This window comes from Macaca mulatta, chromosome 16 (assembly GCF_049350105.2).
Source record: "Macaca mulatta isolate MMU2019108-1 chromosome 16, T2T-MMU8v2.0, whole genome shotgun sequence".
Lineage (NCBI taxonomy): Eukaryota > Metazoa > Chordata > Mammalia > Primates > Cercopithecidae > Macaca > Macaca mulatta.
This window is the reverse complement of record NC_133421.1, coordinates 53,113,048-53,257,226: the sequence shown is the minus strand read 5'-3', so window position 1 is coordinate 53,257,226 and position 144,179 is coordinate 53,113,048. Positions and strand designations below refer to the sequence as shown.

Below are 144,179 nucleotides of genomic sequence, written 5' to 3'. Positions count from 1 at the left end.
CAAAAAGGAAAATAAACTGGATGGTCACAGGGCCCTCTTCCATCTGAAAGCTGACTATGTGATTCTGAGTCAGAATAGTTTTCATCAATACAGAGGCGGTGCGGTTCTGAAGAGGTTGAGGGAGACAGTGACTGTCTCATAGGCCAGACTCAGATGAGACACTGACATGGACCATATATGGATGGGACACTGATGCGGACCTTATACAGATGGGACACTGACGCAGACCATGTACAGAGAGGACACTGACACAGACTGTATACGGATGAGACCCTGATGCAGACCGTATACGATGGGACACTGATGCGGACCGCATACAGACGGGACACTAACGCGGACCTTATATGGATGGGACACTGATGTGGACTGTATACACATGGGATGCCAACACGGACTGTATACAACACGGACCATATATGAATGGGACACTGACACAGACCATATACAGGTGGGACACTGACATGGACTAGATGCAGGTAAGAATCAGGGTCTGCTGGGCCCTGACCTCCAGAAGACATAGCCCTCTTTCTGTAACACATGACCGTGCCCCTAGCCTTGGCTGATCAGAGTCTCAACTGTTTTGACTAATACGGAGAGTACCCACAGAGCTGCGGGGGCTACAGCAGAAAGTTGGTTGGATAACTGGGACCACCAGTTATAGCCATGTGCAAGTTAAATTTAGAGGGGAGCAGGAAATATGAGTAAACAAACAAACAAAAAAAGCCAGGAAAGAGCAGAAAGAAACAGACTTCCAGTGCTCTGCTTCTTTATTTCTGCATATCAAACTACTCTGAAACTTAGTGGCTCAAAACAACAACTTTTTCTGCTGGGGTTACAGGTGGCTCACACCTGTAACCCCAGCACTTTGGGAGGCCGAGGCGGGCAGATCACCTGAGATCAGGAGTTCAAGACCAGCCCGGCCAACATGGCCAAACCCTGTCTCTACTAAAAATACAAAAGTTAGCCAGGCGTGGTGGTGCGCGCCTGTAATCCCAGCTACTTTAGAGGCTGAGGCAGGAGAATCGCTTGAACCTGGGAGGCAGAGGTTGCAGTGAGCCGAGATTGTGCCACTGCACTCCAGCCTTTGTGACAGAGCAAGACCCCATCTCAAACAAAACCATTTCCTTCTGTTTCATGAATGTGTGGGTTAGGAATTCAGACAAGGCTCAGCAGGGTGAGTCTTCTATTCTACACGGAATAGCAGAAGTCACTGCATCATAGTCAGCTGGCAGAAGGGCTGGTGCAGCGTCTCCATGATGACTTCATTCACGTCTGGCACCATGGCAGGGACAGCTGAAAGGCCTGGCTCAGCTGAGGCTGTAAACCAGAGTGCCTCCCTGTGGTCTTTCCAACCTGGCCTCTACTCCAGGGTAGCTGGACTTCTTATGAGATGGGTCAGGGCTCCAAGAGCCAGTGTTTCAGTGAACAAAGTAGAAGTTGCATGGCCTTGTAAGGCCCAGCCTTAGAAGTCACATGGCATCACTTCTGAGATACTCTACTTGTTGAAGCAGTCATAAGCCCATCCAGATTCCAGAGGCAGCGCTATAGGTCCCACTTCTCTATGAGAGGAGGGTCAAATAATTTGTGACCATGATTTGAAACCATCATCCATCCAGAGAGAAAAAAGAGATAGGAAGAGTTGCTTTCTACTTCACAATTCTCATGAGATAGCCTCATCCTTAAAAAGAAACCCTCTTGGCCAGGCGCAATGGCTCACCCCTATAATCCCAGCACTTTGAAAGGCCAAGGCAGGCAGATGACCTGAGGTCAGGAGTTCGAGACCAGCTTGACCAACATGGAGAAATCCCATCTCTACTAAAAATACAAAATCAGCCGGGCATAGTGGCACATGCCTGTAATTCCAGCTACTCAGGAGGCTGAGGCAGGAGAATCACTTGAACCCAGGAGGAAGAGGTTGTGTAGTGAGCCAAGATCGCACCATTGCACTCCAGCCTGGGCAACAAGAGTGAAACTCTGTCTCAAAAAATAATAAGAATAATAATAAATCCTCTTTTTGCTTGGCTAACGTGAGTAGGTGTCTGTTCCTGCAACGAAAGTAGTCCTATTATGGGCAAAATTCTGTCTCTCAAATATTTATATATTGAAGACCTAACCTCTAGTACTTCAAAACGGAACTATATTTGGGGATAGGGTGTTTAAAGAGGTTAAGTCAAAATGAGCTCATTAGCATGGGCTTTTATCTAATATAATCAGTGTTCTTATAAGAGAGGAAATTTAGGATGGGCACAATGGTTCATATGTGTAATCCCAGTACTTTGGGAGGCTGACGCAGGAGGATCACTTGAGCCCAGAAGTTTGAGACCAGCCTGGGCAACATAATGAGACCTTGTCTCTTTACAAAAAAAGAAAAAGGAAAAAAAAAAACCATTACCTCGGTGGGATCCCAGCTGCTTGAGAGGCTGAGGTGCAAGGATTGCTTGAGCTGGGGAGTGGGGAGGTTGAGGCACCACTGCACTCCAGCCTGGAAGACAACAACAACAAAAAAAGGAAATTTAAACACAGATAGGAACAGAGGGAAGACCATGTGAAGACATGGGGAGAAGAAGATGGCCATCTACTAGCCAAAGAAAGAGGTCCCAGCAGAAGCTGCCCCTGCCCACACTTTGACTTTGTACTTCCAGCTCCCAGAACTATGACAAATTAATTTCTGTTGTTTAAGCCACCCAGTCTGTGGTCCTTTTGCTATGGCAGCCCTAGCACACTAATACAAGCCCTGACTAAACAAATGTGCCCAGTGTATGAATCTTGGTGCTAATACAAGCAATGGGGAGTCTGGCCCTGCAAGCCTACTAGTTAGAGCAGGGTATGGCCCAAGCCCCGGTAGCTCCAGTGTGCTGCAAGGCATGAAGTATTCTCTTGGCACGGGTTGGCTGCCTCTTCAGTGTGCATCCACTGGAATCAGGACATGTGGAATAGGTGATTCATTTCTTCCATCTCCACTCCTGGCAAATAAAAGCATTTACTATTACCTCTACAAAGGCAGCAGCATGTTCTTCTTTGCAAAAACGAATACACTGTCCTGGTTCGGCTTTCTTACAAACACAGACATGTGAGTGAGAATGTGCATGCATGTGCATACACACACACACGTGCACACACACACTAGCCTTCTATGTCTATGTTCCCTTTCTAACATACTTTCTTCCCTTTTCCATCACCAATGCTCAGCAACCGGGAGTCAAGACACCTCGGTTTGGTCCCAGTTATACTAAATTTGACTTAATTTTCCTAGATTTCTGTTTGTTCAGCTTTAAAATGAAAGGATTGGCCCATCAGTGATTTCTAAGATGACTTTTCACACTTAAGACTCATGGCTCTGCCATCTCAACACAGTGAAGGTGCACTAGGCTAGCATTAGGGCAGCGAGGGTTCTGCTGCTTATTAGCCATGAGCAGTTCACTTCACTTCTCCCAGCCTCAATTTCCTCCACTGTGAAATGTACTTAATGGTGTCCAGCCGGGCGCGGTGGCTCAAGCCTGTAATCCCAGCACTTTGGGAGGCCGAGATGGGCGGATCACGAGGTCAGGAGATCGAGAGACGATCCCGGCTAACACGGTGAAACCCCGTCTCTACTAAAAAATACAAAAAAACTAGCCGGGCGAGGTGGCGGGCGCCTGTAGTCCCAGCTACTCAGGAAGCTGAGGCAGGAGAATGGCGTAAACCCGGGAGGCGGAGCTTGCAGTGAGCCGAGATCCGGCCACTGCACTCCAGCCTGGGTGACAGAGCAAGACTCCGTCTCAAAAAAAAAAAAAAAAAAATGGTGTCCAGGGCCTCTCTGACAGTCTGGACCCAAGACCTACTCTTTATCCTGTAAATTCACTTTCCAGACCCTAAGTGTTCTTTATCTTCTTGTCTTGAACAAAACTATCTCCCTTGCCATCTTGAGCCCTCTCCTTTTCCCCTCATTGCTTTGCTCTATTGACCCCCCAGTACCTACCCAACATTTATCAAGTGAGGGTCCTGCTCCCATTTTTGGTCTCCATCCTAAGTCAACCCATGCATCACCCTGGCCTCAGTCAATGACCTTGAATCCCCTCCATTTCAACGCCCCTCTCCCACAATCACAGTCACAACCCTCCAATGCCCACCTCTGAAGTCTCCCCATCAACACTTCCCTCCTAGCCACAGTAGCCATCATCCTCTCATATTTCCTTTTCACTAACTCCTACAAAGCCCATCCTTTGCCTTAATTAAGACCCCCTTTTTCCTGCATGCTAATTTCCTTCCCTTCCTTGCTGGCCTATAGGTCCTTATTACTCGTTTAAACCACTCTCCTGCTGTCGCTGTCAACCCCTCGCCACCTTGTCCCCTGGTCACATGTAACCCATCAAGCCTTGCAGCTTTGTAGTCAATCCAACAATGAACCTTCTCCATTCCCAGCTCTGGACACCAGAATTTCACTAGAGAGAGACCAGTCAACTGTGTGGACACATGCCAACACAAATGAATGGCCTCCAACAAGCAGCTGGTGCCCAACAGAGACTGACTATCCTCCCAACTGTCCCCACCAGCCCTTCTTCTACCCCACCCCCAGCCCCACACGGTGCCTTCCAAATCTCCTCCCAGGAACTTCAGGCCCCCAGCCTGGGAAGCTGACCATCTCACTCTCATGGGATGAGCTCGCCTCCTACTTTGAAGAGAAAATAGAGGCAATCAGGAAAGGACGCCCTCATCTTCCTGCCACTCCACCTACAACTGTGCACATGTGCACCGTCCTTCCTGCCTTCCCTCCTGCTGCATGAAAACGGTGCTTCTCCACCTGTCAAGGGCTAATCCTACCTCCTGTGCCCAGGATTCCACCCCACCCCTTTCTCCCTAAGTCCTTATGCCACCAAGAAGCACCACTCCCTCTACTCTATCTGTGTCCTTTCCCCCAACCATAGGCACCTTTGTCTCAGCACTTATGCTCAGTCATGTCTCTTCTTTCTGGAAAAAAAGAAAGTCCTAGACCTTCGTCCTTGACCTTAGTAGCAACCTATTTCCCCCCTTACCTTCCTGGCTGATAGACCTGAAAGTCAGAACCAGTCTGCGATTTCTTCCTTATTTGCCACTTACGGATTTTAAATGTGAAAATATTTTAGGGCTTTTTCTTCCAGTTAATATAAGGGCTTATGCTCATCATTTATTTACAAAAGAGTCAAACAATGCGGGAACATTAAAAAACCAAAGTCGGAATTTCTTCTGCAGAGAGAACGAGGTTTTGCATGATGCTGCACGACTTGCTCTCAGGCTCTGTCTGTTCACAGATACGTGCATGTGCCGAGCTCTACACAGATGGGTCCCCAGTCAGTGGGTCATCCTGTAACCTGCCTTTCTCACTACACAACAGGCTGTGGGTGTCTTTCCATGTCAACAAATGTGGAACTATATCATTATTGATGGCTACTAGCATCCTGTTTTATAGACTTACCATGATTTACTGAACTCGTCCCTGTTGATGGGGGTTTAAGTTTGTCATTTACACTTCCCCACCCAATTCTCGTTCCTGTCAAGTAAAAGAGAAACTCATTTTAAGCATTCAAGAGAATCTGTCAGGATTCAATTGCAGAAGGCACAGACACCTCTCTTCTCTCTTGCTCTCTCCCACGCTCTCCACTTGAATGGTCTCCCATCTCTGCTTTTTCCTGAGCATCACTTAATTCTTCCTGCTCCTCCACACAGCGCCCACTGCTCCTCACCACAGGCCCTGGCCTATCAAGTCCACGCACATACAAAATCATGGCTCCTGAGTCTACGCAGCCTTTACATTTGCTCCCCAGTGAACACACTGTTCACTCTTAACTCTGATGCAGATCAGCCTTTGCCTCCACCGTCTTCTTGGATGGGTGGCAAAGGTTACATCCATTCCAGCAGGACTCAGGGAAGGTGCAAACACACACACACACACACACACACACACACACACACCACTGCCAGTGGCAGCAGCATCCAAAGAGAACCTCAGAGAAGGTCTAGGGACAAGACCCTTACCTACTGACTATGGCAATGTGACCACAGTGGCTCCACCATGGCCTGGCAGCCATGGGGACTGGCGGTGAGGACATCAGCTCTAGTATCTCACAGACCTGGGTTTAATCTCCTTCCTACTCTCTGATCTCAAGAAAGCCACACAAGGGCTCTGAGCCTGCTTCCCTATCTGTAAAATGTGGATAACACTCGCTGACTTGCAGGGTTCTTCTGAGGGGCCACCATTGCAGTGATTTGCTGGCACGGGTGCTTGGGCAGGGAGGAACAAATGGCAGCTGCCATCACTCTCAAAACTGTGGTGGATGTGGACTATTCCGCCTCCCAGGGAAAAGGTCACAGAGGAGCAGAAGATTCAGGAACCTGCCAGCTGGGCTGGACAAACTGGAGTCTAAGTAATGACAAGAATAGAGGCCACCATGTGTTGAGTGCCCAGGACTTGATTAACTTATTTCTCACATAAACCCCCATGAGGCACCAATTAGGAAATAGAAACCGCTCTGAGTCCTTAAAATAGAGGGAACTTAGTGCGCGGAATTGGCTTTCTTGGTGACAGAAGAGCAAAGAAGCCAAATAAGGATAGTGAGAGGGCCCAGAGATGAGCCATAGGAAGAAGGCACCATCCCTGCCCCTAGGCACAGCTGGGCATTTGGCTCTGGGGTCACCCGGAAGCTGGAATCACAGCATCCCTGTCCAGCAGAAGCCAGAGTCCTGAAGGAAAAGCAACTGCTTCTAGAAAGTAGGCCCAAGGCAGAGAGAGAGAGAGAAGAAACCCTCTGGTTTTTCTCTTACTCTACCCCCCAACCTCCTGCCAATGCCTCCTACTGGCAAAACTCTGCTGGAGACCAGATGTCACAGGAGCCTGCAAACACAGCCTCCCCCACCCCCACCACCACCACCACTTCGATGCAGAGCAGGGAAAAGGCATAGAACGGATATCAAAGCAAATAGGCCCAGGACCAGCACAGGCACCTTTCTCATCCCCACTCACACATGAAGAAGCACAGAAAAGTTAAGCAACTTGCCCAAGATCAAACAGCTGACCTTGGAGTGGGAATGTGAACCCAAGCAGCCTGTCCCCTGAGCCCATGAGCTCAACTGCAATGCTACAGCACCTCCCCTAGCGCTGTCTCACAGCTCTCGGCTTTCTCTTACTTTTCTCAGTCTTTCATCCTTTCTCTTTTTTTCTTTCTTTCTTTCTTTCTGGCACAGACAGCAGTGCTGGGGCAGGCACAGGCCTTTGGGGTTTCAGCTTCAGCTTTGTTACTGATGATCTGGGTAAAGTTACTTAATCTGGTCCATCAACATGTATTTATTGAGTACGTACTACACGTTTTCCAAGCCTCTGTTTTCTCATCTGGACAATGAGTATAATGATATAAGGTAGCCAAGCAGAGACAGCAAGGTGACTGCATACAGCATTATTACATTTGTTCCAAAAAATGCTGCTTCTCCCACTCTTCCCTCTTTCTGGCCTTTTTGTTCCTGCAAAGCTTTAGGTTTTCCTTGCCAGACTCACTGCTCATCTCTGCTGGTGGTTCTTGGAGTAGATGTCACTGGCTCCTATTGGAGCTAATCCCCCAGAGAAGCAACACACCCCCTACCCGTGTCACCTCCTGCCCTCCAGGCCAGCTCTACCTCTGTCAGCACCTCAGTGCCCCAAACTGGAAAGTGGGTTGAGGGGATAATGCCCAGCTGTCTCCCAGCTTGGCCACAAGGATGAGGAAGGGGGTGCGGACAGAGGAGCAAGAGGGAAACTCACAATTTGGAAGTGTGAAAAAGCATTTAAAATATTTAATAGCATGAGCAATACCAGTAATAGCTTTGGGCAGCAGAATTTGGTGTTTGTTTACTTTCCCTGCTCCCAGACGTCCCGCTGCTTTGTACAGGAAGGAAATAAATAGATGCTGGGCACATTCATGCAGAATCCATCAGCCAGGCAGAGTGATGTGATCTGTTCTTAGAACAAGTCACGGTGAGAAGACATGGCCAGCCGGTCTGAGCCCCCACACCACATGCTCCCCAACACCCCCACCGTGCACCCCACATACCTACTCTCACCTGCCTCTGGCCTCCCTGCAGCCCTGATGTCAGGGACCCAGGAGTTTGTTTCGGAAGCCATGTATATCCCATATGCCCAGTGTATAGTCCCCTGCACCCGCAGGGGAAGCCCATCCTGCCTGCCAGCTTGTATGAGATAGCGAAATTGGAAAGACCACTATGTCTTCTACAAGCACTGCAGCCCTGGCAAGATCTGTTACCCTGAGCCTCAGCCTCCTCCTCTGCAAAACAGAGAAAGAAGCACTTGGTGGGTTGTAGGAAACAGAAGATGCAGGGTAGGGTGGGTTTGAAGAGAACTTCATGAAGGAACTGTTTATGGAAGTGGAAGCAGGGCTAAGGGACCCAATGTGGGATGTTGAGACACCCAAGGACTAGATAATGTAAAGCTGTTACCTCCCCCAGGGCTGAGAGACCAGGCAAGAGCTGGTGACAGAGAGGGCCCCACCACTAAGAGCTATCACTGTGAGAGACACAGAGCTGTGGCACAGAGCGGGCAGAAGGGAAACACCCCAAACTCTCTTCTCGCCCTCTGATTTCCTGATATTATCTCCCCTTGGACAAGCCCAAAAGGAAACCACAGGGCAAGCTAGCCCAGTTAATGTGGTCTGTAAGGGTCCAGCCTCCCTTGCATAAAAGGAAGGGCAAAGCATGGATCTGGAAGGGGAACAGCCATCACACCCTCTCAAAGCACGTCTGTTAAGTGAAACACTTGGCACAGTGCCTGCCCATAGTAAGCACTCAGTGCATTCTGGTTCCTGTTGTCATCATTATCAATTACATTCTTTGTCTGGCATGAAAACTGCCCCCTCCCTACAGCTCTGTTCTTCCGTCCCCTCTTCCTCCATTCTAGGGAATTAACTGGGATATCCCTTTGAGGCAGGAGAATAGGGTCTGGAAACAGGGAGCCTTCACTTCAGCCTCTGATTGGTCATGGGCCAATTCTTCATTTGCATAGGGCTGATTGGTCATGGGCCAAGTCTTCATTTGCATAGGGTGTAACTCTACTTCAGCCTCCAACAGGGTGAAACCAATAGGAAATCTCTAAAAGGTACTTAAAGATTTTGCAACTCGTGCTGCTGAGCTGCTCGCTTGAGCCCGCTCCCACTCTGTGGAGTGTATTTTCACATCAGTAAATCTGTGCTTTTGTTGCTTCACTCTTTTGTTGCTTTGTTTGTGCATTTTGTCCAATTCTTTGTTCAATGCACCAAGAACCTGGATGATTCATAGTCAAGACCCTCCACTGGTAATACCTTGTCTTCTTAGGGAGGAAAAATAAAGATGACAACATTCAGCTCCATTCTAATGATCAAATCTCATCTCTAGTCTCACTTTACAGAGTTTATTAGGGTGCTAGGGACAAAGGCAACTGAGACACCAACTCCTCCTTTATCCTCACCAAAGCCTTACTTAGAACCCTTTGCTCAGAATTGATTCCATTTGATTTGTCAAGGAATCAAGGAAACCATTCGGCATTGACTGGGCCCCTGTGCTGTGCCCTGCACATTCTATGCTCATACCTGACTCAGCTTAGTAGTTAAGGGCATTTGCTTTGGAGCCAGGCCAATCTTGGGCCATCTAGTAAACTTCTATAGCCTCAGTTTCCTCCCTGCCAAAATAAACCTGCTGCCACCCTGCAAGCTGCTGTAAGGATAGTTGGAGAAGGCCTGGCACAGAGAAGACCTTCCGTAACCTCTTGGTGCAGGTGTGACAGATGAAGAAACGAGCACCAGAATACAAAAGGGATTTCCCCCGGACCCACACTAGCAAGCTGCTCTTGAACCCAGTTTTGCCTTGGCCCAAAGCCGGTGGCTTTCTGCTCTGCACCCCACACTGTCTCTCGCAGTCGACTTATCCCCATCAGCAGATAGGTGCGGTGTTTCAAAGAAACCAAAAACATTTTCTTCCTTCTTTGTTTGAGAACATATTCTGTGTTTTTATTTTTCTGGGAATTATTTCTTTGTTGTTATGGACAGATGGGAACGTGTGTGTGCAGCCATTGGCCTCTGTGGATGGCAGCTGTGGACGCAGCTCAGAAAAACATAGGGTAGCAGGAGGGAAGATTTCTGCTTCTTCAGAGAGGCAAATCCAAGCAAAGAAACGGAGGGGCTGACCTCAGCCTGTTCTTTGGAGTTTTCTTTTATTGATTTTTTTAGGTTTTTCATTTTTTGTTTTTGAGATGTACTCTGGCTCTGTCGCCCAGGCTGGAGTGCAGTGGCACAATCTCGGCTCACTACAACCTCTGCCTCCCGGGTTCAAGCGATTCTCCTGCCTCAGCCTCCCAAGTAGCTGGGATTACAGGCACTTTCCAACAAGCCTTGCTAGTTTTTTTTTTTTTTTAGTAGAGACGGGTTTTCTGTATGTTGCCCAGACTGGTCTCGAACTCCTGACCTCAAGTGATCCATCCGCCTTGGCCTCCCAAAGTGCTGGGATTACAGGTGGGAGCCACCGCGCCCGGTCTGGTTTTTTCTTTTATTGAAATGGCCAGCCTTGGGTTTTGAGTCAGGACTCTGGGAACCCCAGCCCTATTCCTGGCCCACCAGGAACCCAAAGCTGCCCACTTTCCCAGGTCCCAGATCTAGAAAGTAGATCCTTTTCTCTCTTGAAAGGCTGTGGGGTGAAGTCAAGTCATCCAAAAGTCCGGGATCCAGGAAGTCCATGTTGTGGGTGGTTCCAAAATGAACTTTGGAGTCAGCTAGACTTGGGTGTGAGTCCTGATGTGAACTTTATTCTATGGGACCTTGGGCAAGTTTCTTCATCCTTCTGGTCCTCAGTTTCCCCATCTGTGAAATAGGAGTATTAAGGTATAACTCCCGGTGTCATTAGGAGGGTGCAGTGAAGTCAGGGTTTAGGGGAGACTTCACACTGCTGGGAGGTGCATTTAGGGACAGGGCCTCAGGGAGCGAAAGCCATCCTCTCCTGCCACTCAGGCCAGGGCTGCCAAGAGCAGCTTCCCAGGGCTCTTTAGGCCGAGGCCAGGCTCCTGTCTGTCGGCCTCAAGTCTGAGGGCCCTTCTCGCCTGGGTTTCCTGTTGTCCTCTTTTACTCTTTTTAAAGAAAAGAAAAGAAGCATCCTTCCTCTGGAGACCTTTGTCCTGAAGCTAGCCGGGAATGCTAGAGACAGTCAGTCCATGCTGAGTGTGTTGAGCCACTTTCTGGGTTTAAAAAAATATATTATTGTTTACCTAACAGTTCTTCTGTGAGAAATGGGTGTCTGTTCCTTTAAACAGAGCACAGGGCAGACAGAGTGGCTCCGGGGTTGTTTGCAGCAGAGAGGAGGGGGAGGGAGAAGGAAGGCATCCTGTTGTTGAGTAGAAATGAGAGAGAAGCCAATGGACAGACAGACAGACAGCAGAGGGAGAGGTCAGCAGAGACCCAAGCAGTGGAGCTCAGCTGTTTTTGTTTTTGTTTTCTATGAAAAATTTGCTTTGAAAAAGCAAATTTTTTTGCTTTTCTTTCTGAAAGAAAGAAAAAAATTTACAATTTTTTTTCTTTTGGCCTGTATTTTGCCAGTCTAACCCAAGATACTACTGGTTTTCTTAAGACCAGGGAATCTTTTTCACCTGAACTTTGCTGGGGGATGACATTTCAACGTAAAGAAAAATAAAAAAAAAGGTCCTGGCAGTCTCAACTCATTAAACTTTGTGCAGAAGATGTTGTGAGCTTTTCCTAAATTCAACACTTGGGAATAGAAATCAGGAATAATCCATCTTAATATTTACTGAATGGCCATGCTTTTCCTACATTATCTCCAATCATCCCAACATCCCTGCCAGAGAGGTTTATGTATCCCTATTTTACAGATATGGAAACTGAGGCAAAGGCAGATTAAGAGCGTGCCCAAGATTAGGAAGATACATAGGAGGCAAGTCGTGGGCTGAGGTTTCACCTCCTTTGTGAACACAACAGCAGGTCCAGCGGGGCACGAAAGGGGAGAGGAGAGAGACAGCGTGGACTTCCTGGCTGTGTGATTTGCCAGCCTCTAGTATAAATACTTCTAGCAACCCCTTGGCTCTTTAGGGTTCTCCAGCAACAAGGAACAAGCCCAAGATTGTAAACTCCCAAGAGTAGGTCTAATTCAACCACCACCATTGTCAGCAACATTACAGAGCATTTTAAAAATTTAAGAGATGTTTTGTCAATTGCCACATCAGACTGTGTGACTCTCCTGCTGACATTTAGGAGGTGGCCCCCGAGCTCCTGCATGATTTGGTCTCTGCCTCCTCCAGTCCCGTCTCCTTGCTCACTATGCTCTCCATAAATCTCTCAGTTCCTCAAACATGATGCTACCGGCATCACCTGGGAGTAGGTTGGAAATTCAGTTCTGCCCCACTCCAGAAGTACTGAGACAGAGTCTGCCTTTTAATAAGGCCCCCAGGTGCACAGTGAAGTGTGAGAAGCACCACTCTTGCACATTTAGCTTTTCCACCTCGGGACCTTTGCACATGCAGCTCTCTGTCTAGAACACTCTTTTTTTTTTTTTTTTTTTTTTGAGACGGAGTCTCGCTCTGTAACCAGGCTGGAATGCAGTGGTGCAATCTCAGCTCACAGCAACCTCCACCCTCCCAGATTCAAGTGATTCTCCTGCCTCAGCCTCCCAAGTAGCTGGGACTACAGGCACGCATCACTACACTCAGCTAAGGTTTTTTTGTTTGGTTTTTTTTTTTTTGTATTTTTAGTAGAGACAGGATTTCACCATGTTGGCCAGGATGGTCTCCATCTCTTGACCTCATGATCTGCCCGCCTCGGCATCCCAAAGTGCTAGGATTACAGGCGTGAGCCACCACTCCCGGCCACGCTCCTTTTTTTAATCTTGAATTCTGACATTCATATGTCCTGAGCTCATTATGTCACTTCCTCTGAAAAGGCCCCCTTGACCTTCCAATGAAGTTATTTTTTCTTAAGAGTCCAGTTCTTTTCTTTCATAGCACCTATTGCAGTGTGTAATTACATACCGACTTACTGAACGTCTGTCTCCATGAAGGCTGAGGCCATGACTCACTTGCTTACCAAGGACATAGTAGAAACTGCACAGACACATGCCGAAGGAATAAGCATGGTGCTGTTTCTGTGCAGCATCAAAAGAGTTCACAGACAGAGTGCATTGGGTCTCTCTAGGCATTTGGTCTCTGCAGGCATTTTTATTCAGTTTCACCAAATATTCACTGAGTGCTATTATGTGTCCGGAGCTGGAGTCATACGTGTAAGGAGGCCTGGTGTGACAAAGTGGATCCCAGAATTTGGTGTAGTGACTCAGTTGTCTTGTTCAGTGGACAAGGTTGGGGGCTGAATGAAATAGCCCAGGAAGTGTACATTTCTGGTGATAACAGCAACGAACCCTCAGAAGGTGAGAAAGGAAATTAGCATTTCCTACTCCCCACATCTGGGCCAGGCACCTACATGGTTAGCAAGGGTCAAAGAGGGATTTCAAATCCACTAGAATAACATATGAATTGCTTAACTAAAACCCATGCCTTTTGCCTTTTAAGTAAGGTTAAGAATGCACACAGTTAAAAATAAGATAGTATAGAAGTGCTTCATCACTTGCCCCCCTTAGTTCCATACTCCAAAGATAACTACTTTTTATCTCTTTTATCTGTTTCTTCTGGTAGCTGATTTCAAATCTCTGAGTATTTTTATTTACTGTTTCTTGATTTGTTAATTTTAAAACATCAGGAAGCAAATTTCGCTGTTTTATATCACTCTCACCTCCTTTATTCTCCCCAAATAATTATATCACTATTATACTTGTAAATACAAGTTGATATGGTTTGACTGTGTCCCCATCCAAATCTCAACTTGAATTATATCTCCCAGAACTCCCACGTATTGTGGGAGGGACCCGGGGGAGGGGGTAATTGAATCATAGGGGCCAGTCTTTTTCCCGTGTTATTCTTGTGATAGTGAATAAGTCTCATGAGATCTGATGGGTTTATCAGGGGTTTCCACTTTTGCTTCTTCCTCATTTTCTTTTGCTGCTGCCATGTAAGAAGTGCCTAAGGCCTCCCCAGCCATGTGGAACTATAAGTCCAATCAAGCCTCTTTTTCCTCCCAGTCTCGGGTATGTCTTTATCAGCAGCGTGAAAACTGATTAATACAGTCAATTGGTACCAGTAGAGTGGGGCACTGCTGAAAAGATACTCGAAAACGTGGCAGCAACTTTGGAACTGGGTAACAGGCAGAGGTTGGAACAGTTTGGAGGGCTCAGAAGAAGACAGGAAAATGTGGGAAAGTTTGGAACTTCCTAGAGACTTGTTGATTGGCTTTGACCAAAAGCCTGATAATGATATGGACAATAAGGTTCAGGCTGAGGTGGTCTCAGATGGAGATGAGGAACTTGTTGGGAACTGGAGTAAAGGTGACTCTTGTTATGTTTTAGCAAAGAGACTGGTGGCATTTTGCCCCTACCCTGGAGATTTGTGAAAATTTGAACTTGAGAAAGATGATTTAGCGTATCTGGCAGAAGAAATTTCTAAACAGCAAAGCATTCAAGAGGTGACTTGGGTACTATTAAAGGCATTCCATTTTATAAGCGAAGCAGAGTTTAAAAGTTTTGAAAATTTGCAGCCTGACTATGTTATAGAAAAGAAAAACCCATTTTCTGGGAAGAAATTCAAACCAGCTCCAGAAATTTGTATAAATAGCAAGGAGCCTAATGTTAATCCCCAAGACCATGGAGAAAATGTCTCCAGGCCAGGTCACAGACCTTCACAGCAGCCCCTCCCATCACAGGCCCAGAGGCACAGGAGGAGAACGTGGTTTTGTGGGCCAGGCCCAAGGTTCCCATGCTGTGTGCAGCTTAGGGACTTGGTGCCCTGTGTCCTAGCCATCCAGCCATGGCTGAAAGGGGCCAACCATCAGCTCAGGCTGTGGCTTCAGAGGGTGGAAGCCCCAAGCCTTGACAGCTTCTATGTGGTGATGAGCTGCAGGTGCACAGATGTCAAGAACTGAGGTTTGGGAATCTTAACCTAGAATTCAGAAAATGTATGGAAATGCCTGGATACCCAGGCAAAAGTTTGCTGCAGGGGTGGGGACCTCAAGGAGAACCTTCCTAGGGCAGTGCGGAAGGGAAATGTGGGGTCAGAGCCCCCACAGAAACTTTCTACTGGGGCACTGCCTAGTGGAGCTGTGAGAAGAAGGCCATCATCCTCCAGACCCCAGAACGTAAATCCACTGACAGCTTGCACCATTTGCCTAGAAAAGCTGCAGACACTCAACACCAGCCTGTGAAAGCAGCCAGGACGGAGGCTGTACCCTGCAAAGCCACAGGAGCAGAGCTGCCCAAGACCATGGGAACCTACCTCTTGCATCTCCCTGGATGTGAGACCTGGAGTCAAAGGAGATCATTTTGAAGCTTTAAAATTTGACTGCCCCACTGAATTTCAGACTTGCATGGGCCCCATAACCCCTTTGTTTTGGCCAATTTCTCCCATTTGGGACAGCTGTATTTACTCAATTCCTATACCCCCATTGTATCTAGGAAGTAACTAGCTTGTTTTTGGTATTACAGGCTCATAGGCAGAAGGGACTTGCCTTGTCTCAGATGAGACTTTGGACTATGGACTTTTGGGTTAACGCTGAAATGCATTAAGACTTTGGGGGACTGTTGTGAAGGCCTGATTGGTTTTAAAATGTAAGGACATGGGCCGGGCGCAGTGGCTTACACCTGTAATCCCAGCGCTTTGGGAGGCCAAGGCGGGCAGATCACGAGGTCAGGAGATCGAGACCATCCTGGCTAACATGGTGAAACCCCGTCTCTACTAAAAATACAAAAAATTAGCCAGGCATAGTGACGGGCACCTGTAGTCCCAGCTACTCGGGAGGCTGAGGCAGGAGAGTAGCGTGAACCCGGGAGGCGGAGCTTGCAGTGAGCCGAGATCACACCACTGCACTCCAGCCAGGGCGATAGAGTGAGGCCCCATTTCAAAAAAAAAAAGTAAGGACATGATATTTGGAGGATGCAGGGGCAGAATGATATGGTTTGGCTGTATTCCCACCTAAATCTCAACTTGAATTGTATCTCCCAGAATTCCCTGAGCCTCAGTTTCCTCATCAGCAAATGGGAATAACCCTTACCACATAGGAATGTTGTGAGGGTCAAATAAAATAATGGTAAGGCACAATAGAAATGTTTATTGTTATGGGAAAGTGAAAGTTTACAGCAGCAGACAGGAGGGGTAACTGGGAAGGCAATGAATTGGAAAGGCCTTTTTCAGCATTTTGAAAATAATTAGATAGGCCTGCTCCATGCTAGATTCCCACCATCTCTGGTTCAAACATCAGCAACATGAATTCTCATGTCTCTGAGCAGTATAATAATACCTTACATTTACATAGCGTGTTAGGCTTGCAACATGCTTTCTCATGCATTATCTTACTGGATTTGAGTCTTCCAATATCCCTGAGAGGCAAGGAGTACCAGCATTCAAATTTCCATTTTACAGACAAGGAAATTAAGAGTCAGCATGATGCAAACATGCAAAGTCATAGAGCTAGGAAGCTCTGGGACCAAGCTCTAGTAGAACTGGAACCAAATCCAAACCTTCTGAGACAGGAAGCTTGTCACTGCCCTGCACTATGATGCCAAGAAAGGACATCTCAGGGCCAAGTGTGGTGGCTCATGCCTGTAATCCCAGCATTTTGGGGGGCCAAAGCAGGAGGATCACTTGAGCTTAGGAGCATGAGACCTGCCTGGGCAAATAGGGAGACTCCATCTTTACAAAAAATATAAAAAATTAATCAGGCATGGTGGGGCACACCTGTGATCCCAGCTACTTGGGAGGCTGAGGTGGGGGGGTCATTTGGGTCTGGGAGGTTGAGGTTGCAATAAGCGTCAGTAGTGCTACTGCACTCCAGCCTGGGTGACAGAGAGAGACCCTGTCTCCCAAAAAGAAGAAGGAAGGAAAGAACGAGGGAAGGAAGGAAGGAAGGAAGGAAGGAAGGAAGGAAGGAAGGAAGGAAGGAAGGAAGGAAGGAAGGGAGGGAGGGAGGGAGGGAGGGAGGGAGGGAGGGAGGGAGGGAGGGAGGGAGGGAGGGGAGAGAGAAAGAAAGAGAAAGAAAAGAAAAGAAAGAGAAAAGAGAAAGAAAAAAGAAAAGGAGGAGGGAGAAGAGGAAGGAAGGAAGGAAGGAAGGGAGGGAGGGAGGGAGGGAGGAAGGAAGGAAGGAAGGAAGGAAGGAGAGAGAAACTTATGTGTATGCAAAGGTTACTGGGAACAAGTGAGTACACTCATACACCTTCCTGGACTTGGGATGTCTTAATCCAGAGATGGCTAGCTGGAGACCCACTGGGTCAATCAGCATGCCAGAGTTTTGTTCAATAGTAGCTCAGTGTTCTCAGAAGTGCTGTATGTGTCACCATTCAGACATACCTAAACACAGTGGATGCTACCCCATGTAATCTCTCCACCTCTGTGCTTCTGTCACTCACACAAGGTTCCAGGCCTTAGAAAGGAGCATCTATTGGCTGAGCCTAGAAAGGGCACCTGTGCCTGAGCTGTCAGGAGCAAAGATAAAGAGGTATTTCTTATTCACCTTCCACAATGGGAAGCAAGATCCTCCATCCCAGGCCCCCCTGTGTGACTGTGTATTACACAAAGGTAGACTAAAGAGGGTGCATAGGGGCTGAAACCTAGCCTACCTCTGCTCTTCGAGTCCTGTGTCCTGGCCCAGGGCTTGGTACATGGAGCTTGTACTGAATTTTAGGCTCCAGCTACCCTCTCGGCTGAGCACTCCTGTGCAGTGTACAACCTGCAGAAGCAAACATGGCAGCCCTGTTTCCTCAGAAGAGCTGGCAACGCTAGATGCCACTCCCACATGGCAACAATTGGAGGGAGCCCAGTCATAGCTTTCCTTCTGGGACAGGGCACACACTCCCGCATCACCACACTCCCCACCATGCCTACCTCATTTGTTTGTGTCACCTGCCAGTCCCCTAAGGTAATTGAGTTTATGACCCTGTCTGAAACAATAAATTTTGTTATATTGGTTTATCCAGGTAATTAGTTTCATGGTCTATTTCTGAATGGCATTTTTCTTTCCCACCCAACCCCCTTTTCCAGCAGTCCTAGTTAATCTATTTATTTTTACTCTACCTTTTTCTAAAAATACATACAATACAACAAGATTTTTTAAAAGTCAGACTCCTGGTAATCTCTGGAATGTGGGAAAAGCACTCTTACCACAAAGTTATATTAAGAAGTTTAATTATCAGAAAATTACTGTATAATAAATATATCAAACATTAAGTATGTACACTGTATATGTACACGGCGAATTCCTGGGCAACCTCAGTCTATAAACCCATTCACCTCACCCACAACCTCAACCGACTCTTTATTCCTCTTCTTTGGCTGGCATGGGAGACTTTGAGGTACACTTGCTTCTGTATTTATAGCCTCCCACCTTTTCCAGGACCCACTAGGTATGCTGAGTTTTCCAGGCAGTCATGAGAACTTTGTCAGCTCATCCCAAAGTTTATGATCATTTCTCCTTTCTGTTGGTATCAGCCCACTCCCAAATTGTTTGCCATTTACTTTTTTACTTCCTATCTTTAAAGAAGCCATGGGACTCATGGTTGCTATTGCGGGCTGTCTCAGTCAGCCACCACCGCGTAACAAACAACCACAAACAGCACAGTGCCATATAACAGGAGGTATTTCTCACCCATTTGCCTGAAGGTCACATGGGGTGGCTTCGCTTCAGGCCACAGGTCTACAGGGCACCTGGGGCAGCTTTGTTCCAAATACCTCTCATCCTACTGGACTCATATCATATTTTTCTCGTGGCAATGGGAGAAGTGCAAGACAGCAAGCTCTACAGCGCAAGCACATTTCAACTCCTGCTCATGTCACCTCCATTAACATCTCATTTGCAAAAACAAGTAAAATGGCAAGGCCCAAAGTCAAGGACAGGGAAGTGTGTGTGCCCCCTAGAGATAGGTAGAAGAGGAGGGAGTGAATATTTACAGACAATGGCCACTCTTTGCCCTTTTGGTCACAAATATTCACTTCTTTCCCACATGCAAAATACACTCACTGCATCCCTAGGACGCTCCAAAAATCTTATCCAACACTGGTATTGAGCTGGAAATCCATGTTCCATGCCAGATCTCACTGAGGCTCCTCTTGATTTGATAAGGACCTAAAAAATCAAAAAGACAAGTTGTTTTCCATAGGTACCCAGGTACGGTGGAACAGGTGTAGAATCACAAAAACACTGCTACTTGGAAAGAAAAGGAACGAGAGTCACTCAGCACTGGCTGGGCTGCAGCAATTCTGATGTTCTCCTGGGAATTTTTGGCCAGGTCCTCCTAATCCAGGAGTTGAGAATTTTCCTTGGTTGGGCCCCTGTTCCACACTCAGTCCTTTCTTCTGTGGGTTCTTGGCTCTGCCCTGTGAGAGATTTTCTCTTACCATCAGCCTTGATCACTTCGAGAGAGCACATCGGAGAATATGACAATGACTATCCTCTCAGTCTGCTTCCTGTCTATAAGAAGGTGGGGCCCCAGAAATGTGTTTTCATCTCCAACAGTTTCATTTTCTTTTAGACAAGCCTGGTGGTAGTTTTGACAGTAAACTCTCTCAAAAATTTTGTGGGTTTTCTGTGCATTTGATTCCATTCAACTCCAGGCACCAAAAGCACAAAATCCACAATTTCTTGGAGACATGCTTCTTTCTCTCTAGACTCACACCCTTAATTTTTCTATGAGTTCTTTTGTCCAGCTGAAAGGGTACACTGGACACTTGTGCCTTCAGAGGAGCTGCATCTTAGTGGATATCAGCATCAAAAACTTTAAGGAAAGCTAGTGCAATTGAGCAAAAAGTTTTAGTGATTTTCCTTGTGGCCAAAGGAAAACGTAATGAGACACACAATTAAAATATGCATCCTAGTTTGTTAATTGAGGCACCTTTTTTCCTAGGGACCATCAAGCACAGTAAGCAAGATAAAATTCAGATGCAGAAAACTTCCTACAGTGAAGACAATGTCCCACAGGCCCAAGAACTCAATGATTACCTTGGGATTAAAAAGAAGGGTCTTGCCGGGCGCGGTGGCTCACGCCTGTAATCACAGCACTTTGGGAGGCCAAGGCAGGCAGATCACGAGGTCAGGAGATTGACACCATCCTGGCTAACACAGTGAAACCCCGTCTCTACTAAAAACACAAAAAATTAGCCAGGCATGGTGATGAGTGCCTGTAGTCCCAGCTACTCAGGAGGCTGAGGCAGGAGAATGCAGTGAGCTGAGATCGCGCCACTGTACTCCAGCTTGGGTGACAAAGTGAGACTCCGTCTCACACACACACACACACACACACAAAAGGGCCTTTCAGAGTTCATGAGAACCTCAAGCTAAGGCTTTATATCCTAAAGGCAGCATTCTGTTTTGTGGGGGAGATTGGAACTTGGGATGAGGGAAAAAAGAGAAGGCATTTAAAGCATCTTCCAAGAGAGAAAAACTCAAGATTTACCCAAATGTTTCTTATTTTATTTTTCAAGCTGCAAAAAGCTGAGGAGAATCATAAAATTAATTAGCTTAGTTAACTAGAGAGCAAGGAAGATGTATTATTTCAGTTTCATGACTTGTTAATTTGCAGGTGTTATCGTTTGTACTCTAATGACTTGGGGATATGACTTGGTCTGATGGCTGAGGCCTGATGCAGAGATTTGTTTTTTGAGTGTGTTAGGGAGCTAAGATCCTAGGTACTCCTACATCAGGTTTAGGGAATAGTCAACCACTCTGGCTCATGAGCAAGAGGCTGTAATGTCTCTTCCAGCCTGGAGGGGCAGGATGCCAGAAAAGGAGAGTTACTAGACTGGTAATAGAAAGTGTTTGAAAGAGGCTGGGCGTGGCTCACATCTGTGATCCCAACACTTTGGGAGGAAGAGGTGGCAGGACCACTTGAGCCCAGGAGTTTGAGACCAGCCTGGACAACATAGGGAGATCCTGTCTCTACAAAAAAATTTAAAATTAGCTGGGTGTGGTGGTGCATGCCTTTAATCCCAGCTACTCGGGAGGCTGAGGCAGGAGGATAGCTTGAGCCCAGGAGGTTGAAGCTGCAGTCAGCCAGAATCACTGCACTCCAGCCTGGGCAACAGAGTGAGATCCAGTCTCGAAAAAACAAAAAAGAAGAAAGAAAAGAAAAAAAGTTAAAAAAGAGAAGCTTCTTGTGTTAAAATTTTCCTTCACCATATGGAATGAGATTTGGTTCCTGGGACAGTCCATTCCCAAACTCACTGCCTATTTGGGGCCTTTGTAAAACAGTGCCAGCCCCTCCAGTTCAGTAGTTTATATTATTACATTTTGTTCTAGAAGCCAGGCTTCAAAGTTCTGGGGGCTGCTTTGTCAGAGTAGGACAGGGAGATGCGGACATCATATTTATGGCATATCTTTGTTTGGAATTTCAGAGAAGTGAACTCAGTTCAGAGCTACTTTGAATATGACACTATCCTCCTTAATTTGGCTCTGTTGGGCTTGAAGTGGAGGTGGGGGATCAGAGGAAGAAAGACAGGAGAGTTGACTGGATCCAAGAGGTTAAGTTTTAAAAGCACTTTGGAATTAATGTCACCAATACAAGGGGCAGTTTTGTCTCCTCAGCCTGTGTTCTGCCTGGCCCACGGCTGAGTGCTGAAGCCAGAATTTGGTCAAACTCTTTCCCAGATTCCCAGCTGGGTCTCCCCTGTCCTGGATTACTGGCATTTTCTCTACTTACTAAATGTGCTTTGTGATCTCAGCTAGTGGGAAGCAGAAAACCCACTGCTAAACAGGGAAGCAACTGAAAACCCAAAATGCCAGCGTGTCTAGTCAAGTACACGGTAAGGCACTACCCCGTTCATTCATTAATCTCTCCATTCACAAATATCTGTTTTCTGTCCATTGCAGTGTGAGGGCTTTCAGTTCTAGAAGTTTCATTCAGAACTGAAAAAGGATAACCAGTCGTGGTCAGAGTGGTTAGAATAAGGGAAAGTGCCTTCAATCTAGACAATGTGGTTGAGTGTAGCCTGGTAGCAGTGTCTCCATTAGATATCCCTCTCTAGCTGGGGTATCCTAAAGAGTGTCATGAAGAATGAGATGGAGCCAGTGGGTTAGTAAAACAATTAAAGAACAAAATGAAGAGCACTCTCAGCACTGGCCCCCAGGGAAGGTTACGAATTGGAATAGAGCACAGCAAGCCTCATCTAAACCTCGCCAAAGAGACCAACCCCAGGCCACTGCGGAACTCGGGGCGGCCTCCCTGCTGTGGGGCAGGCATCCTTGGCGGGCAAGGAAATCATCAAAGGCTCCAGCAGCAGGAACGCTCCAGCCATCAGACAGTGGAAGACAGATTTCCTCTAAAATGTGCCTTTAAAGGCAGCTCATTTGCCTTCATGGGCCCCGGGAAAGCCTAAGATAGGTGCCATCCAGGAAACCCAGACTCTTTAAGATCAACATGGTTTAATGCAGCATAAGAGCCTTAGGTCAGACCAAGAAATGACTTCCTGACTGTAAGGGCTTATTGGACCATGAAAGCAGACTCCTAGAGAGACTGTGAAATTGCCTTCAAAGTTTTTAGATTGTGTGTGTGTGTGTGTGTGTGTGGTGGGGAGGGGAGGCAGTGGATTGAGGGCCAGCCCAGAGACTGGTAGAGAGGTTTGATGAATTCTCAGGCCACTCCATCTCACCCCGGGAGGCACTTTCCAGCCTAAGAACTGAGGTTTCCCCCTTTCTGGGTAGATCATTGGGTCCAGAAAACCAGCAGGGGCAGCAAATATTAAACTCTGCCTAAATTGCTCTAATGTCCTTGGGGGCAGCAGGAATAGGATTAAGCCTTCATTTTTTACTTTCTTCTTTTACTTTCCAGAGATGGGTCAACTGGGTAAGCTCCAAATCCTCAAACACTAAATAAGAAATATTGTCAGTCTGGAAACCATTTTAATATTTTAAATACGTGGGGTTTCCCCAGCATTGCAACAGCTGTGGGACGTAAAATAAAATCCATTTCTCTCCAGCCCCTGGGCAGCTCTAAAGTATCAAATGGTCAGTCAGGATGATGGGAGGTGGGAGGTAAAAGGTGAGAGCTTGGGGGGTTGGCAGGCAAGGGTGGGGTAGAGGGTGCATTTTCTTCGTGTTGTGGAACATTTTTTTAAAATAATCAGATCCAAACCCTCAGAGTCCTGGGGAGCTATGGATTTTGGATCAGAAGAATGTCTGAGAGTTTTGGAAATGCTTCCAAAATTTGAACACAAACTCCCTGGGTGACCCAGTTGGACTCAAGCAGGCTGTGCCTCCAGCAGCTGGACAGACATTCCCTGGTTTGAAGAAGAGAGAAAGGGTGGGAGGGTAGGGTAGGATGGAGCCCTTTTATCTGGGCTGTTGGGATTTGTGGTCCTCCTCCAGGATAATTCTAAATGGGCTTATAAGCACAATTGCCACACAGAGCAGATGCCACAGCCTACTTGGTTAGATGAGTTCATGTATTTAATGAATATGTATTGGGCCCTTGCATTGCTTCAGGAAGTGAGATAAGGGGTTGGAACTGGGCTTCTGATGAAGGCACCAGTGGCCCTGATCTTACCTGACCTTCCCTCCCTGCTATGTCCCTATCCTTGGTGCTTTGGAGAGCACAGAACTACTCATTCATTCATTCAATTGTTCAATGCCTTCAGTAAATACTCACTGCAATCTTCCCAAGAGCTAAAAATACAGCAAGGAATAAGACAGCCCAGCCCACTGCCCTGCTCCTATGGGGCTCACACCCTAGTGACAAAACACCCATAAACAATGAACAATGATATATAATAGAGACACATAGATAGAAGAATTCTTATATTTATCAATAGAAGTATGACTAACTTTATATATGTATCAAATAATTTTAAACGGTGTTGAGTGCTATGAAAAGAACAAACCAGGTTCAGGTAATAAAGAGTAACTGGAGTGAGATCCAATATTAACTCAGGTGGGTGGGAAAGGCCTCTCTGTGACATGTATGCTGACACCTCCTGCATGTCCAGGAGCCAGCCTGGCTCCTGAAGTCGGGGGAAGAAGCTCCAGACAGAGAACCTGCCAGGTGCCAAGGCCATGGGGCAGAAAGGAGCTTGGCATGTTCAAGGAACAGAAGAAGGGCGGGTGGCTGGGGCATAGGGAAGGAGCAGAGTTGGAAAGAATAATATAGATCCAGCTGGAACTTAGCCCAGAATTAGTGCCAGCTAGAAATTTAGAGGTCACTGGATTCAATTCCCAGATTTACACTTGGAAAATCTGAAGCTCACAGAGAAAGTATGACTCGCTCAGGGTGACCCAGCAATTGGGAGCAGCGCCAGGACAGGTCCCTGTGCCTGCGGACACTCCTGTGTAGTGTCATTCCACTGTTCATGTCTGTCACGTGTGTCAAAGCTCACGTGTGTGCAGCACAGACCCTCCAGCAGATTCCTGCACATTTACTGACCCCCGGAGACCAGCGTGGCCCTTCATGGAGGAGACGGGTTTGGAAGAAAAAGCAACAGCAGCAGGAGGTGGTAAAAGAGAAGAACGAAGAACCCAGACTTCAGTGTTAGCCAGAGCTAACCTCAAGTTCACACTGCCCCTTACTAGATATATGACCTTGGAGACATCATTTAATCTCTGTGAGCTTCAATCTCGCCATTCGTAAAGTGAGATCACAGTCCCACCCCATAGATGTGCTGTGGGATTGGTGTGAGATGGTGCATCGAGAAGACTTAGCACAATATCAGGTGCATGTGAAAAGCCCCCATTGCAGGGTCATCGTTACATGATTATTATATAATCCCAGGCCTAAAGGAACTTCCCTCATCATGCTGGAGAAAACATCCATGCACAAACACTGCAAACACTCTACTCTTCTTCATGCACTCACCAAATATTTCTTGAGTATTCATTCTGTGAAAGGCACTTGCACTGATCACCAGAAATACCTCAGAGAACAAACACAAATGCTGCCCTACAAATGTAGAGGCAGGCAACTATCCACATAGCCACATAAAAATAAGTGAAAAATTGCCATTGCAAGAAGTACTAGGAGAGGGGTATTTGCAGTACTTTGAGAGACCATCAGGATTTCAGTGACTTGGTCAGGGAGATCAGCACAGACAGCATAGGTCTCCCTGAGAAAGTAAAGCTTGGGATGTTACATGATGAGCTGGGGGTAGCCAGGCAATGGATGAGAAGCAAAGTACAGTGTTCCAGGCAGAAGGAACAGCATGTCTTAAGACCCTGGGATGGCGGGTGTGAATAACTGGGCAGAGGCTGGGCCACTAAGATCTTTGTGCCAAGACAGGGAATTTGAGTTTTATTCTGAGAATAGTAAGAAGCATTAAAGGAAATTTAAGCAGGATGCTTGGAATATAATTTTGCCAGTCCCTCAAATGTATTAATTCATTCAACAAACATTTACTGGGTGCTTTGTATGTACAAAAGACTGTTCAAGACACATGAGGATAAAGAATTTTCCCCAGCCACAAAGTCTCTTACAGAAGAGTGGAGTAGACAGACATATTAGCAACTGTTACCTATAGAGGAAAGAGCACTGGACTTGAGTATTAAAGACATAGGTTCAAGTTTCAATTCTACCCTTTATTTCAATTCTACCAGAGTTTCATGAGGACAACGACTAAGTTTAATTATGTCTGGGACCAATCACCTGACATGCAAGAGAATCAGCAAACTTAGAATGATTATGTCACCTTGGGAAATATCAATAAGAGAAATATCAATAAGGCCTAATTTTTGTTTCATATATTATCATCTTTAAAGACCTTTCACATACTGGATCTTATTTTACCCCCACAATATCCCTGTTAATGTTATGGAGTTGAAGTGAATTCAGCACTGGCTACATAGTTTGAGGAGCCAAGTTCAAGATGAAATGTGGAGCTCTTTGTCCAATTAATAAGAATTTCAAGACAATGACAGCAGAGCATTAAACTAAGTGCAGGATTGTTGTGGGCATGGGATCTGGTGTCACTGCACAAGTTGTGCATACATAAAGCCAGCTCTGAGTAAGTTCTGTTTCATTCACTTTATGGATGAGAAACAAGGTAGAGTGACTCTGTCAATGTCACTCAGCTCACCTAAAGAGTGAAGCCTCAAAATAAACCCAGGACTTCTGACTTCCTGCTGAAACAGGACTGCCCTGGTTTCTGCCTGAGTTGCAGTGTTCCTGGAAGGGCAGTTGGAAGCATCTGTTTAAACGGTGATATAGACAAGAAATTGAAGGGAAATGTTCAGGATGCTGCCCTGTGTGAAACCTTTCAGCAATTCACGCTGCTCTTAGGACAAAGCCTAAAGGCTTAGACTGATGCACAGAGTCCTTTCATGCTCTGACCCCTGATTAAAATTTTCCAGCTGCACTGCCCACCTCTGCCCACTCCTTCAAAATGTGCTTTACAACACACACTTCTTGCCATTTCCCAGCTGGGTCTTGCTCCTTCTGGCCTCCAAGCCTTTACTCCCAGCCCTCCCTCTGCTTCAGATGCTGTGTTGTGAAGGGGGACTACAAGTAAGCCAGCTGAGGAATGCAGCAGGATGAGGAAAGGCAGCTGAAGCACAGGGAAATCATGACTGATTTTTCTGCATCTTTGGAATAGCTATCCATCCTGCCATCCACCCACCTTTCCCTCCACCCATCCACCTATCCACCTATTCATTTTTCCATGTACCCTTTCATCTATCGACCCATCTCCCTTCCATCCATCTATCCATCCATCCATCCTTCCATCCGTCCATCCATCATCCATCTATTCATCACCCATCCATCCGTCCTTTCATCCATCTGTTCATCCATCCTTCCTTCCATTCATTCATCTATCCATCATCCATCTATCCATCCATCCATCTATCTATTCATCCACCCACGTACACACCCATTCATCTATTCATTCACCTATCCATCTACCCTTCAATCCATCTATCCACCCATACATGTATACATCCACCCATCCATCCAATTATCCTCCCATCCATATTTCCGCTCATCCACCCATCCATCTTTCCATTCATTCAACAATTATTCACTTAGTCTCATATGCTATACGCCAGGCACTATGTGAAGCACTGGGGATCCAGCAATGAATAAGCTACATTTCCTCCCCACAACAGAGCTCACAGTCCAATGGAAGGACAAACAAGTATAACCCATAGCTTGAATCCCCAATTTCATAACCTATATGAATCAGGACTCCCTTCTCACAACTTATGGAAATTCCACTTTCTTCCTCTTGATCCTGTCTCCATTCCTGTGTCTATAGGTGTCATCCCAGGATGGTCTTGAGCCAGTTAGGACACAGTTCTAAGCCCCTTTACCATTTTTCCACAAGAAATACAAATCCAGCAGTGATATCGTGGGTTTAGTGATTTGACTGTAGATCTGAGAAGCTACTGTAAAGGATTATGTTCCACATGCCACAGCCTTCCACTGTCTTGCTGCTTTCCCACCAATAATTGTCCAGTTCCCCAAAGCCCAAGCTATTGACAAGAAACCCTCCCCGCTGCACAGACTCCTGGAAGTGTAATCTAGTCCTCACTCCCTAATATGACGTACTGCCCCTGCCCCAAGACAGTCAGCTGTCCCTCAAATCTGGTGAATATAATGTGCTCCAACTCATGACACCTGTAAATAGACTGTTACAGTACAGGGAACAGTGAGCTCTACAACAGAGGTAAGGTCAGGATGCACACACAGAGGTGGCAGAGAAAAGCCAAACCTAAACTAGTCTTGGGCTTCGGGAGGGGCTTCTGGGAAAGATTCTTAGATAAAGAGTGGGTGATGAAGAGGATATTTCAAGCACGACAAATAACAAGGACAAAGACACCAGAAAGCTCACTGTGCTTTGCAATGGGGACACAACTGGTTCAATAGGACTAGAGAATACAGTATGGGGAGCAACAGGAGACAACACTGGAGAGGGAGGCAGGCAGGGGCTAGCCCATAAAAGGTGGAGCAGGCCATGCTTGGGATTCTGGACTCTAAGCCACAGCAGTAGAACTGCTACTGAGGGCTCCTATGCCTAGAAGGGACTCGATTTGAGAATTTTAGAAAGACAGTAGGGGCTGGGATATGGGGTCACTCAACCCTAACCTCAAGGCTGTGATAGCCTCCAGCTCAAGGCCAAAATTATTACAAGGCAGCAGTCCTTTCCCCTCCCAAGGAGTAGGTATGGGATCAGACCAGTCCTGGAGCTTAAGGTCTTGTGATAAAGACAGACAGTCAGAGCACAGAGTGGCTGTCCTTGTTTCCCTGGGGAGGTGGCCTAATGCCCACTCTGTTTTCTAACAACTTTTCTTGGGTATGTATCAGACCAAAAACTAGGTCCACAAGATTCACTGACTGTCGAGACCTGGTCAGAGAATTCATATTCATTTTCAAACGTCTTTGGTCAGCAAAACTTCACATGCACTTTTTCCAGAGTCCTTTCCTCCTCTTCACACCCCCACCCCACCCTGTTGCTGCTAATTGTAAAAGCCACATGCACTACAAGGGAAATGGAATCAGTCTGGTCCTGGTTCATTCACCTTCGAATCCTCAAACAGGCTGTTTTATAAGAGACCCTGGACTTCCAAGACACCCTCGCAGGCTCCCTTAGACAGTGTCTTGTTTTGAGTTAGGAAATTTTATTTTGCCAGAACCTGATGTTCAAGCTCAATATTAATGTCAGAACCCACAAAATGTGAGCGGGTTCTAAATTTGGAAAAACATGGTCTCTAATCTCTCCCCAAAGCATTCCTTCAGCTATTGACTTTGGAGGCAACTTCTCAATACTATGTAACTGTCCATTGTTTGCTCTGAATGACACATGGAGCCTTCAAACACAGGAGGTGCTTACTTAGCAGATCAATATATCATCACCCCCATCATCGGCATACATTGGTTGAACATCGTAGAGGAAATCCAACATACAGCCTGCTTCCTGTCCTGGCAAAGCCACCAGATTGAGTCCTGTTTCCATGCAACACTTCTGCCCTGACTTAAACTTTGACTCCAGTGTCCTTTCTGAGCTATTTGCACTGTGAACATAGCACCTAAAAAGATTTATTAAAAAAAAAAAAAGTGGAGGGCGAGTGTCATTTTTAGAAAGGCGAGACACCCAACACATCCTACTCTGAGTAGATTTCTTTGACAGCTTGTGATGTTGCCTGAATGGTAAACATATCCTCAGACTCCGAGTAAATAGTCCATGGCATGTAACTTGGGTATAAAAGAGGAAATTTTACACAACGTGGCCACAGACGCCTTGTCATTTCCCAGAAAATTAGAGGGTCTTCCAGTGACCCTGTAAATTTATCGCACGAGTACTCTTCCACAACTTCAGAAACAGATGGGGCCTGTTTTGATAATGTTTTCCAGTCCCCATAGATAACATCCTGGGGGTGACGGGAGAAGGTGAGAAGCAAGAGAGCCTGCTATTGCTCCCAGAAACTCAGCCTGTGGGCAATCTGTGCCTCTGGTCATCTGAAAGACACTTTGTTAGCACCAAGCATTTCGTTGCTGAAGGGAGCAGCAGCTAATTTTTTTATTGGGTAGCCTCTTTACTAAAGCTGGAAGATGTGAAAGGATTGGCTAAAAGACAGGTTCAAACCCAGAGGATGGGCTGGAGTCAAAGAGAGGCTGCAAGGCATCTTGAAGGCATCCCTCTGCCTCCAGGAAGGATCAGAGAGGTTTTGAACCCAGGGGAAGATTTCACAGCCTCTGGTGGCAACTCTTTTCAGCATCTCCACAGAGATGGGGAAATACAAATCAATGTCTTCCAGGCAGTAACTATTGGTTCACCTTAACCCAGGCCCTTCCATCAGTAATAATAATAGCTAATATCAACTATTCCCAGGCACTATGCTGAGCACTTGATGTGTTAGGTGAAATATATCATCTATTCCTCACCAGCCTGGATGCCAGAGGAGGAAAATGAGGATCAAAGAGCTCACAGCCATGCACAGTGTCAGCAGCTGGTGAGGACAGAGCTGGGAGCAGAGGTATGATCTGTGCAAGTCTCTTGGGCGCTCTGTGCCTGGGTTTCCTTACCTGTAAAGTGAATGGACCTAGTAACAATGTAATACCAAGACTTCAAGGACTTTTTGTTTCTGTTTTTTGCTTTTTCACTTTTGTCTTTTTTTTTACCAGGTCATGGTTCTTATTTCCAACTGTCATCATTCATTTGTCCATTCCACAGTGTTATTAAGCACTTTCTATTTATGTCTCTGCCATTCAGACTTTTAAACAGAGCCTTTATAATTAGCCAATTCATCGCCTCTTCACAGTGGGCTTTACACATCACTATCATGCCTTTAACAAGCATCTCGTTATGCTACTGTCTGTTTCACAAAAACTAACTGATATCTGTTTTTACTTGGCTGTTCACAAAGTCCCTTCACATACACTTACTCATGTCATCCTTATGAAAACACAGCAAAGAAAAGAAAAATAGATGTAATATTACTTATTATTATTATTTTCCTATTTTACTCATAAGTAAAGTAAGACCCAGGCACATTAAGTGAATGCTGGAGCCAGAATTCAACCCCAGTCTTGTGATACCTAAACCGGAACCCTTTCCACTACCACCCACAAAATGAATGTGGACATGGCCTTCCAGGAGCTGCCACATAACAGCAGCGTTCATAGGAACACACCACAAGCACAGAGGGTGGGGAAGCTTGGTGATTAAGCACACGGACTCTTAAATTAGACGGCCTGGACTCTAAAACTTGCCTCTGACACTCACCAGCTGGATGAATGCAAGTGACTTAACCTCGTGATATATCAGTTTCCTTATGACTAAAAAGGGGTTAATAATAGTACCTACCTCAGAGGATGACTATGGAGATCAATGATTAATATACATAAAGCTCTTAAGACAATGTCTCAATTTAATTAATATCTTCTAATTGTTAATTGTCTTAACATTATTATAGATGCACCCAAAAGCAAACAGAGGCTGTGAAGGGCAGGACAGAGTTGAGCAAAGAGGCCTACCTCCCCCGGGGGAAGAAAATTAACTGAAACTAACAGTCAGGAGATGTGGTTCCACTCCTCATTCTGCCACTTACCATCTGTGCAATCTTGACAGCGCTACAATTGTAAAAGCAAACTAGCGTCACTTGCCATAAAGAGAAGGAAAAATAAAAAATCAATGAAAATAAAACAACTGTCACTAGGTAGCAGTGCTGACTGAGGTTCCGTCTAGCCCCAGGGGCCTGCTCACTCTTTGTTAAAAAGGAGAAATAAGTAAGCATTAAAAGTATGCTGGAATTTTCTCCTTTTCATAGCAGGATTACAAATAAAGTAAGTTCATCACTCTGTGATTTAATGTAATTTAATGCCATGTCTGTTTGCCACTTAACATTATCTCCCTGCCATCAGCAGAGCACCTCACACACATTTGGGAAGTTGGAATCAGAGAGAGTGTAAAGGTGAGAGGATGAAGGCTGGGTCGTCATTTAAATTTAGGGGCACTCCTCCTTCCAAAGCAGCCCTTCCTGCTAGTTAATACCTAATCCAGACAGGGCAAGGCGGCTCACACCTGTAATCTCAGCCACTCCGGAGTCTGAAGCAGGAGGACCTCTTGAGCCCAGGGTTTCAAGACTAACCTAGGCAACATATTGAGCCCCCTATCTCTACAAAGAAATTTAAAAATTAGCCAGGCATGGTGGCATGCACCTGTAGTCCCAGCTACCTGGGAGGCTGAGGCAGGAGTGTCATTTGAGCCCAGGAGTTCAAGCCTGCAGTGAGCTATTATCCCACCACTGCACTTCAGCCTGAGCAATAGAGTGAGACTCTGTCTCCATTTTTATATATATATATAATATTATATTATATATTATTATATCTATTATATATAATACTCCATGTTACATTAACTTAAATTATATATTATATGTTGTATCATTTATTATATTAGTATATATAATATATATACAAATATGTATAATACATTATATATATATAGATACACACACACACCAAGTTAGATAGGCCAGCAATTAAGAGAAGATGCCCTTACAAACTTGCTTTTTTCAGGAATTTTCACCTTGCCCCAAAGGCTACCTTAGAAGTACTATAATGGGCCAAAGAACAGAGAAGAGCACCCAAGAAAGGTCCTTGTTCCAACAAGATCACATGGGAAGAATTTCAGCAAAACAAAGCAGCAGCAAAGGACCTGTGGCTTTTCGACCTCAACTTTGAGGAGAGTCTGCTGACTCCTCAAAGCAAACTAAGAATGACTGAAGATTCATCATGTGGCTGAAATTTCAAGGTCACTACTATTTCTTCCAAAAACATAAAAGTATAAAAAATGGTTTGCCACCTAAGATTGGTTTCCCAGACAAACGCCAAATCATCCTGTAGGAGAGCCTAACCCCGCCATGTGTGATCTTCCCTTATACAGCCCCTCCAATTTGAGGAACGCCATTCATCTTCTCCATTTCAGCACTGCCCTGCACACTCAGTTGGGCCACCTCACCCATTCCGTGGCATTAAATACCATCTATGAGCCAATGACTCACAATCTACAACACCAGCCCAGCCTATCAGCTGCATGCCAGACCCTACCCGACACCTGCCCCGGACATCTCACTAGAACCTCAATCTCAATGTGTGCAAAACTGAACACGTGATTTGCTCTGCCCCAAACCCACTCCCTTCCACCATCCACTCTTCTGTTCAGACTCAAAACCTAGAAGTCTTCTGTGATTCCTCTTTCTCCCTTGTTCCCACATCCTATCAATTCTGTCACCTAAATCTTTGCAGAAACCATCCACCTTCTCCACCCTGACCCCTCCCACCCTACTCCAGGTCACACTCATCTCTCCCCACTGCCTACTACAGAGGTTCCTAGTTAATCTCCCATGCCACCTTGGCTTCTCTGTAATCCTCTCCACTCCATGTTGCAGATAGCTACAAGAGACGTTTTTTAGATGTAAATCTCATTACCTTATTCTCCTTGCTTAAAATACTTCCGCTATATCCTATTACCCTTGTAATGAATCCTCAGAGCCTTACTGTGGCTATGAATCAAGGCTATGGATGGCCTACCCCACCCCTGCCCCATTTCTGCAAGCTCACCTCAACTCACTCTCCCTTCCTGTTGTTCTCTCCGCTCCAGCCCTGCAGGGCTTTTCTCTGTTTTCTTAAACTTTCCACGTTTTCAACTTCAGGGTCTAGCACAAGCTTGGAACACGCTACCTCCTCTCTTTGCCTAGCTACCTGCCGTTCATTCCAGACAGCAATCCTCTGGAGGCCTTTCCTGATCTCTGGGCCAAAACAGGGTCCCCTCACCCCTGTATAAACTCCATAGCACTCTGAGCACACTGGCCTTCTCCTTCTCCTTCCCAACACTCAGCAGAACAGTAATTATTGTTCCCCGTTAGGCTGCACCCTCCATGGAGACAGACCCACCAATATCCCCACACCTAGTACTGTGTCCATGAATATAGCAAGTGCTTCATAAATATTTGGAGACTGAGTGGTAACTGTGAGGATCACTCCCAAGCAGCCTGAGTCCCCACCCACACAAAGAGATCTGAGTCTTCCTCTCCATCCAGTTTCTGAAGAAAACTCAATAGCATGCATTTTGGTCTTGGAGAACGTGGTATCTCATGACACCACTGGGAACACTGACAAAAATGTGGCCATAGTGGGTTCACCCAGCTTTCAGGAAGGAATAAGTGTCAGGTCATGCTGCATCATCCACAGGAAGAGCATGAGCTGGTGCCGACAGCGTGGGGTGTCCCAAGCTTTTGGTCTTGGGTTTCTCTTCCTAGAGTATTTATATCCATCCGGAGAAGCCGGCTGGCTTCATTAATTGTGAGCGTGTATCCACTCATAGCAGCCATATACCAAATGTATCAAGTATCAAGCCTAATATGGATATCTTTGTTGATTTACATGTTGTTAATAAGCAACATGAAGTGAATGTCTAAGGTGAGATGCCAAATGTTTGTCTTCCTTTGTCTTCTCAAACGTGCAAGGTTGTTGGTTTGGTGTACTGTTTGTTTTCCATGGAAGGATGACTTTTTAAAAGAGAAAGAGGGAGTTATGAGGCCCACAGTCATTTGATGAACTGAATAAGGACAAACATCCAGGTCACAAGTGGCAGCAAAGAATGCAAATTCTATGTCCAGTGTCTCAAAATAAGGACCACTAACACTTAGTGGAGATTTGTGCCAAGCACCATTCAAAACAAATACATTAATTCATTTCATCCTCATGACACCTCTGAGAGGTAGGGGCTACTATTACCCCCATTTTGCAAATGAGGAAACCAAGGCCCAGAGAGGCTTCAGTGACAGTCCCGTTTAGCAAGCAGTAGAGTTGGAATTTTCACCCAGGAACTCAAACTCCACAGAAGCAGTTGCACCCCATGGAGATCCATTCAGTCCAAAGCAGAGACAAACCCAAAGGCCCACTTCCAGAGGGCTCAGACCCCTGCCCTAATTTGATCTTTTCTCTCTTGAGGGCCACAGAGAAACCATAGCCACAGTGCTGGCCTCAAGGAGTTTACATTTTTGCAAGGAGATCAAACAAGAGCACATGTATTTACAGTAACATAAATTAGTAAGTGTGAAATGCCTGCAAGGGATTTAGATGCTGCAAGGAGAGAGAGGTCTGAAGCATCAACTGATGGGTCTGCCTTCCTGCTCTGCAGTTGCCAGGTTCTGTACCTGTGGGCAAGTCGGTTGCTCCCGCTGAGGGTAAACTTTCCAATCTGTAAAATGGGAAGATGATGATAATGATGATAACATCATCTCTAGTTCCTATCTCACAGGGCTGGTGTAAGGATTCAATGAGAGAAAGCATGCAACGCATTTAGGACAGGGGATATGATATGTTCAGTATGCACTGGCCCTTATTTCTAGCAGAGGAGTTCGGGATATCATATATTCACTCACAAACATATATTAAGCACCTCCTAACAATGCACCGGGAACTGTGCCAGGTGCTAGGGCTACAAAGAAGAATGAGACAGTAGCCAGGCTTTCAAAGAGCTCATCCTCCAGAGAAAGGGACAGTGGGGGAGGCAGACTACCAGGAGGGTAGGAGTCTTGAGTCCTTGCAAAAAGAATCAGAGAGGGTGCCTTGGAGGAGGGTGACGGGAATGCAGGAATGGGGTGAGGGTGTTCCCATGTGTACAAAGCAACGGCAAGCAGGCAGCTTCAGGGCATCCTATCTGCCGAGTGGGTAGGATTGGGGATGGGCCTTGATGACCACACACAGTTGATTCCAGGGACACTCAGTTCGAGGTTCCAGGCAGGTAGCTCTGATGTTGTGAAGTCTGCCTCCAAGTTCTGAAGTTCTCTTTACCTCCAGACTCAGCTTGAGATGAGAGAATAAGTACTGAACATTGAAGTGGAAATCTAAGTGGGTTTTTCTTTTCTTTTTTTGTGCCCTGTTATTTGCCTGTTAGCTAGACTGAGGATAAAACTGAATTTATGTCTCACCAAGGAGGCACAGGAAAGTGAAGAGAGTGAGAGATTATACAGGGGTTTTTTTTGTTTTTTTTTTTTTTTTCCTTCAAAGTGTCTCCTCTGCAGACGCCTGGTGCAGCTCTGTCTCCGGGGAGCGGTTCACCCTCCAGAAAATATGACACTTTATTTCCTGCCCTTGTTTGCTAACACACCCCATTACCATCCATCTCAGTTTCATGTAACTGCCAACCGGCATTAACGCCCTCCTCCTCGCCGAGGCAGAAAATAGAAAAGGAAGAATTCAGCAGATTTTCCCCGGTGGCCCCCACGGCGGCACCAAGATAACCAGGGCAGAAACCACAATTGGATCCTTATTCCTCCAGCCCAGGAATGCGAAGGACGGGACGGTTTAACCGCCTTCTGCATTTTCCTGCAAAGAGAGCTGGCTTGTTATTTCGGTTGTCTGGGCTCCCTTCTTTACTACGGAGAAAGATACATTAATTAATTAATTTTTTTTTTTTTTTTTTTAATGTTAGGCAGGAAATGTTGCAAACTGTCAAGAACTGTCAGCGGGCGCCTGCCCCAATCAGGTAAGCGGCGCGCGGGCGCCTGCGGCGGAGACACACTGACCCCTAGTGGCCGGCCGGGCCCCGCGCCCGCCCTTGCTCTGGGCGGCCAGAGTCGCAGTCAAGTCGCTCCTTGCACAGAGCAGCTCTGTGTGGACTGGCGGGGGTGTGGTCGGTGCTGTGTCTTCACCGCCCACCCCAACGCAAGCATGCGCGCGCATACACAGCATGTCCATTTGCTCTTCCAAACCAGAGAAGCAATTGCTGTCCTTGTCCAATTTCAGAGAACACAGATGCCTGAGAACCTTAAGCAGCGTGCCTCTGTGCTGTTGCTCAGGCATGTGCCTCTGCTCTTAAGGAAAGACAGACAGGGTCCCAGTAGTGTGACACACGGCTCAGAGGAAGGAAGGGGGTGGCGTTTGCGGAGATTCCCAGTACCAGACACTGCACACGGTTTTCCCTTGGAGCCTCATGATAGTCCCATATTTGGAAACTGAGGCCCCAGCCGTCACATGGCTTGTCCAGATCACAAAGCTGATGTTTTTATTCATTTGTGTTGATTTTAATAAACAAATGTTTACATAACTCTTGTCTGCCAGGCTTTCTTCTAATGCTTAATTACCTGTGTGGAATCCTCATCACAACCCTGTAAGTACTACTATTACCTCCATTTCCCAGATGAGAAAACCAAGGCACAGAGAGGTTAAATAACTAGTGAGCATGAGTCCAGCATTTAATCTAGGCAGCCTGGCTTCAGAGTGCTCTCAGCCACTGCACTGGGCTGTTTGTGTGTGTGTGTGTGTGTGTGTGTGTGTGTGTGTGTGTGTGTGTACCCCATGGATACTAGTTAAAAGGAGACCAGGATTCTAGTCTGCACATCATAGGCTCAAAAACCCAAGCTGTTCTGAGTGTACCTCCTTTGTTCCCTAGGGATGAAGTGCTACAGCAATGCAAGAGAGGCAGCAATAATTCTGGCTGCCACAAAAGGAAGGCACCTTGTGGAAGAGGTGTCTCATAAACTCCTCGAAGACATAGACCGTGTCATCACCTTCGGAGCCTCATTCACGCCTGGCACACAGTGGGTGCTTAATAAAAGCTGAACTGGACTGGACCTTGAGGGAAAGTCCAAGGAAGGTGTGAAGGCAGGAGGGAGGCTAAGTGGGTTGCAAGAACCACAACACTGCGGTAGAGAAACACAGGTCCCTTAGCACCCCATGAAAACGCATTTTCAGACACACTCACACTGCATGTTCTCCTTTTGGCCGGGACAAGGGGATGAGCTAACTGCAACTGAGCAGCCCCTACGACACAGTGATGTGATTAATACCATCTAAAATGTGTGTCCCCACTTTAGTTTTTCTTATTTGCATTTCATAGTAGCCCCATGAAGTAGATATAACCAGCCTCTATTTTAACATGAGAAGATGGAGGCCTCTTCCAAATGGGCTAGGTAATGTGTCTCAGGTTTTCCTAACTAATAAGCAAGGACCTGCACACCCTGGCTTCCTGACTCCAAAGCTTATGCCTTCTCACACTGTTGCTATCAGCCAGGACCCCACACACAGAAAGCCCAGCCTCCCCATCCCCACCCAAGCAGCTCTGGCCTTCTCTCAAGCAGCCCCTTGAATTGGCCAGGCTTGTTCCTGCCTAAGACCTTTCCCTGAGCCATTCCCTCAGCCTGAAATGCCCTTCCTGTACATTGGTCTTCACACAGTCGGCTCCTTCCTGTCATTCCGGTGTCAGCTCAAATGTCACCTCCTCCGAAAAGCCTTCCTTGTCCACCCAACCTAAAATAGCCTTCCAGTCACTCTGTTGCATCATGGTTTTATTTACTTCCCAGCAGGTATTAATCTCTGGTAATTTCTTATTCAGTTACTATTGTTAGACTCATCTCATGTCTAATAAGGGGTATCAATTACAGAGTGCAAACCAATAATGTCCCAAGCAAAGTTCCAAAAGCTTTACTCACAGTGAGCCATGAAATTTTCACAACCACCCTTTACTGTGAGTGCTGTCCTTAACCCTCATTTTACAGAAGGGGGAACTGAGGCAGGAAAGGTTCAGAAACCTGTCCAAGATTTCACCCTGAGTAAGTTGTGCTCTAGTCACTACAAAAACATCAGCAGAATTTGTAAATGGATAAAAGACTTAAATAGACATTTCTCCAAAGAAAATATGCAAATGGCCAATAAGCACATGAAAAGATGCTGACATTATTAGTTGTTAGGGGAATGCAAATCAAAACCACAGTAAGCTACCACTTCACACCCATATGGCTTAATTTTTAATTTAAAAAAAGGGGGTGGCAGGGGGAAATAAGTTGTTGACAAGGACATAGAGAAATTGGAACCCTTGCACCTTGCTGATGGGAATGTAAAATGGGGCAGCCACTGTGGAAAACAGTTTGCTGGTTCCTCAAAAGTTAAACAGGGAATTACCATTTGATCCAGCAATTCTACTCCAAGGTATGTACCTTAAGGAATTGCAAACATGTTCTCAAACAAAAACCTGTACATGAATGTTCATAGCAGCATGGCTCACAATAGCTAAAAAGTGGAAGCAACTCAAATGTCTATCAACTGATGAGTGGATAAATAAAATGGGTATAACCATACAATGGAATATTATTCAGTCCTAAAAAGGAATGAAGTACTGATATGTGCTACAACACTGCTGCCCTTGAGAACATTTGCTAAGTAAAAGAAGTCAGATACAAAAGGCCACATATTGTGTGATTCAACTTATGTGAAATACCCCAAACAGGCAAATCCATAAGGATAGAAAGTAGATTGGTGGTTGCCAGGGGCTGGAAGGAGGGAGAAATGGGGAGTGACTGCTTAATGAGTATGGGGTTTCATTTGGGGGGTAGCAAAATGTTCTGGGATAGGCCAGGTGCAGTGACTCACGCCTGTAATCCCAGCACTTTGGGAGGCTGAGGCAGGTGGATCACCTGAGCTCAGGAGTTCAGGACCAGCCTGGCCAACATGGTGAAACACCGCCTCTACTAAAAATACAAAAATTAGCTGGGCACGGTGGCATGCACCCACAGTCCCAGCTACTCTACTCGGGAGGCTGAGGCAGGAGAATTGCTTAAACCCGGGGGGCGAAGGTTGCAGTGAGCTGAGATCGCGCCACTGCACTCCAGCCTGGGAGACAGAGCCAGACTCTGTCTCAAAAAAAAAAAAAAGTTCTGGGATAAATGGTGGTGACGGTTGTGCAACATTGCAAATGTACTAAACACCACTGAATTGTATACTTTAAAATGGTTAAAATGGTTAATTTTATGTTATATGAATTTTACAACCTTTTTTTTAAATCAGCCTTGTCTGTCTCGTTCATCACTGCACTCCTAGAGCCTAGAGCAGTACAAGGTACACAATAGGCCTCAGAATATATTTTTTTATTTTTTAGAGAAATGAGTAAAGGAGATGAGAACCCAGGTCTCAGTTTCAGGTTTCTTTTGTTTTTAATTTTTGTTTTTAAGTTCAGGGATACACGTGCAGGATGTACAGGTTTGTTACATAGGTAAACGTGTGCCATGGTGGTTTGCTGCACCTATCAACCCATCACCTAGGTATTAAGCCCAGCATGCATTAGCTGCTTTTCTTAATGCTCTTCCTCCCCCATCCCGCCCCCTGACAGGCCCCATTGTGTGTTGCTCCCCTCCCTGTGTCCATGTGTTCTCATTGCTCAGCTCCCACTTGTAAGTGAAAATATGTGGCGTTTGGTTTTCTGTTCCTACGTTAGTTTGCTAAGGATAACGGCTTCCAGCTCCATCCACGTTCCTGCAAAGGACATGATCTTGTTCCTTCTTATGGCTGCATAGTATTCCATGGTGTATATGTAGCACATTTTCCTTATCAAGTCTATCATTGATGGGCATTTTGGTTGATTCCATGTCTTTGCTATTTCAAATAGTGCTGCAATGAACATACGTGTCCATGTATCTTTATGATAGAATGATTTATATTTTGGGGGGTACGTACCCAGTAATGGGATTACTGGGTGAAATGGTATTTCTGGTTCTAGATCTTTGAGGAATTGCCACACTGTCCTCCACCATGGTTGAACTAATTTACATTCCCACCAACAGTGTAAAAGCGTTCCTAATTCACCGCAACCTCGCCAGCATCTGTTGTTTCTTGTCAGCCCCAGCTTCTTTCCACACATAGAGCTTTCCACTTCAGGAAGCTCTATGCTAACTCCAGCATGCATCAGATTCACCAGGAGGGCTTACGAAAACGCAGATCGCTGGGCCTCAGCCCCAGAGTTTCTGATTCAGAAGTGTCACAGACATCTGAACCACAGTGACTCCATCTTGAATAAGAACTGAAGAAAGGAAGACCTGCTGGGTTACAATCCCAGGAGGCTAAGCACTCCTGGTCACAAGATGTTTAAGGCTGAGGGAACAGATTAATGATGCTTACTAACTAAACAGGACTCAGAACTTAAGGAAATCTCCTGATGTCCCAATATCTTAAGAACAAAACGCATTCTTAGTTTAAGAATAGGTTTCGCTTTAGAGATAATAGTATGTTCATAAATTTTTGCAAAAATAAATAGTTACACAAGAGAATAACAACACTAACAGCCTGTCACAAGCTTGTCATGAGCCTTTGTAGTAAAGCACATAAGGCCATTATTTTTAGCTCTGTTATCCTATACAAGCAAGCATTGTATTTGAGGTAGGGGTGTTCCTTCTCTTGCTTTTAGAGGACCGCCTACTCTGTAATAGAGAGAGAGAGGTTTCAACCACCTGAAAACTGAATCTCACAAAAAATAAGTTGTCAATTGTAATCAATTGAAGAAGTCCTGAAGCAGGAACTTGTTTGCTCTCAGGTGAGCTTACAGGTTTTGGGGGAGGGTAACTTGACTGTATGACACTTGCTGGATCATGGGAGTAAACTCATGTTCTGATTTGAAGTCAGAGAACTCACTGTGGCTTCCTGCCTCCATGCCCATCTGTTTCCCTGTGTCATTGGGATAACATCCAAATTCCTTGCAAAGGTCTGTGAGGCCCATAAACCTGGCCCCTGCCTGCCTTCCAGGCTCATTGCAGACACTCTCCCCTCACTCTTTAGGGAAGGCCACAGTGACCTTCTGGAAGCTCCTAGGACAAACCTGCTCCTTCCCCACCTCAGGGCCTTTGCACTTGCTGCTGCCTCTGCCTGCAACAACTCTCTCCACTTCCATCCTGTGCCTCTCATTCTACCCCCATACTTCCCTACCTTGTATCCCCATCTCCATCTCCTTTGTCAAGTTAATTCCTTGACAAATCACTGAAGGTACCCTGTCTTCCTAGAGCCTTTCCTGACAAGGTACCTGTCAATGCCCACACACCTGGTCATCTTGACTGCTCCTTCCTAACATTCAGCACGCAATGTGTTCTTCCATACTGGCCTCTGCTTAAGTGGGAGTTTCAGGAGGAGTGTCCAGTACCTAGTGCAGTGCCTAACACATAGGGAATAAATAAGCAAAGAACAAACAAACCAAGGAACCAGATCCAGAAGCCAAAAGCAATCAAGACCAGCCAGCGTCTGGCATCAGAGCACTGTCCATGACAGCAAGCTGCCAGAAGAAGGAGGAGTAAGGGTTTGGAACAAAGTCCAGGTGGCATAGAAAAGTACACCTTTGCAAAGAGCTTTTCCTTTGGACAGAAATGCCCTGCCTCCCCTTTTCTACCTGGAAAACTGCTTCTTACCCCTCCTGCTAAGTAAGCTTCCAGTAATGCCTTGTTTTGAGCCATCCCTAACCCCCTGCCTCAGAGAAAAAGTTATCATAGTACCAGGTTTGCAATTCAGTGCTGGGGTGGGGCGGGGCAGGACATGGAAAGAATTAACCACTCAACTAATAAATATTAGTGAGTGCTACCTATGCGCAGAGCAATGAGCTAGGCATGGAGATACAGTACACAGAAATCGTCTGTGCCACTCAGCTACTGCTCCAGCAAACAACAGCTACCTCCCTTATCCACGGGAGGTGCCAAGACCCCCAGTGGATGTCTGAAACCAAGCATAGTACTGAACCCAATCGCCGACCACATTTCTGTTCACATCTTCCACCCACGTTTTAGAACTTTTCCATCTTAACTAAGCATTTTTCACTGTAGCCATAATTTTTGCAGTTCAAGGTGCAACAGCAAAGCTAGCACAAATTTATTTTTCCTTCTTCACGATTTCTCAGATAAAAAATTTGTTCTTACCACAGATCTTAGCAATCTCAGCATACATTTTTTTTCTTTCTTAACTAAGTTGAGAACCTTCGCCTTTTCACTTAAAAGTAGCACTTGTGGTTTCTCTTCGGCATATTTGAATTGCCAGCATCATTAGTCTTGCAATACGGGGGCATTATTAAGTAAAAGAAGGGTTCCTTGAACACAAGCACTGCCATAATGCCACCTGACAGTCAATTTGATAATCGAGCCAGCTACTAACTGACTAACAGGGCAGGTAGTACACACAGAGGAGTGATTCATGTCCCAGGCAGGAAGCAGCAGGATGGCGTGAGATTTCATCACGCTACCCGGGACGGTGCCTAATTTACAACTGATGAATTGTTTATTTCTGGAATTTTCCATTAAATGTTTTCAGACTGTGGTTGACCTTGGGTAACTGAAACCTCAGAAAGAGAAACCACAGATGGGGGAACTACTGTGATGTTTTTTGGCCAGCTCACGTGTGCCAGCCTCTGAGATGGACACTTTCTATGGGCCCTGAGGAAGAAGCACAGCACAGAGCTAACACTGTGGCTTCTGGGTCAAGTAACTTCCTAATTTTGCGACTTAATGACTTTGGGTCCATCACGAAACCTCAAGGGCCCACATCTGTAAAATGAGGATAATAATTGTACCTACCTCACAGGATTATTGCGAAGATTAAATGAATACAGTGAAGGAATTAGCATGGTGCCTGGAACCTTTCAAGTGCTCAACAGAACGTTAGCAGTTATCTCATTTAATACTCCCAGCAACATAGAGACCAATATGACTATCCCATATAAAGACGGGGGAGCAGCAGACTTGGAGAAATTAAGTGATTCACCTAGTCACACCACTTAGCAGAAGGTTAAATTGCAATTAGAATCTGTCTCACTCGAAAACTAGGTTTCTTTCCAGTCTACCATTTACCCCATTCTTGTCCCCTACTTATCCCTCTATACAGTAGCCATGCACGTTTGTTTACTTATCGCTTTTGGCTGCTTTACAAATATAATAGCAAAGTAGTTGTGATAGAGATGACATGGCCCACAAGACAAAAATACTTGCTATCAGGCCTTTTACAGAAAAAGTTTACCAACCCCTGATCTATACAGCAGCTACCTGCTTATATATCTGTCTCCCTGAGTAGACAGTAAGTTCATTTGAACTGGGGTCTTATTTCTCTTTGAACCTCTAGGAAGAGTAAGCACACTTTTTTGCAAGAGTCTCAGTGTTGTTTAGATGAAACATGAAATGCAATTCCCTCTGAAAATCCTTATGCTCATTTTCTCTGACCCCAAACCCAGACCATAAGAGCCAATGGTCTCTGCCTGTTTCAGGAAGCACATGTATTAGTCAATAAGACTGAATGCTTCGGCCGGGCACAGTGGCTCATGACTGTAATCCCAGCACTTTGAGAGGCTGAGGTGGGTGGATCACGAAGTCAGGAGATCGAGAACGTCCTGGCTAACATGGTGAAATCCCATCTCTACTAAACATTCAAAAAATTAGCCAGGCGTGGTGGTGGGCGCCTGTTGTCCCAGCTACTGGGGAGGCCGAGGCAGGAGAATGGTGTGAACCGGGGAGGCGGAGCTTGCAGTGAGCCAAGATGGCGCCACTGCACTCCATCCTGGGTGAGAGCAAGACTCTGTCTCAAAAAAAAAAAAAAGACTGAATGCTTCTGCCAGTAGTTCGGAGGCCTAGAGCTGCCCCACTGGAGATACCCTTGGTGAAGTTGTTTCTGCTCCACCATAGAACCTTCCCAGGAGTGATGCTTTTGGATATGAACAATATATAAAAATCAATATTATTCCTACACATACCAGAATAACCAACTAGAAAATGTAAATTTAAGGAAATTCCAGTTATAATTTGTAAAGATCCATAATGTATCCAGGATTAGTGCTGTTTAAGAAAAAAAAAGTATGATCTTTACAAAGAAAATTATAAAATTTTAATGATGGACATAAAAATGGCCTAAGTAAATGGAGAGATAGACCATGTTCATAGATAGGAAGATGCAATACTGTAAAGAAGGCAACCCTTTCTCAAGTAGGGAGGCCTTTTGACTCTAGGTCCCCCAAACACTCTCCACCTCTTCTCTAAATAAAAGGTTTTTTAAAAATGTAGAGAGAGACAGAGACAATTTGTCTTAACAGAATAATGCCCAAGAATTTTAAAAATATTAATAGCTAGTTTTATGGAGTGCTTACCCAATAAACTAATAATCACAATGGCATTTTGAACTAAGTACTATAATCATTCCCATTCTACAGTAAGGAAACAGGCCCAAAGAAGTTAATCAGCTTACCCAAGGGCACACAGCTAGTCAGTGGAGCGAGGATTTGAATGCAGGCAGTCTGGCTCCAAGCCTGGATTATCAATTACTGCTGTCCACCACTTTCAAGATTTCTGTCACTCACCTGCCTTCTGAGAAACTTTGATGGTGGGCAAAGGGGGTGTGAAGTTGCAGCAAGCTCACTGTGAATTGCTGCACTTCAGCCCCTTCATCTGTGGGCCTCAGGAGAGTGTGTTCAGGGTAAACAGATATATTTTGTGTGTCAAGAGGAGGAGGCTGAGAACGAGGCTGTATGTGACTGATGAAGAATCCTCTTTGTTCTTAAAGGAAGTTTTTGCCCCTGATATGTGGGCCATACCCAGGGTCTTTAGAACCTCAAGGACGCCCTTCCTTCTCTTCCTGGATGCAGGACCCTGGCTCCCTGTAGGTCTGATTTATTTTTAATTCTGCTTCCCTCCTTCTCTCTTTTGGGACCTGTTAGTCTCATTCCTGTGCACTCTGTCCCACATGCACAGATTCAGCTCCTACTTCTTGTAAACCACTCTGAGAGGCAGGTGGGGAGGTGGACTAAGGGAGCGTTCTGTCCACCACTGTTCCATGTACCCTGGACAAGTCCTGGCACTAAATATCAGAGCCCATGGAAGGTGCCTGTGCTCAAATGACATCCCAGCTAGGTAAGGAGTGCAGTTGAGTCTTAATAAGACACATCCTCAGCCCTCAAGGAACACGGTCTAGAAAACTACTTCATTCAAGGCATAAGAATATCAAGTTTAGGGCAGAGGTGCAAAGTGTTTGTGGGGGGGAGGGAGGCATAGTAGTGAGGGGCTTCCCAGGTTCAAATCCCAGGTCCTGTACCCACCAGCTGTATGAACCTGAACAAACTGCCTGCCTGAGGTAGGCAGAATGATGGCTTCCCCAAAGATGTCCATGTCCTAATCCCTGGAACTTGTGAAAATGTTACCTTATATGGTAAGGGGGAATTAGCATTGTGGATGGACTTAAAGTTGTTAATCAACTGACCTTAAGACAGAGAAATTATTCTGAGTTATCTAAAGGGCCCAACGTAATCATGACAGTCCTTAAAAGTGGAAGACGGAGGCAGAAGAGAAAGGCAAAGTGATATGATGTGAGGCTCAACTCACCATTGCTGGCTTTGAGACGGAAGAAGGAGCCAGGAGCTAAGAAAGGCGGGTAGCTGGAAAAGACAAGGAAATAGATTCACCCCAAGAGGAAGAGAGGAAGAGAATGCAGCCCCGCTGACACATTGATTTAACCCAGTGAGACTCCTTTTGGACTTCTAACATGCAGAACGTAAGATAATTAATGTATTGTTTTAACCCACTAAGTAATTACAGTCAAAATAGAAAACTAATACACTGCCTAAACTCTATAAACCCCAGTTTTCTCATCTATAAGTTGGGGATAGTACAGATGCTCCTAGACTTACAATGGGGTTACATCATAATAAACCCACTGGAAGTCAAAGATGCATTTAATACACCTAACCTACCAAACATCACGGCTTAGCCTGTAAATGTGCTCAGAACCCTTACATTAGCCTACAGTTGGGCAAGATCATCTAACACAAAGTCTATTTTATAGTAAGTGTTGAAGAGCTCATGTAATGTATTGAATGCTGTACTAAAAGTGAAAACCAGAATGGTTGTATGGGTCCTTGAAGTATGCTTTTGGCTGAGGGCATATCACTGTCACACCACCAGAAGTCAGGGACCATCTGTACAGAGTTTGACCCAAAATGTTGGTATTATTATTATTGAGAGATTCAGTACCTTCATCCCTAGACGAGCACACCTAATATAGTTTGGCTCTATGTCCCTACCCAAATTGCATGTTGAAATTCAATCCCCAATGTTGGAAGTGGGGCTTGGCGGGAGCTGATTGGATCATGGGGGCAGTTTCTCGTGAATGGTGTAGTACCATCCCCTTGGTACTGTTCTCACAATAGTGAGTGGGTTCTCACAAGATCTGGTTGTTTAAAAGTGTGTGGCGTCTTCCCACTCCCTCTCTTGCTCTTGCTCTGGCCATGTGACTGCTCCCACTTCACCTTTCACCATGTTTGTAAGTTTCCTGAGGCCTCCCCAGAAGCCAAGCAGGTGCCATCATCATGCTTCCTGTACAGCCTGCAGAACTGTGAGCCAATTAAACCTCTGTTCTGTATAAATTACCCAGTCTTAGGTATTTCTTTATAGCAATGCAATAATGAACTAATACACCACCCAACCTCCTTTGGGACAAGCCCTCCTCTGTAGCTCAGGGTGTGTGGGCATCCCTCCTTACCTTTTTTTGAGGATGCCAGATTCTTCTTTCCCTAGAACCATTTGGCCCACCTTCCCTTGCCCTCCAAATTTCTGCTTTTTTTGGCCTCTAATTGTCCAATCTTTGATCCCGAGGTTGTGGGGCAGGTGAGGGCCTCTGGGACACAGGAACTGCAACCCACTTTTCACAAGAAATGTTGCCTTTGCTAAAAGACCAGGGTGTACAACTGGTATTAAGCAATGGCCCTATTTCCAGAGCTGGACTTAGGCAAATAATTATATATATATATTTATATATATATCCCTTGTGTAAAATTGCTGGGTGTTTGTATTTTCATTCATTCAAAGAACAGTAAGCTTTCTGATGCTGGATTTACAAAGATAAACAAGGGAGGGAAATCTGTTTCAATATTTATAAAGAAAGAAAGAGGCCAGGCACAGTGGCTCACACCTGTAATCCCAGCACTTTGTGGATCGCCTGAGGTCAGGAGTTCGAGACCAGTCTGGTCACCATGGTGAAACCCCGTCTCTACTAAAAATACAAAAAAAATTAGCTGAGCATAGTGGCGCGTGCCTGTAGTCCCAGTTACTCGGGAGGCTGAGGCAGAAGAATCACTTGAACCTGGGAGGCAGAGGTTGCAGTGAGCCAAGATCATGCCACTGCACTCCAGCCTGGGTGACAGAGTGAGACTCCATCTAAAAAGAGAGAGAGAGAGAGAGAGAGAAAGGAAGAGACCACTAAAAGTAAATTTAATACCAATGTTTATTAGGGCAGAAAAGAAGAGGAAAAAAAATAGATGACAAAACAACTCAGCAACCCCAAGTGGTATGCTTCACTACTCTGAACAAGGATTCCCCAAATTCCTTAGGGCAGGCAGCCTGCCCCAACTCTGGGTCTGGGAGTTCCAGCTCCATCAGCCCCAGGTAAGATTCTAGTTGTTTCCACTCTTGCAAACTGATGGAAAGACCTTTGGCAGGTGTCTATGCTTTAAGCTATTGGTTTCAGTGACTTATGCAGGTTAGTAAAATGAAGCAATATATATATTTGCCATTTCCAAGGCAATCTTTGATATGCCCACAGTTCACAAGGTCTGAAGACATCCATTTCCGCAATTTAAAAACAAATGTAAAAAGCAGCCTTGTCTTGTTTCAACATTATCCAGGTTGTTGTCTATTAAAATGCTTGCTGAAAAAGAACAAGAAAATAACATTAGGATAATGACAATGATTGTGGTGGTGGTGGTGGTGGTGGTGATGATGCTGGTGGTAATAGTGATGATGGTTATGATGGTGGTGGTAGTGATGATGATGATAGTGGTGGTGGTGGTGATGGTGATGATTATGATGATGGTGGTGGTGATAGTGGTAATGGTAATGATGGGGTTGATGGTGATGATGGTGGCAGTGGTGTCGATGATGGTGGTGGTGGTGATGATGGGGTTGATGGTGATAATGGTGGCGGTGGTGACGATGATGGTGGTGGTGGTGGTGATGATGGTGATGATGGGGGTGATGGTGGTGACGGTGGTGATGGGGGTGATGGTGGTGACGGTGGTGATGGGGGTGATGGTGATGGTGGTGGTGGTGATGGTGATGATGGTGGTGAGAGTGGTGGTGGTGGTCATGGTGGTGGTAATGATGATGGGGACAATGGTGGTGACGGTGGTGGTGATGGTGGTGGTGATGGTGATGATGGTGGTGATGGTGGTGGTGTTGGTGATGGTGATGATCGTGATGGTGGTGATTGTGGTGGTGGTGATGGTGGTGATGGTGGTGGTGGTGACGGTGATGATGGTGGTGAGAGTGGTGGTGGTGGTCATGATGGTGGTGGTGGTGATGATGGGGACGGTGGTGGTGGTGGTGGTGATGATGGAGACGATAGTGGTGGTGGTGGTCATGGTGTTGGTGATGGTCATGGTGATGATGGTGGTGATGGTGGTGATGGTGGTGGTGGTGATGGTGATGATGGTGATGGTGGTGATTGTGGTGGTGGTGATGGTGATGATGGTAGTGATGGTGGTGGGGGTGATGGTGATGATGGTGGTGTGATGGTGATGATGATGATGGTGGTGATGGTGGTGGTGGTGATGGTGATGATGGTGGTGATGGTGGTGATGGTGGTGGTGGTGGTGGTGATGGTGATGATAGTGATGATGATGGTGGTGATGGTGGTAGTGATGGTGGTGGTGGTGATGGTGGTGATGGTGGTGGTGGTGGTGATAATGGTGGTGATGGTGGTGGGGGTGATGGTGATGATGGTGGTGATGGTGGTGGTGGTGGTGATGGTGATGATGGTGGTGATGGTGGTGGTGGTGGTGATGGTGATAGTGATGATGATGGTGGTGGTGGTGGTGGTGATGGTGGTGATGGTGATGGTGACGGTGGTAGTGATGGTGATGATGGTGGAGGTGGTGATTGTGATGATGGTGATAAAGAACAAGAAGGAGGAGGAGGAGAGGGGAAAAGGAGGAGACTAAGGAAGAGGAAGAGTAGACCAAGGAAGAAGAAACACCATCCAGCTGTCGTTTTCTGAGCACTTCCTATGTGTGCCAGGGCAACACTAACTATTTTCCAGGCATTGACTTTTTAAATCCTAGAACCATAAGGAAGGAACCATTACTATCCTTACATTACAAATGAGGAAACTATTCAATCAGGCATTTTTTTTCTAAGGTTATTCAGTCAGTGACTGGAGGACTCATTATCTGAAGTCTGTCTGACTCCCAATTCCAAGTTGACACATTTCTCCAGCCACCGCTTCCTTGTATTTACGTAAGTGGGAGCTGCCTGGAGTGAGGCCTCTGCAGAACCCTGTGTTTGCAGGAGCTAGGCACCCAGGCTCACCAGCAGTGCCTGTCCTACCAAGAATCAGAGGCCTCAGTCACCCCTTGGAGGGTACTACTGTGGGGCTGAACCCAGAAACCTCTCCTTTAACTTCAACTGCACAACACTAATAAGTGTTTTAATTTTTAGAGTCACTTACTATGCACCAGGCTCCCTAGACATCATTATTACCCCAACTTACAGAGGCAGAAGCAAAGAGTCAGTGAGGTTAGGTGACTTGCCCAAGGGCACAGAGCTGGAAATCAGAGAGTCAAACTCAGCTCTGGCCAGTTCCAGAGCTTAAGCATCCAATTACTCCACAGTTCTGTTTTCTGGAAGAAGCCAAGTGAGGGCTTCCAGTGCTAAAAGACAAAGGCCCTTGGGGCAGGGGAGGCCAGCACCCTGGGATTTGGGAGCCAAGCCCAGGCACACCAGAACCCTCACCTAGAATAGAGCTCCAGCAGCTGGAAGAATTAGAAGAGGGATGTAGCCCACTCCTACCCCTCAAAAGCAGAACTTCTATTCCACTGCCAACAGGTGATCCTCTCACTATCTGTGAAAGCTTCCTCAGAGTGATTCCATGCCCACACACACACAGGACTGTGCAACACGGTCCACATAAAGCATGCAGATTTATGGTGGTCAGAAGCCTAGCATACCAACCACTGCCTAGCATGAGTTAGTAGCTTAATCATGCTCAGTTAGCTCCTCTTTAAAATGGGGTTAAAGTGCATACCCTGCAATGACACCAGGGTGTTAAAAGGATCATATGAGGCAATTTATGTTATATTATAAAGAGTGATTAATAGGAGTGTACCCGTGTCAATTCACAGTAGCACAAAATAAACAACAAAGGTATAAGATTTCTCTCACCACAAAGATAAACTACCTGACTATATCTTGTCCTGCTTGGTCCATAAAACTTACAGAGGAGAAATGAAATCCACTGGGCTTACCCTCTGAAGGAATCTTTCTACCTTATCTAACAGGATTTGGAAAGGGGGGAAGATGATGAGGACAGACAGGGAGAAGCAAACGGCCTCATCCAGGCACAGAGGTACAGAGCTGGGGGCATGCTGGGTGTGGGGGGAAAGCTGGGCAGTCCCCTGCTGGTAGGCTGAAAACAGAAACCCCGGGAAAAGGGAAAGACAGAGGGTGGGCTGGGCAGATTGGCAGCCTTGAAGGTTGCAGGAAGGCAGTGGGGAACATGAGCGAGATCTGGGAAAGAAGTTGTTGATCCTGATGACAGTAGCGATGATCGTGGCAGATGTCACAGGTTGACTCCACGAATGCTGAGCCCTCCCGAAGAGACCCGAGTCTCAACAAAATACACTTCTCCAGATTTGGGGTCCAGAGAGAGGTTTTCTGCATGGCAAATAGGGTCACATCCCTCCTCATTTGGGATCACTTTGTGACTCAATAAAAGTTAGGTTCCCCTGTGTGTCCCCCAGCGCTCCTCTCAACCTGGCTCCCCACTATGTCTCCTGCCTCACTCTTGCCACCCCCACTCCAACCCCTAAACTGCTAACCAGCTGGTCCCCCTGAGGCATGGTCCAGAAAATCTCCCAGCCCATGCCATGCTATATCCCCCGCCACTCCCTCAGACAGAGGCCTGGGAGAGAGAAGGAGACGTACCGAGGCTGGTCCTAATCACCTTACACAGGATGAACCCTGTTCCTGTCACAATGGGGTTTGCAGTGAGGGTTCAGCCAGTGCTCCAGGAACTGCTCCTCGGCGCGATGCTCCAGGGCGAGCAGGTGGTGCATGTGTTCCTGTCAAAACAAACCATACTGAAGAAGGCTTCATCCACAGTGACAGCCGAGGGGTCAGCAAGCATGGCGTGGCTCTGGCCCCCTAGACAGGGCAGGATGGGAGGACAGGCAGGAAGGAGAAATCGACAGCCACATCCATGCCTCTCAGTAGGGAAGATCAGTCAGTATGACCCACCCGGTGAGCAAAATAAAGAAGTCTGACAATACTAAGTACTGAGCAGGTGGATCTCCATGAAATCATGGAACAACCACTTCAGAAAACAACTGATTGCCTGTAATCGAGAAATTTCACTCCTACTTCAGTGGACCTCAAACTTTATCAGATACCACAGTCACCCAGAGAGCTTATTACAACACAGATTGCTGGGCCTATCCTATAGTTTCTGACTCAGTGGGTCTTGGGTGGGACTTGAGAAGTTGCATTTCTAACAAGTTCCTAGCTAATAGTTATATTGCTAGTTGCTCTGAGAACAAGAGAAACTCTTATATCAGGAGAGGTATATAAAAATGTTTATAGCAGCAATAAATTTGTCATAGCAAAACACTGGAAACATGCCAAATAGACTCTTACAGGAGAATGAATCAATAAATTATGGTAGGGTTATGCCATGGAATATTACACAGCAGAGAACATAAATTAATTATACTGTAGCTATATACAACAACATAGGTGGGTCTTAGAAATAGCATATTGAGTGAAAAGTCCAAGTAACTACATTTATAGCATGACACTATTTTTATAAAGTTCAAATATGTATAACTAAATCATGTAATATATTACTTATGGCTATATGCATTTCTGATAAAATCATCTTTTTTAAAAGACAAGGGATAAGCAGAAGAAAGCTAGGGTTGCTATGCTAATATCAAACAAAAAGACTTTAAAGTATAAAAAATGTTACTAGAAATAGAGAAGCATTTTGTAAAAATAGTCTGGCAGCTCCTTACAATATTAAACATAGAGTTACCATTTGTACTCCTGGCTAGCAACTGTACTTGTAGGTATATACCCAAGAGAAACAAAAAATGAATGTCCACACAAAAACTTGTACACAGATGTTCACACCAGCATCATTTGTCACAGCCAAAAACCAGAAGCAACCCAAATGTCCACCAACAAATGAATGGATAAATAAAATGTGCTACTTCCATATAATGGAATATTATTTGGCAATTAAAATGAATGAAGCAGTGATCCCTGCTACAATATGGATGAACCTTGAGAACATTATGCTAAGTGACAGAAGCCAGTCACAAAGGACCACACGGTGTACGATTCCATTCTTATGAAAGGTGGCCAGTCCTACACATTAATCTGTCCACAACCGAAAGCAGCTCCTTGCCCTGACTAGTCCTGCCCCTTACTGTGGCCAGCATCTCCATCTACTCAGGAACCCACTCCAGAACATGAACTGTCATTGCCTCCCTCACCCTCAAACTCAACATAGGACTGAGCATTAGAACGTTGAGGCTATCTCCTGAATAGTTCTCAGATGCCCTCCCTCATCTCTGCCACTTCCCTAGGTCAGGGCTTCACCATTGTCCACCAAGGCTGCCGCAGACTCCTGACCCCTCTGTCTGTCTCACACATCTGTGTTGCATTCCTCCCACCCCATGCCTCCTCCCTCCTCCATCCCTGCTCCACTCTGACAGAGTGACCCAAAATGGTCAAAGGTGGCCCACCAGGGCCACCTTCCTCCTCAAAGACGTCACCAGTGCTGTCTGCCTGCAAGGAGTCAGCGCCTGCCTCTACCCATGGGTTTTGTCTGTGGCTCTGAATAATGTACTTGCAAGCCAGCAGATGAGTGCAGCTTTGGGTAGGATTCCCCACCTTCCCCCACTCCTCACAACAGCAGGGAGTGACCCTGCCTTCCCACCTTGGTCTACAATTGTCATTGACAGCCTTTGTTAATCTCTATGCTTCTCAAGAACACAATTTCTCCCTGAAAAGGTTGCCTGAAGAGACTTTAATGAAGAGATCATTCACAGCCATGTGAGTAGGGTTAAGGGAACTATCAAAGAATATTCTAGCACCCAGGGACTAGCAATACGGGGAAGCCATGACCATGCCTAAGTTTGCAGGGCCAAGGGTGGAGAACCCTTAGAGGAGCCAATAGGCCTGGGGCCAGGGGGGTGGGGCTGCTGTGGTCTTGGGGGCACAGCACAGCCTTTGCAAGGCAAGGAGGTAACAGGGAACAAACAGCCCGTCCTCTCCCTCCTCTTCCCCTCAGTCTCCTGCAGGGCCCAATCAGAAGCCAGCCGGCCAGGGAACCAAGGGATTCAGTCTACAGGGGTCAGTCTCCTTGAGCACATAGTGGGGCACAGCAGGGTGGAGGATGGACTGGGGTCAGGGCAGAGAAAACCCACGTCAATGCTAGGATGATGAGGAGTGGCAGGTGTGCTACCACCAGAGAAGGGAGGAGACAGCACAAATAACAGAAGGCCATGACAGGGCCTCTCTGCAACCTGCAGCTCATCAGTCTCTGAATACACCCATCCTTTGCATGAAATTTTTGTCTTTGCATCTCCTCTCTCTCTCAGTTTGCTCATGCTCTGCCCTTTATCAACAGGAATGTCACTTCCAGCCTTTGGGGCTAGCCTTCTCCTCCCAACGTGCCTTGGTCTTCCCCAAAGCCAGTTCAGGCTGTGAATTTTCTGTATATGGGTTACTCACGGCATTATGTGCTACAAGTGATGCATAAAACAGAAAAATGATAAATCAACAGGACCTCTCTTAAATAAAAGAATAAAATGTGATTCCTCTTATCTTAGTTATAAGGTCTCCTCCTTCCCTCTCCATCTTCTGGTGCAATCTCTGGCCTACAAGAACTGCCTATCATACTGAAGGTGGTTCATCATATCTCTGCTTATGGCAACCACATCACTAGTTAAGCAAGAAGCTTCAGCGCACTCCTCTTCCTTGCTCTCCCAGCATCCAAGCAGCCTAACTCCTGTGAATGCTCCTGGATCCCTTCTACCCACCCCAACTGCCTCTGCCCAGCTTAGGCCCCAGCCCAGGCCCCAGCCCTGGGGCTAGACCCCTGCCACAACCTCTGCAGGCTCTTACTACCCCTTGTCTTACCTTCTTCCTCTCGTGGAATTTTTTATTGTTTTGTTTTGTTTTCTTAATAGGCTTTATTTTTTAGAGCAGTTTTAGGTTCGCAGCAAAATTGAGCAGAAATATAGTGTTCCCATATATCCCCTGTCTTCACACAGGCACAGCCTCCCCCACTACCAACATCCTCCACCAGCATGGGATATTTGTTACAGTTGATGCACCTGCATTGACACATCACCATCACCAGTCCATAGTTGACATTAGGGCTCACTCTTGGTATTACACAAAAGCATGGCAGTTGGGCACCATGGCTCACGTCTATAATCCCAGCAATTTGGGAGGCCAAGGTGGGCAGATCGCTCGAGCTCTGGAGTTCGAGACAAGCCTGGGCAACAGGGTGAAACCCTGTCTCTACCAAAAATACAAAAAAAAATTAGCCAGGTGTGGTGATGCATGCCTGTGGTCCCAGCTACTCAGGAGGCTGAGGTGGGAGGACCTCTTGAACCCAGGAGGTGGAGGTTGCAGTGGGCTGAGATCGCACCATGGCACTCCAGCCTGGGCGACAGTGCGAGCTTTTGTCTCAAAAATAAATAAATAAATAAAAATAAAAATAAAAGCATGGCACCTACATCTGCTTCTGATAAGGACCTCAGGAAGCTTCCACTCATGGCAGAAGGTGAAGGGGAGCTGATATATGCAGATCACATGGTGAGACAGGAGGCAAGAAAAAGAGGAGGTGCCAGGCTCTTTGCAACAATCTTCTCATGGGAACTAAGAGTGAAAACTCCCTCATTACCACCATTCATGAGGGATCCACCTCCATGACTCAAACACCTCCCACAAGGCCCCACCTCCAACACTGGGGATCAAATTTCAACATGAGACTTGGTGGGGCCAAACAAACCACATACAAACCCTAGCACTACCATTGCAATATCAGCAATATCACACGGAACAGTTTCACTGCCCTAAAAATCTGCTTTGCTCTGCCTGTTCATCTGCCCAACCCCTGGCAACCGCTGATCTTTATACTGTCTCTATAGTTTTGCCTTTCCCAGAATGTCATGTAGTTAGAATCATAGAACATGTAATCGAATTTTCAGATTGGTTTCTTTTCTTTAGTAATATGCATTGAAGTTTAATTCCATGTCTTTCTATGGCTTGATAGCTCATTTTGTTTTAGGGTTGAATAATATTCCATTATCTGGATGTACCATGGTTCATTTATTCACTCATCAGGACATCTTGGTTGCTTCCAAGTTGGAGCAACTATGAATAAAACTGCTATAAACATGTGAGTGCAGGTTTTGTGTGGATCTAAGTTTTCAGCTCCTTTGGGTAAACACCAGGGAGTGTGATTATTGAATAGTATGTTAAGAGTAGGTCTGGTTTTGTAAGAAACTGTCAAACTGTCTTCCAAAGTAGCTGCATCGCTTTGCATTTCCACCAGCAATGAGTGAGAGTTCTGTTGCTTCACATCCTCACTAGCATTTGGTGTTGTCCGTGTTCCAGATTTTGGCCATTCTAATAGGTGTATAGTGGCATCTCACTGCTGTTTTAAGTTGCATTTCCCTAATGATGTATGATGTTTCACATGCTTACTTGCCATCTGTATATCTTCTTCAGTAGATGTCCATTCAAGTCTTTTGTCAGAATGGGTTTTTAAAATATAAAAAACAAAAATAGCTTTATTCGTTTTTATTTTTATCACAACAGTGATACATATTACTTTCTTAAAGTCACGTAAAAAAAAAAAGAAAGTTATAAAAAAAGGCTGAAAAATCCCTCTTGATTTTTCCATATCCTGTTGCAAAGTGATTTTTTTTTCTTTTTTTTTTTTAGATGGAGTCTCACTCTGTCACCCAGGCTGGAGTGCAGTGGCACCATCTCGGCTTACTGCAAGCTCCACCTCCTGGGTTCACGCCGTTCTCTTTTTTTTTTTTTTTTTTTTTTTTTTTTTTGAGACGGAGTCTCACTCTGTCACCCAGGCTGGAGTGCAGTGGCCGGATCTCAGCTCACTGCAAGCTCCGCCTCCCGGGTTCACGCCATTCTCCTGCCTCAGCCTCCCGAGTAGCTGGGACTACAGGCGCCCGCCACCTCGCCCGGCTAGTTTTTTGTACTTTTTAGTAGAGATGGGGTTTCACCGTGTTAGCCAGGATGGTCTTGATCTCCTGACCTCGTGATCCACCTGCCTTGGCCTCCCAAAGTGCTGGGACTACAGGCGTGAGCCACTGCGCCCAGTCACAGGGTGATACATTTTTTTAATTCACCCACATTGCTTCTTCACTTAAAATGCCTGCATGCCTCCCACTGGGCTCAGGAGAAAGTTCTGATTCCTTAATGTGGCTAAGGGCTTTTCATGACCCAGCTATACCCATCTCCTGAGCCTCTTCACTCACCATCAATACACTTGAGCTTTGTTCTCCATATTTCCCTGAACGGGCCATGCTTGCTGTTCTTTCTAAGGCTTCCAAAGCACCTGTTGTTTGCTCTGCCTAGAACACCCCTGTACCTTCTTATTTTCCCATCTCATCCTTACCTGACTTTTCAGACCTCAGCTTAGATGTTACTTCCTCTAGGAAACCTTCTCAGATTCCCCGTGACCCCACTTCTCTGGGTCCCCAAAGCTCCATAGACTTTTCCCAGCGTAGCCCTCCCTGGTCATTCTGTGTGGCAGTGAGCTCTCCCTGAGAGTGGGGACTTTATTGGCCTGCCTCATATTGTTTAGTGGAGGTAGTAGGTGGGTTGGCTCATATATTGGTATCAAAATTTGATGTTCCAGCTGGGTATGGTGGTGCACACCTGTAGTCCTTGCTACTCAGGAGGCTAAGGCGAGAGGATTACTTAAGCCCAGGAGTTTGAGGCTTCAGTGAACTATGATGATGCCACTGCACTCCAGAGCAGGCAACAGAGGAAGACTCAAGCAAAACTCAAAACAAAAACAAAAAACTTGATGTTATTTTTTGTTCCTTCCAAAAGAGAATGGATAGAGAAGGAAATGATTTTTAACTTGGAGTGTGTTTTTGATATTGTCCTGAAGGAAATGTTGGTGCTGTAATTATAGGATGTGAACCATTGCAAAGTATGCATAGAACGGGTCCATACAAACTGCAGAAGAATAATCAGAGAAGTGGCATTTCACCTTAAGAAAGAGTAGACATACTCAGTCGTACTTGTGATGTGATTAAATTGTTTTTGGCATGTATCAATATCATAAAAATTCTAAATCATGGAAACCTTCCTATGGCATTAAGAAGGCTTTAACGAAGGGTCCACTTTAGAACTCTAAGTTTTTAAGTTTTTAGAACACCCTCTAGGAACTCTGCATTCTATATCAAATGTAGTCATTTAAAAAGAAAAAAAAAAAAGATGTGCAAAGGAAGGAATTATGAAGTGTCCAACTTTTCTGATTTTTTTTCTTTCCCCCAGGACCCATGCAGTTTGGATTTGTTTTGGTTATGGTTGTTGTTTTCATTTAACTCATCAAAATACACTCAGTGTTCTGGCAGGGAGTCTGGGTCAGCTGGGGTAGAAGGCAGATGGTGAGAGGGCTCCTTGTAGGATCCAACAATGATTCCCTGGCTGCTTTCTGAACATGTTTGCAGATTTTGGGCTGAGCTCCTTCCCTATCCAGGGAGTCTTTGGCCAGAAGAATAGTAATTGGGAGGAACAGGAAGGCCGTGTGCAGTCTTATAAATAAGGAACAACAAGTTCCCAGCACATAACTTTACTTGTTCAACTATTCTGTGGAAGCAGCACACTGAAGGAACCCCTGCTGCCTGCTTCTTGCTGGCCTGTTGGCCAGACAGGGAGGAATAGAGGCTAAGAGTCTCAGTCTCCTTCAAACCTGGACTCTGTCATTATTGCTTTACCTCTCCAGCCTCAATTTGTTCATCTGCAAGACGGGGATTGCACTAGCACTTGCTTCCTTAAGGTAGTTAACTTGCTTCCTTGGGTTAGATATTAAATGAAATGGTGCAAATAAAGTTTTGTGTCAAATAAGTAGCCTGCATTTGTCCCTCTAGGTCCATTCTCTCCCCCTTTTCACCTGGCTGTGGGACCCAGATTAATTGTCGGCATAGACTCCCTTGGCCTGTGGCTTCTGGTTGGGTTTCATCAGTGGGAGGTACCAGAACAGATTAGAGGGTAGGAGGAGGGAGAGGTCAGAGTATTCAATCCCCTAGTTCCTCCCCAAGGAGTCACAGCCACACCAAGCATAAATACAATCACAAAAGAAATCATTTAAGCTTGAATGTCATCTTTTTAAAGAATTTCCACAGTTCACCCCAGCAATTGGCTGCATCCCTCTCCTGAAGGCCACAGCTCCTAGGAGGCTGTCCTCTCCAGCTCCGGGAACCATCTGCCTCCCTTACTCCTTCATGGTCTAGAGACTGTTAACCCTGATCCTTTATCATTTCTTGTTGGTTAACCTTAATCCTGCCCACGCCTTTGTAAAAAGTCTCTTTATTAAACACTCTTCAGGTACCCCATCTCCTGCTGGGACCCCAATACTCCAGCGGCTTGGCACACCATTCCTGGAATGTAGTAGGAACGCATTAAATGCTAGCTGTTAACTTTGGTTACTATTAGATAACAAAGATCTGAGTACACACCAAGGTTGTGAAGGAGAGCATCTTTCCCAGGAACTGGTACACAGGAAACTTTCCGTAAAGGCTTGTTGAAGAAAAGACTACAGCATCATTCTTCAAAGCGTGATCTGTGCTCCCCTCAGGGGCCCATAAGGCCAAATAAGTTTTAGAATAACACTCAGACATTATTTGTCTTCTTGCTGTATTGGCATTTTCACTGATGTGCCAAGGCAGTGGTAGGTAAAATGACTGGCACATTAGCAGGAATCCAGGCAGTGGTACCCAATTCTATTAGCAGTCATCGTATCCTTCCCCACCACACACTCACAGTATGAAAATAAAAATAAAACATTCTTAAAATGCCAGTTGCCCTGAAGAATGCCCTGGTGAAACAGTATACAGCAACCCAAATGGGCATATGCAGGCAGTACTTCTGCTGTATGACAAAGTGCAATGATTTTCACAAGGAAAAGCACATGTGCAATTGCTGGTGCTGAACTGGCTATGCATGTTTTATGTGCACATTGGGCAGACATCTTGACAATGAATGAAGTAAGCCTGTCACCTCAAGGAAAACAATTTACAGTATTTATTAAATTGAGCTTCCCAGAGGAAACCGGATTTTTGAAAACTTGCATCTGCTACAGGAGGCTGGCAACTTCCCAATACTTAAAGACATTTATAATGAGATCACTGGTGATATTAACGAATGTCACTACTGATACACAGCACCTTTTATAATTATATACTCATTTGCATCTTTACTCATTTAATCTCTGTCCCTCTCAGTCAAATATCCAACCAGTTTTTTTATGGCAGTGACCAAAGTATATCTGGTCTATGACTTAGTGCTTAGCACACAGTAGGACCACAACAAAGCTCACTGGAAAGATGTATAAAGGAGCAAATGAATAAATAAAATAACTGTTCTTTCCCCATAATCTTGCTAAATCCTCCTTGGAAATGTCTTGACATCTGTGTCAATCTGCTCATTATAACAGCCTAGGCCAAATGTACATTAAAAGCATCAAAAAGTAATATATATTTCACACTCCTAAACACCAACTGAAATAATCACTGAAGAAAAACAACCAAAACAGACACACATTGAGAACAAGAAAGAAATCAGCACTGGTTTCCATGACATTTCACAATTTACTTAAAATGTTAGGAAAATGAATATGCCACAAACGCCTAAAAAGCAATCATTAGTCAAATCAAAAGGCAAATTGCAAATCTCCTGAAAACCACAAATTCAACAATTGCACTGGCTGAGTTAGAAATGACCCGACATTAGTGATAATCTCAAATGTTCCTGGAGCAAGGAAGAAGAGGTATATGGAAAATAAGTTTTAATTTCTTCAGATTCCTTTCTCCAAGTGGGGGGGGGTATAAATTAAAGCAAAACAAAACCAATATCTGTGTTCCATGTCACATGCCAACTGTAATGATTTAAATATTTCTCAGTAACTAGAACAGAAATTAAAAGTAGTCCTTTATTATGGCTCTGGACTGGTGTGATAACGAACTTGTCTTCTTGCTGTATTGGCATTTTCACTGATGTGCCAAGGCAGTGGTAGGTAAAATGACTGGCGCCTTAGCAGGAATCCAGGCAGTGGTACCCAATTCTATTAGCAGTCATTGTATCCTTCCCCACCACACACTCACAGTATGAAAATAAAAATAAGGCCGGGCGCAGTGGCTCACGCCTGTAATCCCAGCACCTTGGGAGGCCGAGACGGGCGGATCACGAGGTCAGGAGATCGAGACCATCCTGGCTAACACGGTGAAACCCCGTCTCTACTAAAAAGAAGTACAAAAAACTAGCCGGGCGAGGTGGCGGGCGCCTGTAGTCCCAGCTACTCGGGAGGCTGAGGCGGGAGAATGGCGTAAACCCGGGAGGCGGAGCTTGCAGTGAGCGGAGATCCGGCCACTGCACTCCAGCCTGGGCGACAGAGCGAGACTCCGTCTCAAAAAAAAAAAAAAAAAAAAAAGAAAATAAAAATAAAACATTCTTTTATACGTTTGTAAATAAAACATTCTTTAATACTCGCCAGAACTTGACCTATGCTGAGAATCATAAAGTGGACAGTTATTCTATCGAGGCAGGGCCTTTTTCCAAGAAGGCAAAATCCTTCCCGTGACATTTTTGCAGAATTAAAGATCCATCAGCATTTGGAAAAATTATTTTGCTCATTAGTACAAGCAAGGTAATCCCATAGATAGAATGGTGGCTCAGAACTTAACTGCACTGGAACACTGAAGGCTCAGCCCTGAAGGAAGGCAGAACAGTGCTGTGGGCAATTTACACCTCAGTCACTCCAAACTGGCCTTTGAGGTAATGGGGAACAAAAGGGTAATGGAGTTACTACACACATTTGTCAAAGAGCTAAACATGAAAGTATATTTTACAAAGTCTACTTATAATAAAGCTAATATGATTTATGCTTGCCAAACAAGAACATTCCTTAAAGGATCACAGGCCAAAATGGAATACTTCCTAGGAAAGTGTATTCCCAGGTTTCACAAGCACTTACAAATATAATCACAAAAGAAATAATTTAAGCTTGAATGTCATCTTTTTAAAGAATTTCCACAGGTCAATCGAGCAATTGGCAAACAACCTCTTCCCTAAAATTTGAGTAGATTAAGAGAAATTTAATGAGTCTAAGTGAGGCAATAGAAAATTTTTTTTGGAATAACCTTTGGGTTTTACAGCAGAGCTATATCCCACAAAATTTCTACCCTGGAGAGAAGCAAAGAAGGGAATGGAAAGAAGTAACAATCATTTAGTAAATGCCAATACTGTACTGTGCTTGGTGGTGGGGACCCAGAAGTGAAACAACTAGTCCATCTCCTCAAGTAATTTACAACAGTCTAGTAGAGAGACACTAAAGAGTCAAAAATAGCAACCTTGTGCTGCAAGTGCTATGCTAGTGGGATGTTTTGATTTACTAGGGGGAGGCACCAAGAAGGCTCTCAAAAACGACATCATTTAAGGTGAGTTTCTGGGGATGAATAAGAGTTAACCAGGTAAACAAGAGCAGAAGATACAACTACAAAAGCAGATGCCATGGGAGGAGAACTTGCAACACACCATCATCCCACATACATTGTTTCTAGTCATGGATTTCCAATGCCAATGAATGGCACTAAGTTGCCTATACAAAACCCTACAGGTTATTTTTTATCCCTACTCCTCCCTGCCTGCACCCAGTCCTCCTGCCCCAGCAACAGCCCACTGGTCTCCAATTCAAGATACAATAATCATGTTCCCATCATATCTTTACCTTAAAACCTCTACTAGAATACTGTCTCAGAAGACAGTTACATTGAATACTAAACATAACATGAATTGTTTAAAGTCTTTTGGAAAATAATTCAGTAATATATACTAAAAGTTTTTTAAATACTCTGATTCTTGGACCTAGTAATTCATTTTCTGGGAATATACCCATAGAAAATACTTTAAAATATTAAAAGTACTTTATGCACAAAAACGTCCTGAGTGTTGTTTATAACAGAAAAATATTGGAAATGATCCAACTATCTAACAAAAGAGGATAATTCAGTAACATTATGGTTACAAATAGCTTATAATAGTACGAGGACATGTGTATGTTAATATTAAGGGAAAAAACAGGACAGAAAATTGTAGATACTTTTTAAAAATATATACGAAGACTAAAAGGAAACACAGTTTTTACATGCCTGTCTTTGGGGAGAAGGGGCAGGACTACAGTTGATTTTCCTTTTTTTTTTTTTTTTTTTTTTTTGAGAGGGAGTCTTGCTCTGTCGCCCAGGCTGGAGTGCAGTGGCGCAATCTCGGTTCACTGCAAGCTCCACCTCCCGGGTTCACACCATTCTCCTGCCTGCTGAGGCATCCCAAGTAGCTGGGACTACAGGTACCCACCACCACGCCCAGCTAGTTTTTTGTATTTTTAGTAGAGACGGGGTTTCACTGTGTTAGCTGGGATGGTCTCAATCTCCTGACCTCGTGATCTGGCTGCCTCGGCCTCCCAAAGTGCTAGGTTTACAGGCGTGAGCCACCACACCCGGCCTACAATTGATTTTCTTTCATTCTTTTGACTCTTTCTTGGCTTCCAATTTTTCAATAGTATATGTGAAAGTTTTAAATATTTTTAATTATACAAGTAATTACTCTAGTATACAATTCAAACATCAAATCACTACCTTTAATCCTAGTCTCCTAAATGAGATGATACAGTTAAAAGTCAACTGATTACCTCTCTAGACCTTCTTTTAGAAATTTACATGCATATCGATGTACCTATATAAATATTGCATCATATAGTATTGTTTTGGGTGTGAGTCCCAGGAAGGCAGAATTTTACTCTGTTACCCAGGTTGGAGTGCAGCAATCATAGCTCACTTCAGCCTTGAACTCCTGGGCTCAATCGATCTCCCACCTCAGCCTCTCCTGAGTAGCTGGAACTACAGGTGCATGCCACCCCACCTGACCAGGACTGTGAATTTTATTCAGAGTAAGACAGGAAGTCATTGGCAGGTTTTGTGCAGGAGAGGGTCATGATCTTGTTTACACTTTAAGAAATAACTCTGACTGCTCCATTGAGAGCAAGACAGGAAGTAGGGAGACCATGACAAGATTATTGCTTAGTCCACTCTACAAATAATTGTGGTGGAGGTGGCGGTGGAGGGTGAGAAGTAGTCAGGTTCTGGATTTGGAGGTGGTCCCATTAGCCCAATGTGGAACGCTAAGGCAGCAGTCATTATGAGGGTAAAACAGGGAATTTTGTTTGGGGCTGTTAGATCTGAAATGCTTGTTAAATATTCCAGTACAAACAGTGGTATGGAGTGGACAGTCATGTAAATGACCGGGAAGAAGTCAGGCTAGAGATAGAAGTGTGCACCATCAGCAGGGAGGTGAGCTTTAAAGCCACATGGAGGGCAAAGCCCTGGGACCCCCTGACATTTAAACAACTGTCAGAGGCCAAGAATCCAGTAAAGGAAACCTAGCAGCAGGAGCCACCAAGTGGAATGAGAAGCTTGGGCGAGGCATGCTGGGAAAGTAGAAACCAAGTGAGCAGAATGCCCAAAAGGAAGAAAGAGAGATCAATTGTGTCAAAAACTAACATGCACTTGTTCCCAGTCCCAGGATGCCAGGAGCAGAGATGGACCACCTTTGCAGTTCTCCAGGGTGAACAGGGATCACCTGGGGGTTAGCAAGGCACAGATTTGCCTTCAGGAAGTGTGGAGAGGAGCCTGGGTCTGCATGTCTGACGGGATCCCAGATAAGGCCCGTGCAGCCCAGCTGGGGATCATATTTTGAACAGCAAGAGTTTAGACTACAATCCTGAAAATCAACATAAGCACATTCATCACTAAGGAAACCTTCAAGGAAAGCTCAGAATATTTTTCCACCTTCTTCCCTCTAAACCCAAACCTAGCCCTTCTTTTCGCACAGCCTGATCTTCATTAATTTCTCCCCAAGCAGATGTTTTTTCTCTGTCAGGATCTTGAGCCTTCATTATACCATGAGCTCTCTAACATGATGGGGCCACTTTGGCTAAAGTAGAAAGTCAAGAGAATCGCTTGAGCCCAGGAGGCCGAGACTGCAGTGAGCCATGATTGCACCACTGCACTCCAGCCTGGGCAACACAGTGAGATCCTGTCTCAAAAATAAATAAATAAATAGTAGCAAGTCAATTCAGCTGAAACCTACGTGCCTCCAAAAGCGATGTCCCCAAGCAAATTAGTTCCAGCCTTCGGAGAGTGTTCATCCCATTCCTGTGAAGTCTAGAACCCTACTCTCCAAAATCTCTGAAAATGTGGGGTCAAGTTTATTCTGAATTATTCTCCTAACCAATTTCTCTACCCCTGCAACTTCCACATTCTAGGCAGTCCCTTGCTCTCGTCAGCCCCCACCACCCATACAATAACCCCCTGCCATCCACCATTCCCTCAAGGAACTACTAACACAAAGTTTCTGTATGTAGCGGACTTGTCCTAAGGTTTGGGGGTAGCAGTGGGTAATAACATCACAGAGCAGAAATCAACTTTAAACTCAGTGTTGAGAGTTACCATAAAATAAATGTATCAGTTATTCCTGCTGCTGGGAATTTCAGTGGTTTGCCCTCCTTGGGTTCTACCTTCCCACCTTCTACTTCATACGCTACCCCTATTCGCTGCCTCCATACACTCAAAATCCCTCCTTCTCTCTTACCCAGAGCCATCTGTCTCCCTCTGATCTCCCTCTCCATCCCCTCTGGGCCTTGTCTTCGTCCATCTAGGGTTCCCACAGGTGTCTGTGCTCCTCTGAATTGAATACTGGCCCTCCCTACACTACAGGGTTACCCAGCAATCTTCTCAAAAGCACTTTGTCCTTCCCACCACCAAGTCGGAAAAGAACAGCTTGTTGCAGTGAATCAGCAGGATCTATGTCAAACAGTCTAGCCCTTTGTGTGCACGGGCACAGCTTGTCTCAACCTGTTTCCAAAATGCCTATAAATCCACAGAAGCCAACCTCTGACAATATTTAAGCCAAGTGTTAAGTTTATAAACATGGCTCAGTAGATCTTCATGGGGAGAGACTTCTGCAAATCTTCATACTTGTTTTCATTTTGAATTCTTAACACCTCCCCTAAAGCACCATTTGTTTACCCTCATCAGTGGCCTCTTCCCTCTCTGAAAGTGTTTTCTTTTGCACAGTCCCTTAACACGGAGAAGCAAAATAAAATAACCTGACCAGTCATCTCCTGGTAATTTAGAGTGTGGAGGGTTGTGTGTGAGGGTGTGTGGGTCTGTTCTCAAGGGCACATGCATTCTCCAATGATCACAAACTCTACTCATTTGCCAAAGTCCACTTGTTTGTCTGCTGGGTACCATGGCAAGAAGGTGCAATAGTGCATCCAAAACGTCACTTCCTATTTCCCAGGTATGACAGCATCTAAAGGCAAGCATTTAAGAGGCTGCATCCTGAACTTCTAAAGGGCCCCTGGAAACAAGATCTAATCACATCATTCCCCTGCTTGAAATCCCTGCACAGTTCCCCCACCGTGTACAGAAACCCAACTCTGCTGTGGCATCCAAGGACCTTCCAACCCAGCCTCACAACAACACCTGGTGATGCCATCTGCCATCACTCCACACAACCGAGGTCCTCAAGTCAAGGTGAGAGAAGAGGGGGCTGGAACTCAGACCTTCTGAAAAAATACTCAGCAAGGCCTTTTCAAAATACACAAACACAAACCCTCACACACGCCTCACACATACACCCTCACACACACCCCTCACACACACCTTCACACATACACAGCCTCACACACACCCCTCACACACAATCTCACACACACTCCTCATACACACCCTCATCCACAGATCCCTCACACACACTCCTCACACACAACCTCACACACACACCCCTTATACACACTCTCACCCACAGACCCCTCACACACACCCCTCACACACCCCTTACACACATTCACACACTCCTCACACATACACCCTCACATACCCCTCTACATGCACTCACATACACCCCTCACACACAGACCCCTCACACACACCCCACATACACACCCTCACACATACACCCTCACACACACCCTTCTACACACACACACCTCACACACAGACCCCTCACACACTCACACACTCCTTACACATACACCTTCACACACTCACACACCCCTTACACATATACTCTCACACACACCTGCACCCTCACACACCTCTCAGACCCCTCACACACACCCCTTACACACACCCTCACACACACCTTCACACATCCCTCACACATACTCCTCACTCATACCCTCACACACACTCCTTGCACAGACCCCTCACACACACCCCTCAGACATCCCTCATACACCCTTACACACACATCCTTCACACACCCCTCACACTTCTCACACACAACCTCACACTCCTTGCACAGACCCCTCACACACACCCCCACACACTCCTACCTCACACACACTCCTTGCACACACCCCTCACACACACCCTCACACACACCCTCACACACACCGCCGCACCCCTCACATACATCCTCACACACATGCATCCCTCTCCCACACCCCTCATGCACCCTCCCACACCTTCACATACTCCTGACACATATACCCCTCATACAATTCTCATATTTGAATACGCACACCCTCACACACACACCCCTCACACACACAAACCCCTCACACGCACAAACCCCTCACACACACCCCTCACACATATACACACCCCTCACACATCCCTCACACACACCTCTCACACACATTCACACGCACATACACAGACACAATACTGGCAGCCAAATTCACAGCATGGTGCATCCATCCCACCCTCTTCCCGAGCAAGGGACATCTGTGCGCAGCTGTTCTTGGCCTACACTCAGAAACAGGGAGGGTGAGGAGGTCTTGGCAAAAGGCAAAGAGCCAGAAGGGCTGGCTCCTAGGAGGCAAAGGCCTGAGCCTCTGAACTCCCTCCTTCCCAGGCTACAAAGATGTGGGCCCGTACAGCAGCTCTAGTGCCAGCCTCTGACCTCCCCTGGCCAGAGGTCCAGCCTCTTCGGCTCCTCACCACCCAAGGACAAACCTGAGGCCACTGCCTCTTATGCTCCAACTGGGAGTGCAGGGCCAGGATCATTTTTACAGTCACAGTTAAATGCAGTAAATTACCTCTTTTTACGTGCCAGTGACTGGCATTATTAATTTTGCTTTCAGTAAATCCATAAAAGAAGAAGTCAACAAGGAGACCCAAGAGGCATGAGTGGGTCAAATAAGTAAGTCGAGGATGTGGAATACTCCCGGCAGCAGGGCCAGCATGAGGTGAGAGGCCTGTGGTTTCTAGGGACACCCCTCCAGGGGCCTCAAAATAAACTGCCTGACTCCTCACTCGGGTTGGTATCCTGCTGCCTCTGGCTCTTCTGCCACATTGCAGACTGGCACCAAGAAACCTGTGTCAGCCCCAAGGTTCTATCCAGAGCCCTACAATATGAGACCTGAAATTAGACATTCTGGAATCTAGGCCAGATTCCAGCCAAACTCTGCATTTTACAGATGAAAAAACTAGGCTTCCAAAAGAGGGAGTGACTTACCCAAAGTCCACAACTAGTTAGCGGCAGAATATGGCCTGGAAGTGCACTGGGTGGAATGTTCTTCCCGCCTCATCCCTACCCCCTGCACTGCCTGAGAACTCCTAGTCATCCTTCAAGCCACAGCTGGGGGTCACCTCCTCTGGGAAGCCTTCCCAGCCTCCCCTTTCCTTCCAGTTAGAGCTCGAGACTCTCTGCTTGCAGAGCCACAGTTCATTGTACCACATAACCTTGTTAGTGAGCCCAAATCAGGCTGGAGCACTCTGGCTCCACCTCCACACAGTGGGCACCTTGCATAAGGAAGAATGTCTGGTTTATCTTGCATCCTCAGTCCCCGGTGCTTAGTAGGGCACAGTCAATATAAAATCTAATTAAGTGCACATCTTGATCAGCGCCCACCACTTGACCCTCTCATCTCTCTTTTTGTCTAAACAACTAAGATACTCTCCATACCGCTCACTTCAACATTTAACAGCTTTCTAAATGCTTTTATGTTCCCAACTAGACCACAGGAACTGGTACACACGTGGCCGATTTCTCCCAGATGGCCTAGCCCAGTGGTTCTCAGTCTCAACTGCAGGTTGGCATCACTGGGGCTTTGGCCCCATCCCCCATACCTAGGTCTCACCCCAGGCCACCCCTCTGGGAGTGGGACCCAGGCATCAGAATTTAAATTCCCCAGGTGGTTCCAGAATGTAACCAAAGTTAAGAAACACATTTCTAGAAAAAATATGATACCAGAAACTATTTGTTGATTCAGCCAGTTCTGTGTGTGTTCAAGTGAGTGCAATTATAGAGAAAGACAGAGAGAGACACACACAGCGTGACAGAGAGTAAACAAGAAAAAGTTTACTTGGCAGTGTGTAGACTTGGTTCCTCTCCTTTGGCACTATTGACATTTTGGGCCAGATAATTCCGGGTTGTGGAGGCTGCCCTGTGCCCTGTGTACAGTGTTTAGCAGCATCCTTGGCCTGGACCCACTGGGTGCCAAAAGCAATGCTCCACACAGGTGTAACAACCAAAAATGTCTTCAGATATTGTCAAATGTCCCTGGGGATGAGGAGGCATAATTACCCATGGATGAGAACTACTAGTATAGACTAGCCACCCAATAATTGACTGCATGTTTGTTTCACATTTCAACTGTAAAACCTATGACCACTTTTCCACACTGGACTGAGTGCCTGAGGATTCTGAATATTGGATCAAGTGTCTCTGGGAGGGACATGGAGGACGGGATGGTGGCTCAGCAACAAGTTCTGAGGCAAGAAGGAGTTACATGGAAACTAATCAGATAGGTTCAAGGCAGTTAAGAGGAGCAGGTGGTGGTCAAGCCCATAAAAGATGAGCAAAACAAACCAGAAAAAGCCAGATATTCAGTAAAATTGCAAAGTTGGAAGCAAGCAGAGGGCTGTCAAGGATTAAGGGAAGTGACGACCACAAGTGGGAAAAGGCAAACAGAGAAGGAGCTTTCGGAAGTTTTTGAGCAGGGGAAGGACCACGCAAAATAGGGTTTTAGGGCCAAAGTCTAGCCTGGCATGTAGGCTGGCATATGGACAGGGTGCAGGAAGGGTGGGGGGCAGGGAGCTGGGCTGCAACAGTTCAAACCCACCTGTTCACCCACACCTACAATGCCTCAGTTAGGACAAAGACTGTTATTCCACAGACAGAGTTCAAAAGAGCCAGGTGCAGATGCTGGCACAGAAAATGTCAGGGGGCAGATGTGGGAGTCATTAGAGCTGCCTCTCGAGCACCTTGAGCAGGAGCCACTGCTTTGAGGACCCTTCAACCAGCTCCCCCAGCCCCTGCCAGGTCCCTGAGGAAGAGCTGCAGAATGGCTGCTCCAGGCATCTTGCCAAAGCACAGGGGGCCAGCCAGAGCTCCCCGACAGGATCCCTCCCTCCAGGCATCCTCCTCCCCATCACAGTTGTGCACATGCTGCCCCCCCTTCACCCCACCCCCTCCTCCTATGCCTCCCCCACCTTGGTCTGCCACCCCCACTCTCTTGGCTTCTCTATCTCTCTGCATTCCTTCTCAGCCCTTTCAGGGTTCCTCTTCCCCTGCCCACCTCTGAGTGTTGGTGACCCCAGACTTTAATCATGGGCCTCTTCTCTCATTGTCTCAAACTCTCTAACACCCAGACCTGTACTCCCCCCACTTGAAAAATCCTTCAGTTGTTCTCTACTAGACACAAGATAAAACTCAAGGTACTCAAACCTGTCTCGATCTTGCCCTGCCCACCTCCCAGTCCCCTCCAACCTTGCACTTAAATATTCTGAGCTACCTCTTATTCTCCAAAAAAAAAAAAAAAAAAAAATTAAAAGCCACATCTATCCCTAACAGCCTGAAGTCATCTGTTCTTAAATCATACTGCATAGCAGCCATTTGCTTACTTCTGTCTCCACCACAGACTTTGAGCAGAAACCTACAGCCCCAGAACCTAGCAGGTACCTGGTACTTAATACTCAGAGGAGTACTTACCATTTGCTGAGCACTTTCTAAGTGCTTTCCTAAGAAGTACTTTGTTTTACCATCATAAAATAATTATTTTACATTATTATTTATAATAATATTATAGTAATATCAGCAATTGTATTTATTATCCCCATTTTATAGATGAGAGTACTGAGCTACAAAAATGTGAAGAAACTTCCCCAAACTTACCCAGTTAGAAAACAGGGAGATTCAAACCCAGTCTGACCCCAGAGTCAGCACTCTTCATCACTGTGCAATACTATATCTTAATAAGAACCTTTAAACAAAATAATCAAATTATGCATGAGATTTTGCAGTGAATGAAGGCAAATGCTACTGCAGCTCTTTCTGAGCCTCAATATGGAGATTCAGGGAAGACAGGATAAGCATCGTGCCCAGATGAAGGGGCCAGGATGGGAGACCAGCCTGACAGACATGGCTTCCCAGACATTCTAACTTTGCTGGGTCACTGCTACTTCCCTTCATTGCGTGGCATTTTAGCCACCGAAGTCACTATCATTTTAGCAACAGGAGGAAACAAGCCAGGCCTGAATTGGGTCCGGGGCCAGCTAGCAGGGTCTAGTAACATCTACTCACAGAAAGCCTGGTTCAGAAAGACTAGGCAGGTGGATATCATGACCCCACAGGGCAGAAGTAAGGCCAGAGACCAAAATCAGAGAGATGAGATCAGAGCAGAACTCCTCGGGCAGCTGGGGCAGAGATTCTCCCTGCCTGGACAGACCATCATTGACCAAGGATGCTGGTCCAGCCTGCCCCAGGGCCTAAGGGAAGAGGCAGGAGATGGGCTTAGCATTGGCTAAAGGGAACAGCTCTCCAGCAAGCAGGACAGGGGTGACATTCAGCAGCTCTCTCCAGATTCTGGAACTCCCACCGTTGGCCCCATTATTTCTATTTTAAGTTACCCTGTTCACAACAGGTGAGTCAGGCTGGCACCTCCAGAGGAGAAAATGCATAGGTAAAAGATTGAGATTGCATGTATCTTATACCTGAAACTCTAACCGAACCCCCAATTAGCAGCCCATGCTGGGACCAACACCTAGTTTCATAATGAATCGCATTCAAATGATCACATTTTCTTTAAAACCGCCAGAGCCAAGCACTTACCCGCATTGGCTCATCGGGGAATCCAGGTTTGCTTGGTCTATCCTGTCGCCGAGATCTTAGGAGCTGTTTGGCCTGCTTCTCCATCAAAATCGGGGAGGTCTCTGGAAAAGTCGGGAAGGTGCCTTAAGGATGCTCAGGTTCAGGAGTTCATGAGCCATCTCAGCAGTCCAAGGCAAAAGATTTGCAAGTTCAATTTTGGTTAAAACACGAAAGTTCTTTCCCGGGGACCTGTCCCAAAGGACGCAGCATTCCAGAGGGCTCAGGAAGCAATTTTGAATTGTTTCGAACATAGTTAACTCAGAGCAAAAGTTGCACAACCTAAACATATTTACTGATTGCAATGGTCCATCTCTTTAAAAGTGAGGATTATTTTAATGGATCTTCAGTTCACTGGTCTGTGTCTCTTAGGCTTGCTTTCATGGAAGTTTTTTTAATCCTCAATACACTAAATCAAGTTTAAAGTCATTACTGGAAGATGCCCAGTGATAAGAAGACTATGTTAAACTTGATCATCACAACCACTCAAAGGAGATAGTACAAAAGTGCTTTGATAATTACTTGCAAATTTTAAAAGACATTATCATAATAAAAATATATCAAATTTTGGTGATCTCATATAAACTCTAAAATAAGCTATCAGAAGCTGAAGATTTATCAGCATTTTTGAGAATTAGTGCTCAAATATATTTCAAGATTTTTTTAAAAATATATAATGTAACTTTAATGATAAAAATTCTGGAAGCCGGCTCTTATGGAAAAAAAAAAGAAAAGAAAAAGCATTGAAATATCTATATACCCTATATATTATTTAAAATTTTTTAAATTAACTGTTAAATAGACTATTATTTATCATGTCAGCATAGAAATAGACTGTTTTTGGAGTCAGTGCTCACCTGAGAAGACAGTCAGTAAGGTAAGAGACAGCACGAGCACAGGCAATGTCTTCATCCTGCCTTGGTTCCTCTGCCTCTTGCTGAGTGAATCCTCCCAGATGGACTCAACCAACTTGAAGGAAGCCCCGCCAGGTTCTGCACTTGTTTATGCTTTGACTAACGGGACTTACGGTATGATGCTGAATGTATCTGACTCTGAGCGTTTTAGTAATGACCACTGAAATATTTTCCTCTGAATTCCTGTAAATTTTTATCCTGAGGAAGGAAATTGTTACTCTGTAATATGACTTTCAGAGTTTGAAATTGAAAAAGCAACATGTGATATTCACTTCATTTAAACAGACAGATAAGCACCAGACAGACGTTTGTGAGTGTTTCTCTGGAGTTTCCGTTTATACTCCTGTTTCATTGAGAATTCGTGATCTATTACACATTTGTATCTTTTATGACATTTTTCCAAAGCCCATTCACCAGTCTAATTTGATCTTCCCAATAATCTCAGAGGTAGGCAGGAAATTAGCAAGGGGCATGATGAGTGGGGGAAAACAATTTTCAGCTGACTTTGGAGACAGAAAAACAGAGTTCAAATCCTAGCTTCAATTTTTTCTAGCAATGTAACCTTAGGTAAGTGACTTACCCTTTCTGAACTTCAGTTTCCTACCCTGTCAAAAGGAGATAAGAGCACCTACCTTGTGGGGTGTGATAAAGGATGAGGGGAAAGCTATGACCTTCGTGGCAGCTAGTACTGTTCATCATCCATTTCCATTTTACAAATAAGAAAAGTGAGATTCACAGATGTTAAATCAAGTTCAAGTTCACACATTATGGATGCCAAGGTAGAGCCTAAGTCTTCTGTCTTCAAACCTAGAACATGTGTTCTTCCTAAGAAGCCCTATAACCTCAGGGACAACTCCTCATGTTTTACAGGGCCTCACGCAACATGCTGTCATAAGACTGGAACTAGCCAGATTCAAGGGTATTTTTAAAAAGACAACAAAACTTTAAGAAGCTGAAGTCATTTCAAATTCAAATCATCTATAAATATCACATGAAGAAAGTTTCCTGTTTTGATTTGCTTTGGTTTGGTTTGGTTTGGTTTTGGGATAGGGGTCTCACTTTGGGTCTCACTCCAGGCTGGAGTGCAGAGGTTCACTGCAGCCTCTAACTCCCAGACTCAAGCGATCCTCCTACCTCAGCCTCCCAAGTAGGTGGGACTACAGGCACACACTACGACACTCAACTTTTTATTTTTTTATTTTGTAGAGACAGGGTCTCACTATGTTGACCAGGATGTTTTCAAACTCCTAGGCTCAAGTGATCCTCCTGCCTCAGCCTCCCAAAGTGCTGGAATTATAGGCATGAGACACTGCTCTCAGCCTAAGAAATTAAATACGTGATTAAAATATGTCTGGAAGGCATGTGACATTTATTTGGATAAAATTCGGTATTCAGAGAGATGATCTGATGTTTCTGTGGTCACTTTGCCAGCTCAAAAGAAAACAATACCCTATGTGTATTTCTCCAAATTTATGCTAATGTGTAACTGATATTAAACCTGAATGTGCTGCCCACACAGTTGGCATAAAGATATTTTGAGCAGATTGTAAACAAAAAAAAAAATGCAATGTTAGCAAAGTTGTCTCAGATGTTCATTAGCTAAAAAAAAAAAAATTTTTTTTTTTTTTTGAGAGAGGGTCTCATTCTATTGCTCAAGCAGAAGTGCGATGGTCCATTCACAGCCCACTACAGCCTCAATCTCCTGAGCTCACGATCTCACATCTCAGCCTCCTGAGGAGCTGGGACTACAAGTGTGCATCTCTATGCCCAGCTGATGTTTTTTCTTTTTTGCAGAGATGGAGGCTCACTATGTTAGCCAGGCCGGTCTCAAACTCACAGGCTCAAGTGATCCTCCTGCGTCAGTCTCCCAAAGTGCTGGAATTACAGGCAAGAAAGAACTGCACCTGACCCATTTGCTCAAAATTTGATATTTGATTTCATGCACTCTGCTGCTATTAACATCCTTCTGTTTTCACATAATTTTCAATAACTAAGGAATTTTAGAAGCTTTTTTTTTTTGAGACAGGGTCTCCCTCTGTCACCTAGGCTGGAGTGCACGAACTTCAACCTTCCAGGCTCAAGAGATCTTCCTACCTCAGCCTCACTAGTAGCTGGGACTATAGGCATGTGCCACCATGCCCAGCTAATTTTTGTATATGTTCATAGAGATGAGTTTTGCCATGTTGCCCAGGCTGGTCTCAAACTCTTGAGCTCAAGCGATTCTCCTACCTTGGCCTCCAAAAATGCTTGAATTACAGACATGATCCAACACACACAGCTAGGAGCATTATTTTTAAAAAAAAATTGTCACATTAAACAGCTTGAGTTTTGTATGTGTATATTCAAATTTTTCACTCCTTTTACACTTTGTGGTTGGATAGAACACTATTTTTATCATATCAAATAAATATTTTCTGTGGACCAGAAAAAAAAATCTATACTTAGCTATAAATTTCTAAGGTATCCAATGTAAATTTACAATAAAAGTATTTTTTTGGCCAGGCATAGTGGCTCACACCTATAATCTTAACACTTTGGGATTCCAAGGCCAGAGGATCACTCGAGCCCAGAAGTTCAAGCTTGCAGTGAGCTATGATTATGCCACTATACTCAAGTCTGGACAACAGAACAAGACCTTGTCTCAAAAAAAAAAGTACTTTTTTAAATTTTGCAACTTTTATCTATATCAGCACTGTCCAATAAAAACATAGAGAGCCACAGATGCAAACAACATATGCAATTTAAATTTTTTCAGTAGCCACTTTTTTTAAGTAAAAAGGTTAAATATTTTCATATTATATTTTAACATGATGAAATATCCAAAATATTATTATTTTAACACATAATCAATATAAACAAGTTATCAATGAGAGATTTCATATCCTTTTTTTTTGTACTAAACCTCCAAGATCTGGTGTAGATTTTACACTTACACATTTCAAGTGCTCGGTAGCCACATGTGGCTAGTGCTACCATATTAGACAACATGCGTCTAGATCCTTCCGTCTCTATTGCCACCACCGAAGTCTAGGCCACTGTTTCCCTCACCCAGCTTCTGGCATCAGGCTCCCAAATGGGATTCTAGTTTCCCTCCCGGTTCACTTCAATCCATTCCCCAGGCAGCAGCAAGGATGAAATAGAAAGTATCAGTCAGACCTCGTCGCTTCCCTGCATAAGAATCTTTCCTCATCTTCCCATGAAAGTCAGAATAAAATTAAAATCCCTACCAAGCACGACAGGACCCTGTGTTATTTGTGCCTAATGCCCTTTCCAGCCTTACTCCAACCACTCCCCTCCTGCTCACTGCCATCTGGCCACACTCACTCACTTTCAGCTTAACAAGCCCACTCCCACCTCAGGAGCTTTGCATGTGTTTTTTCTCTCTCTTTTAATAACTGGATCCATCTCATCCTTCAGGTTTCAATTTGAAATTTCTCCTACTCAGGAAAGCCTGCCCTTACCAGCCTTCTTAATAAAAAGTTCTCTGCCCCCACCACCACCACTACTCTCCATCTCACAGCATTCACCATAATGTATACATATTGCATTTATTTGTTTACTTTTTAAAAATCTGTCTCCTTCATTGCTAAGCTCTAAGCAAGCTTGTATTATTTTTATAATTTTTAAAGCATAAGGAAACCTCTGGTGGACTGGGGTGGTGAGACTGGAGAGTCGGGGCCTGTATCACACCCTGGGAGGCTGCCGCAAGGTCTCAGGTGGGGAGGGCCGTTCAGGTGTGATACTGGCAAGGCCATCAAATGCCCTTCAGCTTGGCCTCTGGATATTGTCCCAAAAGAAGCGAGAGGGGGAAGAATATAGAAAGATCGAAAGAGCAAAGTGTCTTATTGTTGAGTGTCACTACAGCGATGAGATTTCTTTTCTAAACCCCATCCCCTGCTCAGGAAAAGCCCAGCGGGATTACTAGGTGAGTCGGCAAGGCTCCCAGGAGAAGACGCAATTCCCAATAAATCCACAAGGTGGCAGAGCAGAGAGTGGAACCAGGGACAACTAAGATCGGGGAAAGAGCTCAAGGCCACCGAGGTTAATTATTCAACAAGTTGCCAGCGGCTCCAGAGAATCACTGGAGGTGGAGAGAGAGGGTGCTGCTGCACCTAAAACTATTTCCCTATTTTTATTTTAATTAATGTACTACTTGAAGGCATTCATCAGATGTTGTGGCCTAGGAAAGCGGTACCATAAATCCTCACAACATCATTGCTGATAAATTCTTGGAAACTGCGACTTTAAGCCAAATGGTCCAGAATAAACCAATTTTACCATAAGCTAATTGATATGCACAAGAGGTGAGTTCCTACGGCATACTTCTGGTCACAAAACATCACCAAACTTCTAAATAAGGACCAAAAACATTTCTAATATCAAACATTGAAGGCTATACATGTATTTAAGAAAGATTAATAAAAACGAGTAAGATAGTTATTAATATTTACCCACTTATCAAACTCCACACAGTCAGGCCCAGGGCTGGAATTAATTTTTTTTCTCATCAACATTGTAATGAAACAACGTTGAAGGAAACAATGTTATTTGAGGACCTGCTGTGTTACCTACTTGACAACATTTAAAAGCCTGTAAAGGAAGAATGCTACCACCCATATTCACAACATGCAAACACAACTTTTTGTTTGGGTGAGTTTCCTTTTTTTTTTTTTTGCAAGGAACTGTCCCATTACATGGATATTTAAGGGTCATTGACAAATGGCAAACCCAACATTCTAGAGTTTTACATGTCATCACACTGAACTAAAGAAACTTTAGAGACAAGAGAACTTTGTTTTGTTTTTGTTTTTTGAGAGAGGATCTCACTCTGTCGCCCAGGCTAGAGGGCAGTGGCACAAGCATAGCTCACTGCAGCCTCACCCTTCTGGGTTCCAAAGATCTTCCTGCCTCAGTTTCTCAAATAGCTGGAACTACAGGTGTGCACTACCACGCCCAGCTAATTATTTTGATTGATTGATTGATTGATTGATTGATTTTTGTAGAAACAGGGTCTTCCTATGTTGCCCAGGCTGGTCTTGAACTCCTGGGCTCAAGTAATCCTACCACCTTGGCCTCCCAAAGGAACATTTTTTTAAGTATAGAAAAATGCCAAATCTGTCCCCATCAAGAGAGTTACAATGTGTCCACATCCTTTAGGCCCAGGGTCAATTAAATAAATTCTAACAGTCCTTTCCATAGTTGCTTTCATCTTTTTTACTACCTCACATATACATTGTAAAGAATTATATGTACATTGTAAAAATATGGAATTTGTAGTCTAGTTGGTAAACTAGACTACAGTATTTTTAAAGTAGTGATAGTAACTTTAAAGTAATGATAGTAACTCCATAAGCTGTGTGTGGTGTTTATAGGTCTAGATCCTGCCATCTCTATTGTCACCACCCACATCTAGGCCACTGTTATCTCTCACCTAGCACCAGGCTCCCAACTGGCATCTCAGCTTCCCTCCCTGTTCCTTCAATTCATTCTCTATGCAGCAGCAATGATGATCTTCATGAAATAGACATAGAAAATATGTTAGACCTCGTCACTTTGCTTCCCTGTAAACATTTATTTATAGGCACACTGTGCAGGCATATGTTAGGTTTGGGCAGCTGTGGAAGGTTGAATTATTAGCATCCATTCTTCACCAGCACCCCAAATTTATGCTGTCTGACACATGACTTTGCAGCCCGTGCCTTGACTTTGGACTCAACCAAATGACGTTTTGGGCAGTGGGATGGTGGCAGACATGACACTAACAAGGGTGTGAAATGGTTTGTGCAGTTAAGTGTGCCCTCTGGCATGTCTGCCATTGCTACAAAAAGACCTTCCTGGTTGGCTACCACCCCTTCAAGCTGAGTCTCAGAATTAGCTTACATGCAAAGTAACTAAGAAAGGAGCCAAGTTTATGAAGATCTGTAGCTTAAAAGATACCCATTCAACCCAGCCCAGCCTAGTTCAGCTGACTTCCAGCTACCACAGCCTGAAGCAGAGCCACATCACCCGCAGATCCCCGAGAATAAATGACGGTTATTTTAAGCCACTGAGAATAGGAGTGGTTTGTTACATAGCATTACTCTGACAATAGCTAACTGATACAGGGGATTCTAGTGGGAAGGTTGGTGTGTCCAAATCTGGGTGCTATTGCATCTAATAATAGGGTCCTGCCAGAACATTCATTCAAAAGTGACTGAGAGTCTATTGTGTAGGCAGTGTGGTATAATGGTTATGACTGTGGGCAGCAGAGTCATCAACAGACCTGGCCTTGAATGCTGATTCTCAAACTTATTACCTGTGTTACCTTGGAGTTGGCTGACATTGGAGAAATTTCTTAACTTTCCAAATCACTATTTTCTCACTTATATTAAAAAAAGAATTATAATAAAATTCACCTCATAAAGTTAATATTTAAAAGAGATATGTGTAAAGTTCATGACACATAGTAAAAGTCTACTACTTGGAAATCATTGTATTTCTTTCTCATCCTTCTCTATGCCAAATCTCTTTGCATATGCACCCTATTTTGTAAAAGTGTTTTGAATGACTAAAGATAGATTAATTACACATATTAAGATACACAACTTTATATATTGTTGAAATAAAAATATATATTTATTAGAAAAGAAAATATGGTTCATTTCTAATGTGAGTTGACTTGCCCCCTGTGCCAACACCGCAGGCCCTGGCTTCCCTTTACATATCCTCAGCACTTGTACAGGCATACACCCCTTCCTGTTTGCAGCAGCAATACAATGGTAAGATGTTTTGGTCTTGGACAGGGCCTTTCCGGCCTGCTGCATGCCTCCACAAGTGGACTATAATTTCTACTCTGGGTCCAGGATGTTGGCCTCAACTATGTCTGCCCAGCAGGTGAGGACAGCCAAGGTCAGCATCATGTTCCCGATGGCCAGTGTCAGGCCTCTCTCCAACCTAAACAGGGACAAAGGAGCATTGGCACAGGCAGAAGAACGTAAGATGGGTACGAAAAAACATACCAGGAGAGTGAACCATGCACAAAATAATTTATAAAACCACTTCTAAGGCTACTGTCATAAGACATTTCATTCAGGGAAAGTGCTAGGCCTCTAATTGGAAAAGAAAAGCTCTAGTTCTGGGGAAAAATACTGAATTGTGTCATTTTTCTTGGTGGGATCTCCGTTAGGATGATTAAGCTTCAGAGAGGTTAGGAGACTCTAGCAGTGCTTCTCAGACCATTAGGTGCATTAGAATCACCTGAGGTTCAAGAGACATCTAGAAAGCCTCTGACATGAAAGGTAAAGACAAAAAAAGATAAGATAAAAGAAAGACCAACTTGGGGCAATCAGACACCATGCAATTGGAGAAAATGAATAAATAACATAATATTCTCTAAGAGACCAAAGTTTTGCTTGTGTGGAACATGAACAAGATGCTGTAAAAAAGGAATGTTCAGAAAACAAATTAACCAAAATACTTCTTAGAAATGAAAAACCATAATAGCAGAAATTTAAAACTCAGTAGAGTCAAGAAAAAAGCTAAGGAAATATTTTAGAAAAATAGAGCAAAAAGGAGGAAAGTTTTAAAAACACAAGAGAGAAAAACATATTTTTAAAAGACAGGACATTTACCCAAATGAGTTGAAAACTCATGTCCACACAAAAACCTGCACACAGATGTTTGTAACACTTTTATTCATAGTTGGCAAAACTTGGAAGCAACCAGGATGTTCTTCTGGAGGTGAATGGATAAATAAACTGTGGCACATCCAGACAATGGAATATTATTCAGCACTAAAAAAAAAAAAAAAAAAAGAGCTATCAGGCCATGAAAAGACATGGAGGAAACTTAAATGCATATTACTCAGTGAAAGAAGGCAGTCTAACGACAGGCTGCCTGTTGAGCCTGATACGGAAGCTTATTTGTACTTTATCTTAATGACTGCTATGATCTGAGTGTCCCTGCCAAAACTCATGTCGAAATTTTATTGCCACTGATGGTATTGGGAGCTGGGGCCTTTAAGAGGTGACTAGGTCATGGGAGCACTAACCTTCTGAATGGATAAGGCTGTTATTTGCGGAGTGAGTTTGTTCTCTTGAGAGTGAATTAGTTCTTACAGGAGTGAGTTAGTTCTCCTGAAAGCAGGTTGTTATAAAATTGAGCTTGGCTCACTCTTGTGGTCTCTTTTGCACACACTGGCTTGCCCTTCGGCTTTTTGTTCATGTTATGACACAGAGCAAAAGCCCTCACCAGAGGCTGCTACCACGCCCTTAGACTTCCCAGCCTCCACAGCTATAAGCCAGATGAACCACTTTTCTTTCTAAATTTCCAAATCTCAGGTATTCTGCTATAGCAACAGAAAATGGATTAAGACAAGAATCAGGAGCTGATGGGCTCCCTGTTCTCCCATGTCCCCATTCCCATGCCCCATTGCATGGATTAGCTGAAGATACTCATGTCTCCCTGAGAGGCATTCTTTGTTAATCTTCTTCTGAGAACTCGAGGGAAGTCCTAGTGAGCTGAGCTGCAAAGATAAAAACCAGCCTCCTTCCTTTTCAGCCATATTTTTGCCAGCTGTTCAAACCACAGCCCTGTTCAGATGCCCTCACTGTGATTAACAATCTTTCCAAGACCTTGCCCACTGACTTCCCCAGGTGGAATCTTTTCAAGGAAGCTGAATCCATACTCTGTCCCAAAGACACTGCTCAGCTTACCTCCTGCTGGGAACCTTCACATATCAATGATTTACTGCTATTTCCCAAAAGTGCCAGGTTTGGGCTTTTCAGTCTTTCAAACAAAACTGTATCATTCAGGGATACCCTTAGGGATCTATAAAGAAAAGCAAAGAAATGAAGGCCACAAAAGTTACAAGAGTAGTTCCCTCTGATGGGGGAGAAGGTGTATCAAACAAGTGAGCACACAAGAGCTCTCGAATCTTCAATATGTTAACCTGGGTAGTGGATTTTACTATTACTTTTGAAACTGTGTATATGTGTTTTATAAACTCTTCTGCATGTGTGGCACATTTCAAAATATAAACAAAAAACATTTGAATAAAGAATTACCTAGGGAACTTGTTAAGAAGGTAGATTCCTAGCTCCACTTCATATTCTGACTTCAGAGACCTAGTCAGCACCACAGAATCCATATTTTTAAATGATGCTGATACAGGTGATTCAAAATCCACACTCTGAGGTACCCTAAATAGTTGAAGAGCATCACAAACTTTGGCATCAGATAAACCTATGTTCAAAGCCGCAACTCAGTTGACTCCTGACTGTATGATATCAAGCAGGTTTTCTTCATCTGTAAAATAAGGATGATAAACTTAGCACAGTGCCTCGAACCTACTAACTTATCAACCCAGGTTGGCCACAAATATTATTATTATTGCTTTTAGTGAATTAAGAGTGTATCTCCTCAGGTGTGGTAATTTCCATTAATCTGTCCCTACACAGGTAAATTTTCCAGATAAAAGCTTACTTAGCAAAGAGAGACTATTATTCTTAAAAGCTTTCCCATAAGCCTTGAACTTTTCAAATTCTTTAACTAAATGTGAGAATCTAAGGAAATAACCCTAAACAGAGGAATTATTTATAATAGCAAAATATTAGAAATAGCTACAACAAAAGTAAGGCTATACACACTGTAAGCTATATTCATAGAATGGAGTATAATGTAGCCATTAAATAAGACTTTTTAATAACATATAAAAGTTACTTTGTAATGCTAAATAAGAGCCACACAGAAACTATATCTACTACATCATCAAAAGTACGCATACAAAAAAGTAAATCAGTTTCCACAGAAAATAATGGAATAGACCAAAATGTTCAAACATAGGGTGACTTTGGAGTGAGAGATGGTGATTCTTTTCTTCCTTTTTACTTTCCTTTTTACTTTTTCAAATACTCTATAATGGGGATGGGGGAAAACCTGTCAGTGTGTGTGTGTGTGTGTGTGTGTGTATGACGGAGTCTCACTCTGTCACCCAGACTGGAGTGCAGCAGAACAATCTCGGCTTTATCTTAATGACTGCAACCTCCACCTCCTGGACTTATGCGATTCTCCTGCCTCAGGTTCCTGAGTAGCTAGGATTACAGGCACGCACCACCATGCCCACCTAATTTTTTATTTTTAGTGGAGATGGGGTTTCACCCTGTTGGCCAGGCTGGTCTCGAACTCCTGGCCTCAAGGGATCCACCTGCCTCAGTCTCCCAAAGTACTGGGATTACAGGTGTGAGCCACCATGCCCAGTCTGTCACTTTTTTAAAGTATATTATTTTGTTATATCTTCAAATCTAAACTAATTTAAGGGTTCTGCATCAGCTAGGATTCATAGAAGACAACGACACTTTCACAAACTGTGCAGGCTACCAAAGAAGAAGTTGTATTTTAGAGATCTCATCTAACCTGAGTCCAAGGAAGTGAAGTGACAAGCATAAGGGGACACAGATGTCTGAGGTCCCCATTCTGTTCCCAGGCCTCACAATCCCATCTAACACTCCTCCAACTTCATTACACTGCCCCTCCATTTTCACAATACAGACTCTTAAATACCTCAGCCTCCAAATTCAAAAGTGTGGTCCTGGAACTAGCAGCAACATCTTGGAGCTTCTTAGAAATGCAGGTTATCAGGCCTCTTCCCTGAGAAAGGAAATCAGAATCTGCATTTTAACACGATTTACAGGGCAAGGTTCTCAGAGAAGTAGCAGAATAAGACAAAGCCTCTCTTTAATGGTTTAATTTCAGTTGAAGCTGACTTGGTTGACCAAGTTAAAACACAGTGATCTCAGTCCCATCATTGGCTGTGCGGGACTGCAGTGTCATGGAGGGGCTGCAATCCTCTGTGGAGCTGTACTCTGGACTGAACCCTGGGAAGCTGGATGAGGAGATAGATGGTGGGGCTGCCACCCCATGACCCGAGTCCTCAAGTCACTTTCTACAGCCTCCATGGGAAGACACTGCTGTATCCACACCTCACAGGCTGTGATGGGTCTTAGTTTTATTTAGACTTAGTCAATGTGCTAGGAATGGACTCCGTGTAACGTGGGCATGGAGTATATGACACACCTCAGACTGGTTTTCAAACCACCTGCATTAGCATCATTTAAAAATGTAGATGCTGGGCCGGGCGCGGTGGCTCATGCCTGTAATCCCAGCACTTTGGGAGGCCAAGGCGGGAAGATCGCAAGGTCAGGAGTTCTAGATCACCCCGGCCAATATGGTGAAACCCCACCTCTACTAAAAATACAAAAATTAGCTGGGTGTACCTGCACTCCAGCCTGGGAACGGAGCAAGACTCTGTCTCAAAAAATAAATAAGAAAAGCCAGGCACGACGGCTAATGCATGTAATCCCTGCACTTTGGGAGGCCAAGGTGGGCGGATCACCTGAGGTCAGGAGTTCTAGACCAGCCTGACCACTATGGAGAAACCCCATCTCTGCTAAAAATACAAAATTAGCTGGACATGGTAGCGCATGCATGTAATCCCATCTACTCGGGAGGCTGAGGTAGGAGAATCACTTGAACCCGGGAGGTGGAGGTTGTGGTGAGCCGAGATCACACCACTGCACTCCAGCCTGGGCCACAAGAGCAAAACTCCGTCTCAAAAAAAAAAAAAAAAAAAAAAATGTGGATTCTGTGGTACTGACCAGGTCTCTGGAATCAGAATATGAAATGGAGCTAGGAATCTGCCTTCTTAACAAGATCCCTAGGTAATTCTTTATTCAAACTTTTTAATGTTTATATTTTGAAATCTGTCACACATACAGAAGAGTTTGTAAAACATATACACACAGTTTTTAAAATAACAATAAAACAAACACCTGTGTACCCACCACCCATGTTAACATATTGAAGATTGGGAGCTCTGGTGTGCCCAGTTGTTTGGTACACCTTCTCCCCCATCAGAGGGAACTACTATCCTAACTTTCGTGGCTTTCATTTCCTTAGTCAACCTGTTAGGAACCGACTCCATGTAACATATGAAAAGCAGTATGAAAAGCAGCTTGCAGAAACACTGGATTCACACATTGAGGAGAAACGCCAACTCACGGGCAAGCACGGTGATGCAAAAAAAAAAAAGAAAGAAAACAAAAAACACTGCAGAGATTGAGGGATATTTAGAGGATGTCGGGTACAAAAAAGTATTTAAACATCCCCAGTTTTGTAGATGCTTACAAGGTGAACAGCACCAACGCCATGCTGATACAGAAATGCACATCCTAGCAGGACAGAGCTGCTCATGCCTGTGATCTCAACAGTTTGGGAGGCCGAGGTGGACAGATCACCTGAGTCAGGAGTTCGAGACCAGACTGGCCAGCATGGTGAAACCCATCTCTACTAAAAATACAAAAATTAGCCAGGCACGGTGGCAGATGCCTGTAATCCCAGCTACTCAGCAGGCTGAAGCAGGAGAATTGCTTGAACCTGGGAGGTGGTGGTTGCAGTGAGCTGAGATCGCACCATTACACTCCAGCCTGGGCGACAAGAGCAAGACTCCATCTCAAAAAATAAAATAAAATAAAATACATAAAAAATTTAAAAAATCACATCCCTGGTTCAAGAACTGAAAGAAGAGAGGTTTAAAGAAGAAGAGGAGAAAAAAGAAGAGCGATCCAGACTCTCCAAGCAACAAGAAGGGCTGGCAGAGATGTTACCAATGCTGGAGTCCCTGGAAGAGGCCATGGGAGTCACCCCGTCACTAGGAGCTTTTCCACACCAGCCAGGCAGCCAAGAGCCAAGCCCTGCTGCTCCCTCCCCCAGGAGGGCCTGGGTCTTAGGGCAGCACTGTTCTCTCCCTTCCACTCAGGCCTCCAGAGCTGCCAGGCTAGGTTCTCCCACATTAACTCCATCCGAGGGTCCCTGAGGCCAGTGGATCCAGGGGCGTCCCTTCCTGCATTGAAGTTTCCACCTTCCCCTCCTAATGCCGCAGCCAGCTCCTTCATGGTCAATTCCTCCAAATCTAAACAATACAGGAGATCCTGGAGCACATCAGCAAAGTCTGGATTCTCTCTCATTAGCAGCAAAAGAAATGCCATAATGAGAGCCTCATCTTTTGCTCAAACTGAAACATCATCAAACTGCATTTCTCAAGACAATGCTCTGTAAATATTATTTATGTATTAATCTCCTACGAGAACAATTTCTATTTTATCCTCTACAAAATTATTGTATTATACTTTGAAAGTAGATTTCATTTATCAATAAAGACTTTCAGTACTCAACTGCAATATTTTTTCTAGAGTTATAGTCCCAACAGTTTTAACTTATAAGTTAAAGCATCATTTTTTGGCGTATGTATTTGTTGAAATATTTGGCCGGGCATGGTGGCTCACACCTGCAATCCCAGCACCTTGGGAAGCCAAGGCGGGCAGATCATAACGTCAGGAGATCAGGACCATCCTGGCTAACACAGCAAAACCCCGTCTCTACTAAAAATACAAAAAAAAATTAGCCGGGCGTGGGTGGTGGGCGCCTGTAGTTCCAGCTACTCAGGAGGCTGAGGCAGGAGAATGGCATGAACCTGGGAGGCGGAGCTTGCATTGAGCCGAGATAGCAGCACTGCACTCCAGCCTGGGCAACAGAGTGAGACTCTGTCTCGAAAAATAAAAAAAGAAAGATTTTAAGCAAAGGGAAATTTATTTTGGGATAAAGTAAAAGGGAATGTTTAAAGAGAAATTTCTATAATATTTAGATTCAAATAGCGGGTATTTTTCAAAAAACAAAATTGATAAATTGCATGGAAATGGTTTTATTTCACTACAAGAGTGATGTAGGGAGAAATTTCTAAGAAATCCCCTGGGACAACATTGGGGAACCCCACATCACTTTTCCCCATCTCCTCTCAAAATCACCAAAAACATTTCTCACTGGAAAACTGAGGAGGCTGTAAGGGACTTCTCTCTCACAAAATTAAACCGAGGTTCCCACAGTTAGTATACTTAGACACCAGTGATGTCCCCTCATTAGGCAGTGAGCACAGATGGGTGTTATCCTGGTGGAAGGGAAGCAGCAAGAGACATTTTGAATAACTGTGGTGGAGGGGAAGTCACATAGATCAATGACAGGGACAGCAGCAGCAGACGTGCTTTGGTTTGGCCAGGTGCAGTGGCTCACACCTCTAATCCCAGCACTTTGGGAAGCTGAAGTAGGTGGATCACCTGAGGTCAGCAGTTCAAGAGCAGCATGGCAAACATGGTGAAACCCTGTCTCTACTAAAAATACAAAAATTAGCTGGGTATGGTGGCAGGCACCTGTAATCCCAGCTACTTGAGAGGCTGAGGCAAGAGAATCGCTTCAACCCGGGCAGCAGAGGTTTCAGTGAGCCTAGATCGTGCCACTGCACTCCAGCCTGGTAGACAAAGCGAGACTCCATCTCAAAAACAAACAAACAAAAAAACAAGTGCTTTGGTTGGAGATAGCAACGAAGATTAGAAAGTCCCTGTCTTCATGTTGCTCTCGTTTAAGGAAGGCAAATATAATTAAACAATATAATTAAACACACAACACAGCATGTAAGGAAGTGCCAGTTTTATGGAGAAAAATCAAGAGGGCAGGGAGGGGAGTGACACGTGGGAGAGTGGGGCAATCTTGGCAGGGGTGGTCAGCAAGGCCTCTGTCAGGAGGCAGCACCTGAAGAATGAAGACATGGAGAACTCTGTAGGAAAAGGGGGTGGAACTGACAATAGCCCTGAAGGGGGCACAAGTCTGGTGGGCGTGAGGACCATGCAGAGGCCAGAGTGGCCTGAACTCAGTGAACGATGGCCAGAGTGGGAAGTGAGTAAAGGGTACCAGGGGTCTGAGGATGGAGGGGTTCTCCCCACAATAAGAGTTTCATTTCAATGTAAGAGTTCAGAGGCAGCCTGCAGGGATCATGGTAAAGCAGGGATACAAGCTGGGAGGCTGTGACAGTGATTCGAGGGTGAGAATGGCGACAGTTGGACCAGGGGAGTAGTGGAGGTGGGGATGGAGAGATGCGCTCAAGTCCAGGACCTGTGCTGCAGCCAGAGACCGAGAGACTCACTGAGGCCTGTGAGTACCAGAGAAAAGGGGAGTCAGGATGAGGACAAGGAGTCCACTGTATCTCCCTGACGGGTGGTGTTCTTTGCTGGAACAAAGAGAGATGGCAAAGGAGGGGCATCTGGATGATCAATTGGAATAAATGTTTGGGAGGAGACTTGGGACCAGGACCTTCTTACACTAGAGTAGAAATACCAAGTGCTCAGATGGACATAGGTGGAGAACTTGGAGGAGCAATCACAGCATCAGCAAGGAACATGGAGGATCATTGGGGGTGAAGTTACTATTATACGGAAGTCCAAGACCTGAGCAGATTCCAAGGGGTGAATGAAATGAGTCTGCTAGTGGCCAGAACCCTCCTCAGGTCTCCCAGTAGCCACAATACCACAAAAAGCCTCAAGAGTGACCTCCCCAAGTCTGTTCCTATTAGGGGACTTGAGTTGTGCAGAATCCTCGTAAGACAGCCTCCACTATACATGTGTCTATGCATGTCCACATGCCGTGTATATACATACAGACTGATGAAGATCCCCTCCTTGACCAAGCTCTAGCCAGGCTTCCCTGAGCCCCCTTTTCAACTAGGCCTCCACCTCGGCCTATGACATCTACAGACTTCAGCAAAAAAGGGTATGGTTCATCCTTCGCCCATATTAAAAGGCTTAAACACATAGTTTGTTTCTTTTTTTTTTTTTTTTGAGATGGAGTTTCGCTCTGTCGCCCAGGCTGGAGTACAGTGGTGTGATCTCACCTCACTGCAACCTCCGCCTCCCGGGTTAAGCAATTCTCTGCCTCAGCCTCCCGAGTAGATGGAATTACAGGCGCCCACCACCACGCCCAGCTAATTTTTTCTATTTTTGGTAGAGACGGGGTTTCACCATCTTAGCCAGGCTGATCTTGAATTCCTGACCTCGTGATCCACCTGCTTTGGCCTCCCAAAGTGCTGGGATTACAAGCGTGAGCCACCGCACGCGGCCTAAACACACAATTTTTAACTACTCAAAGCTGCATCCATAGGATGACCCCAGACCCCCTAAAGTGTCTGCCTTGGAAAGCTGCCAAAAGAACTCACTGTTCGTTATTGGCAACACCTTACAAGCAGCCCCTGATGTCCCTTTCTTAAATAGTTAACAACAACAAAAAAAAACTAAACAATTGTGAATCCTTCCTCTCTCTGGGATGTAATGTCTCCTACACATCAGGAGTGTCTTTCTCAAGAACCTGAAAGCCATTCCTCCAACATGCAATCACCAGGAAGCAAAGGGCCTATCTCCCAGTTCCCGTGGGAGGATAGGACCCTGACTCCCATAACAGTCATCTAATAGGCACTGTCGCCTAACCGTATCTACATTGACCCACCCTTCACAAGTTTCACTTTCCGACTACTGAGTTCCTGCTCATCCCCTTCATACTCCCTTCTCTCCTCCTCTGAAACACCGTCACTTCTGCACAAAGTTCAGTCCTGTTCACGAGGTACCTTCTTCCCTATTACAATAGTACATTGTAAATCTGCTCTTACCACTTTTACTAGTGTCTACCTTTATCTTCTACAGTTAATACACATATACGCACACACATATGCATATATATACACACATATACATACACACATACACGTATATATATATACATCTATATGTGCATTCTTAATGAATGTTATGTCTTCTCTAATCCTTTGGAAGATATTATCAGATATTTATTCGCAGTTTTCCTATGATCTCTGCTTCTTTTCTGTTCCTTTGGTCCCTTGCTTCTGTGTGTGTTTTCTTTCCATCTTTTATGCTAGAGGAAGTCCTCAAGCATCAAGTCCTCGGCTCCCATTCCTACGTGTGTGGTAGGAAGGAAGCTGCTGAGTGGAGCTGTGCGCGCTGGGGCGGCGCCTGTGCTTCTCCGGACTCCGTGTTTCTTCGGGAGTGCTGAGCGGCGGCGCTTTCGCGTCCGCGTTCTCCGGGTCCCTGATGTGTTGCAGGCTGCAGCCCGCGTGGTCGCGGCTCAGGTCCGTGTGGGGCCGGTAGCACTCCAGCCGGGAGCGGGCATTCCTCCGGAACCTGCGGCTAGACTACAGCAGCACGAGGCGTGCTCCCATCTCCGGTGGTCTCCGGCTCCCGCTGCTCCCCTTTCTCCCCGGCCTCGGACGCTGGCGGGCGCTGGCGGCGGGGTGGTGGATGGGAGGCCCGCCCGCCACCGGAGGGAGCGGAAACCGCGGCCGGGCTCCGGGTCAGCGGCGACGAGCGGGCGGCTACCCCGCTCGCCCTAGGCCTCCACGCCCGCCCGCCGGTCCTCAGCGGAGGAGCGCTAGGGTCTTCGCGACTGCGGCCGCCGCACCTACCTCAGCCGGCCGCGGCGAGAGCGGGCGGCGGCGCCGCGCAGGCCTCATTCCGCCTCATTCCGCCTCATTTCGCCTCACGCCACTTCACTTCCCAGTCGGCGTACGCTTCCGCGGGGGCGGCAGTATAGGCTAGAGGTTCGGCTCAGGCCAGCGGCACTCGTGCCGGCGCCGAGCGCGGCCCTCCCCCGCCGCGGCGCTCCGGAATTTTCTATGATTACGAATTTTTGGCGTTCAATCCTCCATCATCTCAAACGCCCCAGTTACTCCGCCCCCTTCCCCTAGGCCCTGCCCCCAGCCGCAGTGCCCTGCCCCTTCCATCCATCTCCAGCCTCCTCCACGGCCCCGCCCCCTCAGGCAGGTCCGTCTCCCCTCCCACCTCACACCTCCGCCCCGCCCGTCAGCCTTGGCTCCGCCCAACCAGGGGCTCGCAGCCGCAGGCCCCACCTCCAGCTCGCGGCCCCGCGCGCCGGGTCGGCGTGCGTGCGGCTGGAGCCTCAAGCGTTTCTCCCCCGCCCCGGCTTCATCGCCGCCCGCGGCCCAGCTTCGCACTCCTCCTGCGCGAGGGCGGCCAAGGCCTGGCCAGGAGCCGCGCCTCCGCTCGCGCGAGGTAGGGCTCGAGAACCGGCGCGGCGCAGGTCTCCGGAAGCCTCCCGAGACGGGCGAGGGCGCCGGGCCGCGCGTGGGGGCGGGTGGGGCCCGGGAGGAGACTGCGCCCCGGAGGGGAGTGCGAGGCCTGGGTCGACGGTTACGGGCGCCGACTGGCGTCGCGTGGCCTGAACGCCCGGCCTTTCGGTGGAGGGCAGCTTGCCCCTGTGTGTTGCGCCCTTCCGTGGGTCAGACCGGCGGGGAGGTGAGGCGGCGGCAGCGGCGGCAGCAGCAGCAGCAGCAGCCTTCGGCTCCTGGACGCGCTCCCGACGTGGGGCGGGTTGGGGAGTGGGGACTAGAGCGTGACGGCTGGACGTCGCCTTCTCGGCGCGGCAGGTCCCAGGCGACCGGGGTACGAGGCGCAGTGCCGCCCTTGGGAGAGTGGAGACACCTGGACTGAGGGCGCCTGGGTTGGCCCCAGAAAGGCAGGAGGGGAGCAGGGAAGGGATGGCGAGCCCGGGGTGCACCGCCTGTTTCTTTCCTTGTTAGGTGTCGTCCTTGGAGAAGATGGAAGCGGAGAGGCGGCCGGCGCCGGGCTCGCCCTCCGAGGGCCTGTTTGCGGACGGGCACCTGATCTTGTGGACGCTGTGCTCGGTCTTGCTGCCGGTGTTCATCACCTTCTGGTGTAGCCTCCAGCGGTCGCGCCGGCTGCTGCACCGCAGAGACATCTTCCGCAAGAGCAAGCACGGGTGGCGCGACACGGACCTGTTCAGCCAGCCCACCTACTGCTGCGTGTGCGCGCAGCACATTCTGCAGGGCGCTTTCTGCGACTGCTGCGGGCTCCGGGTGGACGAGGGCTGCCTCAAGAAGGCCGACAGGCGCTTCCAGTGCAAGGAGATTATGCTCAAGAATGACACCAAGGTCCTGGACGCCATGCCCCACCACTGGATCAGGGGCAACGTGCCCCTGTGCAGTTACTGTATGGTTTGCAAGCAGCAGTGTGGCTGTCAACCCAAGCTTTGCGATTACAGGTATGGTCTTCGTGGACACTCACTGTCCCAGAATGCGCCCTAGGAGTCAGGATTTCATAGAGTGGTGTAGAGGCCTGCTTTAATCTCTGCTGATGACCTAAACTCGTTTTGAGGAAGCAAGCTAATAAACATCCCTGAGTTTGTGCAAGCGTGGCAGCTTTGCAGTAGTCATTTGCTGAGATGATGCGTCCAGCCTCCACTCCTCAGCCAGCCTGCCCTTTTGGGTAATAAAACTTGGCTCCTAACGTTAATACAGAGGTTTCTAAGTGGTGCTTGCTTCATGGCCACTGTAGATTTTAGTGTTTGTTCCTATCGATTATTTCCTTATTTTAAATAAGGAAAAATGAAATATGGACAAATTAACTTTTCCCTTCAGCCGCAAAACTGGTGGGTCACAGGTTTTGTACTGTGAACATGCAGTGAAAACGTGTCATTCCAAGGCAGCACTTTTATATCTTTTGCTAATATAGTTGTTGGTATCATAGCGAAATATACTCAAAAAGAACACTGAAAGGAATATTCCTTTTGACGCTTGGTCTTTCAGGACATGTTGAATCTTAGATAAGTGACCTTGATTAAGCCAAGAATATTTTAATGTATTTTATATACACACTAGACAACACATTTTTGTCCTTAAATATTGTCTGAAAATAGGTGAAGATGTCTTTTGCTGATGTTGGAAATTAGTAAATGAGAATGCTGCTTTGCAAATGATCTCTTCTAACTCAGTTCACAGTTGAGAAAATTAAAGCCCGTTAGGTCCACTCTGGTAAAATAAGACTGGCCTCCAGGATTTCCAGCTCCGGACTAGCACCTAGCCTCCTTTGAGCCTTAAGTCTGGCATCATCATTGTAATGAGTTTTATTTCTGACAAGTAGAAAGGCCCATAAACATGCTTAAGAAATGAAATAGGCAGTAAATAGGAAGCTACTTTTTAATTTTTTTAATTTTTTTTGCGGAAATTATTTGATTAGCATGAACGCTTTTATAATGTCAGTACCTGTTTTTAAGTCTTATTTTAAATAATTTTACAGATTATCAAAGAGGCTTAAGAATAAATTTTCAAAATAATATATTCTAGCCAACTACAAAGTTTTGTAACCATGCATTTTTATTTGGTGTTTTTAAAAATTAAATGCTGTACTTCTGGCATCAGTGAGAGCCAAGTTAGCAGGGACCTTAAATAAATTTCATAATGAATTGAGTATTGTTCTATTTCCTTCCCTTCTCTGGTATAGCCTCCAGCAGTCTGTGTCTGTGCAGAATTATATTAAAAATGGTTTCCATAAATAACGGTATTTCAAATACTCTTGAACACATAATCATAGTGCTTCTGATCCTCCACCCAAATGATCTTTCTAAAAATGCAAATCTGATCAAGTCCCTGCTCTGCCTAAAACCCTTTAAATTGCTCCCCATCATGTAAGCTGATTGTTTTACAGTGTAAACCCCTAAGTGCTTATTCACAGGGTACATAAGGACCTAGTACTCTCTGGCCTCTGTCTTTCCAGTTTTATCTAACACCACCTTCATTAAACTTTATGCACCAGCAACACCAAGCTTCTTGTAATTTCCTTAAATGTCAGGCATTTTCTGACATTTCTGCCCCTTTGCTCAAAGCTTTCCCCTCTTAATATTCTTCTGGCTAGCTTCTAGGCACCCTTAAAGACCCATCCCCTGTCCTTGTCCTTCAGGAACTCTTGCCTGATCTACTCACCTTCCCTCCTCCCCCAATTTTTCCTTTTTGGTGATAACATAATATCCTATATCTCAGTGGTTCTCAAAGTAAGGTCCCTAGACCAGCAGCATCAGCATCTCTTCAAAATCTGTTAGAAATGCAAATTCTAGGGTTGCTAGGTTTAGCAAATAAAAATAAAACATTTCAGTATTTGGAGCATAAAAAGTATTTGTTGTTTCTCTGAAATTCAAATTTAACTAGGCATTGTCTTTTTTTTTTTTTTTTTTTTTTTTCCTGGTAATCCTAGCTCAACCCCAGAGCTACTAAATCAGAAACTTGGGCTGGACATCAGCAGGCTTGGTTTTAACAGGCCCTACAGGTCCTAAAGATGGAGAACCACTGCTATATTTACATATCTTTAAAAACATGCACCTCTGTGTCTTAATTTTGTGCCCTCCCTTTGAGCACACTGAGTCTTTGTGATAATAAATTTTCTTTTCCTCATTAGTGCATTTTTACAGAGTACCCCTTACCCCATAATAGAAATTGTCTCTGTGTAATTTAGGAGATATTTATTATTCCCAGGAGAAGAGACCACAGTGTCCTAAAGTTGTACATATTCTACAATGTTCTGAACTGATTTATGTTGGCCAGTAATTTTATAAAGCATTACAGTCTCCTGTGACCTTCTGTAGGAATGAGATACTTTGGAACGAGAAACAAAATAAATAGCTACTTAGAACCTTTAAACACAGACCAGACAGTCCTTTGCTGAATTTTAAGCCCTGAGGAGGGCTCCTTCCCTGTCTGCATCTCATTCTTAGGGAAGTGAGTGAACTCTGCAGACAAGTTAGCATTTCAAAGGACACTAATGAGAGATGATGACTGAGTTTAAAGCCTGCAGAATAAGTGAGAAAGGCCCTTTAATTTATACTCATTCAGTCATTATACTTACTGAGCATCTATTTTTGTACTAGACACTGTGCTAGAGTCTACTTTGTAGATTTTTTCTTTTTGTGTGTTCCTGTTTCTACCTCCAACCACTACAATGTATTTCTGCACCTGGTATCTTATTTCGCTATTCTTCTTTTTCTTTTTCTTGTCTCTCCTCTGACTAAAATAGGGAATTAGGTTATATTTCTACATATTCAATATATTTATTAAATGAACCTTTGTTTCTTGTAGTGTTCTATCTCATTAAGAGAAAAATAAATTGCTTTTTAATTTATAGGACTTTTTATTCATTACATCCACCCCACGCCCCACACACAATTACTGTGATTAGTAAAACAAAGCTGCCGACTCTCAGAAGGCAATTACATTGGCCTCAATGTAATTAGTCTCAGCTTTGATCATAAATTTTGTTTCTATATTCTATTGGCGTATGTTTATTCATTTCATTATTTATCTGAAACAGTGAAAGATACCAAATCATCTTCTAGAGCAGAGGTGGGCAAACTTACTGTAAAGAGCCAAAATAATTTTCAGCTTTCCAAACCATTTTGTCTGTCATAATTACTTAACTCTGCCATAGTTGCAGTGCAAAACCAGCCATGGACAATACATGAATGAATGAGCTTACCTGTGTTCCAGTAAAACTTCATTCACAAAATCAGATGGCAGACATATTTGCAGTTTGCAGAACCCTGTTCTAGTGAATCTCATAAATGACCATCTCAACTTTATGTATAATTCAGCTGCCTCCTTCAGCACACTAAAGAAGAGAGGTATTGTGAACAGGTAATTTTTTTAGAGAAAATAAGCCTTGTGAAACCTTTTTTTTCCCCCAATAAAGCAGTCATACTCTTGCACAAGAACGGCATATAAATTCATGAGCCATTCTGTATTTTCATATGAAGTAACTTTCTAGAGTAATGTTCTGTATCTTGATAAGGGTTTTAGTTACATATGTTCATTTATCAAAACTCAGGAGGTATATACCTACATTTCATTGTAAATTTTACATCAAAAGGAAAAAACAAATCATGAATTGTAAGTAGTGATAAGCCTATTTGCTGATGTATTTGGGAAGTATTCTGATGTCTTCAGGTTACTTGGAAATGTACTAAAAATAAGATGGATTAATGGATGGATAGAAATGTGACAAAGCAATTACAGAAAGATGTTAATGGTAGAATGTAGGTGGTAGGCATACCTGTAAAAAATATTTTTAAGTAAAATATTTTAAAAAGTAAACTATTCTTCTAGAATATATTTGCTGAAATATTGAAGGGTGAGATCTCATACTGTCTGCAGTTTACTTTCAAATGATTCAGCAAAATACGAGCTTATATGGAAAAAGAATATTGTGGAAGAAAATGTTCATTAAGAATCAGCATGAAGGATGGGCTTAGGGTATTCATTTTGCTATCCTTTTGACTTCTCTGAAACTTTGAAATTTTTCAAAAGAAAAAGAAAAAAGATCATAAGCTGTTACCCAGTGACATGATGCTAAAGCTGAATTATCAACACATGTTAGTAATGTCTTATCTTCCCAGTGAGTTTGAAATCTAGGTTGTTAAATACTAATTACAACATATGTAAAGATAATAGGCTTCAGGTTTGAATATGGTATTTCTAAAGAAGAATGTAATACTGAGTAGTAAGTGTTTTATTTTATTTTGTTTTTTGAGACAGGGTCTTGTTGTATATTGCCCAGGCTGGAAGACAGTGGCATGATTATGGCTCACTGCAGCCTCAGCCTCCCAGGTTCAAGCAATCCTCCCACCTCAGCCTTCCAAGTACCTGGGACTACAGACATGCAACACCATGCCTGACAATTTTTTTTCTTTTTTGTAAAGATGGGAATATCACCCTGTTGCCCAGGCTGGTCTCAAATTCCTGGGCTCAAGCAATCCTCCCATCTTGGCCTCCCAAAGTGCTGGGATTACAGGCATAAGCCACCATGCCTGGCCCTATTAAGCATTTTAGCTATACCTTTATGGAGCAAAGGCTTATGATAGCTATTATATTGGTTAAAATAATCTTTTCTGGGCTGGGTGAAGTGGCTCATGCCCGTAATCCCAGCACTTTGGGAGGCCAAGGCGGGCGGAGTTCAAGACCAGCCTGACCAATATGGAGAAACCCCATCTCTACTAAAAATACAAAATTAGCCAAGTGTGGTGGCACATGCCTGTAATCCCAGCTACTCGGGAGGCTGAGGCAGGAGAATCTCTTGAACCCAGGAGGCGGAGGTTGCCGTGAGCCGAGATCACAGCATTGCACTCCAGCCTGGGCAACAAGAATGAAACTCCGTCTCAAAAAATAATAATTATTATTATTTCTGAAATTTATGAGAATTTAGTAAATGATAAATGTTCTGTCACAAATTATTGGGGATAGAAAAGATGGTTTTATGAATCGTGTTAGGACAAGTGCTCTTTGGGGGAGGGGAGAAGGTTAACCCTTCATAATATACCAGATTAATTACGGGTAGATTAATGCAGTGGTTTGTTTTTTGTTTTTGTTTTTGTTTTTTTGAGACAGTCTCACTCTATTGCTCAGGTTGGAGTGCAGTGACACGATCTCGGCTCACGGCTACCTCTACCTCCCTGGCTCAAGTGATTCACCTACCTCAGCCTCCCAAGTAGCTGGGATTACAGGTGTGCACCACCATGCCTGGCTAATTTTTTTAATATTTTCAGTAGAGACAGGGTTTCACCACGTTACTCAGGCTGCTCTAAAACTTCTGACCTTAAGTGATCCACCCGCCTCGGCCTCCCAAATCCTGGGATTACAGGCATGAGCCACTGTGTCCAGCCAATACAGGGGTTATTAACATGGTGGTTCATAAAGTTCTGGAAAAGCCTGACACTTTCATGAGATTCTGAATGGAATCTATAACCCCAGAAGGTTAAGAAGCACTGAATTAAAGGTGTAACTATGAAAACTGAAGTGTGGGGGTAAAAAATAACTATCGGTGAATATCTAGGAAATGGTAAAGGACTTTAAAGCATAACAGCATTTAACCAGGTGCCTGTAGCCTAGCTACTCAGGAGACTGAGGCAGGATCACTTGAGCCCAGGAGTTGAGGCCAGTGTGAGCAACATAGTGAGACAGTGTCTCTTGAAAAAAAAATTTTCACGGGACTCAGTGGCTCACACCTGTAATCCCAGCACTCTGGGAGGCCGAGGCAGACTGATGAGGTCAGGAGTTTTTGAGACCAGCCTGACCGATATGGTAAAACCCCATCTCTACTAAAAATACAAAAATTAGCCGGGCATGGTGGCACGCACCTGTAGTCCCAGCTGCTCGGGAGGCTGAGGCAGGAGAATCACTTGAACCCGGTAGGTGGAAGTTGCAGTGAGCCGAGATTGCACCACTGCACTCCAGGCCTGGGCGACAGAGCGAGACTCCATCTCAAAAAAAAAAAAAATTGTTTTTAAGTGAAACACCATTTAAGCCAACTACAAACGGAAATATATATGTGTATATATATATATATTTAAAACTTAAGTAGATTAAAAAGAAAATTTTAAAGAAAACTGAAGCATGTTTGCAATAAATATGCCAGAAAAGAGGTTGATATTCTAGATAAATAAAAGTACATGCAATTATTAAAACCTAGTGAAAAATGAATATAGAACATGAATGAATTCACAAAAGGGGACTGAAAAACTCAGTTTTACCTAGTAATCAAAGACTTCCAGATTAAAACAATAGGATACCTTTTTCTATCAAATTATCAAAGAAAAATTAAGTACTAATGAGCAGTATTAGTAAGTGTTACATGTGATGGGCACTTTCATGCAGTCGTAACAAGCATATTGGACGAACATCCAGAACCTTAGGAAAATGCATGCCCTTTGATTCAGTAACTTCCAAGATTGCAAGGAAATAATCTCATTCATTTACCCATGTTATTTATATTTTCAAAAATAAACTAAATACCTTTTTTTAAAAAACAGAAAGGGGGTCAGGTTTTTTTTGTTTTGTTTTGTTTTGTTTTGTTTTTTGAGATGGAATCTCACTCTGATGCCCAGGCTGGAGTGCAGTAGCACAGTCTCAGCTCACTGCAACCTCCCTTTCCCAGGTTCAAGTGATCCTCCTACCTCAGCCTCCCTAGTAGCTGGGACTACAGGCACACGTTACCACGCCAAGCTAATTTTTGTTTATTTTTCTTGTTTTTTGAGACGGGGTCAAATAAATTATATTATATTCACATGATGTAATAATATACATTTTTTACAAACCATATTTTAAAAAAAAGAATGCTATACAAAAAAGTTTTATGATACAGTGTAGAAATGCATTATCCAGATATATATACATCATACTTCTAACCTGAAAAACAAACGTATACACTATAAAACTGAGAATACATAAGTCAAAAAGTTAAGAGTGACTCTCTCTGGATGATTTTTATTTTATGCCTTTTTGTATTTCTAAGTTTTTATAAGCTAATATTATTTTAAATAATTTTTAAAATTTATATAAGTAGTTCATGTATATATTCTGGTTTTTAGGATCTCAAGCAATACATACAAACAAAAATGTAGGCGAAAAAGTTAATATTTTTCCCATGCCTCAATCCTACTTTTCTTCCCAGAGGAAACCATTATGAAATAATTCAGTGGTTATCCTTTCTGATTGCTTTTGATGGTGATATACTATTTTTAAGTTATGGTAGACCAATAAATAGAGATATTATGCTTCAGCCACATAACCAGTCTACTATAGTTTCTCAAGTTGAGTTTAAAATTAACAAATGTGATAATGCAAATTATTTTCATTTTCTCTGTAACAGATTATACAGAGAACTCTTTCTTTTAGCAGTAAATAGGACTCCAGAAAACAGCGCTAAGTACTTGACAAATCTGAATATCCAAAAGGAAAAAACAGCTTAAAATAGAAGGTCAACAGTGGACCTCTGGGTGAAAGAATGTTTATCCTCTTTTTTTTTTTTTTTGTATTCATTTAATTATAACCATTATTTTCTGGTGGCCTTCTTTATCTCTTCAGTCAGATCTGCCTTACCTGTGAGTGGATTAAATACTTAGCAAATTAATAATAGAAACCCAGGACCTTTACCAGCTCTGTTGTCTGCTTGTTTTACCAATTGGGTCCAAACATAGTTGCAAATCTGAATGCACATGTTCTTATGTCTATTTCAAAAGCAAGCATATGAATTATTTTCGTATTGACTGACAAAAAGAAACGCACTGTTGTACTTATATTTACAGGTTAAGAGATTTTCAAGTTGGTCCCTGAGGAACTCTTCAAGGGTCCATGTCAGTGGGGCATTTAAACAGCAAGGGCTTCAGGCCTCATGAACCTGCATTTCAGCCAAAGCACAAATATATATAAAACTATCATTTTAGATCAGCTTTTGTTTATGTGGATCACATCCATTGATATTTATCATGTCATAAATTAAAACTGATAAATTTTTAAAATATTTTTAAAATAATAGTAACAAATTATTTTTATGAAAATTTAGTGAGGAGAGTTACATTGTTTTAAATTTTTGTACGTTTCTTTCACTTACAATTCAGCTAGATTATGATATTTGCTTCTGTTGTCATAGCACATGTCATAAAGCTTCTGGAAAACTCCACTGTACAGTTTTGAAAGGATGAAGGTGAAATAACTCTTTAGTGTTATTACTAAAACTTTAACCTCACAGATGCCCTGAATGGATCTTGGGGCCCCCAAGCCGCATCTTAAGAAATGCTGTTAGGCCAGGCACAGTGGCTCACGCCAGCAATCCCAGCACTTTGGGAGGTCGAGGTGGGTGAATCATTTGAGGTCTGGAATTCGAGACCAGCCTGGTCAACATAGTGAAACCCCATCTCTACTAAGAAGACAAAAATTACCCGGGCGGTAGTGGCACACATCTGTAATCCCAGCTACTTGGGAGACTGTCAGAAGAATCACTTGAGCCTGGGAGACGGAGGTTGCAGTGAGCTGAGATCACACCACTGCACTCCAGGCTGGGCAACAGAGTGAGACCCTTTCTCAAAAAAAAAAAAAATGCTATTAGGTTAAACTGCCAAATATGTTCAAACCTTATTGCTCCATTTCACTGTGCAGATAGATCTCTTTTATTTGCCAAATGTTATGGTAAGTAAGAGTGATAAAATTACTGTTATTTTTTAACAAAAATGATGGTTTTGTGGGTTATCATTGAGATTATGGTTTAAAATTAGTTAACGCTTGTTTCTTCCTTCCCTCAGGTGCATTTGGTGCCAGAAGACAGTACATGATGAGTGCATGAAAAATAGTTTAAAGAATGAAAAGTGTGATTTTGGAGAATTCAAAAACCTAATCATTCCACCAAGTTATTTAACCTCCATTAATCAGATGCGTAAAGACAAAAAAACAGATTATGAAGTGGTAATTAGAGTTTATTTCTCTTATATGATTGATTTTTTAAAAGCTGCTTAAGTCATTGTTTGAGATGGTTAAGACAGTATGTAAGAATTGGTACCAGGAATAAAATAAATTTAAATAACAGATCAAGACTAAGGAGGGAAATAAAATGGCCATTATGGTAAGCCATAAAACCCTACCTAGTTCCTAGAGATGGGTCAAAAATTTTGGCTCTTGAGTTCTTTCATGTCTAAAAGGAAGTTGGAAATGTTATATTGATGGTTTCTAAATCACTGCCTGCATCTGAATGACTTAGGGAGCTTTTTAAAAATACAGATTTCTGAGTAGTACTTTCATTACCATATTTGATTTAGTAGGTATAGGGTAAGTCCAGGAATTCATCTTTTTTTTTTTTTTAAGGTCCTCAGAAGATTCTGATGAACAGTCAGTTTTGGGATTCATGATTATTGTCAGTGAAAAGAAAATAGATTTTCCTCACACCTTGTTCTAAAAATATTTTTCTATTTTGAACTTTATACAGGGTCCCTAGAGATAAGTTTACATTGCACATTAAATGCTCCCACAAGTAATGGTGAACATTAAACCTGTTGACAACAGTTTATAGTATGTAGATATGTGTATGAAATTGATGTAGCTTACTGAATCAGTCTTTATGTAGCTCTTAAGGAAACATTATAAAAATTTATAGGCCGGGCGCGGTGGCTCACGCCTGTAATCCCAGCACTTTGGGAGGCCGAGGCGGGCGGATCACAAGGTCAGGAGATCGAGACCACGGTGAAACCCCGTCTCTACTAAAAATACAAAAAAAAAAATTAGCCGGGCGCGGTTGTGGGCGCCTGTAGTCCCAGCTACGCGGGAGGCTGAGGCAGGAGAATGGCGTGAACCCGGGAGGCGGAGCTTGCAGTGAGCCGAGATCGCGCCACTGCACTCCAGCCTGGGCGACAGAGCGAGACTCCGTCTCAAAAAAAAAAAAAAAAAAAAAAAAAAAAAAAAAAAAAAAAAAAAAATTTATAGATTTATTTTCTAATTGGATATACCAAAATAATTAAACTATTTTATTTTAAAATCGTACCTTTTTCAAATTAAGATCTTATGTCTTACATGTCACCTTTATCAATATTTCTGCAAGGAAAGGGACATTTTAAATTTTTCAAACAATATTGTTTTGACACTTTTTTTAAATGTACAATCTCTTATTTATCTGAGTTCAACCTGAGATCACAAGAGAGGAGAATCTCTTAAGTCAAACCACAGAATAACTTCATTAATGGTTACATCTACAAGGAGAGGGGAAGAAGAAATGGTTACATTGTGAAAAGTATTAATTTCATTTGACTTTGAGCTATTGGAAGTCCAGATTTTTTAATCTGAGTGCCCCATTTTAAAAAAAGAAATAAAACCTTGCAAAATACGCTAGAATACATCCAGTAAAGGAAAATCAAGGTAAAAGATCAGAGAAAAAAATCAGTGTCTATTCTGTGAATGGTTGAAAGTTATAGAAGGACAGATTTTCAGCTCAGTTAAAGTCCAAACTTTCTAATAATTTGATGTAGCAGAATAATGGGCTGCAAAGTGAGTTCCTTATGTGAGTGTCTGAGCATATGCTGGATGACTTATCTAGAATAATGTAGAAGAGAATTAAACATTGAAAGGGAGCTTAAATTAGTTAGTTTCTGAGGTTCCCTTCCATTCTTAGAATTCTTTGATTTTTATATTGAATTGAGAGAACTGGTATAGTTGTTTTTATTTCAGCAGATTATAGCACCATTGTTCTCAAGGCATGGAAAATGTGTTTTTCATCTTTGAGATTCTAAACCCTTTTCACTCATGGCAATTTCTTTTAGCTAGCCTCTAAGCTTGGAAAGCAATGGACACCATTAATAATCCTGGCCAACTCTCGTAGTGGAACTAATATGGGAGAAGGACTGTTGGGAGAATTTAGGATCTTGTTGAATCCAGTCCAGGTAACTAAAGAAAAAAACTTCCTTTCTTTATTAATGTTTTAATTTTCCCTAAAATGGAATGGTTATTAATGCTTTAAGTCACTAACCACCTGATCATAGAAAAGAATAATAATTATGAAAAGATCAGCCATTTAAATATGTGGAGAAACAGGAACTCTTGTGGTGGGAATATAAAATGGTGCAACCTCTTTAGAAGACATCTTGGCTGTTTCTTAAAAAGTTAAACATAAATTTATTATATCTTCTAGCAATTCCTCTACTAGGAATCTACCCAAGTTAAGTGAAAACATATTTCTCACAAAGATTTGCATGAAAATGTTCACAGCAGCATTATTCATGATAGCCAAAAACCATGAACAGCAGCCCAGCTGTTCATGAGCTGATGAGCTGATAAACAGAATGTAGTGAGGCCATACAATGGAATACCATGAAATGACAAAAAGGAACAAACTACTGATACGTACATATTACAATAAATGAACCTCAAAAACATAGAGAAGGCAGATACAAGGGACCTTATATTGTATGACTCCATTTATCTGACTTGTCTAGAAAAGGCAAGTCTGTAGAGGTAGAGAATAGATTATTGGTTGCCTGAGGCTAGGGCTGGAAATGGAGAGTGACTGCAATTGGACATTGAGGGATCTTATTAAAGCAACAAAAATGTTCTAAACTGCATGATGGTGGTGGTTGTGCAATTCAGTGAACTTAATAAAAATTATTGGCTTGTTCACTTCAAATGGGTGAATCTTATATGTAAATTATACCTCAGTTTTAAAAATAAAGGGATCATTAAAATTGAATGTACAACTAGCGACTTTTACTTTGAAAAATTAACCAAAAAACAAAAAAAATTTAAAAAAGGAAAATTAAATAACCTATTGTGTAACAATTAGAAATGCAATGATTTTGTCCTTCCAATTTGTATTTTTTACACTTTCAATATCATACAGCTTAAGAAAATTTTTAAAAATACAGAGAAAATCATTTGCAATTTCTCCATACGAATACATCAGTTTTCTTTGTTCTTGTTTTTTCCATTAATTATCTATGCATTTACTTTACATGTTAACAGTACTGTAACAATAAGCTAGATACAAATTTGCATTCTGAATTTTTTAACTTTAATGGTATAAATATTTTTCCTTGTTTCAACGTTGTCCTCATAATTACATATTTAATGACTAAAATAATTTAATGACTAAAATAATTGAATATCCACTCTCCTACTGTTGAAGGGTAACAGTGTCTCTATGATTGTGTTATAAATAATGCCACAGTGAATATTTTTATACATATTTTTAGGCATTTTTGTATTTCGAAATATTTTTCTAGGGTCATTGACAGAGTTATGGATTATCAGAGTTACTTGCATTTTTATGTCATTTTCTATGTATTGCAAAATTGCTTTCTAGAAATTTGTACTAACTTACACTGGTGATTTTTTTTTTAAGCCAGTATAAGATATGAAATACTAGTTAAAGGTGAACTTAGCACATTGTGGTTTATGTGAACAGGAAGGAGGCAATGTGGTGTAATAGATAAACTATAACTTTGATTTTTTTTTTTTTTTTTTTGAGACAGAGTCTTGCTCTGTCGCCCAAGCTGGAGTGCAGGGGCATGATCTTGGCTCACTACAACCTCTGCCTCCCAGGTTCAAGTGATTTTCCTACCTCAGCCTCCCAAGTAGCTAGGATCACAAGCACACAGCACCACACTGACTAATTTTTGTATTTTAATAGAGACAGGATTTCGCCATGTTGGCCAGGCTGGTCTCGAACTCCTGACGTCAAGTGATCCAGCTGCCTTGCCCTTCCAAAGGGCTGGGATTATGGGCGTGAGTTACCACGCCTACCCTTGTATTTCAGCACTTAATTACCTGGAGAGTCACAGGCAAGGAATTTAACCTTCCTGCACCTCAATTTCCAGCCCAATAGAATGAGGCTAACTCTTGCTTTGTAGAGTCAGTGTAGGGGTGAGCTACAATGAATATAAAGAGTCTGGCACAGTGTCTGGCATATTGTTCAGTACATAGTAGCCAGTAATGTTATTTAACTATATCTCTACTCATCTAGAGAGAAATCATCCTTACAGATGAAGGAAAATGTTGGATAAAAATAATTTTTCTTTTTCTTTTGTTTCTAGGTTTTTGATGTAACTAAAACTCCTCCTATCAAAGCCCTACAACTCTGTACTCTTCTTCCATATTATTCAGCTCGAGTACTTGTTTGTGGAGGGGATGGGACTGTAGGGTGGGTCCTGGATGCAGTTGATGACATGAAAATTAAGGTATTAGTCTTTAAGAACTACTACAGAAGGACTTCTAAGATAAATATACTATGCATATATATATATGGGTTTTTTGTTTGTTTGTTTTTTTGAGATACAGTCTCGCACTGTCACCCAGGCTGGAGTGCAGTGGCGCAAACACAGCTAACTGCAACCTCCGTCTCTCAGGTTCAAGCCATCCTCCCACCTCAGCCTACAAAGTTGCTGGGACTATAAGTGTGCGCTACCATGCCTGGCTACTTTTTGTGTTTTTTGTAGAGACAGGGTTTCACCATGTTGCCTGGGCTGCTGTCAAACTCCTGGGCTCAAGCAATCCTCCCACCTTGGCCTCCCAAAGTGCTGAGATTACAGGGGTGAGCCACCATGCCCAACCTAATATGGAATATTTTTACTTTATATTTTTTATTATGCAGATAAATATTAGACATTGCCAGCTCCAAATAGTTAAAAATGAGATGTTTTGATTAAGCAATTAGCACAAGCTTTAGCAAAACAACATACAGTTGTTATATTTGTATTCTTACTGTTTTGGTCTTAATAAATTTTGTAAAGTATTATTACCCAGCAAATAGTCTGCAGAGAAAAATCTAAAACGTATCTTCTATATTCTAGGGACAAGAAAAGTACATTCCACAAGTTGCAGTCTTGCCTCTGGGAACAGGCAACGATCTATCCAATACATTGGGTTGGGGTACAGGTTATGCTGGAGAAATTCCAGTTGCACAGGTTTTGCGAAATGTAATGGAAGCAGATGGAATTAAACTAGATCGGTAAGTTACATTTCCCCAAAAAGTAGATTTCTTGAGATTTAGCCATCATTGTTTGGTTTACAAATGAAGACTTGTGTAGGTGAAATGTGCCATGTAATTTAAATGTGAAAGACGATACTCGTTGTACTTATACATAGATACTGGTGTTTTGTTTTATTATGTAAGAGCCAAAGTAATAAGTTACACTGAGTACTTATCCCTAAATTTGCATGCTTATATACATGTGGTTACTTTTTTAGATGGTATTTTAATAGAAAACCTTCATTTATCCAAACATCCAGAGTACAGGGTTTATTCTAAAAAGTGTTTTTTTTAACTTCTGTTTTTTAGATGGAAAGTTCAAGTAACAAATAAAGGATACTACAACTTAAGAAAACCCAAGGTATGTTGTTAGTGCCTCAGTTGCAAGTAGTTTCAACTTCATTGCACAAGATACGGCACTCTGTGGTGGGATACAGAGACCTGGTGCTTATCTCAAGGGAGCTGGCTATGGAGCAGAACAGAAACTTACATGCTTACCTCACAAGCTGGACTGTAAATGTGTTACGGGAGTGCACCTGTTCTGCCTAGCTGATGTGGCTGAGAAGATTCAGAGGAAGTGATATGGGAATTGGTCCTTAAAAAAGCGAAGGACTTTCCAGGCAGAGAGTGCAAAGCATGGTTAGCAAGTAGCAAATAATACAGAGAGAGCAGATCTGTATTTTTAAAAGATACTCTGGAGATAATGTGAAAATAGCTTAGAAGCCTGTACTAGGCAGAATCAGGATGAGGACAATGCAAAGACATTTTAGAGGTAGAATTAATCAGTACTTAACAACTGATTAGTATAAAGGGAAGAGAGAAAATACATATTACTACTAGATTTCTAGTTTTTATAACTGGATATATGGAAATGACTATAAGAAAAATACCAAAAATACCAAGTTTCAGGTTTGGGTAGGAAGAAAATGAGATAGAATTGAGCATATCAATCTAAAAGTCTTTGAAGTGTTGAACAAGAAGTTGGAAGTTTAGGCTTATTGCTCAGGAATAAAGACAGAGCTAGAGATGCAGATTGAGGAATCTAGACTGGGTTAGAAAGTAAAATAAACTGGGGTGGGAGCGGGGGAGTAGCCCAAGTTGTGGGATTCATGCCCGTAGTTATCAGCCTTTGAACTGAAACTTTATTTCTGATAATTGTTTAAATGCTGAGAATATGGGGAGTGAGAAGGGAAAAGAGGGTCAAGAACTACATCTTTTTTTTTTCTTTCTTTTATTTTGGAGACAAGGTCTCGGTCTGTCACTCAAGCTGGAGTGCGGTATTGTGATGACAGCTCACTGCAGCCTCGACCTCTGGGACCAAGCGATCCTCCCACCTCAGCCTCCCAAGTAGCTGGGACCACCAGCATGTGCCACCATGCCCAGATAGTTTTTATTTTTGTTTCTGTTTTGTAGAGAGAGGGTCTCCCTATATTGTCCAGGCTGATCTCGAACTCCTAGGCTCAAGCAGTCCTCCCTCCTCAGCCTTCTGAAGTATTGGGATCAGGCATGAGCCACTGTGTCCAGCCACAAACTACATCTTGAAAATAGGTACATTTAGGTGACACAGATTAAGAGAGGCCACTAAGGGAAACTAAAGAGTGTAGTAAGTAAATAAGGAGAAAACAGAGAAAGAGGATTACAGTAGGTGGGTGATAAACAGCCAAATTAAAGCAGACTTTAAAGAAGAGCATTTGGGGAACTCATGCATGTTTCTTTGCTTCTCTCTCTCCTTGCCACTAAAATCCCTCTAAAATGGGGATACAGATCTTGTATAGATCTTTGAGAAGGCACAAAACCTTAAGGAGAAAGAGATCACAGCAGTCTTCAGAAGCCAAAACTAGGAAGGTTCACATAATTGAAAAAAGCTCAAAAGTGCCTACACTGCAGAAAACCAAGAAAGAAACCAGTTTATTGAGCAGAACCAAGCAAAGGCTTAGGAATTCAGGTCACTACATCACTCAGAGAGCAGTAGTATAGAGTGGGTCTGAAAATAGAAGGAGTGAGCCAAAGAAGCTGTTTGTCCCCTTTCCCCAGCTTCACGTGGTCATTTACTACCCTCCTCAACTCAGGTAGTAGATTGGAGGTTTACTCTGGAAAGTTTAGAGAGTCTCTAGCCAGCTAATGCCATACTGAAAACAGATTTAGTGCAAAGTGAGATCACTGGCCCTTTTCATCCACTCAACTTCAAGAATAGTGGCAGAGAAGCTAACTTCTCTCTGGGAAGCTAACTTGCCCAAGGAAAAAATTAACAGGTATCAATATTTGGGTGTCCCCTAGCAAAAGGACCAGATTTTTGCACTGTAGTCCTATAATGAAGCTTATACTGTAGCAAGACCTGCTTTTGGATGCAAAGTTCACAGTTTGCCTTTTTTGCCTTACTCTTAAAACATGAACATATACAGCCAAGGATTGGAGGCACAAGCAGGCATTTAAGGAAAGCCTCTATCATGAGAGAGCCCCAAATAAGAAGAAAGAATTATAGGAAACACAGTCCAGGAAGCTGAAGGAAGTCAGGGAGTGGGACTAATGTTCTCAGAAAAAAATGAAAATATTTATAGAACAGGGTTCTATAAAAGGAACATTCAGAAACACACACCTCAAAAAAGGCTCTGACAAACTAAAATTCAGTATCAGATTGGAAAGTACAATTGAAGACACCACTCAGAAAATACAACAAAAAGCAAAGGAACTGGACATGGGGGCACACGCCTGTAGTCCCAGCAACTCAGGAGGCTGAAGCCAGAAGATTGCTTGAGTCCAAGAGTTCAAGGCTGCAGTGAGCTATCATCGCGCCACTGCAGCCTGGGTGACAGAGTGCAGATGAGACCCCCATCTCTAAAAAAAGAGAAAAAGAATAAGTAATATTTAAAATTTAAAAATCAGGTGCGGTGGCTCATGCCTGTAATCCCAGCACTCTGGGAGACTGAGGCAGGCAGATCATGAGGTCAGGAGTTTGAGACCAGTCTGGCCAACATGGGGAAACCCCGTCTTTACTAAAAATACAAAAATTAGCCAGGTGTGGTCGTGGGTGCCTGTAATCCCAGCTACTTGGGAGGCTGAGGCAGGAGAATTGCTTGAACCCGGGAGGCAGAGGGTGCAGCGAGCCAAGATCGCGCCACTCTACTCCAGCCTGGGCAACAGAGCAAGACTCCATCTCAAAAAAAAAAAAAAATCAAGAAATAATCTGATTATGTTACTTAGAAATATAGAGATAAATACCAGAAGAAAAAACTATGGAAAGAGCTGTGGGAACAGGAATTACAAATGAGGAGTAGACAGAAAATTGCAATGTTTCCTTTGAAGCCTTGTAGAACTATATAGCTTATTAAAGTGGATTGCTTTGATTTATTTAAAAAAAATTAAACATAAAAAAAAGAGAGAGTATTGGAGATCCTTTAAAATGGTTCCTGTGCTCAGAAGTATTTGTCAGTTATCATAGTGCCTGAAATACCAACATTAGAGATGTGTTTCTCTTTTTGATAGAAGCCAATCTAATAGGTACGAGGTGATAGCTCATTGTGGTTTCCATTTGCAATTCTCTCATGATTAGAAATGTTCAGCATTTTTCCATATGCAGGTTGAATATCCCTTATCCAAAAAAAGGTTGTGACCAGAAGTATTTCAGATTTCTGATTTTTTTGGATTTTGGAATATGTGCAGAATATATACCCGTTGAGCATTTCTAATCTGAAAAGCTGAAATCCAAAATGCTCCCATGAGCATTTCCTCTGAGTGTCATGTCAGTGTTCAAAAAGTTTCAGATTTGGGGACATTTCAGATTTCAGATGTTCGTATTAGGGATGCTGAACCTGTATCTGTTGGCCATTTTTATGTCTTTTGAGAAATGTCTCTTCAAGTCCTTTTGCCCATTTTTTAATAAGATTATTGGTTGTTACTGAGTAGCTTGAGTTCCTTCTACATTTTGGAGATTAGTTCCTAATTGAGTGTATGATTTACAGATATTTTCTCCCAAGCTGTGGGTTGCCTCTTCACTCTTGTTTTCCTTTGCTGTAGAATCTTTTTAGTGTGATGCAATCCCTTTTGTCTATGTTTACTTTTATTGCCTGTGCTTTTGAGGTCATATCAAACCAAATAACTGCCCAGGCCAATGTCATGAAGCTTTTTTCTTACATTTTCTTTTAGTACTTTTATAGTTTCAGGTTGTACATTTAAGTCTTTAATCCATTTTGAGTTGATTCTTTATAATGGGTAAGATAAGGGTTGATTTTCATTGTTCTGCATGTGGATATCCAGCTTTCCCAGTACCATTTATTGATGAGACTCTCCTTTCCCTATTGTATGTTCTCGGCACCTTTGTCAGAAATCAATTGGCCATTGATATGTGTATTTATTTTGGGCTTTCCTATCCTATCTCATTGGTCAGTAATAACAAGTGTTGGCAAGGATGTGGAGAAGACAGAATCCTTATACGCTATTGGTATTGCAAATTAATACAACCATTTTGGGAAACAATATGGAGGTTTCTCAAAAAACTGAAACTAGAATTACCATTTGTTCCAGCAATTCCATTTATAGATACATACCCAAAGGAATTGAAATCAGTATATCAAACAGATGTCCATGCTGCCATGTTCATTGCAGCGTTATGTACAATAGCCAAGATGCAGAAATAACCTAAGTGCCCATCAGTGAATGAATGGTTTTTTTAAATATGCCATATATACACAATGGAAAACTATTCAGACTTTAAAAAAAAAGAAAAGGAAAATCTATCATTCTCGGCAATATAGCTGAACCTAGGGGACATTATGTTAAATAAATAAACCAGGCCCAGAAAGACAAATATTGTATGATGTCACTTATATGTGGAATCTAAAAAATCAAAACTCAAAGTTGAGAGTAGAGTGATGGTTACCAGAGGCTGTAGAGGGTAGGAGAGTAGATGGAGAAAGGGGAGACATTGGTTAACAGGTAAAAAGTTAGATAGGAAGAATAAGTTCTGCTGTTGCACAGCTTGGTGACTATAGATAATGTATATTTTCAAATTGCTAAAAGAGAGGTTTTTTGTTTTTTGGGGGTTTTTTGAGACGGTCTCACTCCATTGACCAAGTTGGAGTGCAGTGGCGTGATCACAGCTCACTGCAGCCTAGACTTCTTGCGCTCAAGTGATCTTCCCATCTTAGCCTCATTAGTAACTGGGACTACAGGCACATGCCACAACATCCGGCCAATTTTATTTTTATTATTTTCAATAGAGACAAGATTTGTCTGTGTTGCCCAGACTGGTCTCAAACTCCTGAGCTCAAGCAGTCCACCCACCCCAGCCTCCCGAGTGCTGGGATTATAAGTGTGAGCCTAAAAGAGAGGATTTTAAATGTTCTCACCACAAATAAATGATAAATATTTGAGGTGATGGATATGCAAAAAAAAAAAAAAAGATGTATTTCTCATTCATACCAGGATGTATTACTATTCAGTAATAAAGTGGAGCTGAGTATTTAGAAATATTTATCAGAGATCATTCCTCCAAAGAAAGATGGACAAAGTTTTACACCAGTTAGATGATTCAAATAAAAAGACATGTTCTTCAGCCATTTGCTGTCAAAAATAAATACACTACAATCAAGTAGTGTCTGCTTACCTCTATAGAAGAACATCCAAACAATCAAATACAAGAAGGAACTTCATTTATCTATACATTCAGGCAAGTATTTTGTGCCCATCTGGTGCCAGGCACTGTCCTAGGTGCTGGAGTTTCAGTGATGAAGGCCTTGCCCTCATGAAGCTTATATTACCCCACTCTTAGTTTCTGAATAAAGGACGCCTAGAAAACTAGAAAAAAAAATTCAGTTAAAAAATAAGGCACATTAATGTACATTGACATATTTTATTTAAAATAAGATGTTTATGGGTTTTGTTTAAAAGAAAAACTAGGATTGAAAATTATATTTTGGCAGTGAAGGGACAGACATTTAGTTCCATAAGAGATGAATGGGAAAAGGATAAAAAGAACAAATGACCAGATTTAGACTTAACCATCAAAAGGAGGAAGAGCATCTTTGATTTGGAGGAAAAAGGTACACTTGAGTAAAGTCAGAATGTTTAGATGGCAGAAAGAGAGCAGGAGAATTCATACCTTTCATACCTGAGGATCTCATTTTTTTCAGTGAGGCAAGAATCAAGATCATCTGAACATAACAAAGGCAAGGGAGCAAGTTACCAGGGACTTGAAGAGAGTTGTAAATTTTGAAATAAACCACTAGGGAATACAAGAAAGGGGTCATCGAAAGGGTTACTGTGTCCTATTAGCGATTGTGTCCAGCCATCCTTAGAAATAACTTTGTAACAGGATTATAATTATGAGATTCTTACCAGCAATGTCCAGCAACCTGGAAATAGAGCAGAGAAAACAGTTTGATTTAGAGAAGATTAACAAGTAAGGCTGGCCAGGCGCGGTGGCTCACACCTGTAATCCCAGCACTATGGGAGGCTGAGGTGGGCGAATCATGAGGTCAGGAGCTCGAGACCAGCCTGGCCAACATGGTGAAACCCCATCTCTACTAAAAATACAAAAAAAGTAGCCAGGCATGGTGGCGGGCACCTGTAATTCCAGCTACTCGGGAGGCTGAGGCAGGAGAATCGCTTGAACCCGGAAGGCAGAGGTTGCAGAGAGCTGAGGTCGCGCCACTGCATTCCAGCCCGGCGACAGTCTGAGACTCTGTCTCAAAAAAAAACAAAGCTAAATTGAGAAGAGGTCAAGAGAGTGTTGGAATGAAGGATGGTGTTGAGTACAGTCGTTGAAATGGTTGACCTTGGAATCCAGGCCGCATTGGGAAGTAAGATAAATTAAGGTGAGACCAGTAGCCTGGGTTGGGACTAATAGAAGCTGAGAGCTTGGAGGCTGTGATAAATGTAAAGAGCAAATGTAATGGAAACACAGGCATGAAAAGCCTGGAAGCATCAAGTAGAGCCATTCTAGATGGTAAGGTCTGAGGTGTAGCATATAAAACAGAAATGGAATATGAGATTCACATCTGTAGTTATCAGCCTTAAATGGAAGCTTTATTTCTGGTAACGTCACCGGACAGTATAAAATGGCCATGTGAAACGTAAATGCAGAAAGCATCTCCCTTTACAAAAGAACACAAAGACTAAGATTGACATTTAATTATGACTCAGGCTTAGGTGGAATCATAGTCTGTTGCTTATTCTTACCCTTTCTCACAGGAATTCACAATGAACAACTATTTTTCTGTTGGACCTGATGCTCTCATGGCTCTCAATTTTCATGCTCATCGTGAGAAGGCACCATCTCTGTTTTCTAGCAGAATTCTTAATAAGGTGTGTTGGATAAAATAACATTTCCTGCTTATCACTGAAGGTACAGTAAAAATCAATAGTTCAATTATATTTAGCACTTTTAGATTCAGATTTAATTAACTTTTTACCTGCTCTGTTTTGTGTAGGATCGTCAAATTAGATCTTTTTTTTAAATTAGATCTTTAAATGTACTTTAGCAGGCCGGGCACAGTGGCTCATGCCTGTAATCTTAGCACTTTGGGAGGCGGAGGCAGGTGGATCACTTGAGGTCAGGAGTTCAAGACCTGCCTGGCCAACGTGGTGAAACCCTGTCTCTACTAAAAATACAAATTTAGCCGGGCGTGGTGGCAGGTGTCTGTAATCCCAGCCACTCAGGAGGCTGAGGTAGGAGAATCTCTTGAAACCAGGAGGCAAAGGTTGCAGTGAACTTAGATCATACCACTGCACTCCAGCCTGGGCAACAGAATGAAGCTCCATCTCAAAGAACAAAACAAAACAACTTTATCAAAGTATAACATAATTCTAACAATTTTTTTAAATTCAAATTTGGAGTGTTTTATAGCATATTTTGCTTAGATGGCAACTAAATGGAATATATGATAGTTTATCTTAAATGGCAGCTAAAATTGGAAGGAAATTTTAGGCAGACTAAATTTTTGGTGAGGTCATTAATGGAACAGTAGATTTCATTGGTTTGAAAAACCTCCAGAAGGCAGATGAGATAAAGAAAAGAGAAGCTTGTTTGCCACAGCTTTGAACTAAGGTCATATCTGGTTTCTAGTACAGTTGATTCCTTTGATGTAGTTTTGCTTAGGAATTTTTTAAATAACATTTGGTGATTGACCAACAGGATATCAAAAATAAATGCAAAGCAATTGTGTTCCTGGTTCTGTTTTACAAATATTTCAAGTTTTGAAATAGTTCCCTTTTATTAATGTAGTTACTAAGGTAATATGTATTACTATTTATACAATTGATAATTAACTCATCTCAGTCCTTACATCAATCTTTCTGTATTCGAAAGTGATTAGAAAATGTTTGTTAGATTAATATGCATTACTCTTCTTAAGTAATCTGAGGTACTAGGAAAAAGTGGAATTTTCTAACTTGAATATTTTTCTTTATAAAATACAACTTTTTTGATAAATTGGGAGAAAACACCATTTAGAAACAAATCACTTGTAGGTTAGGTGTGGTGGCTCATGCCTGTAATCCCAGCACTTTGAGAGGCCAAGGTGGGCAGATCACGAGGTCAGGAGATCAAGACCATCCTGGCCAACATGGTGAAACCCCGTCTCTACTAAAAATACAAAAATTAGCCAGATGTGGTGGTGCACGCCTGTAGTGCCAGCTCCTTGAGAGACTGAGGCAGGAGAATCGCTTGAACTCGGGAGCCAGAGGTTGCAGTGGACCGAGATCGCACAACTGCACTCCAGCCTGGTGACAGAGCAAGACTCCATCTCAAAACAAAAAGAAAAAACCACTTCTATCCGACATTTCCCCTGAGAAAGAGACTAATTACACTTAAATGAAATGGCCTGTATTGTCATCTTCCATAAAAGAAGGATGAGTAACCACAGTTCACCTAGAACTTTTAAACTATTAATAGCTTAAGAGAATAAAATGTGAAATAACAAATGATGCCAAAAGTATCTATGATATATTAAAGGCATTTTTACATTGTGTTTTAATTATAGATTTCCATTGCTGCTCCTAGTGGATTCCAATTTTACCCTTTGAAATTACTAGAATGGAGGTGTTGGATAGGGCCAGAGGGTGCACATCAAAAGTATCCCTTTTGGTTGCCCTTCTTTTCATCAGCATCTAGTCTACCATAAGGAAAATGCGCTTCAACATTCTTGAAGGGAGCTTTGATACAGTGTATTTTTTCTTAATGTTTACAGGGTTAGACTGTTTTAATATTATGTTTTCTGTCCATTTTTCATAGGCGGTTTACTTATTTTATGGAACCAAAGATTGTTTAGTGCAAGAATGTAAAGATTTGAATAAAAAAGTTGAGGTAAGCTATTAACTCTTTTTATTTTTTAAAGTTTTAGGTGGTCTCTGGATTATGAAGACGTTTTAAAAAGAAATGCTAAACTAACTTTCTGTTAATATATTTTGCCAGCATACATAGAGTATTTATTTGTGTGCCAGGCACTTTGCTACATGCTTTATACACATTGTCCCTCTAAATTCTCTCCACAATTCTATAAGGCATGTATTATATATTTACATTATACAGAAAACTATTTTGAATGAAGTAATTTGCCCAAATTCTCTCATTTAATGCCTAAATACACATGTGATCAAGATGTGAACCCAGATTTATGTAAATCCAGAATCTGTTTATTAGGATGAATGGCCTCCATTCATACATGATAAATAATTTACAGTTATCTAATACAGTGCCTGACTCAACATAAAGACACAGAGGAAGTTTAAATGGAAAGTTTAATTCAGATTACTTTTGTGGGGTATCTCTCTTACATACCAAAATAAAAATGTGTAAATAGTAAAAATAGAATATTAATGATTGCTTATTGCGAGAGCATCTCTGACGTTATGATATGGCAGTCTTAAATATATTCCTTGCTTGATTCCAAAAAGAATCTGTAATGGTTAATAGCAACAACAAAGACGTTAATTCAGAGCAACCTAGAACTGATAAAATAAAGAGATCATAAACAGCTTGGGAAAGGAGACAATGAGCAGGGAGTAAGGAGGCTGATTATACATTAGTCAAGGAAACATGTTGCCGTTAGGCATAACGTTTAGCTCAGAGTCTCTAGGCAGCCATGGCGTAGAAGCAAGAACACATTTTCTGTTAAAAAGAGTGTTACGGCCGGGCGCGGTGGCTCACACGTGTAATCCCAGCACTTTGGGAGGCCGAGGCAGGCGGATCACAAGGTCAGGAGATCGAGACTGTCTTGGCTAACATGGTGAAACCCCGTCTCTACTAAAAATACAAAAAAAAATTAGCCAGGCGTGGTGGTGGGCGCCTGTAGTCCCAGCTACTCTGGAGGCTGAGGCAGGAGAACGGTGTGAACCCGGGAGGCGGAGCTTGCAGTGAGCAGAGATCGCGCCACTGCACTCCAGCCTGGGTGACAGCGCGAGACTCCGTCTCAAAAAAAAAAAAAAAAAAGAGTGTTATGTTACTTTATCATATTTTATTTTTCTTGGCTTTGATAGTATTGGTAGAGTAAAGCATGCAAGCACATAAAATAAAGACCTTTATTGTCTGACATTTTATTTATATAAAAATACAAATACTTTTAATTATACAGAAATAAAATAAACTGTATTTACATACCTACAAAATAGTCATTGTCCTCGATACTGGAGGTACAGTGATAAATCCCTTGCTCTACATTTACAGTCTAGGGTGAAGAAAGGTATTTAAACCAGTCTGGGCACAGTGGCTCATGCCTGTAATCCCAGCACTTTGAGAGGCCAAGGTGGGAGGATTGCTTGAGGCAAGGAGACTAGCCTGGGCAACATAGTGATACTCCACTTTTACAAAAAATAAAAATAGCTGAGCATAGTGGCATGTACCTGTGGTCCTAGCTGATCAGGAGGCTGAGGCAGAAGGATCACTTGAACCCAGCAGGCAGAGGCTACAGTAAGCCGTGATTGTACCACTGCACTCCAGCCTGGGTGACAGATTGAGACCCTGTCTCCAAGAAAAAACCAAAAAGATATTTCACACATTGCAATGCAGTATGAGAAGTTATGTAAGAAAAGCATGTGGTCTTACAGGAATAAATAACTGCAATACATAACCTAGGAGCTACAGAGACTAGGGAAGGTGGCAGTCTTTCTGGAAGAAGTGACAAGATGGAATCTGAAAATAAGTAAGAGTTAGCTAAGAGGAGGAGGAGGGTAAGATTGCTGTAGGCTAAAAACAGCATGTGCAAAAGACCCAGAGGCGCACATGGCATGTTTGAGTGAGTTCAAGCTGGAGCATAGCTTTCAGGAAGGAAAGTGACAAGAGCTGAGGCTAGAGAGATGGACAGAAGTCAAATCACAGAGTGTCATATTTGCCTGGTATTGGAGTTTGGATTTCATCATGGGCATTGCAGGGTTGAAGTGAAGCCATTGAAGGGCTGTAATTAGAGGATGACATATTTGCATTTTTAAAATGTCGATCCAATTGCTCTGTGAGGGATGCATAGGAAAGTAACGCTAGAGGCAGATAGGCTAGATAGGAACTTTTAGGGAAGAAATGGTGGAGAGAGAGAAAGACATAGAAATAGCATCAACTGTTTTTAGTGATTAAGGGGATGTGGAGGGTAAAAAGTCAAAGAAATCAAAGATAACTGGCAGGTTTCTGGCTTAAACAGCTGGGGTGGGGGTGAGTTAACCTACTTACTAGGAAAGAGTAAGTAAGAGTTAGCTAAGAGAAGGAGGAGGGGAAGATTGTTACTCTTTCCTGGTAAGTACATTGGGGAACAGGGAACAGATTGCAGAAAAGTTGCTTGTTCAATTTTTTACATAGGAGTTTTTGGTGCCAGTTCATGGACATGTTTTGGAGGCAGTGGATAGATAGATCTGGCCCAGTTTACTTTCCTGAAAAGGAACATCCAGGGAAGTAGAGTCTGTGGTTCCCAGGAAGCAAAGGGAAAGAAGATTTTAGGAAAAGAGGAAGGGGGTCAGCAAGTGTCAGGTACTACTGAAACAGCAATTTAGATAAGGCCTGAAAAAATCGCAGGGCTCAACAAAAAGGACATTATTGATGATGTTGCAAGCAGTTCCACTGAAGAGATAGAAAAGGCCAGATGAGAGGCCCTGAGTGAGAGGTAGGGAGCATCTTCTACATGTGCGTCTCTCACATATAAGCACATTTATGAAAATAGATGTGAATTCTAAATGGATGTGTATGGAAATCATGTACCCTGTAGTCACTATCTGTTTGTATTTCTTTAAAGCTAGAACTGGATGGTGAGCGAGTAGCACTGCCCAGCTTGGAAGGTATTATAGTTCTGAACATTGGTTACTGGGGCGGTGGCTGCAGACTATGGGAAGGGATGGGAGACGAGACTTACCCTCTAGCCAGGTATGTACATTTGTGGTCTGTTTTTTTATGTCACTATTTTATTTAAAGCAATCTCTTGTTTATAGACTTTAACATTTTTCCTTAAATTTTCTTTTTTGTATATCTCATTAGTTATAGTATTTTTAAAGTTGATGGTCCAACTGTGTTAAAAAGTAATTGCTCTAGCATAACTGATTTTGTTTTATTGCATCATATAATCCGTATTTTCTGTTTCCAATTTTAGGCATGACGATGGTCTACTGGAAGTCGTTGGAGTATATGGGTCTTTCCACTGTGCTCAGATTCAAGTAAAACTGGCGAATCCTTTTCGAATAGGACAGGCACATACAGTGAGGGTAGGTGAAATATGGCTGTAACAGGCTAATTTGTCCCAATCCATTTCTAAGCTGTTGATACGTAAAGTATACATGCCATACCTTTCTTTAAACCGTGGTTTATGGCTCATGCAGCTGGTCACTGTACACCAGGGGCTAGAGTGGGATGAGGAAGAAACAGAAACATGGCTCAAGCTCCATGAGATAAAACATTCACTTGAAAAAAGAATTCCTTAATCAATGAATAAAAACATATTCAGATTAATATTTTCTAAAAATGAAATGCATAAGGGTTAAGGGATTGTGGATGGTGTTATTAAGGAAGACCTGTCTAAATTTTGGGGGACTGACTTTTAAACGTTATTTGTTCCCTAATATCAGCTGATTTTGAAGTGCTCCATGATGCCAATGCAGGTGGATGGGGAGCCTTGGGCCCAAGGGCCCTGCACTGTCACCATAACTCACAAGACACATGCAATGATGTTATATTTCTCTGGAGAACAAACAGATGATGACATCTCTAGTACTTCGGATCAAGAAGATATAAAGGAGACTGAATAGATGGATGAGGGAGTGAAAACTTTGCATAGAATCCTCACGCAAGTAGATGTATGTTCATCCAAAAGTATTAATAGAAATTCTCTATCAGCTATTCAGTCTTAATTTCACTAGTAGTATTATGGGTATACATTTTTGTAAATAGCATCCCCAAACCAGCCAGCCTTCAGTTATTTACAAACATTTGTTCCTTTTTCAGCAAAATACTTCAAATGAGTAGTATTAACTTACGAAAAGTCAAAAAAACTTACATGAGAGTGAAAATTTGTTATGACTGTTTTGAGAGTGGGACTCGCTCTGAAGTATGTGCTGTCTCATTTCTTATTTTTGAACCATGCATATGATGGACGCACAATGGATGGACACATTATATCTCCAACAAGGTGTGGGTGGAAAGATCATTTCCATCTTCATTTTTAATATGGTGACACCATAGCATTTTAAAAATTAACCTGCTTTTTTGAAAGGAAATGATTACTGTCAAACCACCATGGTTAATCGTGGGCATCCTCCTGCAGCATGCCTCTTAAGATTTTCTGCAACCCAAACCAAGTATATGTATTGATTTCTAGGAACCCCCAAAAGGAGAATAGTAAAAAAAGATCATACTTAAAATTTGTATTATAATTTTTATTTTAGGAACTTATTCAGACACGTAAATGTTGTTTAATTCTGTAGGTAACCATTTGAGCTGAAATTCAGGATCTTTTTGATGACACCAGTGTAGCCAAAAGAGAAGCAGATAAGTGAATTGGTAAGAAATAAGATTCAGAGCACTTTGGATTGTAAGTTACAGGTTCTGAGCTGAACAGTTTATCACCCTCTCTTTTTATTAAAAGACAGTGTCAACACTTCAAAAATTGTGCTTAAAGGAAACTTAATGGTGAGATTAATTGCTTAGGAAAAGCTCAAGGCTGACTGATAAGTTTTAAAACTTTAGTGGTCTAGTAGCATTTTGAAATACAGTAGTCTTTTAACAGAATTTCCCCTTAGGGAGGTAAGTGGACAGAAATCTTTGCTAAAATGTTTATATCATATTTATTTTAAAATGAGAGATATATATTTTTAAATTATTTATTATTTACCTTGTGGTATGATACCTGTGTTTAGTGTTTACGTTCTGTAGCTTTATTTAATAAGTTAAATTGATCACATAAATTCTGCTAGTCACAATCAGATAGAAATTTAGTCTATTAAGTAATTAAAATTTTAATTTAAATCTCCTGACAGATATCTAGACATTCTTATTCTTCACAAATATTCCTCATTGTATTGAAAAAAGAAGGAGGGCATGAAAAGCACTAGGGAACTACTTTTGGATAACTGAAAGCTTTGTTTCATTGTTTTATTTGCCCCTCAATTGCCACAAACTTACTGAAGGGCCAGTTTCATGGTTCCCATTAGAGGGTGCTTGTTCTCTGCTGTTGACCAGCCCATCCCTTCATTACCCACAGGTAGGCTGACCCAGTGGGCATCTAGCCTGGTGTTTTTCTGACAAATGGCCCGTTTGTAGGCATTGTGCTCTTTCATGACATTAATCTCTGAAAGATCAGAATGTTTCCCCCAAAATACCATTAGCAGTCTTTGAGGGTCTATTATGAATCTGTCATCGGTGAATTGCCATAAACCTAAGTTTGCCTCACCTCAGGCCCAGACCATGTTTTCGAAGAGCAACTTAGTAATGTATACAGTAGTCATTACATTTTATGAAATATTTTATTTTGCTAAATTAACCTCTTCCAGATCTCCTCGGGTGATCTTAAATTCTAGTCTTGAGAAACTTTATGAGCAGATCTGTTTTCAATTTATTTATACACCTTTCATGGTAGGTAACCATGGCAGTGAGGATGGCAGAGTTTTGTTTTTTTAATGGGCCAATCATGTTCTGAGTATTATGAGGTTTATATCCTTTCATTCATGATCAAAATTGTTAAAGATATCACATTTTAAAAATACACTGTTAAATTCACTTTGCTGTAGGTTATAGTTTACCTGTTATAAAATTCATAGTGCTAATTATAGTAGAAGCAAAGTACATCAATTTAGGATGTCGGAATTAAAATAATCACAATAACTAATATAGTTTTTTAATTGTGAAAACTACAATTAAAAATTGGAATTTTAATACCAACCATAATATTACATTATATTTAGAACAGCTTATGTAAAATGCCCTCATTTATCTAAACAAGTTGATTTTTTTGGTTATTGTAATCTAGTAAGGTTTTTGCGTCACTACTGATCTGTCATGAAGTTTTTCGGCTGGCTTATTCACTCATTTAGACTTCATTTAGGGAAGCTATTTCAGAATACCATATCAAAACGTATCATCTTGTTTTTGCAAAATTCACTTACTTTTTTGGGCACATTTACCCAGCATTTCAAATAAATGTATAGGCATGTGTCTTGTTTAAATAAGTACAATTTATAAGACTTCATGTTTGCAAGTTACATATTAGGGTAGTGATTGTTTATATTACCAGGGATTCTACACTTTACCAAAAAAATTGCCATAAGATTTTCCTGTTCCATTTTAAATTGTCTTGATATTTAAAAAAATAACTTCAACATTCTCAGGAAGAAATACATGAAGTAAATCATATCTCCATGTCTGTTTCCAGATTTCTCTCATCTTTTTACTATCCCAATACATTCCTTACTCCTATAAATGTAGTGGCTTAAATACTGAATACCTGGCAGCTCTTATAGATCCCATAGGCAGATGATGATAATTTTCAGTGTTTTGTCATGTTTAATAGAGATCAAACTGACTTGTGTTTTAAAATACAAGTTTTCTACTAGTAAGGTTACATGATTTAAGTGTGTTTTAGGTTTTCTGCAACAATTAGCTGTAAACCCCTAATGTAGCTAATGTTTATACAAATTTTATAGTCAAAATTATTGATTTTTATTTTTTTAGAGTGTTTCAAAAACATAGTGTTTGCTTTGTGAAATACGTTTGCTTAGAGTTATAGTCTACTGTGACTCAGAAATTGTAAAGTCAATTTGCATTGTAAAAATGAATACTACCAGCATGTCAAAAGAAAAATAATTTGCATTTGTAATATAAAGTAAAATTGTATTTAATATATTTATTGAATTTTAAATTTGCATTAACTTGAAAACTTTAAAGGTTATACTAAAAGATTAATGTGGACCCAAATACATAATTTGTTTGGCCAAAAAGGTCATTAGAATGGGTAATGGTTTTGTGTGGTTTTCCTTCAAAATGATAATATTGAAGCAAGAACCAATGTTTTATATTGATAATTTTTTTAATATTTCCACCCAGTTGAGGACAGTGGAATATAAGTAGATTTATTTAAAATATCTAGATATTTTAAAAAGAAAGAAAAGGTTGTTTATCCCAATCTGAATTCATTCTCAGCAACAAGACAGAAAAGGTGGGGTTTGGGTTTTGCTTTTAAACAGTGTCCCCCTTTTTTAATTTTTCCCTTGAAGCCTTTCTCATGTTCCTCAGAGTATGCTCTGCAGGCTATCTGCAGCATCAGAATGCCTGGGCAGGCTGTTGAAAATATGGATTCCTGAGCCCAACCCTTAACTTAATGATTCCATGTCTGGAGACGCAACATAGAAATCTGTTTTTATTACCAAGCACCTCAGGCGATTCTTAAGCATACTGAAATTTGAAAGCTTCTGGTCTGAACCTCTTGTATTCACCTAGGGCTTTTGCTAGGTGGGATACCATGCCGAAAAATTGAATTAATTGTACGTTCTTAAAATTGTTTTTCTTCTACTTCACTATCCTCTTCCCTCAAAGTCACTTTTCTAAAAGAACTCTATGAAAAACTTGTTTGTATCGTACCCAGATTGATATATTTGTCTGAACTCTGTTACATAAAAATTGGTATGATTCATACGTGGAGTCAGTTTTTGGACTGTGACCCATGCAGTGTCGGGGGACAAGGAGTTGCTTCAGGAGTTAGTTATAGAGCGCCTCCAAGGGACAGCAAGCCATGGAGGCTCCTGCCTTCTCACTTCAATCAATGCAGCCACACTTGTGTATACTGAGTGCTGCTTCAGATCTCAATAGATAAAATACTTCCACATTTAAAATGATTCTACTATTTTTTATAAAGGGTTTGAAAGCCACTACTATAATGACTTTGTCACCTAATTGATTTTCTACTAATTTTTACATATTCAGAAACTTCATGTGTTTTTGGTGGACAGAATATTTTGGAGGTCTCTGTTGCTGCTTAGAATGTGGCCACTTGGCTATTTTACAGTTTTTTAAAGCTATTTTATTGAATAGTAAAGCAGTGAACTTAGCCTTCGTTCCTCGTGTTTCTAATTTAAATATATAGTCTGTATTTAATTTTAGATATGTAAATACACATCAATACATATATATTTACCCATATGGCCCTGTGTAACCAGTGCATGAGGCTTGCATAGCCTAGCCCAAAAAGGTATATTCCAGCGTTCTGGGGAAAGAATTTTAAAATGCCATCCTCTAATACAGACGTTTATAAAACTTAAATGATTGAGCTTAACCATCTGCAAGAATGTCTGCAGAAAATAAATCACCTAGAAACTATAAATAGAAATGTGTTGCTGAGGCTGGGCACAGTGGCTTACCCCTATAATCCCAGCACTTGGGGAGGCCAAGGCAGGTGTATCACCTGAGGTCAGGAGTTCGAGACCAGCCTGGCCAATATGGTGAAACCCCATCTGTACTAAAAATACCAAAAAAAAGTTAGCCAGGCACAGTGGCACACGCCTTTAGTCCCAGCTAAACAGGAGGCTGAGGCACGAGAATCGCTGGAACCCAGGCGGCGGAGCTTGCAGTGAACCGAGATCATGCCACTGCACTCCAGCCTGGGCAACAGAGCAAGACTCCGTCTCAATTAAAAAAAAAAAAAAAATTGTGTTACTGGTATCAGATGTCAGACCAAGAACACTTCAGTCTCTCTAAGGATGCCCTCAGCTACCTCACTATTAAAGGACGACATCAACACAGAATGCACTAAACAGGAAATAAGCTGTAATCGAGGGAATTTCCATTATGTGTTACTTTTTGGTGACTAACATGGAATGTTGAAAAGGAAGAGCCGGAAAGCTCAGTTGTTTTCTTTATTCCTCTGACATTGTCCAGGCAAGGGGGCATCCTGATCAGATGAGTAGATTTGGCTGAGAAAAACCCTAGAGTAAGGCAGGCACGTTGTGGAGTTGGATGATCCAAGATGGCTCATAAAAACGTTTGTTCTCAATCCGGTTCAGGGCTCTGTCAGCAGTTCAGATTTGAACTGCTTAAATGAACCCTACAGATAAATTGGCACTCTCATTTGTAATCCTGTTTGTACAAGTTTAGAGCAGCCTAGCTCGAGTTCTCAACCCGTCCTCTTAGAAGTGAACTGATTGCACTGGATCCCTAAACCCACAATGTTGAGGACACGTGTGATGACTCCACTTGCGCAACCAGCTGGCCTCTTGCACTTTCCCCTGCCCACCACAGTCCTATGTACCTAACCACTTAATTACCCTGTGTTAATTGCTTTTGTTTTGTTGGGTCTGTATTTTTGTGGTCAGTGCCTGCAGGCAGAAATGTGAATTAAAGCATTTGATATGTTGAAGATACCTGCTTGTTTTTTAATAAAATTAAAAGTGTAGCACTTAAGTATGATACTGTGTTGTTTTTTGACACAACCATGAGATACAATAAGCAGCTTTGACTTAGTGTCCCAAAAAATGGTTCTTGGTCTGCAGCAGGACAAACAAACTATGTGGCAAGTTCTGAATCACATACTTTTAGATGGAAAGACTAAAAAATTCACATTGCATTGCTTTTGTAGCCTAAGAGCACAGAATAATACACGTGTTAGGAGCAACATTCATTCTCACACATATAAACTGGCTCCTGGCAGAGCAGAGCAGTAAGTGGGATTAAATGGGTGAATTCAACTTATTTTCAGTTGGTAGAATATGGAAAAATACATCATTTATTTGAAATGTCTGAATGGAAACCCAGCTCCACTGCTGTAATTTAACACTGGGCAGTTACTTGTTCTTCCTGAGCCTCAAATTTTCTTTCTGTATAAGAATGGGAAGTAATGCCCACCTAGGGATTACAAGTGCTTACAGGAGCTGGGCAAGCAATGAAGGTAACAGTTGTAGAGACTTCGGTAAACTGGAGCACATGATTCCTGGGAAGCAGGCCTAGTGTGAACAGAATTTATTTTTCTAGAAAAGATAGCAATTTAGAGTATATGAAATCTAATTTTTAAGTATTGGATGGCAACTAATTGACTGCTGTCTACCGTAAGGTTATATGATTATTTTTAGGGTGGGAGAGTGAATGCATCTTTTTTTTTTTTTTTTTTTTTTGAGACGGAGTCTCGCTCTGTCACCCAGGCTGGAGTGCAGTGGCGCGATCTTGGCTCACTGCAAGCTCCGCCTCCCGGGTTCACGCCATTTTCCTGCCTCAGTCTCCCGAGTAGCTGGGACTACAGGCGCCCGCCACCACACCCGGCTAATTTTTTGTATTTTTTTTTAGTAGAGACGGGGTTTCACCGTGGTCTCGATCTCCTGACCTTGTGATCTGCCCGCCTCGGCCTCCCAAAGTGCTGGGATTACAGGCGTGAGCCACCGCGCCCGGCCCGTGAATGCATCTTAATATGCATGGCAGAACTGTGTGTTTCCTTCCATCTGGATTTTCATAAAGCATTGTGATTTATCCGTAGCGATCTGAAAAACATTTTGTGGTATGTAAAATCTTTTATTAATTTTATTAGACATTAGAGGAAGAAGATTCTGTAGTCCTGCTTTATTCTGTCATCTTCACCTGGAAATCCATTTTTATAAAATTTTTATAATAAAAATCACTTGATCACTTACCTGCCTTCTTTTAGACAGTGCCAAGCATAATGCCCTTTGATAATTTACATGCATGTGAATGTGGCTGTGATAGCTGCTGACATTAACAAGGCAGGCTGTCTTACATGTAATGATTCCATGTTTAGACTTCTTAAACAGCTTCACACATTTATTGTACACTTAGGTGTCACATGCTTTTTTTATTTTATAATCTCTGTTTCTGTGAGGTAGACATTATTGGCTCCAGGTTATACATTGATAGCTCGGAGCTAGAGATTGAACCCAGGCCATCCTCCCCACTGCCTTTCATCATCAACACAACCACCACCAACAGTATTTTAAAAGCGTTAAATATTGGCAGACCTGTCGTCATTCTGAGCACTAGGACTAGGGCTTATGCAGTTGTCTGAGGGATTCCCTGTATGAGGAAACTTCACACACCAAAAAATTACTCATGCAAGGGGATTGGAGATCTCAAGCTAAAAGTATTACACATGGACTATTGTAAAAGGGGAAAAAAAGGCACAATAACATTTTAGAATGTACTTAAGAAGCAGTTCGTCACTTGGGAAACCCCAATTCCAATGAGGATTTAGTGTTTCAGTGACACAACATCAGAAGCAAGTATTCATAGCGTAGATACAGAAGCAAAATTAAGAAATGATTTGATTGGTTGCCTTTTTTGGCTTGCTTACTTGGAAAGTCCCCAGTCTCATGATCATGTTAGTTGGCTGCTTATGATTGGCTGAGGTTAAGTTTTGTTTCTAACATAAGCATTTATCAAAAATGACCCAAGTTAAGTTTCATTTATGTTTACAGTGTAAGTAGGTTAGGGCTATTTTTAAGGCCTAGTTGTTTTGTTTGCTCAGGAGCATCTCAAGCCTAGTTTCCTTTTTTTTTTTTTTTTTTTTTTTTTTTGAGACGGAGTCTCGCTCTGTCACCCAGCCCAGGCTGGAGTGCAGTGGCGCGATCTCGGCTCACTGCAAGCTCCGCCTCCCGGGTTCACGCCATTCTCCTGCCTCAGCCTCCCGAGTAGCTGGGACTACAGGCGCCCACAACCGCGCCCGGCTAATTTTTTGTATTTTTAGTAGAGACGGGGTTTCACCGTGGTCTCGATCTCCTGACCTTGTGATCCGCCCGCCTCAGCCTCCCAAAGTGCTGGGATTACAGGCGTGAGCCACCGCGCCCGGCGCCTAGTTTCCATTTTAATTTTGCTTTGACAGTTCCCCACTTTTAGTCACCCTGTCAGCAAGCTGAGAGCGTGACCAAATGGCATGGCATTACTCTCAGTTACCACTATTGACCTAGTCTAGGAAGAAGAGTCAGATGTTTATCAATAGCTGCCCTAGGGCTCAGAGTCACCCTCGGGAATGACATAGTCCATGCTGGTTTCCTCCAGTTGTCTGATCCTTATGGCAATCTTTTGACATATGAGTGACTGCTGGAAAGCATTTAAAAATCCTTGAAAGGACCAGGCTCTGTGGATAACACCTGTAACCTCAGAACTTTGGAGGCCAGAGTAGGGGAATTGCGTGAGCAGGAGTTCAAGACCAGCTAGACAACATAACAAGACCCCATGTCTACAAAAATAAAAATAAAAACTTTGTTTTAATTAGCTGGGCAGGGCTGGGCATGGAGGCTCACACCTGTAATCCCAGAATTGTGGGAGGCCAAGGTGGGTGGATTGCTAGAGCTCAGGAGTTCAAGACCAGCCTAAGCAATATAATGAAACCCGTCTCTACCAAAAATACAAAAAATTAGCCAGGCATGGTGGCACACACCTCTGGTCCCAGCTACTCAGGAGGCTGATGTAGGAGGATCGCTTAAGCCTGAGAGGCAGAGGTTGCAGTGAGCCGAGATTGTGCCACAGCACTCCATCCTGGGTGACAGACTGAGACCTCATCTCAAAAAAATACAAATTAGCTGGGCAGTGCTCACTACAGCTGCACATATACTAAAATTGGAACAATACAGAGAAGATTAGCATGGCCCCTGAACAAGGATGACATGAAAATTCATGAAATGTTCCATATTCTTATGTATAAAAGCAAAGTAAACCCTAATCACCTTGAGTACATGTCATCAGGACCTCCTGAGGCTGTGTCTCGTGCCCGTGCACGTCCTTAATCTTGGCAAAATAAACTTTCTAAATTGGAAAAAAAAAAAAAAAAATTGGCTGAATGTGGTGATGCACACCTGTAATCTAAGCTACTCAGGAGACCGAGGTGGGAGGATCACTTTAGTCCAGGAGTTCCAGGCTACAGTGAGCTAGGATTGCACCACTGCACTCCTGCCTGGGTCAAAGAGCACGACACTGTCGCTAAAAAAATAATAATAAATTTGTAAAATTATTGAGAGAATACAATGCACTGTGTTGTGTAAGCCATTGTGTATGGGTACCCACTGTGTATGGGTAAACACAATAACTATAATAGCAAAGGACTGAAAAATAACCCCGAGTCAAGATTCCCAGGAGCCAAGATTTAACCAACTGAATAAATCAAGAGAGGCAGTGCTAATGAGATGAAAACCTTGTGTTCTTTAGGAACTTTTACATTTTGGACAATATCAAATATAACAAAACACTTAATGTTTTGTTAACAAAAAAACACCACTTCTCACCAATTCGAGCACAAGCTCCTCCCTGCCGAGCAGCTAAAGTGTCAACAACTCCTACTTTGGAGTACTACTGAGGTGAAATTACTCATCTCATATTGTACTGCTTGAAGAAAATTCATAGGTATCACTAAAACTTTTTTCAAGAGTTGCTGAAATACTAATAAGCAATTTTCTCAAATCAGAGGCTCCCTGCTGAGGAAAAAGAGCTCTTACAAAAGAATGAAATCTGTAACCCCTTTGTATGATTGGGTCTGGAGATCACTCAGGAGGCTCATTTCTGAGGGTTCACTTTATGTACAAGTGACCTGAGGTTCAGAATCTGACGAACATTCAGTCATCTGGTCATTTTAGGTAGGACATAGCCCAAACATTTAGGTGGAAAAACCTTTATATATTTGTCATACAAGATGAACAATCCAGCCAGGCGCGGTGCCTCATGCCTGTAATCTCAGCGCTTTGGGAGGCCAAGGCAAGCGGATCACCTGAGGTCAGGAGTTCAAGACGAGCCTGGCCAACATGGTGAAAGCCCGTCTACTAAAAATACAAAAAAAATTAGCTGGGTGTAGGGGTGCCTGTAGTCCCAGCTACTTGGGAGGCTGAGGCAGGAGAATCGCTTGAATTCGGGAGGCGGAGGTTTCAGTGAGCCGAGATCATGCCATTGCACTCCAGCCTGGGCAACGAGAGCAAAACTCCATCTCAAAAAAAAAAAAAAAAAAAAAAAAAAAAGATGAATAATCCAGTATTATTGAGAGAAGGGTGCAAAGTGAACTCCATTATAAAGTGAATTGGTTAATGCTATGGTTTGCATGTATTCCCTTAAATTTTATGTATTTGAAACTTAATCCCCAAATTCACAAGTTGATAAGAGGTAGGGCCTTTGGGAGGTAATCAGGATTAAATAAGGTGGTCAGGGTGGGCCTCCCATCATCAGACTGGTGAAAAGAGCCATGACCTTCAATCTGATACTAAATCTTGACCTGATTCGGGTAATAGCAATGGACTCTGGACCAATGAAACCCTCAGACAACTGGAGGGAGGGGGAGATAAGACAAGTAAGGACCTATTATTTCTAAATAAGTAAGACATTGTGTAAATGGGAACATATAAACAGAGCCGTATGGTCTGGAGTCAAGTAACATACATGTTAGCAGGGCATATGATCATTGATAAAACAATTTTATGTAAAGTATTCCCCATAGAAACCCAATTGAGTAGGCAGAGTAGATATAATTTTTCTAAATTAGCACATTGCAATTCAGAAAGGCTAGTGACATGCCAGTGCTATACAGAGCTAGGATACTGATCTAGTCTTGTGACTCCAAAATTTAGTGGAGTTTGTTGTTCCTTTATTTTTTCCCCCACTAAGTTATGCCTTCTTTTTCCTAAGTCAGGGGTTCCTAGCCTTTATTGTATCATTAAGCCTATCTCTATAAGAAGTTGGCTATAGTTACAGACACTTTCTCCCTCCCTCTGACCCTAGCAGTTTGGCGCATACAGCAGAATTTTGCAGCCAACTTCAAGGGCCTCCCAAGACTCCAGTTAAGAACCTCTGAACCAAGGACACCAGTCCTAGCGGAGGTATCTCAGACGTATTTAGTATAAACTGGCAATGAGCTTGTTCTGTCTGGTTATCTTCTATCTCCAGCCATTTTCTATTCTGATTCATCCACAAACCCACAGAGAAGTCAGTAGTACACAGGTTCAGAAAAGCTAGTGGTGGAGAAAAGTTGCCGGGAGAAAAAAAGTGGCACTTAGGCTGTGCCTCTAAGGAGAGGCCATTCTGACATGTTCTGGGAACAACATGTTGGCAAGCTGGCAAGAAGAAAAGACTGGATGCATGGCCAGGCGCGGTTGTTCATGCCTGTAATCCCAGCACTTTGGGAGGCTGAAGCAGGCTGATCACCTGAGATCAGGAGTTTGAGACTAGCCTGGCCAACATGACAAAACTGTCTCTACTGAAAACACAAAAATTAGCCGGATATGGTGGCAGGCGCCTGCAATCCCAGCTACTCAGGAGGCTGAGGCAGGAGAATCCCTTGAACCCAGGAGGCAGATGTTGCAGTGAGCTGAGATCACACCATTGCACTCCAGCCTGGGTGACAAGAGCAAAACTCCATCTAAAAAAAAAAAAAAAGAACCTAAAGCATGCCATAAATCTGTGAACTATGAACTTTAGGATGCCACATACAAAAATGGCATTTTAAGATTATTCTGGGAGCAGTGTGGAAGATGAGGGGGAAGGATTAGAAACAGGAAAGTTATTCGATAGAAGTAGAGGCAGAAATGAGAACATTCATGGAGGAAGAATTGACAGGCCAAGATGTGAGATACCTAGAGGAAAGGGGTAAGGGATCTTTCAAGATTTTCAGCCTTGGAAGAACGAATGTGTTCAGTAAATATTTATTGTGTACACTCTGTTGATGATAGAAGTGTGGAGGTGCAGGGTGCCAAGGCCAAAGCCAAGTTCTGAGTCAACCAGTCAAGTTACAAGAAGCTACTTTAAGATTTAGAGAGTTTGTGGCCGGGCGCGGTGGCTCAAGCCTGTAATCCCAGCACTTTGGGAAGCCGAGACGGGCGGATCACGAGGTCAGGAGATTGAGACCATCCTGGCTAACACGGTGAAACCCCGTCTCTACTAAAAAAATAGAAAAAACTAGCCGGGCGAGGTGGTGGGCGCCTGTAGTCTCAGCTACTCGGGAGGCTGAGGCAGGAGAATGGCAGGAACCCGGGAGGCGGAGCTTGCAGTGAGCTGAGATGGCGCCACTGCACTCCAGCCTGGGCAACAGAGCGAGACTCCATCTCAAAAAAAAAAAAAAAAAAAAGATTTAGAGAGTTTATTACTTACGTAGACAGCACAAAGAATAAATGTGCCAGCTTCTGTGATGTTTGTCCCACATGCCACGAAATGTATGACACCATAACAAAGACCCAGATTATCCGGGCCCGCGGGATAGTCAGAGCAGGCCCTGGAGGAGGGGGTGGGAATTTGGGGAACAAGAGACACGAGAAATGGAGACAAGACAGTGCTCTGATCAAGTCTCGTTTAATGGTGGTAATGCACTGCCTTATATACACTTGGAAGGGAAGGGGTTGGGCTAAGGCGGAAATGATCTCATTGCCGAGGACGTGGCCAGGTTAGTTTCGGTTTCTCCAGTCGGACGTCATGTTGCGCTTGCGCTATTAAGTAACAATTTTCCCGGGCGCGGGAAAAGTGAGTGAAGAAGAAGCAGGAAGAGCGCCATCTTTAATGAGGTATTAGTACAGGGGAAAAAAGGCAAAGATAGGGAGAAGGTGTGGGGTGGAAATGAATATAGCTCAGGCGTTTAATCCTCAATTATTATTCGCTATGGCCGGGGCGTGCAGCTCCGGACACCAGATGACTGCAGTGTGAGTTGTGGGATCCCCCCGTTGCTGAGGTGCTTATCCTAGAGGCTCTATTCTGAGGAAGCCAGGACAGAAAGCCTCCGTGTCACCAGAACCCCCAAGATATGAGAAACTGTCTCATGACAGCTTCCCAGGAGAGATAAGGAGGCAAACAGAAGATCGCCTCACAGCAGCTCTGTACACAGGCCTCCCAGCCTCCCACATCCAGGAAGACCATGAGGCGTTCTGCCAAGACTCTGCCTGAGTGGATACATGCAAGGTCACCACTGTGGGGAAAAGAAAGAGATCAGACTGTTACTGTGTCTATATAGAAAGAAGGAGACATAAGAGACTCCATTTTGCTCTGTGTTTGAGATGCTGTTAATCTGTGACCCTACCCCCAACCCTGTCCTTGCAAGAGACCTGTGCTGTGGTCACTCAAGGTTTAACGGATTTGGGGCTGTGCAGGGTGTGCTTTGTTAAACAAGTGCCTGAAGGCAGCATGCTTGTTAAAAGTCATCACCATTCTCTTAATCTCAAGTACCCAGGAACACATACACTGCCAAAGGTCGCAGGGACCTCTGCCTAGGAAAGCTCGGTATTGTCCAAGGTTTCTCCCCATGTGACAGTCTGAAATATGGCCTCGTAGGAAGGGAAAGACCTGATCGTCCCCCAGCCTGACACCCGTGAAGGGTCTGTGCTGAGGAGGACTAGTACAAGAGGAAAGAAGGCCTCTTGGCAGTTGAGATAGAGAAAAGCATCTGTCTCCTGCCCGTCCCTGGGCAATGGAACATCTCGGTGTAAAACCCGATTGTATGTTCTATTTACTGAGATGGGAGAAAACCGCCTTAGGGCTGAAGGTGGGACTTGCTAGCGGCAATGCTGCTGTTTATGCACTAAAAAGGTTTATGGAGATGTTTGTGTATGTATATCAAGGCACAGCATTTTTCCTTAAACTTATTCATGTCACAAGATCTTTATTCATATGTCTTACTGCTGACCTTCTCCCTACTATGATCCTATTATCCTGCCACTTCCCTTTTCCGAGCTGGTAAAGATAATGATCAATAAATACTGAGGGAACTCAGAGACCGGTGCCGGCGCGGGTCCTCTGTATGCTGAGCGCCGGGTCCCCTGGGCCCACTTTTTATTTCTGTATACTTTGTCTCTGTGTCTCATTTCTTTTCTCAAGTCTCTCGTTCCACCTAAGGAGAAACGCCCACAGGTGTGGAGGGGCAGGCCACCCCTTCACACCATGAGGCGGTGGTGGAGCTGTTCCCCCACACAGGAGAGCTGGTTTTGAGGAACAAGAAATAAACATGGTTTTAAATACATAGACTGTAAAGTTACATTCAGACATTCACATGGAATTGACCGGGGCTGTTGTTTTCATCAACTTTGTCTTGGCTGTTACACAGCAGTGGATAGATAACCAGAGCACAGCTGTTGACTGATCACCCAGCACCCGCTTCCCTTCTCTTTCCCTGCAGCAGACTGCCAGCTTGTTCCAAATGACAGCCAAGTACTCGGAGAAGGTGACCCGCCCCAACTCAGGGGTAACCAACATGCGAATCCCATTCTCTTTGCAATAGGAGGTGGACGTGCAAGTTAACTCTAGCCAATGAGATGTGAGGGGGAGATCTGCAGGGTGCCTCCAGGAAAGGCTTCCTGGCTCTTAAAAAGACAGAGACAATGTCATAACTGGGTGCAATGCCTGCAGCATTGCAGCCATCTTCTGACCACGAGGGACTCAACGCTGAGGACAAAGCCAACAGGCCAAGAAAGGTGGTGTAGAAAGAAGGAAGGAGCCCTTAATGACAATGTTGAGTCAACCAACCCTGCAGCTGCCCTGGCTGGGACTACTGGGTATGTGAGATGAAATTTTTGTTTATTTATTTATTTATTTAGAGACAGGATTTTACTCTATCACCCAGGTTGGAGTGCAGCGATCATAGCTCACTTCAGCCTTGAAGTCCTCGGCTCAAGTGATCCTCCCACCTCAGCCTCCCAAGTAACTGGGGCTGCAGGAACACTCCACCACACCCAGCCCTTATTTTTTTCGGTTGGGTTTTCTGCTCATTGCTACCAAAAGCAGCATCCTAACTGATACATTTATGTAAAGTCCTGTACATTACCAGGAACATAGGAAGTTGAAATAAATGTCAGCTATTACATGATGAAGAAGAAGGAGGAGGAGGAGGAGGAGGAGGAGAAAGAAGAGGAGGAGGAGGAGGAAGAAGAGGAGGAAGAAAAAGAAAGTGGGTGGATTCTTGAAGGGCAAAATGCTAAGGTGAAAATAGCGGAGATCCTGGACCTTGAGGAACACTCACCTTTAGGGGAGGCTGGACAGAGGATGAAATGACAATCAGTAAAGGAAAAGGGAAGCGAAGTTTAATGCAAGCAAAGGGAATGAGAATAATATGCAAGGAATACTAGTTCCATCATGTGCAATGCCACAGAGAGGACTCTTTCCCTTCCTCCCTTGCAGGGAGACCTCAAGGGGAACCAAATTTGATTCACAAAGGTTCACCTTTAGGTACCAGTTGATGTCTTTTTTTTTTTTTTTTTTTGAGACAGAGTCTCGCTCTGTCACCCAGGCTGGAGTGCAGCGGCGCCATCTCGGCTCACTGCAACCTCCACCTCCTGGGTTTAAGTGATTCTCCTGCCTCAGCCTCCCAAGTAGCCTGGATTACAGGTGCATGCCAACACTCCTGGCTAAGTTTTGTATTTTCAGTAAAGACCAGGTTTCACTATGTTGGTCAAGGTGGTCTTGAACTCCTGACCTCAAGTGATCCACTCTCCTCAGCCTCCCCAAATGCTGGGATTACAGGCATGAGCCCGGCACCAGTTGATGTCTTTTAAGGTGTCTTTCTAGGCCAGTGATTCTCAAAGTGCAGTTTCCAGACCAGCAGCCTCAACAATACCTGAGAACTTGCTAGAAATGTGAATTTTCAAGCTCCACCTTAAACCTGTTGAATTGGAAACTGGGAGTGGAGCTTGAGAATCTTTTTTTTTAGTTATTTTATTTATATATATATATATATAGAGAGAGAGAGAGAGAGAGAGAATGAGAGTGAGCTGGAATGCAGCTCACTGCAGACTCAACCTCCTGGTACCGGACTAAATTTTTGTCGTTGTTGTTGAAACTCAAGGTCTCCCTCTGTCGCCCAGGCTGGAGTGCAGTAGTGCGATTTCAGCTCACTGCAGCCTCGACCTCCCAGGCTCAAGCAATTCTCCCACTACCGTGGTGGCATGGGACTACAGATGCACACCACTACACGGGCTGATATTTGTAGTTTTTGTAGACACGGGGTCTCGCCATGTTGCCCAGGCTGGTCTCAAACTGTTGAGCTCAAGTGATCCGCCCACCTCAGCCTCCCAAATTGCTCAGATTACAGGCATGAGCCACCATGCCTGGCCTATTTTTTCTTTAGGACTCTGGGAACGGTTATATTTAGCGTGTGTGTGTGTGTGTGTGTGTGTGTTTTGGAGACAGAGTCTCGCTCTGTCACCTAGGCTGGAGTGCAGTGGTACAATCTCAGCTCACTGCAACCTCTGCCTCCTGGGTTCAAGCAATTCTCATGTCTCGGACTCCCGAGTAGGTAGGATTACAAGCGCCCACTCCATGCCTGGCTAATTTTTGCGTTTTTAGTAGAGACAGGGTTTCACCATTTGGCCAGGCTGGTCTTGAACTCCTGGCCTCATGTCATCCGCCCACTCCAGCCTCCCAAAGTGCTGGGATTCCAGGCAGAGCCACCATGCCCAGCCTAGCATCAGGTTTTACATTTTACTTTTTCTCCCCTGTTATAAATTCCTCTGGCTGACCCCACATGTGTTATGCACGCTGGGCTTGTGTTCACGATGCGCATTGACACATTAGACCAACATCTTTTGTGTGTCTCCTGTGTCCCAGGCATTGTTCTGAGTATTTAGGAAACAGCAATGAACAAAAGAGATGAAACTCCTGCACTCATGGAGCTCACTTTCTAGTGGGAAGTGAGAGAGTAGGATGAAGGGAACTGTGCCCTTCCTTACATCACCCCACGCTTAAAACCCAAAACCACAAAAGAGGTTATTCAAATACCAGGCACGCTACTGCCCCAGGGCCTTCTCTCTCTCCCAGAGCTTTGCATGGCCTAACCCTCTCCCCACTTCATTCTGGACACTGAGCAAATGTCATCCCATCAGACAGGTCTTTCCTGAACGCCTTAGCTAGACCAGCACACACATGTATCTATCATGTAACTGGCTTTGTTTTCTTTATGGCCCTTTTCCCTAGAATAATATGTTGTCTATTTCCTCTCCTAGAATGTAGGCGCCACGGAGACAGGAATTTGGGTTTCTTTTCTCACTGCTGTCTCCCCAGCCTAGGTACAACGCCTGGCACCCAGTAGGCACTCAAGAAGTATTTACTGAATGAATCAGTCACCCCTTCACTGATGTCAGTTTAGCAACAGTAGTATTGACAGAGGGGATCATGGCTGGAGTTCCAGGCAGGGAACCACAGAGGCATACTTGAGTTGTAGGGGAAACGAAAAATTACCTGGAGGAGCAGCCGTCCTAAATATAGCAGCAGCAGATGACCCTTGACCAAGGAGGTCACTGTCCGACCACACCGGATTCTGCAAGTTGGCAGGGTTTTCATTGAATATCATTGCCTTGTTAAGGAATACAGGGTCATAATTTGCAGCATGGGAGAGGGAACTATCTGATGGAAAGGGAGAGAGTAAAGATAGAAAAAAGGCCAGGCACGGTGGCTCACGCCTGTAATCCTAGCACTTTAGGAGGTCAAGGTGGGCAGATCACAAGGTTAGGAGTTCGAGACCAGCCTGACCAACATAGTGAAACCCTGTCTCTACTAAAAATACAAAAATTAGCCAGGCGTCGTGGCGTGTGCCTGTAATCCCAGCTATTCAGGAGGCTGAGGCAGGAGAATTGCTTGAACCTGGGAGGCGGAGGTTGCAGTGAGCTGAGATCGTGCCACTGCACTCCAGTCTGGGTGAAAGAGCAAGACTCCATCTCAAAAAAGAAAAAAGAAAAAAAAAAGAAAAAAATATATATATATTTATGACAACTATGGAATAGAATTCCAGCATCTATATTTTAATCTTTTTTTTCTTTTTTTTTTTTTTTGTTTTGAGACAGAATTTCATTCTTTAGCCCAGGCTGGAGTGAAGTGGTGCAATCTCAGCTCACTGCAACCTCTGCCCCTAGTTTAAGTGATTCTCCTGCCCCAGCCTCCCAAGTACCTGGGATAACAGGCGCCCACCACCATGCCTAGCTAATTTCTGTATTTTTAGTAGAGACAGGGTTTTGCAATATTGGCCAGGTTGGTCTTGAACTCGTGACCTCAGGTGATCCACCCACCTCGGCCTTCCAAAGTGTTGAGATTACAGGCATGAGCTCCCACGCCCAGCCTTGTTTTAACCTTCTTTTAGTCTCCGCCTTGCCATAAGGCCAGGAGTGATGGCTTCTAGTATTCTCTCCTTTTCCCTGATAGAGACTACTGATTCCTAAAAGTGGACAGCAGTGCCCTGCTGAACCCAGTTACTGGTTACTGGCTGCCCTCCAGACAGGACCCAAATGAAAAATCAATGTGTGCCATTGTTAGAATATGTTTTAAAGAAATCTGATTGAGGCATATTAAACAGTTGGACATAAAGGGGTAGTGTCTCATTATGAGCCATGAGGAATAGGCAAGAAAAAGCGAAACAAAAACTGCCCCACCTAACAGGTAGTGCTCCTGGTCATAGAACAAAGTGCTGCTCACGGAATAGTACGAAGTCATGCAGCAACTGCACCCAGTACACAAATGCAGAAGCTTTTTAAGTTTACACCTTGTATAATTTGTTAAGATTACGTTGCTGGGCTGGGCACCATGGCTCATGCCTGTAATCTCAGCACTTTGGGAGGCTGAGGTGGGTGGATCACTTGAGGCCAAGAGTTAAAGACAGCCTGGCCAACATGGTGAAACCATGTCTCTACCAAAAAAATACAAAAATTAGCTGGGTGTGGTGGCAGGCGCCTGTAGTCCCAGTTACTCGGGAGGCTGAGGCAGGAGAATCACTTGAACCCAGGAAGCAGAGGTTGCTGTGAACCGAGATCGTGCCACTGCACTTCAGGCGGGCGACAGAGTAAGACTCTGTCTCAAACAAACAAACAAACAAACAAACAAAAAGATTACATTGCTGGCATATGGAGATTGGGTCTCACAATGCTGCCCTGGGCTGGACTCAAACTTCTGGTCTCAAAGCAGTCCTCCCACCTCAGCCTCCAAGTAGTTGGAACCAGGGCCTAGCTTTGCTGGCAACTAATGATAGCTGGTACTTCCTAAATCATTAGTAAATTTCAATTTCTATTTTTAAAATTATCCAAAAAGGAAACACAGCACAAATTGCTTTCAGCCTTTTACAAATAAAGGGATAATCAGTGAGTACTTTATAAAGTGGGAATGATGTTTCTGAGCTTTTTTTAAAAAGGAAGTCATTTCTGTTAAAGAAGCATTGATTTAGTTGAGCACTTTAAGAACTTAGTTTCTGTGCTTTATACAGATGACACCAGCTCTGCGTGCCATTTCAAGGGTTGTGCATCTGGTGGTACCAGTAACATCAAACGGTGATTAATAATCCAATATTATGAATGAATACATGGATATCGGTATTAGAGGTCAAATACTATCTTTGCCTGTGAATTTTTTTTTTTTTTTTTTTTTTTTTTTGAGACGGAGTCTCGCTCTGTCGCCCAGGCTGGAGTGCAGTGGCCGGATCTCAGCTCACTGCAAGCTCGGCCTCCCGGGTTCACGCCATTCTCCTGCCTCAGCCTCCCGAGTAGCTGGGACTACAGGCGCCCGCCACCTCACCCGGCTAGTTTTTTGTATTTTTTTAGTAGAGACGGGGTTTCACCGTGTTCGCCAGGATGGTCTCGATCTCCTGACCTCGTGATCCGCCCGTCTCGGCCTCCCAAAGTGCTGGGATTACAGGCTTGAGCCACTGCGCCCGGCCACCTGTGAATTTTTTATATAGACAAGGGTGATGTAAAATTATAAACTGAGTGGGTTTTTTTTCATATGAACATTCCCCTATCCTCAAGAGTAGGACAATAATAGTACATTCGCAGAACAATTGGAAATTAACATAGATGCTGGCCAATCTGAAACCAGTATATTAAGTGTTCAAGGAGAATCAGGCTGGGCTCAGTGGCTCACACCTGTAATCCTGGCACTTTGGGAGGCCAAGGCAGGCAGATCCCGAGGTCAGGAGATCAAGACCATTCTGGCCAACATGGTGAAACCCCGTCTCTAATAAAAATACAAAAATTAGCTGGGTGTGGTGGTGCGTGCCTGTAGTCCCAGCTACGTGGGAGGCTGAGGCAGAAGAATCGCTTGAACCTGGGAGGCAGAGGTTGCAGTGAGCCGAGAATGTGCCATTGCACTCCAGCCTGAGCGACAAGAGCGAGACTCTGACTCAAAAAAAAAAAAAGTGTTCAAGGAGAATGAAAAGATGGAGGGAGTTGGGCAGATTTTATTTTTTCAAAGCTGGCCACAGCACTATTTCCCATCCTACGTTAACTTGCTAAAAAGCCCAACAGTTCTCACATTGTGTGCCCACAGAACACTGACCAACAGTGCTTTTTAAGGGGGTTAGCATTAATGCAGCACTTCCTATTTATTACTGTCTTTAAGCTGCCTAGACTATGATTATTATAACAACCACCACTAGCATGGAGCATTTACTGTGTCAACTGCTTACTGTGTCTCGTTTAGTTGTGTCATAACACTAAGATGCCATTACACTCATTCTGCTGGTGAGGAAACAGAGAAATACAGTAACTTGCCAAGGCCACAGAAATGGTGAAGCTGGGCTTTTCCTCACATACCACACTGCTTTGTCCCAACATTATAATGGTGATCTGTCTCCAATTCACAGGAACATAATTTAAAATAGCCAATAGAATGCTCTCAAGTTGGAAACGTTCTTCTATCCTTTTTTTTTTACCTTTTACATTTCTTTTTTTTTTTTTTTTTTTTTTTTTTTGACTCTGAGAGAGTATTTATCTATGCACCCTGGAGGCCAGACTCTAAATTTGAATATCCAGCCTGGGGCCTTGGCCCTCCTGGCTGTGGGTGGCTGTAGGGATGGGTCCCGGAGCCCTTCCCCGAGAGTGGAACCCAGAGCCTGGAAGTGGGATGCCCCTGAGCCAGCAGCTGCCAATAGCAACCAGGGGAGAAGGAGATGGGAGCCAGGCACTCATTCCAATCCCAGAGACGCCAAGGGGAGGGGAAGATGCTTTGGGCCCCACAGCCAGGCTGAGGGTTGGCCAAGCTGGAGGTGCACACATGTGGAAGAAATGGAGGCCCAGTGCCATGGGCAGAGACTGTACCCTAGGTGCCCGTCCCAGTGCCAGCCAACCCAAGACAGGCGAAAGGGGTTGGCAGTTTTGCATCTGAGAGATACAAGTGGTGCCTGGCCCTCCCGTGAGGTGACACAGTATGGGGGAAGGCACCAGCATGGCAGTCTAAGGGCTTACGGAAGGGGGAGTCTCTGAGACTTTTGCATGGGTGCATGCCCGCCTGCGCCCCGCCCCGCCAGTTCTTCAGAGGCTGATGTGGAAGGCAGCCTGCAGCCACTGGTCACAGGCACTGTGCATCTGGGGCACAGTGAGAAGTGGTGGGTCGGGGGGCAGGCTGGCATTGGGAGGCTCATCATCGTCAGACAGGCCAGCATCTGGTGGGTAGGAGCTGTCTGAATGCAGGGAGATGGCGGGTCCTGGCATGAGCTCATGACCTTTCATGTTTCTAGAGAGCAAGTGCCAGCAGATGACAGAACGAATGAACAAGTAGCAAATATACATTCATGGAAAAGGTCAGAGCAGCTGGTTTTGTTTGGTTCACTCGTTCGATTGTGGGGGTGGGTGTGGTGTGTGTGTTTGGGGCAAGCAATGTGGCAGCTGCTCCTCGTTGTGAATATATTACAGGCCTATAACACTGTTTTCATGTTTGCTAAGTTGTTCTTTGTTTCCATGATGAAATTAAATATATCTTTTCATGGGACTACACAAAGATCAATCATTCTGTGGCAGCAGCTTTTCATGAATCCCCTAAAACTGTGTGCAAAGTTGCGTTCTATGTATGTGTATGCATGTGCTGTTCTGATGAGGGAGTTCTGAGGTCAAGCTATAGTTTGATTCCTAAAGAGGTCTGTGATTCCAAAAGGATTAAAAACCACCGACCATCTGTCATTCTACCTATCTGCCATCTCTCCATCGTGTTTACATCATCTATGCATGCATCTATCTATTTATCCACTAAGAGACAGATTTCTTTCCAGATGGTAGCATTTGAGATGATTTATTTGTAATTTTCTGTCCTGCTTTACTCCTTCATAATAACCATTGTATTAGTCCATTTTCACACTGCTATAAAGAACTGCCCCAGACTGGGTAATTTATAAAGGAAAGAGGTTTAATTGATGCACAGTTCAGCGTGGCTGGAGAGGCCTCAGGAAACTTACAATTATGCCAGAAGTCAAAGGGAAAGCAAGGCATCTTCTTCACAAGGCAACAGGAAGGAGAAGTACTGAGCCAGGGAGGAAGAGCCCTTTATAAAACCATCAAATCTTGTGAAAGCTCACTCACTATCACGAGAACAACATGGGGGAACCACTCCCATGATTTAGTTACCTCCACCTGCTCTCTCCCTGGACAAGCAGTGATTATGGGATTACAATTCAAGATGAGATCTGGGTGGGGACACAAAGCCTACCCATATTATCCATGTATCATTCTTAGAAAAATAATGAAGTGATTAAGAGAAAAGGACAAGGGATCTGGGTGTCCCACCACGTGTCCAACTTATCTTTATACTTCCCTTGATGGGAAACTCAACCAGCTCTCTAGGTGGCCTAGTCTGTCTTTTTACCTCAAAGTATTAACATTTCTTCCACATGCTGAATTCATGGCTAGGCAATAAACAAATCAATGAAGAAGGTTGGGCATGGTGGCTCACACCTGTAATCTCAGCACTTTGGGAGGCCAAGGGGCAGATCACTCGAGGCCAGGAGTTCAAGACTAATCTGGCCAACATGGTGAAACCCCATCGCTACTAAAAATAGAAAAAATAGCTGGGCATGGTGGTACACGCCTGTAATCTCAGCTACTCAGGAGGCTGAGGCAGGAGAATCACTTGGGCCTGGGAGGCAGAGGTTGCAGTGAGCCAAGATCAGGCCACTACACTCAAACCTGGGTGATAGAGCTAGAGTCTCAGAAAATAAACAGACAAATCAGTGAAGCTCCAGTGGGCAGAGAGAACAGAAGCGAGTCTTGGGGTGGGAGACAGGGAGAGGCATCTGTGGCTGGATCCCTAGAAGCCGTTTGAGAACACCTGCCTGCTTTGCCATCCCAGATCAGGGATGGGGTGCCAAGGACAGCAAACAGGGCTCAGCACAGCCTGGGCATGCAAATGGCTTATCTGTGGTTCACAGAACAAGCTCAGGAAGCTGACAGGGAGAAAGGGGATATAGTGAGGCAGAAAGGAGAAGAACAAAGTTCAAATACACAAGGGAAGGGAGTAGGTGGGGCTCACCTAATATTAAAAGCCTTTGGGTGCAGGAACTCTGTGAGGAATGTGACCCCAAGAAGGGAGTGGTGGCAATGCCAACATGCCTTGGTTGAGAAAAAAGGCCCTTTGGCTATAACTGCGTCCTAGTTCCCAAGGCAGCCCCAAACTGGACTTCCCTCAAAATGCAGGTGTGTTTATGGGTATGTAGAGAAGGTAGAATAATCACATGTACCATATTTTAAATGTCAACCTATTTTTACCTCAAAAATTTCATCTGATCCTCATAGAACCTTTAATGCAGGCAAAGTCAAGACTCAGAAAGGAGATGTGCCTGGACTAAAGGACATACAGCTCGATAAGGCAGCAGAGGCATCAGCAAAAGGACCCTATTTTGTGTGTGCATTTATTCCAAATTGCCCCCTTTAAAATAGGCTTTTTAAATGTATCATTTCCCCTTCACTCTTTGATTTGCTTTTTTAGAGTCTTCCTGTATTTTATGTATTGGAATTGATCTACAATAAAATACAAGTAGACTGCGACTCCAAGGTCAATAATGGTTGGAGATCCATTGGTTATTCATGATACTATGGCATTTCAAGACCGCCTGGGAACTGATGAGAAAACAGATGTAAAACCTATGAACAAGTCCAAACTTAGCCCATGGGTCACTCCAGCAGACCACAAATGACTTAAAAACCATACACGCATGCACACACACACACACACACACGCACACATGCACTCCCAGCTTGCCTTTAGTAAGGAGTCACAAATTACCATCCTGAACTTTTTATTGGAAAAAAGTGTTCCCGGACGGTTGAAGAGTCATCTCTGAATAGAAGGACAAGTCTGTCACTGACATACTGAGTATTTTTATGGTTACAGTGACAGTGAGGAAGAAAAAACTACAGGAGAGGTTGGGGATGAGAGAGAAAAAAACCCAGGACAGTAAACCAAGGAGACTTCACACAGGTGAGAAGAAACTTGGGAGGCTCCCGTGAAGAGCAGTGTGTTTTATTCCAACAAGCTGGTCGAGAAGGGCTTACTCAAGGTGTGCAGATCCCACCGCCTCTGTTCTGACACCACCTGGTGTACCGCACCACAATTCTAACAACGACCAGCAGAGTTAGATCACATGCCATGGGTGAAGGGACATAGTCCCCAACAGGCTGCCCTCACTTCAGACACCAGCCCCATGTGGGGATCCCAGGCCACCAGCACTTGTGACCAACTGGCTACAATCCCAGGAGGGTACCATGACCTTCCTCAGGTTCAATGATTCACTAAAAATCACAGAACTCACGACTATACTTATGATTAGTTTTATTATAAAGGATACAAATCAGCTCCACAAGCCAAATAAGACACAGGGAAAGGTCTGGAAGGGTCTCGAGTACAGTGCTCCCATGCCCCCTCTTCGTGGAATTAGGGCACACTGCCCTGCCAGCACAGCCACGGCTTCACCAACCAGGAAGCTGTGCTGAGCTTTAGTGTCCAGAGTTTTTATTGGGGTTTCATGATGTATCGATTAAAGCACTGGCCAGATGATTAAACTCAGCCTCCAGTCCCCCACCGCATAGGGCAGGCTGACTCAAAGTTTCAACCCTCTAATCACATGGTCAGTCTTTCTGGTGACCAGCCCCAGCTCTGAGTCATCCCACCTTTTAGCATAAGCTCAGGTGTGATCCCATGGCCTCACAAATAACAAAGACACTCCTATTACCCTGGAAATGTCAAGGACTGAAAGTCTCCCTCCCAGGAAGCAGGGACAAAGGCCAGTCCAATTCCTTAGACAACCTCCAATCTGCACCTCCTGGAACTCCTATCCCAACTGAAACAAGGATAAAATCCACTGAACAGGGAGGACCCATTGCTGCCCCGAACTATTTTTGTTTCTTTTTTTTTTTTTAAAGCTTTTTATTATAGACATTTTCAAACATATACAACAGTAAAATGA

At 43.7% G+C, this 144,179-nt stretch overlaps 3 protein-coding genes, 1 long non-coding RNA gene and 1 other non-coding gene across 13 annotated transcripts in view; 2 read left to right on the top strand and 3 right to left on the bottom strand.

Annotated features, from left to right (window-relative positions):
• Window positions 1-1,128: 1,128 nt before the first annotated feature.
• LOC106993987 (uncharacterized) lies at window positions 1,129-19,521 on the bottom strand. Its single transcript, XR_013406480.1, has 5 exons — window positions 19,454-19,521; window positions 19,077-19,181; window positions 5,432-5,506; window positions 2,393-2,482; window positions 1,129-1,953 (listed from the first exon to the last, which is right to left on the bottom strand). It is a non-coding gene; the product is annotated as an uncharacterized LOC106993987 (long non-coding RNA).
• Window positions 19,522-47,516: 27,995 nt separating this feature from the next.
• On the bottom strand, window positions 47,517-90,231 carry C16H17orf67 (chromosome 16 C17orf67 homolog). 4 transcript variants are annotated; one of them, XM_028836316.2, is made up of 9 exons: window positions 89,271-90,231; window positions 83,180-83,266; window positions 81,685-81,925; window positions 81,334-81,448; window positions 80,251-80,412; window positions 72,584-72,838; window positions 71,691-71,791; window positions 51,228-51,364; window positions 47,517-47,955 (listed from the first exon to the last, which is right to left on the bottom strand). In XM_028836316.2, exons 6-8 carry the CDS (start codon window positions 72,636-72,638, stop codon window positions 51,248-51,250), a joined length of 273 nt encoding a protein of 90 aa, XP_028692149.1. In that variant the 5' UTR covers window positions 72,639-72,838; window positions 80,251-80,412; window positions 81,334-81,448; window positions 81,685-81,925; window positions 83,180-83,266; window positions 89,271-90,231; the 3' UTR covers window positions 47,517-47,955; window positions 51,228-51,247. The 4 variants fall into 4 exon arrangements, with proteins under 4 accessions (XP_028692149.1, XP_028692150.1, XP_077827140.1 ...); XM_028836317.2 differs by having other exon boundaries at window positions 89,970-90,231; XM_077971014.1 differs by lacking the exon at window positions 81,685-81,925.
• Window positions 90,232-90,422: 191 nt separating this feature from the next.
• DGKE (diacylglycerol kinase epsilon) lies at window positions 90,423-125,702 on the top strand. Of its 6 annotated transcripts, none has more exons than XM_077971010.1 (13): window positions 90,423-90,576; window positions 91,104-91,585; window positions 100,439-100,598; window positions 102,440-102,559; window positions 104,705-104,848; window positions 105,461-105,618; window positions 105,949-106,000; window positions 112,828-112,941; window positions 114,869-114,940; window positions 117,849-117,976; window positions 118,200-118,311; window positions 118,672-118,899; window positions 125,366-125,702. In XM_077971010.1, exons 2-12 carry the CDS (start codon window positions 91,122-91,124, stop codon window positions 118,849-118,851), a joined length of 1,704 nt encoding a protein of 567 aa, XP_077827136.1. In that variant the 5' UTR covers window positions 90,423-90,576; window positions 91,104-91,121; the 3' UTR covers window positions 118,852-118,899; window positions 125,366-125,702. The 6 variants fall into 6 exon arrangements, with proteins under 6 accessions (XP_077827136.1, XP_077827135.1, XP_077827138.1 ...); XM_077971009.1 differs by lacking the exon at window positions 125,366-125,702 and adding an exon at window positions 119,527-122,052; XM_077971012.1 differs by lacking the exon at window positions 118,672-118,899.
• Window positions 125,703-127,615: 1,913 nt separating this feature from the next.
• Window positions 127,616-127,722, top strand: LOC114673365 (U6 spliceosomal RNA). Its single transcript, XR_003724069.1, has one exon. It is a non-coding gene; the product is annotated as a U6 spliceosomal RNA (small nuclear RNA).
• Window positions 127,723-143,530: 15,808 nt separating this feature from the next.
• The window catches only part of TRIM25 (tripartite motif containing 25), a 27,208-nt gene continuing 26,559 nt past the window's right edge, over window positions 143,531-144,179 (bottom strand). The window contains exon 9 of the mRNA XM_015119181.3: window positions 143,531-144,179. This exon is cut by the window's right edge and continues 3,670 nt beyond it. The gene's annotated coding sequence lies outside the window, so the exon portion shown is untranslated.

What these genes read in the sequence shown, in the direction of transcription:
- C16H17orf67 (XM_028836316.2), bottom strand. Translation starts at nt 72,638, where the DNA reads ATGAAGACATTGCCTGTGCTCGTGCTGTCTCTTACCTTACTGACTGTC. An exon ending in CTTACTGACTGTCTTCTCAG is followed by an intron (nt 71,792 to 72,583) that starts GTGAGCACTGAC and finishes CGACTTTTCCAG; the next exon opens with AGACCTCCCCGATTTTGATG. An exon ending in TCCCCGATGAGCCAATGCGG is followed by an intron (nt 51,365 to 71,690) that starts GTAAGTGCTTGG and finishes TTGTTTTGACAG; the next exon opens with GAACACATGCACCACCTGCT.
- DGKE (XM_077971010.1), top strand. Translation starts at nt 91,122, where the DNA reads ATGGAAGCGGAGAGGCGGCCGGCGCCGGGCTCGCCCTCCGAGGGCCTG. An exon ending in CCCAAGCTTTGCGATTACAG is followed by an intron (nt 91,586 to 100,438) that starts GTATGGTCTTCG and finishes TCCTTCCCTCAG; the next exon opens with GTGCATTTGGTGCCAGAAGA. An exon ending in TTGATGACATGAAAATTAAG is followed by an intron (nt 104,849 to 105,460) that starts GTATTAGTCTTT and finishes TCTATATTCTAG; the next exon opens with GGACAAGAAAAGTACATTCC.